Raw genomic sequence first — 106,247 nt, forward strand, 5'->3', positions numbered from 1 at the left:
AGGCTGACCTGCAGCAGCTTTCACGGAATGTAGGAGTGTGTTCATGTTTAAGAAGCTATACGCTTTCACTGTACTGGCAAACTTAACAGGCTTAGAACTATCCCTTAGTGATCTAGAGAAGAGGCATGGGGGCCCTGGTTTGGTGCCTTCATGCATAAACCTAGGTGTGGGAAGCACTGTAACTATCGAAAGAAGCTAATACACCCACAGTACCCCCTCCCTGAATGAACTCCATAAGTATCAGCAAGGGTGACATTCAAAAACCCATGGCAACTTATCAGTACTTATGCCATTTAATTCAACAAAACTTTTATTCCATTTTAAGGTCTTTCATGTTTCCCTCAGCACCCAGCTGTTTAATCCAGACTGCCCAGTCTCTCTCTGACATCACAGAGGAAAACCCAATGACAACAGGTGGAGACAGCTCTAAATATGAAATATCATTGTTACATCACAGCAAATTGGCAAGTTGCTGCTGAATGAGGTTTACATCCCAGCAGCTATGTGTGTATTGGTGTTACATAAAAAGGAACCATAACACTTTTTTTAGATTTACAAAAGAGATGTTTAATAATACTGCAATAAAACACTGTGGCTTAGAAGTGAGAAAACAATCAGTGCCTCATTTACTTAGACACAGCTTTTAAGAAAGTCTGTGAAGTATTAGGGCAAGCTGTGTCCTATTATCAGCAACTTCATGCAAAACAAAAATATGGCATTTCACTTTATTAAATGTCATAGCAAGTTTTGACAAATATCAAAATAAACCAAATCCATTTCCTAAAGCATAAATTCACTCCGATTGCACTAAAAAGGAACATTTGGCCATTGCAATGAACATTACTAGGTTACTAAAGTATCAGATTGCACAAAAGCCAACTCAACAAATGACAAGCAGTCACACCTCTGTTCCCAAGGAAGAAAAACATTCAAATGAGTCACATGCACAAAGAGTTCTTATCATTTCAGTGTCGTGAGCCATAGTTGGAGCCGTGTTGTTTTTTCACAGACACAACAGCCATTTGCTGTACCCAAGCATTTACTGAGCAGTCCTCTTTCCTCTGCACCATCTGTTCTGTGATGACTCATGCTATGACCCTCTGATAAAGCATCTGGTCAGCTTTCAGACAGTTAAGTGAATTAGAAAAGCACTTCTAAAAAATCATTCAATTCATGATAGTTCAAAGGTAGCCAATGTTTTATCTGGGTATCTTGAGCTCCACCCCACCCCAAAATAACTTACAACCACATATCTACCTGTTTCAGTAGGTTAACTACAAGAAAACATTTGGAAACAAGTGTTTTCTTTAACCATGAAATAAGCACAATTCTCTTCAATATTGTTTAACTCTGATGCACTTGAAATGAAGCACTCTTGTTTCTGCAGCCTTTCTGCTTGCCTTTTACAGTCTCACTCCCCCATTTAAGGGGTTAAAGAAAAGAACCAGACTACTGGCTGTAAATGACTCTGGAAAAGGTTCAGAGGCTTAAATGGCCGCCACCATTTGCTGAGAGGAGCAAAAACAAAGTTCCATGTATCAGAGCTGGTTATCAACTGCTCTGAGGCAGTGGTGGTTCTTTGAAGGCTGCTTTCCATGTAATGTTTCAGGGTTAGTGATAAGGCTTTTTAAGGAGATCACAGAAACACAAGTAGAAATCTTAGATGAGAACTGTACATCACTTCCAACATATCATTTTGTGCTGGCTTTTAAAGGAATCACATAAACATGAAACATGGGAATCTTGTGCTAGGACTTTTAACATTTCCCTAATGGAACAGTGAACAGAGTCTTACTCTTGTCAAAAATTCTTCTTGGATTCATCTCAGAGGGCTAATCCTACAATATTTGTAGTATGTGAGGGCATGTGACCCCTTTAAAAAGCCAGTCTGCAACTTTAAAACAGTATGCTGGAAATAATGACAGTAATGCCAATTTAGTCCCAGCAGTCTGATTAAATTAGACTGTGAGCACACTAGTTGTCTATATTTATCATGCTTTATCAGAGGGTCATAGCATGAGTCATCACAGAATAGATGGGGCAGAGGAGAGAGAATTGCTCAGTAAAGTATTTCAATTGTCCACACCTGGAGGGAGAACAGGTTGATCTGTTGATCAATTGCAAAATCTCTTTGAAGCAAATTAAAAACACACACACTCAAGCTGATCCCACCAGGTCTTACAGTAAAAAGGAGCAGGGTTTGACTAGCATTGTGTGCCCGTTTCAGAAAAGAGAGGTGGAGACACACTGGAACTGATGGAACAGTGAGTGTGTGATAACAGAACACTCTATGCAGAGACATTTCCTGCAGAATCTTCTGAATGCACAACCTGGAGTTTTAAAATGATCACAGGACTCTTCCAGTGTAGCAACTCAAATGTAAAGAAGTGGAACACAATTTCATCCTGACAGCATCCAAAGATTTTGAATCCAAAAGCCAGCAGTTTCCTCCCAAAAAGAGTAAAATCAAATGAAAGAAGGATCTCTGCCAGGATAGCTGCAGTAGTTAAATACTAAAGAAGGACTCCTTCAGCTTCGTTTAGTAACAGTAAAATAGTTATTTCCTTTAAATAAACAATTGGAAAACTGCACAGAGTCATATTTGAATATAGGAAGGTTGGGAGGGGGGCTAGGTGGTAAAGAACCATTGTGTTTTTTTCACTGTGAGCATATAAACCACATGTGTACAGCATTTGTTATGGTGGTGAGTATTTGTGAATAACACAGCAGAAAATGGAAACTGTTCATCAAAGAGTTGGTTACATGTCTATTTTCTTTCTTCACATTTTAAATTCAAAAGCCTTACATGCATATAAGGTGCATGAATATAGTAGATGCCAGGTTTCAGATGGCGTATAAAACAGTGCATGTTATTCATGGAACTTTGGGAGATTCGGCATGGCAGTTTCCAATATTTTTTGGACATGATAAATCAGTTAAATGAAGTATCAGTTTAAAGCGACAATATTATGTATACTTACACAGGAGTAAATCCTACTGAACTCAGAGGAATTTACTTCCAAGTAACCATGCAGAGGATTGTGCTAGACAAACTAGTAGGGGTTGGAACATCCACACCTGCAGTTTCTGTATATGAACTGAATTGCTTTGACTCTGTGCCTGGTGTGGTGTTTTCTTTGGTATAAAACACTCCTAGCATCTTGGGTCCTGTAAGTCCCCTCTCAGCAGCTGAGTCTCCCAGTCAGCTGGGGTGATCAAGAGCCCTGTTATATTTCTAGTTCAACATAATGAATTGGCTCTTCCTAAGCTGGATTTGGAAAACACTGGGAACTGGCGGTTCCTGTTGATTCTGAGCCTTTTGAAAGTACTAGAAAATATTTTCAAACTTACCATGGATACCATATGAGCATTTCCTTGTTGAATTAAAGCTGAGGATTCTCAAATGCTACATAAAGAGCCTTTGCATTGCAACAAAGTCCAACCAAGGAAGCATGTAACCCTTTCCTGCTTTGCAAATGCAGAACACAAGACTCTTTTCCGTCATGCTGGCATTTTGTAATAACCGAATTTTGATATAAAGGGAGCTTTTCTCTTTGGTTATTTATGTGTAGAAGATACTGAAACCATAGCACAGAAGTAAACGCACTGGTGTCTTAGTAGAACATTGAAACAAAATATGATCAGCACTGAATTTTGTTCCCCACCCCCCACCCTCCCTCAAACCCCTCGAATAATATAAGGCACAAAAAACAAACAAAGTTTAGCAAGTCTTCTTTCTCCCTTGCCCTCTCAATTTTGGCCCTGGGTTAGCGATCCTTCCTTGGTTCAGGTGATAACAGTAGGACCCTTACGACTTGTTCTCTCATGAATCTGAGATATTTTCAGTGCAATCGCTATGAGAGGACTCAGTACAGCCTAGGGGAAAAAAGAAAAATGGCTTACAGGAAAAGACATAATAATGAATTCACTTTTTTTGAAACAAAAATAGCCCTTCTGTTAATGTCACTTTAAACCAGTGGTGGCTCATACGCTAAAACTGCAATCCAATCCCCACTGCACCAGGCTGGGGTTTGTACATTGAACTGGGTGGAGGTACTGCTGTAGGCCTGATTTGGGCCAAACTGCTGCTCTGGCCGGCGTGAGAAGCATAGCTGTGGATATAACAGTGGCCCTGTTAGAGTTTGGATTGAAGCATAAAAGAGCAGGAAATTCATGGACACTTAAATGTATGTTTACATGAAATTACAGTAACCACAGCTCCATGAGGGCAGATACAAATACTGCAGAGTGTTACAGATTTCCCCTGCCAGGAAACAGCTGGTTCACTCCATCACACTCATACACACTTAACTGAACACCCTGGGTCTCCCTTCCAAGAAAACAAGTACAGTGCACACTGTTAAGAGTGTTTTAGCACTTCTAATCCATGTAATCCAGCAATTTAATCCACCTTCTTCTGGATTGTGCTCAAATTGTAGATGCAGATATGAGCTATCAGGGGGCAGGAAAGGATTTTCTGTACCAAAAAGCCAAGGATGGCATGTGTATGGCATCACATGTGTAGCCTGCGCTGAAAACAAGACAGCTACATTATTTGTTCAGGTTCTACTGATTGTGACCCAGAATGCTCTGTATGTTTTGTTCTGTCAGGAACACAGTTCTTATGTATAATATATAAGAAGCCCTGATATAATCTCAGAAAGGAAGGTTGGCACCAAATGTACAGCAAGCTGGGGTGTAACTTGAGGAAAAAATGTGGGAGGTGCTAAAAAGACAGCCAGTCCTCATGCGGTGCTAGTTATGCCAGCAAGGGATTGTGTGCAATCAGGCTGGGGATGTCATGCAAGCAACACCTAATTGGCTTGCTTCTCAAACGCAGAGCTTGGAAAAGTTACTTTTTTGAACTACAACTCCCATCAGCCCAATCCAGTGGCCATGCTGGCTGGGGCTGATGGGAGTTGTAGTTTAAAAAAGTAACTTTTCCAAGCTCTGCTCAAACGTTTTGTGCAAATGAGCAACCTCTGTCTACTACTAATGTACATACCACTTTATCTGCCAAGTACTTTAGGGTCAGCTAAGGAAAGGTACAAAACACAGGCTTGTAATAAAATTTTGAATAAATTAACCTTATTCTTCCCTTCAGGAAAAATAAAGTTTCAAAAACTTTTGGATAGTAAGCACAAACTGTGGGAATTCTCTGTGTTGCCTCCCATGTAAAACACATAAGCTATATGGCCTCCAGGGATGGTTTAATGAAATCTCCAAGCACTGTCATTGCCAACCTTTGGATTCCTATATTTGCAAGCTCTACTGGGGATAGGAAGACTTTACAGCAGGAGCCACTTCTGATTACTTGAAGTACCATCTGCAAGATGTTAAACGTTTGTCTCATCTCCTTTGATCTTTCTCACAAAATCAACAGTGATACATCCAGCAGAGCAACCCTGTTCATTCAGTGCCACAATTATGACAGGTTTTCAGTCCTACACAATGGAGCATGGATTTACTGCCAACCAGCTGAACTTTGTAGGTACACTATTGGGCTTACAGAGTCCTCTTTTAGTTAAAAGGAATGATACACAGCTGCAGCTGTGTAATATTGTCCAGAGACACTCTAACTTGTGGGCAGCTTGTACACAGGCCCAAGTGCAACTGTGAAAAATATCATAAAATGTGGAAGTGCAGCAGTTAATGTTTATTTTAATTTATGATGTTTTTATTTTTGCCTCAGGATGGTTCATGGGAAGCGATTCATAAATGAAATGAAACTCATAAGAAATACATGACCAAAGCGTTTCAACAATCAGGTTCGCAAACATGGCTGTAATGTGAGCAATCAAAACATTTGGTCTAACAAATTCCAATGAACCTCTCTAAAATTATCAGGAGCCCATAAACACAAGAAGGTAGGGCCCCCAGACAGCCTTGCTATGCAAATATTGCAGCATATGGAATGTAAATAGGACAACACTTTCCAGGGAGGGTGGAACTTTAAAAAATTGGGATGATTACCTGCAAGTAGATCACTTGCAAGTATATGTCTCAGCCTGCCCATTCAAGTGGTGAAGTTTCAGGGATCTGTGTGCTTTATGACAGCTGTTAGGCATCATAAGGAACATTGCAAGGAAGTCAGAACATTTTTAATAGCACTGTCATTTTATTAAGGAAAATCTTATTCTATTAATCATATGTATTTTGGTTGATTAAATCTGTAGAAATTTGCTTATATTAAAAAAGCAGCTCTGAAGAGAAGGTCATACTTTGCTTTTAATATTTATTATACACACACGTGTACGCAGAAGGCACCATCTTGGGAGATTCATGAGGAGGATCAGTGTGCGTTTTGTCCTGGAGAGGGATTTTAATTTTGTGTCTGTTGTTCCTTTCTGTATGTTGTTTGATGAAATATGTTTAATGAAACATGTTAAACTGAGTTGTATTTGTGTACTTATTTGTATTTTCATATGTGCAGAATTGTGGTAGCCTATGGCTCTGAGCAATAAAGATTCTCTTTCTCTTAAGGGAGAGACATTGTCTCACGTGTATCAGAGAAGGGGAACACATAAGTGGTTGCCATTCTTTCTTTCCCTCTTTTTCTTCTAAGAGGGCACAAACTGCCAGAGTTCTTTCAACCTTTGTTAAACAATTTTTTTAAAAACCCACTACCTGTTTAATCAGGGGTAATGAATAATTGACTGCACAAAGCTACCAACATAGCCAAACAAGCTAGCTGTTCTGGGGGAAACAATGTTTGTCAGCACATGCTATATTAATTTTAAAATTCCATTCTTTCAATCTTATTGGGAGGTGCATCTATATAGACATGTGAAAGAACAGACATGTATTTTACAGTTTGTAAATAGATAAAAATGATAAAGTACAATAAAATACAGCTAAAAATAGTTCAGATATTGATTAAAAATACATACTAATTATTTTATTATTCTGTTCTTTTCATCAAGATCAAATTGGGCACAGTCTGTTACAATTAAATTTAGCACAGTCATGGTTTGGCTTGATAAAGAAATATAATGAAATTATGACAGTACATAAAAGTCCAAGGTTCTCTTTATCCATAGATTGTGGTAGCAAATGACCCTAGGACAAGGAGGGGCTCATTCTTAGCTATTTAGCAGGAACCAGAGAGAGAGCTTCCAGATTCACAGACTTCAATCCACATCCTATTTCTCAACCATAAACTGACCTTTTAAACTTGCATTCAGAATCATAATGACCACAATCTAGCACAGAATTAGATGCATTTACTAACAGTGAGTTCAGCGAGCTTAAGTATGCTTGTGCTGGTTGGATTATGGCCTAGGAGTTGAGACTCACTAAAAAAGGGACAAGAATCTTAATTATTTTTAAAGTAACAAAAAGTGGATTTAAGGTATAAAATACCTTAAATCACAGGTGGGCAACATTTGGTCAAGGGGATTCACAGAGCCTCTCATATGCAGCCTCTGACTCACCCTGAAGCTACCCTACTCCTCCTTCCCAATAGAGTTCCTTTTCTTCTGTTTACTTCCTCCTTTTCCTCCTCCTGTGTTAGTAGAGCAACTGGAAAGGACAATACTTTATTTGATTTTAATTATTTTTATTAAAGAAAATTTAAACTTTGTTATCAAATAATATATATATAATAATGAAAGAGGAAAATCATCCTCATGAAATAAGTTGAACTCACCTATATTTCAAACACCAATAATATTTTCCCCTTGTATTTTCCACGAATAGCTATCCTTTTCTTGAACTAAAAAGTTCTTCCTGGTTGTGTGACTAGGGGAAAAAAATTTTTTTCCATCTCTGAACACAAATTTGGTACACTTCTGCCAAATATGTGTGGATATTTACACCCTTGGAACAGTCATTAACCAAAATGGAGACAATAGTCAAGAAATCAGAAGAATGTACCACTGAACACTAAAGTTGGGATCATTCAGATCATGGTATTCCCGATCTCTATGTATGGATGTGAAAGTTGGACAGTGAAAACAGTGGATAAGAGAAAAATCAATTCATTTGAAATGTGATGTTGGAGGAGAGCTTTGCGCATACCCTGGACCGTGAAAACGACAAATAATTGGGTGTTAGAACAAATTAAACCAGAACTATCATTAGAAGCTAAAATGATGAAACTGAGGTTATCATACTTTGGACACATAATGAGAAGACATGATTCACTAGAAAAGACAATCATGCTGGGAAAAACAGAAGGGAGTAGAAACAGAGGAAGGCCAAAGAAGGGATGGATTGATTCCATAAAGGAAGCCACAGACCTGAACTTACAAGATCTGAACAGGGTGGTTCACGACAGATGCTCCTGGAAGTCACTGATTCATAGGGTCGCCATAAGTCGTAATCGACTTGAAGGCACATAACAACAACAACAACAACAGAATACTAAGTAAAAAAAGGGAATAACTTTTATTTGCTTTCCAGAACAATACTGTTACGTTTTACTTAAAAATAAATTTTAAAAATCCTCTCTATACTTATGTGAGAGTAACCCCATCAAACTCAGAAGGACTTATTTCCAAGTCTACCTGCATACGATTTGAATTCTAATCTGAAATAGCCCTGGTGAAAATTGAAGCAAGGCTGTTTTTATCATTATTTTGTCTCTGGCTCTGCCCATCATTTGCTCTGGCTTCACCTACTGCTGGCACATGGTCCTGGACAGATTACTCATAGGGAATATAGCTCTTGACAGAAAAAAGATTGTCCAGCTCTGCCTTAAATGATTATCTGAAGTAGCAACTTATTCCTATTTATTACTGATAATTAACTACCTACTTAATTCCATCTAGAAACTTGAGTTGAGTTTTGGGTATATTTATTTTATATTTATAAATATATTTGTATACTGCTATTTCATTTAAAAACATCAAAGCAGTTTAAAGCAAAACAACAGCTATACAGTAAAAACCATTTAAAAAACAGTAAAAGCCAGGGTCAACTATTGCAAAAAGACATCTTCTTAATTGCCTGCATAAGCCTGGCAGAAAAGAAAGGAAGCAGGCCTTTATAGGTTCAGCAGGTGTTTAAAGGTTAATCAGAAGGCGTGGGCTGATGACAATGAAGGCTCGATTTTGTGTCAATGTTAAATGAGCCTTGCCAACTCAGGGGATGACCAAAACCACTCCTGCAGATGATCTCAGTGATCGAGCTAGGATATAAGGGTTCAGGCATCCCCTAAGATACTCTGGACCTAAGTTGTTCAGGGCTTTGTAAATTAATACAAGGACCTCAAACCTGGCTTGGTAATGGATGGGCAGTCATTGCAGATGTTTAAGAGTGATGTCACATGTTGTCAGCCGTGTGCCCCATCAGCAGTCTGGCCACTGTATTTTGCACCAGCTGAAGTTTCTGAACCAGGGCCAAAGGCAGCCCCACATAGAGCGCATTGCAGTAATCCAGCCTCGAGGTTACTAACACAGGGACTACAAGTGGTCAGACTATCTCTGTCCAGGAATAGCTGTAGCTGATGAACCAGACAAAGCTGGTAAAAGGCGCTCCTAGCCACAGATACTTGGGCCTCTAGTGATAAAGATGAATCTTGGAGTACCCCTAAGCTACAGACCTGCTCCTTCAGAGGGAACACAACCCCATCCAGAACACGTAACTTGCTTATCTCTCAGACATGAGAACCACCTCCCCAAACAGCCTCTATCTTCCCAGGATTCAAGCAGTTTACTGGCCCTCATCCGGTCCACTACAGCATTCAGACACTGATCCAGAGCATTCACAGCCTCTCCTGATTCAGATGTTATGGAAAAATAGAGATGTGTGTCATCAGCATACCACTGATACCTTGCTCCAAAATTCCCAATGAGCATTCCCAATGGCTTCATGAGGGGATTGGTAAAAGGAAAGCTGAAAAACAAAGTCCAGAGGGTCACATCACTCGAAAATGCTTGGAAGTTGTTTAAAAACACTATATTAGAAGCACAACTGGAGTGCATACCGCAGATCAGAAAAGGTACCTCCAGGGCCAAGAAGATGCCAGCATGGTTAATAAGCAAAGTCAAGGAAGCTCTTAGAGGCAAAAAGTCTTCCTTCAGAAAATGGAAGTCTTGTCCGAATGAAGAAAATAAAAAGGAACACAAACTCTGGCAAAAGAAATGCAAGAAGACAATAAGGGATGCTAAAAAAGAATTTGAGGAGCACATTGCTAAGAACATAAAAACCAACAACAAAAAATTCTATAAATACATTCAAAGCAGGAGACCATCTAGGGAGGCGATTGGACCCTTGGATGATAAGGGAATCAAAGGTATACTAAAGAACGATAAGGAGATTGCAGAGAAGCTAAATGAATTTTTTGCATCTGTCTTCACAGTGGAAGATATAGGGCAGATCCCTGAACCTGAACTAACATTTGCAGGAAGGGATTCTGAGGAACTGAGACAAATAGTGGTAACGAGAGAGGAAGTTCTAGGCTTAATAGACAATATAAAAACTGACAAATCACCGGGCCCGGATGGCATCCACCCGAGAGTTCCCAAAGAACTCAAATGTGAAATTGCTGATCTGCTAACTAAAAAATGTAACTTGTCCCTCAGGTCCTCCTCCGTGCCTGAGGACTGGAAAGTGGCAAATGTAACGCCAATCTTCAAAAAGGGACCCAGGGGGGATCCTGGAAATTACATGCCAGTTAGCTTAACTTCTGTCCCTGGAAAACTGGTAGAAAGTATTATTAAAGCTAGATTAACTAAGCACATAGAAGAACAAGCCTTGCTGACTAAGCACATAGAAGAACAAGCCTTGCTGAAGCAGAGCCAGCATGGCTTTTGCAAGGGAAAGTCCTGTCTCAGTAACCTATTAGAATTCTTTGAGAGTGTCAACAAGCATATAGATAGAGGTGATCCAGCGGACATAGTGTACTTAGGCTTTCAAAAAGCATTTGACAAGGTACCTCACCAAAGACTTCTGAGGAAGCTTAGCAGTCATGGAATAAGAGGAGAGGTCCTCTTGTGGATAAGGAATTGGTTAAGAAGCAGAAAGCAGAGAGTAGGAATAAATGGACAGTTCTCCCAATGGAGGGCTGTAGAAAGTGGAGTCCCTCAAGGATCGGTATTAGGACCTGTACTTTTCAACTTGTTCATTAATGACCTAGAGTTAGGAGTGAGCAGTGAAGTGGCCAAGTTTGCTGACGATACTAAATTTTTCAGGGTTGTTAAAACAAAAAGGGATTGCGAAGAACTTCAAAAAGACCTCTCCAAACTGAGTGAATGGGCAGAAAAATGGCAAATGCAATTCAATATAAACAAGTGTAAAATTATGCATATTGGAGCAAAAAATCTTAATTTCACATATATGCTCATGGGGGCTGAACTGGTGGTGACAGACCAGGAGAGAGACCTCGGGGTTGTAGTGGACAGCACAATGAAAATGTCAACCCAGTGTGCAGCAGCTGTGAAAAAGGGAAATTCCATGCTAGCAATAATTAGGAAAGGTATTGAAAATAAAACAGCCGATATCATAATGCCGTTGTATAAATCTATGGTGCGGCCGCATTTGGAATACTGTGTACAGTTCTGGTCACCTCATCTCAAAAAGGATATTATAGAGTTGGAAAAGGTTCAGAAGAGGGCAACCAGAATGATCAAGGGGGTGGAGCGACTCCCTTATGAGGAAAGGTTGCAGCATTTGGGGCTTTTTAGTTTAGAGAAAAGGCAGGTCAGAGGAGACATGATAGTAATGTATACAATTATGCATGGCATTGAGAAAGTGGATAGAGAAAAGTTTTTCTCCCTCTCTCATAATACTAGAACTCATGGACATTCAAAGAAGCTGAATGTTGGAAGATTCAGGACAGACAAAAGGAAGGACTTCTTTACTCAGCGCATAGTTAAACTATGGAATTTGCTCCCACAAGATGCAGTAATGGCCACCAGCTTGGATGGCTTTAAAAGAAGATTAGACAAATTCATGGAGGACAGGGCTATCAATGGCTACTAGCCATGATGGCTGTGCTCTGCCACCCTAGTCAGAGGCAGCATGTTTCTGAAAACCAGTTGCCGGAAGCCTCAGGAGGGGAGAGTGTTCTTGCACTCGGGTCCTGCTTGCGGGCTTCCCCCAGGCACCTGGTTGGCCACTGTGAGAACAGGATGCTGGACTAGATGGGCCACTGGCCTGATCCAGCAGGCTCTTCTTATGTTCTTATGTTCATATAGATGTTAAATAGATCTGGGGAGAGAATAGCACCCTGCAGAAGCCCATAGCAAAAGTGCCAGGAGGGCGAGGAACACTCATCCAGTGCTATTCTCTGGACATGGCCTTGAAGATAAGAGTGCAACCACAGTAATACAGTGTCTCTGATACCCATCCCACTGAGTTGATCCAGGAGGATACCATGGTCAATGGTATCAAATGACGCTGAGAGATCAAGCAGAAGTAGTAGGGTCATACTTCCTCTGTCTCTCTCACGATAAAGATCATTCATCAGGATGGCCAAGGCTCATTCTGTTCTGAAACTGGGTCTGAATCCAGTTTAACGGAAATACCACAATCCAAAACTAAGCCTTGAGGGCCAAGGCAAGGTGGATCTCTATAACTTTCTTACTGATTTCCTTCCCTATATAATCCCAGTTTTTGCCACATTCAAAAACAACCATTTTAGGATGCAATCTAATACATGTCTACTTAGAAGTAAGCTCCATTGGCTTCAATGGGACTTATTCCCAGGTAAGTGTGTATTGAATTGCAACCTTAATGACTGAATCATATGCATCTCACATGCTTTCCATCTTGCCAGTTATTAAAGAAAGATTTCCTGCTACCAGTTTTGTCACATCTGCTATGGCACCCATTTAGCTCATAATCTCAGTTCCTTTTCTGATAGCAGTCCTACCTTAGCTTGGGTTACACATTTCCCCATTCTGATCTGACAATCATCTGCTTTGGTTTAATTTATGCAAAAAGGGATGCACACGGGGGGGAAAATCTACCTTCGCATATACACTGATGAGATCTGGTGGAGAATAACAAGGAAATAAACCTTTGGGTACTCATTAGCAGTGAAAATGGATAGAAAGAACTTTTTCTCCCTGCTAATAATGGAACTTTGAGTCACCCAACAGAATTGATAAGCAGTAGATTTAGGGCAGACAAAAGGGAATAATTCTTCACACACTGGTGATTTCCAGCGCACACATTTAGCACTATAGGCTTTAATTTCATCATTCTTTTAATTCCGTCTATTTTCTTTATATTAAGTGGGTTCAATATATTTTATATATTTTGCCAACTATATCTTCTTTAAAGTTGTTGTTGTTACTACTACTACTATTTCAATTTATATCCTGCCCTTCCTTCCTAAGGAGCCTAGGGCAGGAGTCACATCAATAAAACATTTTAGTTAAAAAACCTAAAAGCAATCAAAGGGCTGCGTTCCTGCCTGTAACCACTAGGGTGAGCTAAATGCACCTAAGTCCAACAAAACATTACAGTTTTGGGTCTAAAACTCCCATCATGCCCAACCATTGGCCATGGTGGCTGAAGTTGATGGGAGCTGTAATCCAACAATATCTGGAGGGCCACAGGTTCCCCATCCCTGATTTAAAGTATTTTGATCTTATCTCTTGATCACAGCGATGGCTAACAATATAAAGTCACAATAAAAGAGTAAAGGAAGAGCAGTTAATTAATGATTAAAACAACCAACATGAAACAGCAGCAGCATTAAATTTCATTAAAAGCTTTGGAGAACAATGTTTACAGTCTCTTTCTAAGGGTTATAAGGGATGAGGCCCAGAAAATGTATAGGAAAAGGATGTCCCAGAGGCTTGGCATTAAAACTTAAAAGGCCCTGCTCCTTGTTTCCATGTGGGAACAGTCTGTCTTATGATCTTATACATACCATTAAGTAGGAAACCAGATGTCACACACATGCTATGTCTCATAGTTCAAGGCACATGTACATAAGTATTTAAGGGCAACTAACACTGGTGTACACAGCGTTGGGGAAGGGCCATAGCTCAGTGGTACAGCATCTGCCTTGCATGCAGAAAGTCCCTGGTTCAATCCCTGGCAATTCCAGCTTGGGCTGGGACAGACTCCTGCCTGAAAACCTGGCAAGTCGCTGCCAGTCAGCATAGACAATATTGAGTTAGATGGACCAATGGTCTCACTCAGTATAAGGCAGCTTCCTTTGTTTCTAGGACTTTTTTGTGCTGGATAGGAGGACAATGATCTGGCTACGAGGAAACTTGGCATAGTTCTGTTGTCAAGGACAGATTTCTAACTAGCTGGGTTTAGACTAATTGAATGTTCCACCCAGGAGCTGAAGAATCCAAAAGCATTCCTGAGGGCTCTTGGAGGATTTTCCTGCCACTTTATCTGGCAATCTTGTTGAAACTCTGGTGGACCACTGGAAATGACCTGAGTGACTGACATTGTTGCTCCTGAATGTCCTCTCCCTGGTAGTCAAGCCAAACTTGCCCCATGATGGTCTAGAAAGCTGATGACAATGAAATCACAGGAATGATCTCTACAGCAACAGTGAAAGAAAGTTCATGACAAATCCAATCAAACACAGATTAGACCTCAGGGCTGCTGATCCAGGAATAAATATTCATCCTGTGTTAGATAGGGTTCAATTCCCCTTAAAAACACAGGTTTGTAATTTGGGAGAACTCTTGGACCTAACTTTGACCATAGATGCTCAAGTGATATTTGTGGACAGCTGTATCTTTGTCTAGCTTGGGCTTGCTAGGGCTTGCCTAGTTTGCCGTCCTGGGCTGCTGCTGGGAGGAAGGGCAGGATATAAATCAAATGACAAATAAATAAATAAATAGCTTAAGTTAGTTCATAAACTACATTCATTTCTAGAGACCACATTTCAGGCCATAGTAATTCCCTTAAGCTCTCTTCCTTAAGAAATTCTAGCAGATGGCAAAGAATTGTTTTTCTGTTTTGTTGTTTTGTACAACTTAGGTTTTGCTTTGTTAATTTTTAAATGTTTGATTGTTTTAATTGTGATACTGTTAGCCATCTTGGACAAGTTAGCCATCTAGGAAAGGCAGGGTATATGTGGAATTGGATTGCACATGTGGTGATAGCCATTAGCTCTAGAAGTTCTCTTATCTTTTGATCGCCCACTGATGACCATCCTCTTTCAACAAGCCTTTTAAGTAGCCCAGTCTGTGTCTGTGTTGGAATTGCTTTTTAATATGTTTTTAAAGCTTTTTTTTTTAAAAAAGATGTTTTGTTTTAATATGTTTTAAAGGATGTTTTGGTTTAATATATTTTAAAGTCTGTATTATGTTTTAGTGTTTTTAGTGCTTTTGTTTGCCCCCCTGGGCTCCCCCTGGGAAGAAGGGCGGGATAGAAATCTAAAATAAATAATGGCTATAAAAGGGGATCATAAAAATTCATGGAGAATAAGGTTATACCAATGGCTAATAGCCATGATAGCTACATGGAATCTACATGTTGCTCTTGCAATGGCCAGAGAATTAAAAAACAACACACAAGGCTATTAAAATAATTAAACACACATTAATGGTTTAAATTTAAGTAACACTAATTCAGTCCGTTTCTTTCCTAGACTAAATTTTATCTTATGTGGGTTTCATGACTATTTTAGAGAGATTTATTTCCTACACAGATTACCTTTGCATTTTGACCAGGTTTTGTTTATCTCAAAGAATGATCATTTCCCCACTTTTGATAGAAGCGAACTTGTGCACACTATATTGATAAAGTCATGTAACTAATAGCTTCGTAATGTGCTAGAAAGGATCAGTGTTCCTGCTGCCATTGATAAAATAGTATAATTTGTCTCTCTTTTTAAATTGCTGCTTAAGCAAGTAACAGGTAATGGAAAAAAGAGGTGAAGTAAAGAGCTACATGTTAGAATTAAAGAAAATTAATCCAGAAAACCAACACAACATCTGGCTGTTCCCACTAAATGTCATTGAGGCTGTATATTTCTGCTTTATTAACTGAATACAGTTAAGTCTGCAACTCTAAATGTATACACCTATGTAATATATGAAGTTTTCCAATAGTTTCTGTACATATTTTAAATTGACAGGTAAGCGTTCCGCGGTCTCTGACATTCTTGACAGAGTTAATATTTGGGGAATTTGAGGTGTCTCGAAATTCAATAGAAAGCAAAGATCAGACCTTTAAAATAGAAGACTTGAAGGCATTCTAGCCATGATTCACAAATCATAGGCTGCATGTTGTAGACAAGGTTACCTTTTTATTAAAAAAAAAAGCTGGATCTGCTATTGTGTGTTTAAACAGAAGCTTTACAGAAATTTGTAAAGTGAAACTTTTCCTGTCATAGAAACATGACTTTTCACCCCATTTTAGGGGAGAAAATGCACTGCTTTAATTGCTGCAAACAAGATGCTACTAAGTCACAGTAGAAGAGTTTAATGGAGTTGGCAGCTCTTGTTGTAGAGGGTAGACTAGTGTCTGTAGGAGCTTCCATCAAATATAGGTCTTGAAAAAGAGAAGACATTGTTAACCTAAGCAACACAGAGATAAAACAGGGCACAATAAAACTGAAACCATCTCACTATCCTTCCCCCCCCCCACTTTCTATCCTCTGTTTATCCTGCTTTGATAAATTAGCATGGAAAAGTCCTTTGTTTGGGCCCAGAGTCTTAACTCAGAGTGCTTCCCCTAATCTTAATTGGATGGGTCAAAATGCCTTAAATAATTCAGTGTTTTACATTGGCAGAACATTTCCTATTGTTTTCTAGTTCATCTTACCGTGCTTTGCAAAATAAATCTTCTGAAAAATAATTATCTTTATTGCCAGACAATAGACAGGAAATATGTCCAGATTCTTGTGTGTGTTTTACAGGCTGAAAATCTATTACAAATGCACTATAGGTCTCTTTAGATGTGTTCAGAGTGGAAATCAGTGGTTAGTCCTGTCTCTTCCCATGACACAATTGCATTTGAGTTAGACTGTGTCCACACTGAAAACAATTCTGTTTGTGTTAAGCAACATGTTTAAACCCAAGGTATGGCAATTTACTGTTATAGCAAAATCTGCAGCAAACTGTCAATGTCCGAAGGGTGCAGCAGCAATGTGGCCTATGATGATACTTATATACATAGTCCATCTAAATTTATTTATTTATTTATTTTATTAGATTTATATCCCACCCGTTCTCCCAGTAGGAGCCCAGGGCGGCAAAATCAGGATGACTAACTTCTGGCATTCTAGGTGTCACTGAACTACAACTCCCATCATCCCTAATTATCAGCCATGCTGGCTGGGGCTGATGGTAGTTGGGAGTCCAACAATATCTGGAGGGCCACAGATTCTAAATGGACAGAATGGTCACTCACATTATGTTCGTTGCTGATTTCCATTCTGCTGTCCTCTTTGTTGCTAGTGCACGGGGCACAAATGTGGCAGAACGAACCTCAGCAGCACTGGACAGCAGTGACTGTTCATGAATATTGCCTGTTCCAGCTGCTTCAGACAACAGGCACTGTCTCCAAATGAGGAACTGGAAACTAGGATGGCCAAGTGAAAAATGAGGACAGGGCTCTTTTTTGAAGAGGTAATTTCAGCAGGTGTAGCTCAAGCTACACTTGCTGAATTTCATCTTCTACACAGCTATTACAGATGCAACAGTCCTGTCCTTTTAAAAATCTGGCCACCCTACTGGCAACCCTGATCATAACCACACACTACAAACAGACACAAGACCATCTATGCTGTGCTGGTGTTAACAACTATGTGCTCTTTTTCAAGACAACCTCATTCAGTGCAAACTCACTGAGACAGAAATACAACTGCAGGATTGAGCCACATGTATAGTCCTGCAAAAACTTAATTCTGCATTCACTCCAAGGGTAATGGTGTAGGCTGGGTCCAATGTAGACATGTTAAGCCTTTACAGGGCTGAACTTCCAACTTGCCAGAATTGTGAAAAGAAATGCCCTAGAAAAAAAAGTATAACTAAGCAGCGCGCTTTTGAAATAAACATTGGAATACTGTAACAACTGAAATGATTTGTGTGCTGGAAAACTGTGTCAAAATATTTATTTTTTTCACATAAATCAAAGGGAATTCCATTAAAGTGTTCCCACAACACCTTGACTCAAACTATCTCCATTTTGCCTGAGAATGGGAGCTAGTCACAAAAGTCAAAGCAGGCATGGACAAAAAGAGTGGTTTCTGCTCTCTGTTCAGCAGGCATGGGACCTCTGGAATGTACAAACACCCTACTCAATTCTAATCTAATCAAACTTTTCTGAACTTCTGTTGATTGGCTGTTGGGAGCCATCAGATATAAATGGCATCATACAGGAAGCACTGGGAAACCCACTGCTAAAATGATACCATAAATATATTACCATCATCAAGGTTGGGATCCCCACATGCAAAAGAACTCCTGTATGTCCCACACACATTTTTGCACCCAACACTTATGGTAGGAAAGGGAAAATTTAATGAGGAATGTAGATACTTTAAACATTTCTCTTGTTTTAGTCAAGTCCGTCTCTCAAAAAATGAAACTTTAAGAAGGATTCCCAACTAATTTTCTCTTGGCTTTTTCCTCCCCAGCTTCTTTAACTTTTTTGTACTTATTTTGCAAGGGCTCTCAGGGAACCCGTGGCTTGTCAGTGCCTGTGTTATCCCATCATAATCTTCACCCAGAATGTTGTGTGTACCATATGGAGCTCAGGAAGATAAGTGGAACATAGCCTGGCCTATGCTTCTATGTCACAGCCTTTTCCCTAGATGTCTGTAGAAACAAGCTGCAATTTGTAATCTAAAGGCTAAAGTGTTCCAGGCATTGTAAATTTTAGAGAATAACACATGTGACTCCAGTGCCCTGGTACAAAGGACAATCTCCCAGTTCACAGATGACCCTTGAAGAAGTGCCCCCTTCCTCTAGAGATGCTTTAGATTTCTATGAATCCAATGTGAAACTGACCTAATCTCCAGACTGGAATATAATAATGGTTTGGATTTTGTAGTCTCTGCATTTTGTGATATAATTCTCAATGGAAAAAATGTACCAAAATGCAATTAAATGCATATTTTAGTAAAAATGTTTAGAAATGTGTATATTGAGATAAAATATGTATTTAAAGGTGTAATTTGTGATAAAACATACAGTTAAATTTAAAAAATTCATGTGGATTTCTTTTTTAAAAATTCATAGATTTAATAGAGAAACAGGGCAGAACTTACTTAGTGAACAGATGCAAAAAGACTGATCTGTCCATTGCTACCTTCTAACTCTTCACCTTGAAAGTAGTAATATTCACACCCCAGGCTCCTTTTTCTCCTTAATCCTGTTTCCTTCCTGGTCTCTCCAACTGACACTTTGGTTCATTTTCCATAACCTTATTTGGTTCAATTTGTGCCTATCTATGATCCTCCTATCTTCTTATTTGGCATTAGTTCCCCTTCCCTCCTCTGCTTTCCTATATCATTTGCCCACTGCTCCATTTCACTGTCTTTGCTATCTCTTATCTCTGCTATAAATTTAGCCAAATAATTTCTGCTTCAATATGAATGCTGCCCAAGTACTTATTTGTAGTAAACAGCATATTTGAATACCCTGAACTCTGGATTATATTTTGTTCTTATTACATATACCCACTTCTGGCAATTCCAGTTTTCGCATGGGGCACCATAACTCTACATTAAAGGTCCTAGCACATGTTCCTTGGGTGTACATGTGTAATCAGATATGCATGTAGATGCAGACACATGGTAACAATAGAAAATTGTTATTTAATTTCCCACCTTCTTTCAGTAATCAGCTGTCTTATGTTATTTATATAGCTTCTTTGGGTGCCTGATCATTTTCTCAACATCCCACACAACCATTCTACATTTAAGACCAAAGACATTTAAATCATGATAGCCATTCTGCAGTTAAGGCTCAACCCAACTTCTCATTTCAAATGCAGTTTTCATCATCCTAAAAATTTCAGGTGCTGAACTGCACTCTCATTCCCTGAGAAGGATTTTCTTGTAAAGTTTCCCACCAGTTAAAGCAAAACTGTAAAGCAAGTATGAAATTGCAGATGTTGACTACACTCTGCTGAAATGCTCCCTTGGCCTTTAACTCCTCTTTAAAACAGAACAGATTTTGTTTATAAATACAAGAGGACTCTCAAAGCTGCTTCACATTTCTTCCTTACAAGGAATCCAGAACTTGCTTGGACTTTGGTATTCATGTTTCCCAACTGTAATATTATTGTGACGAGTCACTGGGATGCATTAGCTAAGTAATTCTCCAAACAAATTGGCTTGACAGCAAGTTATTTTAAAAATGTTGAATTTCAATTTAGATTTGTGTGCTAGCGAAGAAGAAGAGAAAGGGAAAACATCTAGGCTTCTCTTCAGTACATAAATCTTCATAGACTTGCATTTCCTTCTTTTCCTCCATGTGAAAATGTCACAAATGAAGAAGCCAATTAGCATCAACATGTGTATTATACAGCCACAAGAGTGGCTGTATACTATAGCCAGTGGGATTTTTCACATTCCGCAATGTTAAATTGAAAATACCCCCATGCCATTCTGATGCTTCCCATAAGCTCATTTCAAAACAAAACCTTACAAAACATATAGTCCTGAACTCAGAAACGCTTAACAACCCTCTTAATTTTCATGGTGATACACAAAACAGTCAGAGACAATAGACAGTTCAAAGTGTAAAAAGAGAGAAAAAACCTCCAGAGCCCTTTTGGACTTTTTTCTCTGAGAGTTCTCATAATCTGTTGAAATTCATTAAAAATCAGCCATGTTCACAGAGTACCTGTAATCCTAATACTGACCTTGCCCCATACTCTGACCTTCATCTTCTGCAGTTTAAAAGTTTAAAAAATGCCTGGCTGATTTTTAATTAATTTAAGAAATTTTGGCTGGAAGCCAATGATAAGTCCGGGCATGCTCAGTAAGAACCAACTGTCAGAGTTCTAAAAGCCTCACAGCTGCTGGGCTTGGCTAATCAAGGGGCCACACCCACACCAGACTTTGATTTCATTTAAGACAGTCATGGCTTCCCTCAGAGAATCCTGGGAAGTGTAGTTTGTGAAGGGTGTTGAGAGGAGACTCATGTTCTACTGAGAAAGTTCAGTGGCCAGACTGGTTTAACAGTCAGCCACTCTGGTTGAAGTCTGTGAAGGGAACTCTCAGCACCCTTCACTAACTACACTTCCTAGGATTCTTTGAGAGAAGCCATGACTGTCCAAAGTGAAATAAAGGCCTGGTGTGAATGTGGCCAGGGACAGCTTTGGTTTAAATGTTACATGTTACCAAATTCTTCCAAGCTACACAGGAAGTGGATTGGACTGTGAAAGACCAACTCAAATTGTGTTTGCATTTTGACAAATTTGTAGGGCAGTCCAATATCTCAGAGTGGAGGTCAGGTCTCCTGCTACCCTGGTGAATTCACTATAGCTGCACAATTTCCCTGCTTTTTAAAGTTTGATAGAAATATCTCTTGGCTATAGGTATGTCCTTAAACCGCAAGGTTTTTTGCCTATTAGTGAATTATATATAGTTTGAAAAGACAGAAATTGTATAGGCAAAAAGCAAAGATTTGTATTTGTAAAGATTTTTGCCTTTAAGCCTAATATCATTTAAAATATACAAGTACAAATTTTCTTAGCTTCCATTCCAGGAAACAGGGAAAGAAGCAGAAGGAATCAGCTCTCATTAACCAGTGAGGTACAGCCTGATCCCAACCATTTTTTTTGGAAATAAGGGTAATAGATTGAAATGGTATATACTTCCAGGTAAACAGGTCTTCAGCCTTATTCAGGCTATATAAAGAGGGCATGGATCATCAGAGCTCAACTCTGGAAACGTTTTCTTTTGTAAAGGCTTATCTTTAACCGTAAGACATAAAAGGATAATGCCTCTGAGCATGTGAAGACTCAATGGAAGCCTTCCCAAAGATCTGTTTAAATTATGCTCTCTGTGGCTTTATCATCAAATACTTCCCAATTTCTTCAGCAGTGACAAAGCCAAGGGTAGCATTACAGGATTTAACTTCCTTTTGATAAGAGAGCACCAAGACAGCGTTGTGTAAAACAAGAGATTGTTGGGTTATGATAAAAATCAATAAATGAGAAATATACGTATGCATGTGAGACCTCCCAACAAAACATCGTGGAGTAGAGCGCTCTTGTTCAGGGTTCCAACCAACCATTCATGCCCTCATCCAGGATACTCCATTCCACCCCCACCCCCATCTCTACTGCTGGTTAACATTAAGCCAGCGTTCTGTGTCCTTTGAAAATGCAGATTCCTCACTAAGCATTGCCCCTTTAATTTTTTTTCTGAAGATTTTTGGTGCTTCTGCAAATCTTGGGATTCCCCCAAGCTTGCCAATACCTCCCTGCTATGTGCTGATGGTGCTGTTTTGGCTACAGAAAGATTTACACTACGTGTGTGTGTGTGTGTGTGTGTGTGTGTGTGTGTGTATACACACATACATACATACACAGAGAGAGAGAAAGAGAGAAAGAAATGTAAAGTTCATATATAAAGCAGTGTATGATAAAATATATTTAAAGTTTTATGTTGATTGGAAACAAGTGAGGCAAACATACTGTTTTGATTCTAGGGAGATTACAACTGTTCAATGTGATTATGTTTCTTTGCTGAAATGTGATTGGACAATGGAGTTCTGAGACCAGTTAGCCAGTTGGAGGAAGGTTAAAAGTTTGTTGAGAGCTCGGGGTAAAAATGCATTCCAAGAGGAGTATGCCTGCTACTTAAAATGCAACCATGTGAAGGCTTCTTCATACAACAAGAGCAGCAAAAGTATCTCAGTGGCACGACATACTTGGCAAGCTAAAAGCCCCAGGTTCCCTACCATCTCTACTTAAAAAGGATCATGTTGCAGGTGATGTGAAAGATGTCTGCTAGAGACTCTGGAGAGCTGCTGCCAGTGTAGATTATTCTGGTCTAGATGAACAAATGGTCTGATCTGGGATTAAGCAGCTTCCTATATTCCTTAGTTGTCTGTGTGAAGCAGCTTCCCCATGTGACCATGGAGATTATCATAATGCCAACATTAATAAAAAACTGGGATTTCATCTTGACAAGGTTATGAGTGATTTCACAGAAATAGCTTGCCACATGGAACTGCCATTATAAGGGTATATTTTAGCAGCAACAATGCTATTATTTGCATGTACAAGTGAAAATATTTAGGACTTTTCAAGTTTCATGTGTGCTCATTCAATACATTTAAGACCTGCAAGCCACTTGATCTCCAGGAATTGCTCATCCTGATCCGGCCACCTTTACAGCAGACATAAACTGTAAACATTGGGACCTCTCCCCCCACACTGGACGTTAATTCATTAAGAGGCGAAAAATAATTTCTAGATATGCGAAAAACAATATCCAGCTATGCTTACCTGTGGTTCCCTGTCATGTTTGCTGGGGTCCTTTTCATAGCTTTCTGCATAGATCCTGAGGGTGGCTCGCACATGACTAGATGCACTTAATCTGAAGATGAGTCTGGATGCATCAGAGAAAATTATTCTTAGCCCCTGTTAAAAGAAAATACAATGTATAGATAGCGGATGGTGGAAGCAGTATTCTTGAGAATGGTTGTTTGCTAATATGATCTTGTAATATTCTATCAACTAACAGGTGCTTTACAAGAATATTTATTAATCTTAAAGCTACCAAAATTTGTATAATAGTTAATTAGAAAAAGAGTACAGCTCAACTGTTATCAGTTTGATTTAACAAATATGGAATGTAACTATTTTATCTAAATTAATATACCACAGAATGAATAAGGAACAACAGCTAAATAAATTTATAGAAAAATTGATTTTATTTGTGATGTTCCAGAATGATAAAATCCAGTATATTCCCAGCTATACATTGCTTTTGCTTCTGCTTCATCTATTTTCTTATGTGCAATATCTGACACTGGCAGATAAAATATGGAGGCGAGGAGAGAAGAATATTTAAACTTCCTTACATTTACTCATTTAAAATGATTCTGTCTTGATATAGGTCTGCCCCGGTTTATAACTTAAGCAATTGCTTCGTCTGTCTTGATTAAAGTAAAAAGTATCCCACATGTTAGCTACAGCTTCTGGTACTATTAAAATGATCTTTTTTTTTACAAGCAAAAATTATTTGATTGGATCCAGAGTTAAGAGGACAAAATGGGGCTGGTGGAAGCTGACTTTCATCTCCTCTCCCTTATGGCAGCCTCTCAACTCCAGAAAAGGTTCCACTGAAGGTCAGAGGACCCCACTGAATGGGATTGGCTATGGTGCATGGAGCTGAGGACGTGACCTATGAAAACTGGGTGGAGACAACTTCGTAAGTGAGAAACTTCTGCCCAATTTTTGGGGACACCCTTTCCCTTCATGCCATAGACCACTTTATTTGCCTTTCATACCTGTCTTTTGGTCACAGTTCCATCAACGGGATCCACATATTCAAAGCTGGTTGCTTTTTGTACACTGTAGACATTGTTTCCAACAGCAAATTGTTGATTACAGAAAGACTTATCCATGACCAAAGCCTCCAGGTCTCTCATTATGAAAAATGCTGTCCTAGGATCCAGTGCTTCATAATCAAATCTTCCATTGTAGTAAATAAAAGAATAGAAGAAACATGTGAAATGCCAATCTCTGGTCTAAATATGAAAAAAGCAGCGTACTCTTTAATGTATTAAAAAGCCTGTGTCTCAAAGGCAGGGCAGGCATCAAGGGTCAATATAAATATAAACCAAAACCCTGCCAAGGCCCCAACCTTAACAAGATGAAGATATCAGCAGGTATCTTGGAGACCTCAAGGTTTGCAGAAGTGCTGAAAATCTTTAGGCAAAAAAACCCTTCAACGGGGTGTGTGGTGAGGGGCAGGGGCCAAAATAGCTCTGTGAAGACTGAGTATGCTCAGTGGACATGGAATGCTGACTGACTGTTGTGAAAGGAAAATGGGGAGGGGAACTGAATAGGGCATGGTTGGCTAGCATCCTGAACAGGAGAACTATACACTGCAACCTTTAGTTGTAGGCCCCGCTTGTAAACTTTAATTGAGAAGATGATAGAAAAAACAAAATCAATACACTAAAAATCAATGAAAATGTATCTAGGCTGTTGTTGAGGTACAAGAGGTCACTTTTTGTCATAGTAAAGTGCTGAACCGGTGCCTGGCTGCGACAATGGACTGGATGAGGGCTAATAAACTGAGGCTCAATCCAGACAAGACTGAGATGCTGTTAGTGGGTGGTTCTTCTGACCAGATGGTGGACGTCCAACCTGTTTTGGATGGGGTTGCACTCCCCTTGAAGGAGCAGGTTCGTAGCTTGGGGGTTCTTCTAGAAATATCTCTGTCACTTGAGGCTCAGGTAGCCTCGGTGGCACGGAGTGCCTTCTACCAACTTTGGTTGGTGGCCCAGCTATGCCCCTATCTGGACAGGGATAATCTGGCTTCAGTGGTCCATGCTCTGGTAACCTCCAAGTTAGATTACTGCAATGCACTCTACGTGGAGCTGCTTTGAAGACGGTTTGGAAACTGCAGCTTGTGCAAAATGCAGCGGCCAGACTGGTAACAGGAACCAGACCCTTCGAACATATAACACCAATTCTGGCCCGTTTGCATTGGCTGTCTGTATGTTTCCGAGCTTGATTCAAGGTTCTGGTTTTGACCCATAAAGCCTTACACGGCTTGGGACCACAATACCTGATGGAACGCCTCTCCCGATATGAACCCACCCGTACACTACGTTCAAGATCAAAGGCCCTCCTCCGGGTGCCTACTCCAAGGGAAGCTCGGAGGGTGGCAACAAGGGAGAGGGCCTTCTCAGTGGTGGCCCCCAAATTATGGAATGATCTTTTTGACAAGGTGCACGTGGCGCCAACACTGTTAGCTTTTCAGTGCCAGGTCAAGACTTTACTCTTCCCTCAGGCATTTTAGCATGTGTTTTAAATTGTTTTTATATTGTTTTAAATTTTAAAATTGTGTTTTAAATTGTTTTTAAAATATGTGTTTTAAATTGTATATTTGTTTTAATGTTTTTGATTGCTGTAAACAGCCCAGAGAGCTTTGGCAATGGGGCGGTATACAAGTGCAATCAATCAATCAATCAATCAATCAATACTAAACCCTGAGGAGGCTAGGTTTTTTTTTTGCTACCTCTCAAAGCCCAGCACTGAAGCTTCTGTACAAAAGGCTAAAGACAGACCTCTGACTCTTGAGCCCTGGATTTATCAATTATAGTATCATAGCTGTGCCCATCCACTCAGCAGATTGTCTCCAAAATCTCACTTTCCATAAATTTCCACAGAAAGGTTGAATGCACCATTCTTTCATCCACATCCTCCTGACAGGGGAATGATATTTAGGTCTTTTAATCAACTACAGTTGAGACAAATGGCTGCATTCTTTACTTTATACATGTTAACTTCTTGCACAATCTAGTTGGAAAAATATATCTGAAAAGACAAGTGTAACATCCCTGTATGGCTGGGGTAGTGAGTTACCAGCTTACTAGATGGTTGGGGGCGGGGCGGGTTGAGGAGACCAAGGGAAGACCTAGTCATCTCAGAGGACAATACACTATCAGCAGCCAGCCACAATCCCTTTACAAAATAAGTGTCTGAAGGGTTCTACCACTTTAGCTAAGGACAGCATATAACTGTGACGGAACAGATAATCTTTTGTTCTGCCATAGCGTTTATCTTTATAATTTGGTTTTCGGATTATGTTTTTTTATGTATGACTTTTTATGCACATAGTTAGAAATGCAAATGATTAAGTGGTATATGAAAATGAAATGGACTGCCCTCAAGTTGATCCCGACTTATGGCCACCCTATGAATAGGGTTTTCATGGTAAGCGGTATTCAGAGGGGGTTTACCATTGCCTCCCTCTGAGGCTAGTCCTCCCCAACTGGCTAGGGCCTGCTCAGCTTGCCACAGCTGCACAAGCCAGCCCCTTCCTTGTCCACAACTGCCAGTTGGGGGGGCAACTGGGCTCCTTAGGACTATGTAGCTTGCCCATGGCTGCCCAAGTGGCAGGGCACGTAACCCCTGAGCCACTCACTGTGGGGTGATCTTTAGCTGGCCCTTGATACGCAGGAGACACGAGCGGGGATTTGAACTCACAGACTCTGGACTCCCAGCCAGACTCTCCTCCCCATTGTGCTATACCAGCCGTTTAAGTGGTATATACATGTCCTAAATAATAAAATTAATTATGGGTGCATGGTTTTTAAAACATTCTCTCCCATAGGCCTTATTAATAACTTTTCTAATTTTATGAGCATACCACTGAAGTTAAAGTAGTTTGTTTGGTCTTGGTTTCTTTCAAAGGTACTGTTACTTAGTACATTCCCAAAAACCAAACCAAACTCCATGCTTTGGCTGTAATCTGAAAGAGCATTCATGCCAAATTCATGTCTGTATGTGTGAGTTTTACAATGACCACCTCTTCTCCTTACCAAACCACAAATCAGCCCTGCATATGTCTGTAGCACACTGAAATAGTGGCTTGTGGTTTAACAATAAACACAGCTACATGTGCATTCACAATTATTATTTTTATAATATATAATTTGTAAAGTGCATAAAATCTACTTGGCACTGTACAAAAATAAAATACAATTCCTTGTATTACACAAGTGGCTCTTGTACACACCAGCCATTCTCACCTGCAGTAGTAGTGGCGGCCATATTTTGCCCAGTGCTCTCTGACGATCTCTTCCACACTCTGTTTTCGAGCTGCCATGACTGAGAGCCAAATTAGGACAGCCCAAAGTCCATCCTTCTCTCGGATGTGGTCAGATCCTAAGGTAAAAATATGGAAACATACATTACATGCTAAAAAATAATCCTGAAGAGCGAAAACAAAGGTTTTGATGAACAGTAATTCTTAATTTACACTATGAGAGCGGATTACAGCCCTGACTCTGTTTCGGGGAAAATATCCATATTGGTAGATAGAATCCCCTAGGCTTAGGAATGGGCAAGAATTTTAATTCAGTTTGTATTTAAAGCTGAATCTATCAAATTCACACTTTTCAAAACAATATGAAAACCGAAACATAGCAAAAACTGCACTTAATTGAATTTTGCAATACAGTTCGCCAACCAATGTTTACAAAAATGGATATGGGAAAGTGTTCATAAAAATGAATATATGAGTGGAAAAAAATACTCAGCGTTAAATTTGGAGCCCCAGGTTCCTGAAGTGGCCAGGAGTGCTTTTGCACAATTAAGATTAGTGCGCCAACTGCACCCGTTCCTTGAGCTGTCTGATCTGGCCACGGTGACACATGCCTTAGTTACATCCCGTTTAGATTACTGTAACGCGCTCTACGTGGGGCTGCCTCTGAAGACAGTTCGGAAACTTCAGTTGGTACAATGTGCTGCAGCCAGAATGTTAACTGGGGCTGGTTACAGGGACCGTACTACCCCCTGTTAAAAAAGCTCCACTGGTTGCCAGTTTGTTTCCGGACACAATTCAAAGTGCTGGTGTTGACCTATAAAGCCCTATACGGCTTAGGTCCAGGCTATTTATCAGACCGTATCTCCCTGTATGAGCCTGCCTGGGCCCTGAGATCCTCAGGAGAGGCCCTTCTCTCAATACCCACATCTTCTCAAGTATGACTAGTGGGGATGCGTGAGAGGGCCTTCTCGGTGGCTGCCCCTAGGCTTTGGAATTCCCTTCCTAGGGAGGTAAGAATGACCCCCTCTTTGCAGTCCTTCCGCCGACAAGCAAAGACCTTCCTATTCCAACAAGCCTTTGGAATTGAAGGCTAAGGATAGGGCGTGAAGGGTGCTGCATTGCTAATATCTATTATATCATTTTTAAACTAGTTTGAACTTTTTTAGCTATATGTGTGTATGGTTTTAATATTGGAAATAGTTTAATCTTATTTTAATGTAGACTTTGTATGTTTTTAATTATATGTATTTTTTATCTGGAAGCCGCCATGAGTTCCAGTTTTGGAAAAATGGCGGGGTATAAATAAAGATAATAATAAATAATAATAATAATAATCCACAATAGCTTTGAAAAAATCAGAATGCAAACACACTAAGTTCTAGAGCTTCTTTTCAATGATCTCATTTATTCCCATGGTTTCTGCTGCTACTCATATGCTTGTAATTTCCTTATCTCCTGTTTTGTCTGTGATCTCACACTTTTTGCCCCATACTATATCATCTCTATTTCTATTGTATGTCCTACCATTGTCTTCTGTACTCGCTTTTCTGTCACAGTTGAGATAACTTCTTCTGTGCCATTTATAGGTGTTTACAACCTTGTCATCTTTCACTCCATCCACAAACCAGAGCTGCCAAATCCTGTCAGTTCAGCATCAATATGGCAACAACTTTAATTTTTGGGGTGTGTGTGTGTGACAATTTGTGTGGCAAAAGGCATGTCCGATGCCTTGTCTCCTATTTAGAGGATAAAGTAGTTAAAACTACTTTAACTACACAGAAGCGAGAACACAGAAGACTATCCATGATCTAGAGTACTATTTTGACCTGCCACATCCAGAGACTCTTCCATTCAAGCCGAGTTCCTTTTTATGCATTCCTCTTTGCAGTTGGGGTAATCTCCCCCATGCTCTGCATCCCTCCATTCACATTCCTGGACACATAATCAATTAAGAGTTGTTGAGTTATCCAAAACATACTACTAGCTTATAAAAAGCACTGGTCCGTTTCTCTTTCCTTTTTTAGGACTTATTTCTATTCAGTTTACTGTACAAGGGGGCTGTATGTTGTTCCTATATAAGCTTGGAGATGAAGTAAAAAATTATTCTTATTACTGCCAAGCAGGATAAGATCAAACATATAAATCACGTGCACAGCTTTCTAATGCTGATTAAGACTTTGCTGGTGAAACATGCAGAGTGATGGCTGTTGCTGCCACCTTCTTTTTCAAAGCCCAAGTCATTGCTCATAATACCCACAACTTACTAACTTCATCTGAAACTCCCTTCTGCTGCTACAAAAAAGGAAGAAGTTACAATAGCATTGGTTGAACTCCAGGATCAGCTGCCAGAAAGCAAGCCTGAGAACACGGCCCAAGGGGACGTTTGCAAAATCCCTTTGTCCTTTTATAGCAGAAAAGATACTTTTATTTACCAAGCAGAAGTCTCCCTTTTATTATAAATCCAGGCTTTTACATTACTAAATGTTTATGGCTTACATCTTTTTACTAAAGAAAATAGTCCCTTAAAAAGTGTGAAGCTGCCATGGTTGTTTATATACAACTTTGTAGGGCTTTTAATCACAGAGTAAATGTTTTGCACAACATGCCATAAAACTGCTGTGGTTTGCCACTTTATTGTCCAATGTAGGTAATGAATTTACAATTGATATTAGGTCAGTTGCCAAATATGTGGGGAATGTTGGGAAAACCAAATGCTAATATAAAAGAGAACAAGCTTTTACGGTCAAAACAAGTAATCACTGAAGGGGGTACCCCCATCATACATTGACACATTACTGTTCACATAACTATTCTTCTCAATCTCCAAAACGTTCTTTATATAACCCCAGCATGTGTTTACACTTTAGTGCACATGCTTATATGTAAACCACTTACATTTCCTACTGACTTCACTATGAACGTGTCCACTGATTATGGAAAGCCTCCCAGGTGCAGAATTGGAAATACAGAATCACTAGGGATCAAGCCTGAGACATAAGGGGTGATATCCAATGTAACTGAAATGAATTGATTTTAATGGGTCTACTCTATGAATATAAATATACTAGGAGCTGTGTCCCTGCTTGCTCTGCTCACCAACCCCCACCACTCCCACCATGGTAACCCCCTAGAGCAGCCTTTCCAAACCAGTGTGCCTCCAGATGTTGTTGGACCACAACTCCCATCTTCCTGACCATCGGCAATGCTGGCTGAGGCTGATGGGAGTTGTGGTCCAACAACATGTGGAGGCACACTGGTTGGGAAAGGCTGCCCTAGAGCTTCCCCGTCCCACCCCATGCAACTACTAAGCTCTTTTCACCTTCCCAGCTCTACTTCTGAAAACACTTCTCTCTTCCATTCTGCAGCCTTACTTTGCACCCAGTTTCACCTTCCTCATGTCTATGCCTCCTTCTCCCTCCTTTTCTGTAACCCACCCTGCACACAGACCACATACATGGTACCCTTGGCCCACACATTACAACTATTAAGCATCCTTGTGCCCAATTATGAAGCCACCGCTATTCTTCAGCCCCTTTTGTACCTTTTTTCAACTTCACCCTCTATTCCCATGCCTCCTTCTTCCTTTTTTGCAACCCCCTTTGCGCCATATTTTCACCTTCACCCCTTTTCTTTTCCTCCTTCCCCTCATTTTCTCAACTCCCCCTTACACACAGACCACCCTCATTTCCATGTCTCCTCTCCCTCCTATTCTGGAGCCCCCTTTCCACACATACCCCATTTTAATCAATGGGAGAGGTTTGAGTAGAGCAGGGATGAAGGAACACTGAGGGGTAAAGTGCTGGTTTTAAACAGGAGAGGTTTGAATACAGCAAGAAGGGAGCTGGGAAAGGCTCTGTTGTACCATGTTAACTTTTTGGTGTTAGCTTCTGTGTTGTACCCATCTCTGCAATTTCTCCTTGTTAGAACTTAAAAAAAAACACCTCAGTGCTCCTTCCCAATCTATTCAGACCTCCCCTGCTGTTTTAAATCACTGCTTTTCTCCTCTTACTGTCCCTGTCTGTCCTCACTGCTTTGCCAGGGCAGGAGAGGATCTCAGAATTGTTAGAATATGCACAGACATAATTTGGAGGCCATATCCCCGCTTTGTCCCCTCCATATTTCCATGGAGATGAGGACTGACATTCTTCGGCACATATATATCACACACACAAACTTAATCGCTTGCATTTGTTTTTGAGGAGGGTGGCGGCTGTGGGTGGATTCTATGTGTTGAAACTTTCAACACTTGTGTGTTATTGGAACTGTAGGGTTATTTTTCTTTAGATATCATAAAGGTGTCTGTGACTTCAGATTTGAAAGGAACATGGAAGTTTTGCATCCCTGTTCTTCTTCAAGTTGAAAAAATGTTTTGTTTGTACCTGTGTGTTGTATTTAAGATTGAAATTGCAGATATAAATGTGTGCATGTTTAGGTTTGAGAGAAGTATGGAGGTTTTGCATTCCTGTTTTTATTTAGGTTTAAAAAATACTATCTGTGTGTATGAGGTCAGGATGCTGGACTAGATGGGCCTTAGGGCAGCAGGCTCTTTTACTGTGGTGAAGATAAGATGTACTCTTTATGCACAGAATGCCTGTTGTGGAATCACCTTATTAAATACAAACAGATGTTCCTCATTGGCGAGGCAGGTGTACTCTATGCATGCTCATGTCATTTATTTCTGAGGCTCATAGTTCCAAATTATATCTTCCCTGCTCAGGTCTGTGATGGGAAGCTGTGGTTTACAAGGAGTGCTAATAGTTAAACCTCGTTGTCTTTATGCCTTTTAAAAAGAAGCACACTAGAGGATCTGGAGATCTAATTTAAAAATCCTCCTCTGAATCACTGGATCATTGTGTGGTGTTGGGTACATTACTCTGGTATTATTTCAATCAAAGGGGCAGCCAACTAGCCATGGCTTACAGCAGAAATAAAATCATAATCAAGTGGCACTTTATAGGCTAGCAAATATAATATTCCATATGTTTTCATGGATTACCAAGAATGATGCATCTGATGAAGTGGACTTGTTTTTGCCATAATAAATTCATTAGTCTTTAAGGTGCTAGTATAGTTGTTTTTGTTGTTTTGCTAAAATTGCACTATGATCTACTTTACAGAGTTGCTGTGAGGATAAAAAGTCTATAAAACACTTTGGCAAACTTAAAATGCTTCTACAAAAAGTAGTATGGTGCAGAGGATGGATTAGATGAGAACTCAGTATGCAGAGCTTATATATAGAATGGGAGCATGGATTATACCCAGCCTGCACACTGCACTCAGACATGTTTATCCCAACAGAGAGCCACACATTGGATATGCTGAGGACCTACATGTAAAATCCAATGTTTGTAGGCCTGAATATCCTGGTTGTGTCCAAGATTTTATTCTTTGATTTTTAGGTTTGGCTTTTTCATAATTCCATTCCCTCCCCCAAATTCAAAATGGGGAGCAGGTGGGGTGGAGACTATTTATTTTGATTCCTTATTTATCAGTATTATGTTTATATCCATAAACCTTTCCTCCAAGGAGCTCAAGATGGCATGCATGGGTGTCCTTTTCCCCATGATATCCTCACAGTAATCATGTGAGGTAGGTTAGGCTGAGAGACCAAGGTCACACAATGAATTTCATCACTGATTTTAACTCTAGTCTCCTAGGACCTAGACCACTTAATATCTCTACATCTTATTCCACCTTCTGGGGGGGGGAGATGTAGAAGTGAATAATCTGGGGACAGGAATAATCTTTTCCAATAGGTATGGAGATTTATGGGGTCCCTTGTTAACAGTCCTGTGTGGCACTTTTATGACTAACCAATTCAGGCTGCAATCTTGTACATACTTATCAGGGAGCAATCCCATGACGTCTGAGTAATGTTCAATTATTGTGGCATGAACCCACATTATAAATTGTGACAGCAGGGACCCCTTCTGAACCAAGGTAAGACACTTAGGTGCTAAGTATTAATAAACTGAAAGTGTCCACTTTTTCTTTGCAAAGGAGGAGGATAGGGAGAGAAGCAGAACAGGTGAAAGCCCCAAACCTTTCTCCCAACTGAGAAGCTGCTGTAACAACAGGGACACCTTCTGAACCAAAGTAAGACACTTTTCAGTGTAGATAGATGCTATTTGTAAAACTGCAATGCTTAAGTATCTTTGCAAGGGAGAACGGGGATAAAATCAGAACAACTTGGGACACAGCCCATGACCTCCTAGCAGTCCTACCAGGTCCAGTGGGCACTAGCCCTACACACATACACACACACAAAGCAGGAAGTGGCCGGCATTGCTTGAGAATTTAAGAAGCCAATAGCAACCCTACTTATAATCAATGCAGTTTTGAAAGGTTCTGTCTGCCATCTTGATTCAAAATGGCATCCAACAGTATCCAAACATAGACAAAATCCTGCTTCTTGATCTTAGGAACCATCATGCTAAATTCCATTACAGTATCTGAAGAGATGTCCAAATTACTGCAGTTTTGAAAGATTGAGTCTGCCATTTTGATTCAAAATGACTTCCAAACATAGGCCAAAACTTCTTCCTTGATCTTGGGAACCATTATACCAATTTTGCTTACAATATCTAAAGAGCTGTCCAAATCAGTGCATTTCTGAAAGGCTGAATCCACCATTTTGTTTCAACATGGTGTCCAGTGGCATTCAAACATAGACAGACCTCAGGGACCACCATGTCAAATTTGGTTACAATATCTTAACAGTTGTCCAAATTAGTGTATTTTTTAAAAAACGAGCACTCCACCATTTTGTTTCAAAATTGTTTCAAAATTTTGTTTCAAAATGGAGAACTCCACCATTTTGTTTCAAAAATGTGCTTCATGACCTCAGGTCAAATTTGGTTATGATATCTTTAGTGGTGTTCAAATGTATAAGTGTACAGACAAATGTATACGTATATAAACATTTTTTCTATATATTTAATAAACAGTCAGCAAAGGTAATTAAACAGTCTCTTTGGTGTAAAAAAGAACTTCACCAAAGACTCCTGAGAAAGCTTACCAGTCATGGAATAAGAGGAAAGGTTCTCTTACCTATCAGTAACTGGTTAAGAAACAGGAAGCAGAGATTAGGAATAAATGGACAGTTCTCCCAATGGAGGGATGTAGAAAGTGGAATCCCCTAAGAATTGGGATTAAGACCTGTGCTATTAAGATGTTCATAAATGCAAGTTAGGGGTGTGCACTGAGGTTTGCCGATGACACTAAATTCTTCAGGGTGATTAAAACAAAAAGGAATGATGAGGTGCTCCAAAAGGCTCTCTCCAAACTAGATAAATGGCAGTAATACAGTAAATACAATTCAACGTAAGCAAGTGTAAAGTGATGCATATTGGAGCAAAACAATCCTAATTTCACATATACGCAAATGCAGTCTGAACGGGCAGTGGCTAATCAAGAACCATACTTTGGTGTCCTAGATGATAGCTCAATGAAGATGTTGACACAGTGTGTAGCAGTTGTGAAAAAGGTGAATTCCATGCTAGGGATCAATAGGAAAGGGACAGAAAATAAAACTACCAATACCTTACCACTTTTAGACAAATCGATGTTGAAACTGCACTTGGAATACTGGGTACAGTTCTGGGCACCTCATCTCAAAAAGGATATTGTAGAGCTGGAAAAGGTTCAGAAAAGGGAAACCAAAATGATCAGCGATTTCTCTATGAGGAAATGTTCGTACTAGTAGCTGTATTGTTGCATTTAGGGTTCTACCATGTTTCTATCTCCTTTTGCTTTCGCTTTCCTTCTCTCTTTAACCATTTTAAGAGTTTCTTCAGTCATCCATTGAGGTCTTTCTCTCTTTTTAACTAGAGGTATTGTCTTTTTTCATTCTTCCCTCATAATGTCTCTGACTTCACTCCATAGTTCTTCTGGTTCTCTGTCAATGAAGTTTAAAGCCTCAAATCTGTTCCTTATTTGATCTTTATATTCTTCTGGGATGTTATTTAAATTGTATTTTGGCATTATGATTGCTTTGTTGCTCTTCTTTAGCTTTACTCTGATTTTTGATATTACCAGTTCATGATCTGTAAGGCAATGTGCTCCTGGTCTTGTTTTTGCAGAAAGTATGGAACTTCTTTATCTTCTGCTACCAATGATATAATCAATTTGATTCCTGTATTGACCATCTGGTGATGTCCACATGTACAGTCATCTTTTCGGTTGCTCAAAAAATTTGTTTGGAAGAAACAAATTACTGGTGTCACAGAAGTCATTAAGTCTTTCTCCTGCTTCATTTCTGTCTCCTAAGCCCCATTTCCCCACAATTCCTAGTTCCTCTCTGTTCCTTACTTTTGCATTCTAGTCCCCCATGATTATCAGCACATCTTGTTTTGGTGTGTGATCAATCTCTTTTTGTACTTCTGTGTAAAATATCTCCAATTCCTCTTCTTCTGCTTTTGCCGTTGGAGTGTAGACTTGGATGATGGTTATGTTAATAGGTTTCCCGTTTAATCTCATGGATGTCACTTGCTCAGACCTTGCGTCATAGCACCTAACTGCTTTTGGTACATCACTTCTCACTATTAAAGCAACCCCATTTCTTCTTAATTTCTCATTTCCTGCATAAAATATTTTGTAGCTGCCTGATTGAAAATGTCCCATTCCCATCCATTTTTATTCACTCACGCCAAGTATTGTAATGTTGATATGTTCCGTTTCTTGCTTGACAATTTCTAACGTTCCCTGGTTCATGCTTCTCACATTCCATGTTCCTATTGTGTACATCATACAACTCCAGACTCTCCTTTCGCATCTGTGCGCATCAACCTCTGGGCTTCCTTTCGGCTTTGACCCAGCTGCATCATTAGACACAGCGCTACTCATACTTGTCCTTTGTTCTTCCCCAGTAGCTCGGTGAGTGCCTTCTGATCTTGGGGTCTCATCTTCCAGCACTATCTCATGTTGCATTTTGGATACTCTCCTCATAGGGTTTTCGTGGTAAGAGGTATTCAGAGGTGGTTTACCATTGCCTTCCTCTGAGTTTGGATGCATCTTAGTCTGGTGTCTCAGCTTTGACCATTTCGACTTGGGTGCCCCTGCTAGGAGTCTAGCCTCTTGGTCTAGACTCCTGACGGCATTTCTCTCAGCTTCTTTGACACTCTCAAACCCCCTCACCACGTTAAGGTGTGCATCCTAGAGGGGATGAAAGTGGATAGAGAGGTTTTTCTCCCTCTCTCACAATACAAGAACTCAGGGACATCCAATGAAGCTGAATGTAGGAACATTTAGGACAGGCAAAAGAAAGGACTTATTCACACACTGCATACCTTTCTTCACACACCGCATAGTTAAATTATGGAATTCGCTCCCACAAAAGGTAGAGATGGCCACCAACTTGGATGGCTTTAAAAGAAGATTAGACAAATTCATGGAGGATAAGGCTACCAATGGCTACTAGCAACAATGGCTATTTCTCACCTCCACTGAATGAGGCAGAATGCCTCGGAATAACAGTTGCTGGGAATTGCAAGCAGGGAGAGTGCTGTTGCACTTGGGTCCATACGCATCTGATTGGCCACTGTAAGAACAGGATGCTGGACTACACAGGCCTTTGGCCTGATCCAGCACTGCTCTTCTTATATTATTGTTTTGCTGTGCTATAAATTGGTATACAAATGCCAATGAACATCCCAGTTTAAGACGTGCAGTAAAGAACACTCCTAAACAAAGGTGCAGAGAAGGCAACATAAGCATAATTGGGATATCCCTTATTCAACCCCCTCTCCCCATGTCTTGTGACTCACTTACTTCAAGGGCAAGAATTCATGATCTTGTTCCTTTGTCTTATACTAGCTACCTGCTTTACACCTATGCTCTATAACACTTTATAAAGTGTTCTGAGGCTGAAATCTTACACGCACTTAATTTGGGAGCAAGCACCACTGAAATCAATGGGACTTTCTTCCAAATAAACCTGCATATGATTGCACAGTAAGTGAACTGCTGCTATGGGTAATGTGTAAGACCTTTTTGGTCTTGGAGAAAGCAATTACTTTGAAATGCATTAGGCATATTTAGAGACCACAGTACCATCCATTTGAGGCTTTCATCTTGCTGCTACAATTAATGCAAAGCCAAATACTGTCACAGGAACATTTGTAGTAGCTTCAACCCAGTAGCCTTATGAACACAACTCATACAATAATACCTCAGTTAACACAGTAGATGCATTCCTGGACATTACTTCTCTAACAGAAGCTTTGGCACCAGAGGCAGGAATAACATGGAAAGAATAGCGATGGGTTCCTACACCTGCTCATAGATGGTGGGGGCAGTTTCAACAGGGGCTTTAAAGGGTACCTACCCAGGATCCACCCCTTCCCTCTTCCTTTCCTTCTCCTCCTCTGAATCATATTGGATCCTTCCCCCTCCCCCCAGCCCTGGGAGAATGCAAGATATCTCTTTAATGCAAAGCAAACACACAGGGTTGTCAGTTTCACCCTATCAAAGCAAAGACACAGGCTTAATAGTTTGTTTATAGCAAAGGAAAGGCACAGGTCGGTCAATTTCAACTTAAAGCAAAGGCACAGGCTTGAAAGTTTATCCACAGCAAAGACACAGGCTAGAGTCAGTTTCACCTTAAAGCAAAGGCATAGACTTGTCAGTTTATTGACAGTAAAGGAAGGACACAGGATAGTCAGTTTCTCTTCAAAATAAAGGTATATGCTTGAAAGTTTATCCATATCAAAGCAAAGCTCATCAGTTTCATCTTTTTAAAAGCCTTTGTGAAAAGCTTTGTTCCAACTAAAAGAAACCTTTTCTAGAAACATACTACCGTATATATGCACTAATATTACCAACATGTCACTGGCAGGTCAGGTGTGAAAAAATCTAAATACGGTAAAATATATATTTTACATGTGAATTTAATGGCTGTAAACAAAGCAGTTTAAAATAAACAACTGAAAGACCAGGTGGAGATATCTGAGACATTTCTGGTGTTACAAGATGGGAATGGCAAGGTGGTTACCCAAACTGATTAGGACAGCATATCAGAAGATTCATATATGGACCGTATCTTACAATTTGTGCTTTTGAAAATATCAGGCAGATAGAGTTTTTCATAGGCATTTGACAGATTCCTTGCCAGTTATGCAAAAGAATGGATTTGTGGATTTTTTTAGTTAATGGACAAACGCAAGCCTGAACATTTTGTGGCTACTGAGATGAAAAAAATATTTTATTTATTTATTATTAAATTTATGTCCCACCCTTTCTCCCAGAAGGAGCCCAAGGCTGCAAACAAGTGATAAAACACTAATTAGGCTTCTTAAAAATAAAGCATCTTTAAAAACATCTTGAAAACAGTTCCAACATAGATGCAGACTGGGATAAGATTTCTGCTTCAAAGGCTTGTTGAAGGAGGAAGGTCTTCAATAGGCACCAAAAAAAATGATACCTAGTATTTAAGGGGAGGGAGTTCCAAAGGATAGGTGCTACATCATTAAAGGTCTGCTTGTGTGGAATGGACCTCTTGATGAGATGGTATCTGCAGGAGGCCCTCACCTGCACAGCACAGTGATCAACTGGGTATATAAGGGGTAAGACAATCTTTTAGGTATCCTGGTCTCAAGCTGTATAGAGCTTTATATACCAAAACCAGCACCTTGAACCCAGTAGCAAATGGGCAGCCAGTGCAATTCTTTCAGCAGCAGGTAACATGTTGCTGATGTCCTGTCCCAGTGAGCAGTTGTGCCGCCACATTTTTCACCAGCTACAGCTTCCAGACCAACCTCAAGGGCAGTCCCACATGGAGTGTGTTACACTAATTCAGCCTGGAGGTTATCAGTACATGGACAGCAATGGTTGGGCTATCACAGTCCAGAAAAGGCCACAGTGTTTTACCAGCTAAAGGTGGTAAAAGGCTCTCCTAGCCACAGAGGTCACCTGGGCCTAATGTCTAATGACAAAAGATGGATCCAGGAGAACCCTCAGACTACAGACTTGCTGTCTCAGAGGGAGTACAACCCCATCCAAATCAGGCAACTGACCAATTTATCCTGACTCGGGAACCACCTACCCACAGTGCCTTCATTGATCATGCATCTTTTTTGCAAGGCAGGCAGCAAAACTATAATGCTTAACTGAGGCCCTAGTAGGCTGCGAGGCAGCATTTGGTTTGGTGGTCATAATGCAGGCCTGGATTAAAATGTACAGTCCTTCATAAACCACAATGGGATTGCATTTGAATATTTTTGCTTTATAGAAGATATGATGTCTCACCAGTGCCAAAGCTTTCTTCTCCACAAAGCGAGCATCGGCCAGAATCCATCAGATTTGAGAAGAACCTCCAGCCTGCTGGCGTTTCATACACAGGGACTTTCATTGATTTTGCCACCCTAAAAAGACATCACATAACACCAGACCATTATGATGGTTCAGTTGTTTGCATGTATGGATGCCAACTTATTATATCAAGGTGAGGTGTTCGATTCATCCCTGCATTCCATCCTTTATTATGGATTATAGTTTTGTAAGTAAATCCCAGACTAAGGATACAGTCTGGTCTATATGCACTTACATGGAAGTAAGGCCCACTAAACTCAATTTGAGTAATTTGTATAGGATTGCATTGTAAGTTGTTCATAACACTCAAACCATCAACTACTTAATTCTGGCCACACAGAACCACAAAATTCAGCCTTCAGAACTACTTATTTTCTTTTCAGCTGTTGGTATCAGGGGTACTTAATCTACAAATCCAATGTATTATAAATTCTTTCATTAACTTTGGCCATTTCATAATACTAGTGGAGACTAAGGGCGCAATCCAATTCATATTTCTGCTAGGCTGGGAGGAGTTGGATTGAGCAGCCCCCTGGCTGAACTGGCAGGCTCCCGGTTCTGCCAGGCTCCGCTAGCAGAAGCCTCCCGCTGCAGTTGAGCTGCAGTGCCACTGGTGCTGCTGGGGGGGGGTCTGCCAAGGACAGCTAGCCTGGCAGAGGGAGAGCCAGCAGAAACCCTGGACATTCCAGGGGCAAGCCAGGGAGGAGCCCCAGGGGGGCCTTAAGCAAGATCCTCCTCATGTTCAGAGCCCTCCCCTTGGTCCCAATCTGGCCACTATCGCTAGGCAAAAGGCCGGTGGAGTACGAAAATTGTAATGGATGTATATGTGGAGCGCTTATTCCCTGGGAGGCTGATTCGTGGGAGCTGGCTTCTTCCTTCCCGTTTGTACTCAACTGGGCCGGTGGCTCCCGTGCGGGAAGTGGATGCTGTGGAACATTCATCAGCCCCCCCCCCTCTGCTGGCTTCCCACCATTTGGATTGCTCTATAAAATTCTAAGTTAAGAATGGTGTTACTGAGAATTGACCAGCCTTTACCCAAAGAATCTACTGAATGGGACAGAGTTGTGTTTGCATTCTAGACAGTAGGAAAATCCCACAGACATAAAAGCCAACTGTTAATATTTGGCACTTCTAAAGGAAGCTACTGAATGAAGGAATAGCGTGACATGAGAAATTTAGTGCAAGTTAACAAGGAAATACATATGGAAATAAAACACTGAAACTCAGAGGTATTTTGCGCCCATCTTCTAGAATTAAAAACACTAAGTATTTGAAGGCTAAGAAGACAAGTCATTCTTAAAAGCTTATTATCATCAGAATGGGTAGCTTTATAAACGATTGGTTCATGAAATGGTAACCAAGTTGGGTACAGGAAAATCAGTCAAACTGTGGCTTATGAAATCATGGACGAACACTGTGGCAACACTTTCCTATCTTCTTCCATCACACACTGGCTTCAGTGTGAAGATCCTATCTTGCATTAAGCCAGAGTTCTCTGCTGTGTTCAAACCAGGGAACTCTGGCTTAATGTAAGCTAGGATCTTCACACTGAAACCAGAATACAATGGGAGGAGAGGAAGAGAGAGGTGAGAGAGGAGTGCATAGCCAAGGTGCTTGTCTACAGCTTCATGAGTCATTGTTTATAAAAAGTCCAAATGTGGCCACTAAGTTCTTTTTGACATTGGTGTGTTGAACTGATTGTCACTGGTCCAAGTTTTTAGAGGAAATATGACTTATTTTGGCTCTGTTTAAATGTATATATTTCCAAAGTATGTGAAACTGAATGTAAATATATCCTTAGAAATTTTTGTGCAAAGGCAGAGTGTAAAGGCTAAATTAGGTTTCCGAACTGCATTCACTGGAGGTTAGCAAGGTTATTTAAAAGAGCTTGAAACATAGTCTAAGAAGAGAAGTTGCACACTTTCATTACAACAGCCAAAGATATCCTAGGAATGATCCAGCCAAATTTGAACATGTTTAAAACTTCCCCACTGATTTCACTGGGGGAAAGTGATTCATCTATTACTCTTCAAGTGTCACACTGAAATAAACTTTAATTTATTTTTCTCTAATTTTCTTCCCAGTACCCACAATGATCTGAGTTTAGCATAAAGAGTTTCACATCCTGTGAAGGAGGAAGTTCTCAAGAGTTAGCCAGGAATTGTAAAAATCTCAATAACCATTTCCCTCTAAACAAAAGATAAATGTAGAGACATTCTTCCTGAATTTTTTTCCAAATCTGATAAATCAGAAGCTTTGTTTTTGCTACATAGCTGCAGCACAGAATGGATCAAAATAAATTTTATGTTGATCTTTTCTGGACAAAAAACAATGTGAGATGGAGAAAGCATTTACAGCAAATCTCTGTCTCTCTTGGCTTTTCCATCTTCCAGGTGTCAGCTGCATGTTTAAAAAATGCTGATGTTGACATGGGAGAGAACAGCCAAAAACTTCTGCAAAATACATGCCAGCACATCATTGAGACATATTTCACTCTTGGCGCCCTTGGGAATAGAAGGCACCATATGGCTGGGTAAGTGATTTATAGACAGCTATGGAGTTGATGTAACAGGATTCAGAATACCTTGGGCTTGGAGTAAAGTAAATAAGCATCAACAGTACTCTCCGGGAACATATCCCTACTTCACTCAATATCTAATTCTACAACTTCTATAAATTCAGGACACTGACAACAAATAGGCAAAACAAAATGAGAAATGTAAGACATGACCACCTGCACTGAAAGAATATTGCTATGGTAAGAAGAGAAAATATTTAGAATGTGTCAACTCAATATCTGGAGAATCTCAGCCTTTACTAGTGAAAAAAGGTACTAACCTTCATAGCTGGACAAAACAATCCAGGAAGTCTGTCCCAAACGCAACTGTCCTAGTAGCACTCATTTCAAGGCAACTATGCAGGGGTAAGGAAGGGGCTTAATTTTCCAAGGAGCAGACTGGAAGTGCATGTCTGGAGCTATTTTAAAATGTTGAAACAAGCAGAGGGTGGCTGATCCAAGTGGCAAAGACAGTGAATACAGTTAAATTCTTTCTAATTGGATCATTGGGAGGCTGAGCATAAGGGAGGTAAAAACAAAGACCTGTGAATTTCAAAAGGGGTGCTTTATTGCAAGATTGAGATGGTACTCCAGCATGGACTAGTCACTTACTGGGAAAGCCCATGAGTATTTATAGAGTTATTTAATGACATGAGCACATTTGAAAAAGTCCAAGTGCTAAAATTTCTCAATCACATCAACAGAAATTTCACCTTAAGCCTGCGTTTGGACTTGCACATATCTGGCTCTCCACATTTAGTATTCTCATGCACAATTACATTCAATTTGTCTCTCACAGCAATTTATTTCTACACGGTATCCACATATACCTGCAGACTGAAGCCAAGTCTGCAGAATTAGTAGCCACAATTAAACAGGACAATGTTGCAGTTATACCACATTGTATTTGCTATTTCCATTTGTTCCACTGCACCAAGTGAGGGGAAGTTAAGCACAATTTAAGTGATACTATATATATATATATTTTTTGCAAGACTGGGCTAGCTGATATGCTAGGAGCCATATGGCAAAACGCTTAGTGTGCTGGACCAGGACCTGGGAGGACAGGGCTTGAATTCCCACTTGGCCAGGAAGCTCACTGAGTGAGATTGAGCCAGTCACTGCCTCTCAGACTAACCTACCTTGCAGGGTTGTTGTGAGGATAAAATGGAGAGGTAGAGAAACATGTACGCTACCTTGAGCTCCTTGGATGAAAGGTGGGATATAAATGCAATAATAAAATAATAAATATGACTTTTCCTGTTGCACATTAGAGACAAATCTAAATAAATACTCTCTAGGTACCAGCATGTCTACAAAGATTTCCAACACTAAACACTGTCATTTATTTCAAGCACAAAACCACTAATTGGCTTTAGTATTGACAACAGGCAGATGCCTTCATTGTACTCTTTTAGGCATCTGCTTAAAACCTTTTTTAGCAAGCCTATCCAGATGCATAGATGTTGAAAAATGAACTGCCTTCAAGTCAATTCTCACTTATGGCGACCCTATGAATAGGCTTTTCATGGTAAGCGGTATTCAGAGGTGGTTTACCATTGCCTTCCTCTGAGGCTGAGAAGCAGTGACTGGCCCAAGGTCACCCAGTGAGCTTCATAATATGGATGTTAATATGTTTTAAATTTGTTTTGTCTATTGCTGCTTTTGTTTTAAAAATGTTTTAAGTTGTTTTAAACTGTTTTATTGATAATTTTAATGTCTTTTGGAAACCGCTCAAGAGTTTCTTTTGCAATCAAGAGGTATATAAATTTTAATAAACAACTTGTATGAGAGAGAAAATTAGACTTTCTGCTTTCCCCCCGCCTCAATGTTACTTCAAAAGTTTAAAAGGCTTATATATACACAAAGATATTCACACAACTGTTTGCAGCAGGGTATGTTCCAACATTTCCTCTCCATGTTGAATGGAACAAATTGTTTAATTTACTCTTTAAAAAAATGCTTGGAATGAACTATATACTCAGTAATCTTCCACAATTACTAATCCAAGAACAGTTTTCTTTAATGTCAGTGTTATAGAAAAAATTGAATGAGTCAGTCTCTGTAGCTTTGCTTGCCTGATAATTACATAGATTTCCAGGCAGTAAAAGCCCATAGTGTAGCCCTCAAAAGCCAAAAGGCATTAGGACTACAATCTTGGAAATAGTTTTGGTTTAATGTAAATCAGGGATGGGCAGCCTTATTTCTGTTGAGGGCCACTGTTTGTCTTGGATAATCTTTTGGGGCTGCATAGCACTGGTGAGTGGAGCCAGAGACAAGAGCGTTCTAGATTAAGTCGTCTAAAAGACAGACCACTCTGCTTCAGTTTCCCAGTGGGGGTTTGATGAGGTTACACTAAAATAAGGATTCAAACAATATTTTTTTTCTTCTTTTTTTGGTACAACAGACCAATACAGCTCCTCTTCTGGAAAGCAAGTGAAAGTAATTAGTTTTTGATGTAGTGTGCTATACATTCACACATAGCACTGGTACATGCATATATACACATGCACACATGGCAGAAATTTGCCAATTTGTTCTCAGACAGCTGGGGGGGGGGAACTAGGAAAAAGTTTTAAAAATCAAAAACATCAATTTATTTTTATTAAATAAAAATACTGCTCATTTCAGTTGTTCTAAAACTACATAGAAGGAAGACGAAACCACTTTTAAAAGCTGGGGGTGGGAGGAAATGAACAGGGAGGAAGGAAACCTGATGGAATGGAAGAATAGGAGACCTTCAGGAGGTGCCAGGGACCATGCAAAATGAGGTTGGAGGCCACCTGTGATGTAAGCATTATAAATCAGCAGCAAAGCTCATTATAAGAGCCCAAAGGAACTTGATATGTGTCTTCAACAGCAGCCCCCACATCTCTGCATGGCAAACTGATTTTGAAACTGAGTAGCATTTCAAAAACAATTTGTGATAGTGGAGCTCAGCTCAGCAGTGCAGCGGGGGGTGATTGGTTGCATTGCCCTCCAGGAGTTAGTGACTCTGTTACTAGCTGGGACATGGCAACTACGAGGTTAGGGGAACACATCTGAGGGACACCAATGCTGCCAAGCCAGAACTCTTCCAACCTTGCCACTGAATAAGCCTGCACCATTCACATTCCAGCGAGTGACAGTACTGACACCAGGAAGTTGAAGCAGCCACTCCACTACCCGTCACATGCCACTGCTGCACCTCAGCTGTTTCAAGTAGCAAAAAATTACAGTGGGATAGTAGAAGCCTTCTGCGTGAGTGTTACAGCACAATCATATGCATATTTATTCGGAGGCAAGTCCCATTGTATTCAGTGCAGCCTGTGCCTATTAAGTGTGTTTAGCTCTGCAGCACAGGATTCTTTAGATCTCCTTTGAATGGGAGTTGAAATACGTGTTCTTATTTGCATAGCCGTTACATGTGAAATTCCAATGCAGCCTAATAAATAGGCTGTAGGATTTTTTTAAAATAGTCAATATCAACAGCTAAACAAAAATCTCCTCTAACAGCAGAAAAAGCAGTTATTGTATAAAAATTTGCTGCCTCTCAAGTTCAGTGAAATCAAAATAAAAAGATACTTAAAAACATTTTTAAATTTAATAGTTCAATTTTCTACTCAATATTTTTCACATTTGAATTCTTTTGACAATGACATCTAGAGGAATAAAGCTTCTTTCTAAGTGCACCTTTACTTAGGCCACACAGATATGAGAGTTTCAACCTGGGTCAGAAGGGGCCTACAGAATGGAAGATTCAAGAGACTGTGAGCTTCTTCATACTCTCTTTATATTCATAAGATAACCAAAAACGTCTATGGTAGCAGAATGAAAAAACTGTGTGTGGATGACCATAAGATATCAGTCTATTTATGTAGTTTTAGACATGCTTTCATGGAAATAAGTCTGGAATTCAATGGGGGTTAATGCCCAGTGTATGTTCACAAGACTGCAGTTTTAATCTACTAGTAGAATCCTTCAAGGAAGGAGATTATCATTAATATTTTCCTCTTTCCACCTCAAGCTTCCTGTACTGTACCTTGTCTTAAAGCACCAGGAATTTGTGAGATATGCAAAGATGAACAATATGAGAACACACTATGTGCAAGTATTCAGGCAGCATTCCCTTCTGTAGTTCCTTCGATCTTAGCTATATTTCTGAATTAAGAAAACTTGCAGATTTATTTTTCTGCTGGATTCTAAATGCTGGATTCTGGTGCCTGTACTCATCTGACCCTATTAACGCTAACAGTGGCAGGTCTATAAAACAGATTTGGGCTTCTGGATATTTTCACTCTGCGTGTAATGTGTTCCCTTAAAAGGTATCAAGTGTATATACTAAGAGGAGAACCAAACAACTGCCAATCCCCCATATATGGTCAAGTGTTGCAGCTGCTACTCCCATCGTCTTTAATTTATGAACTGAAAAAGCACTGGAATAGTAGGTCTTAACAAATAGAACAGATAACTAGAATGTTTCAGGGAGATAAGAAACAAAAGTGCAACATGGCCTTCTTGAAGCACTAAAGTTAAGAATATATAGAATTGGAAAGAACCAAAAAAGGTAATGTAATCCAGCTCCCTTGCCAAATAACAGGCAATTATAGAGTAAATAACTCTAGACAGCTCAAGCAGACAAGCTATGCCATTTTCTAGCTTGTGGGATCTCTCATTACATTGTTAACGTGTCCACTGCCTACAAAAGAATTTACATTGGAGAAAACATGCAGCTAATCTTATGGTATACTGGATTGTAATTGAAAAATTCAGCATGGAATACAGGGCTGATTGAAAAAATCAGCATGATCTCTAAGGCCAAGAGGTACAGCTAAGCTTAGTTAACGGATATCAGAAAATAATTGACAGCATGGATTAAACTGACTAAGGGCTTCTAGAAGATCATTTTGTATAAGACTCTGCAAACCATCAGTAACAAATTGTAAGAAGAAGTGACCGTGTTGGGTGTGGGTACCCAGGGCTACAGTTGGTGCATCTGTCTACCTGCTGAAGTAGGCCATTGATCTGGTGCTTTTCCATGATGCAGACGTCTATCTTTGGACTCCAAATGCATTGGTTTATTGTCTGTAAAATACCAGATGCATTGATGGCACTATATAAAGTTTATATTATAATCTGTTCATTAAGTTAATCCTGAATTGCAGCACAATTTTATTCCGGTTTACTCAGAAGTAACTTCCATTGTGTTGTATGGGGCTTATTCGCCACTGTGTTTAGAACTGCAACCTTATGAGTCAAAAGCATCTCTAGATAACCAAGTTTGTTGGTCTCCTCTTTCTCCATGTTATTTCATTCTTGATCAGAGCTTGGAAAAGTTACTTTTTTGAACTACAACTCCCATCAGCCCCAGCCAGCATGGCCACTGGATTGGGCTGATGCGAGTTGTAGTTCAAAAAAGTAACTTTTCCAAGCTCTTTTCTTGATATAGATCTTTCTTATATGAAGCTAACCACTTACCTCACACATCTTGACTCTGACTGACTTCTGCTAGGTGAGAGATGGAATCAGCTGTGGTTAAAGAGTCTGGATCAGAGGGAAGATAAAGAGCCAGACTTGATATGACAGCAACCGTTCTTCTATTTAAACATGGAACTGCCTCAGTCATGCTGAAAGAGGGGGATGGGGTTTGATTTCAGAAGGAAAAGGGGCTCACAGGTAAGAAATGTAGAATGGCCCCACCACCCCTCTCTCCAGGGACTTTGCTCCAGGCTGAGGATTTTTGATACTGGAAGTGGCTGTGGCTGAAAGAAAAACAATTAGGGAGAAGGACTGCAAGGAGGCAAGCCATGAGGGGATTTATCTCCCTCATTTGCCCACCCAATTTGCTTTCAAAACTGGATTCATCATCCCCTTTTTTTCTAGACAGTTGGGACAATTCTATGCTTAAACACAAAGAACTGCCACCATCACATCTAGTTTAGCCCTGGGATGTCTTGAAATATTACTTGTTTGATAATAGTATACTTTAAAACCATGTCATTCTGTTAAATTAGTTCCTGTAATATTTTAATCTCACTTCAGTATTAAACTTCAATGGAGCCCCTGAAGTCACAGAAAATTACTCGTGTGCCAAAGAGCATTCAGACAGTCTCCTTTCCCTCCCAGTTTTAAGTCAGGCTGTTCCTGTGTATTAAACATTTGCAGTGGAGAAGGGAAGGGGGGAAAGGCGAAACAAAACCATATAAAAATGGCAAAACCACACAAAAAATGTTCCACCTTTCCTACAAGTAGGACAGAAAAACAATATACATTATATATAATATATGAAAACCATGGCAAGGATCTGAAAGTGTGCATCTATGTGTATTTTTCTTAAAATCTATCTTTACAAAAGGCATTTTCTGAACTGTCAGGATGCTCTTTCAAAACTGCTGAGCCATTAATATATGACTGCAATTTCCCCTGACTTTCAATTTGAAAAGCTCACACCAATACCTAGCTGCCTTGAGCCAAATAGGATATGAAAGAATATAATTATTTTAAATAGATACCAAACTGCTTTTTGATTTTGGAATGTGCATGGGGAATTTGGCATGTGACCTTCTCAATTTTAGCTCAATTGTTTAAGGAAATACAAGGGATTCTCAGGATCCATTCTTCGTATAGGCATCAGTTGGGAACATTTCTTTCAAACATCTCTATTTAAGAAAATGAGCACCACAAAATTGCAATTTGCTGGCTTAAAATAACATGTAGGAGGACCACAGAATTCACAGGGAATACAGGGTTGTTGGAGAAGACCCCCAATCAGGCCTCAGATGGAGGGAAGAGAGTTAAGCAATAATTTCCTTTCCTTTCTGTTTCTCTACTGGTCAGTGTCCAGGCACCCACCCAAACTATGAAGGGAATCCTTTCTGGCCTGGCTGCCAGCCCTTAAGTTTTATTTCCATGTCAACACCACTTCCTGTTTCCTCCCTAACTGGCAGAAGTTGTGAAAAGCTTGAGAGAAAATTTTAATCGCCTAAAAGAAGGGAGGTTATGCACTAAATGAGCATCTCTAGTGAGGATATTCTATAGATGAAGTGCACCTCTGTGAAAACCTTATCTTTAGCCTCTGAAGGAAGAGGCACTTAGATAGGGGTCTCAGATGATGATCTCAATGAATGGAATAGTTCACAGGAGTAGCCAACATGGTACCCTTCAGATGGTGCTGGGCTACAACCCCCACCATTCCTGAGGATCAGCCAGGGGTTGATGGGAGTTTTAGTTCAGCAACATCTGGAGGGCCACAGGTTAGCCATCTCTGCCAAAAGTGCTTGGGACCCAAGTAACTGAAGGAGTGTCTTGCCAGCATAAAACAGCCTAAAAACATTACTAGTGGTTTTCCTCTGTGATTCTGTAATGATGCAGTCATCTCCATCAGGCAGGCAGAATCAGAACTGTCCTGAATTGGTTGGTAGGCACCTGTGTTCTCCACCATGTGGCAAGGGGATTGCAGCAGGCCTTTCTCCTTTTCAGTGGCTCATCAACCAGCCAAGTTCCAACAAAGGAATCTTCTCTGGCCTGCCCCTCCCCTTACATGCTGCTTCTCAATTAACATCCATTTCCTGTTTCCTCCCTTTCTGTTGGGACTAGCATTTCCCACAGGACAAGGCAACATGTTCCTGTAGCCGGACAACATGCCTAGCGTTCTTCTCCCAGCCTCAGCTGTGGGACCACCCCCTCAAACATACATAATTACATTTTTGTCCCTTTGGACCTTTTTTGTGTATTTTCCTCTTTTCTTCCCTTAATTATAAAGCTGAAAAGCCTTACCCAAGACAGATCACTTTAACACTTCATGACAATATTGCTACATACAAATTTGGCTCAGAGATGTATACATCATTTATTTCTGTCTACAGCTAGTGCTGTGAAGGGATCACTGATAGTCTATAAATTACTATAATAAGTATAAATGTCCCCAGACTCAAAGATCAACTAAGAGCCCAGACATTGCTGTACATAAGTTGCTGTACATAAGTTCCTCCAGTCTCTTTTAGAAGAAATAAATCACGAAGAATAATTCATTTCACTACAATGCTTCATCATATCTAGACAGAAACAGTATCATACCAGGGGAAGAAAATATTCAGTGCCAAGTGAGACAGGTCTGTGTAAATAATGATAACTTGGAAACATTCAATTTGGTAGTGGAGGAAAAAGAAAAGACTTTACTGCTGTGAAGAACTGGGTCCCAGAAAAAAATAACTCATAGCTATTGTATTCTTTATCTAAACCTACTGAGAGTTTTCCAAGTCTGATTCAACAGAATTCTGTTACATGACTTTTAAATGCTTTCTAGGAGCTTCATTACAAGCACCATATACCACAATACCATGTGAACAGGAACAGATACATTATGTCTTATTTGATGGACACAATACCTATTCAGATTTGCAAAAGATTAACAAAAATAATTACATAAAGAGTTTGGCACTGCATGAAAGCAAGAGTAGGAACAGCAAGCAAAGTTCATCTCTGACAAAAAATCATCACAACAGAGCAGAACCATGAGTGTTTGCGTGTGGGTTGCACATATGCATCACAAAAGCTAGAACTAGGCTTTAAGAGAGCTGGGCCAATGAAAGTTGTTTTCCCAGGAAGTGTCTTCTTAGGATTGACTGTTTTTGCACTCAGTCAGGCTGGATGTGACAACTCCACCCTTAGATTTTAATAGTTTTGAAGCTTAAATGTGCCAAGACGTATTACCAGAGTCTCTCTTAAACAGTAGTATCTAGGTAGCAAGCAAAGTGACACCCACTTTTCTGCACACTTAGCCACTTGATTTAAGAACAAAGTTCTTCTGGCCATTTGTCTACGCTACATGACAGAAACCATGTAGATGTAGATCCCATCTGATGTAATAATGCACTGATTCCATGTGCAGTCTTATTTATTATGTATCATATTTATATCTGGTGGGCTGGATGAGGGACAACAAACAGACTATGAATCCTAGCAAGATGGAGGCACTGTGGGTTGGTGGTTCCCAAGTTCGGATAATTGGTCAATTGCCTGCTTTCGATGGGGTTGTACTCCCTCTGAAAAAACAGGTTTGTGCTCCTGGATCCATCTTTTTGCTAGAGGCCCAGGTGACCTCTGTGGCTAGGAGTGCCTTTTAACAGCTTCGGCTGGTAAGACAGCTGTGGCCGTTTCTGGACTGGGACAGCCTGACCGCTGTTGTCCATGCACTGGTAACTCTACGCTCGTTTACTGTAATGTGCTCTATGTGGGGCTGCCCTTGAGGTTGGTTCGGAAGCTGCAGCTGGTGCAAAATGCAGTGGCAAGACTGCTCACTGGGGCAGGGTATCACCAACATGTCACCCCGCTGCTGATGGAACTGCACTGGCTGCCCATTTGCTACTGGGCCAAGTTCAAGGTTCTAGTTTTGGTGTACAAAGCCCTATACAGCTTGGGATCAGGATACCTGAAATATTGTCTTATCCCTTATATACCCAGTCAATCACTGTGCTCTGCAGGTGAGGGCCTCCTGCAGATAACATCTTAGGAGGCCCATTCTGCACAACATAGGAAGCAGACCTTTAGTGTTGTGCTACCAACCCTTTGGAATTTCCTCCCCTTAAATATTAGACAAGTAGCATCTCTATTAACTTTTGTGCCTATTGAAGCCCTTCCTCTTTCAACAAACCTTCTAAGTAGAGACATCCCAGTTTGCATCTGTTCTGGAACTGCTTTTTAAGGTGTTTTTATAGATATTTTAAAAATATGTTTTTAATATGTTTTCTTTTTAAAATGTTTTGGTTTTGAGATGCTTTAAGATGTTTTGAATGTTCTGTCTTTTGTTTGTCACCCTGGGCTCCTTCTGGGAGGAAGGGCAGGACAGAACCCTTCCTTGTAAGGAGCTAAGTGTATATGGGGATTATCCCACTTATTTACCAGCGTAAATTTCAGTACAATAACAGGTGACATAAAGTGCTGTAACTACTAATCCTTCAAAAGAAATCTTTCCACGGAAAGAGCTTATGCCACTATGTCCTGGCTTCAATACAATCAGCTTAAGCAGTTGTCAGCTTTTGACACATCAGTCACATGGCTTTTACCATTCAAGAGCATAGGCAGAAACAGTGTGTGCTGGTGAGGAAAAACTAGAAAATTTAAACATTTTTAACAAAGATTTGTGATTTGGCAGCAGCTTTTGAAAAACAGCAACACTTGGCTCATAGCTCCTACATCCTATTGTGTGGAACTGCACATACATACACTGCATATCAACAATGGTTCTGGTGCCTGACTTTGCAAGATTTCTGGAAACTGAGAGAGCTGTATACTACATGTTATTCAGCATTTTTTTAGAAAGGTTATCCAGTTTCATCTGGATCAACTGATTTGGAACATATCAATTTTTCTCACCTCTTAGCTGAAAACAGGATATTTTTAACCCATCAATGTCAGGAACAACAATGAGGTGGTGGCTATGACTCATAAATGCCATCATTTCTAATATATTTTACATTCAATCATCATAAAGAAATCCCATGAAGTATACTGAGCTAATTCCAAGACTATATAGTGTTGACAGGCTCTTTCTATTCTGCAGAAGAGAAGTGACACCCTGTGCCAAGAAGCATTCCACGATTGCATTTTCCCAAACACACTTATCCAGTTACACCTCATCTGTCAGCTGTACACACACTTACCAAAAAAAAACCAGGCTGACTAAAGGTGCCTGCAGTGGCTGTTTTTTTCCTGACACATATCACATAAATATTTAAACATTAACAAATATATTGTGCATAAGCTTTCACGGGGCAGTGTTCAAATTGGTCAGATGCATGATATCCTTACTTTCTATACTTTGGGTTCAGAAAAAGAGAAAAAAGAAAATAGCACTAACAGTGTGAGGTCAAAACAGCAGGCAATGCAAGAGATAGCAGTACCAGTGTCATATTACTATGCAAAACACAAGGTGAAAGTGACACAGGCCAGCATCTCTCCCAACCAAGATGATAATTATTTTCTGTACTGACCTAGCCACTTCCAGTCTTTAGGCTGCCTCTGAATGCTAGTTCCTGGAGAGTAACAGGAGAAAGCTATTGTGTTAATCTCCTACATGTGGGCTTCACGTAGGCATTTGGTTGGCTACTGTGGGATGCTGGACTAGATAGGCCTTTCATTCTTCTTATGTTATATTCAAGCTCTTGCAGATCCACTGGCAGAGAGGCCTTAATATCTTACTGCCTGAACCAGCAGGTGCGGCACCTCCTTTGGTAGGCTCACTTTGTAACATCTGGACAGGTATCACACAAGGAACACTGGTAGCAATGTTCCTTGTGTGACACCAGTCCAGATGTTACAAAGAAAGTTGCACAGGAAATAAATCCCTTTTTAATAACTAGTAGCAAGTAGCTTTGGGTCTAGCCATTTTCATTCCAAAGTATTTTTTGGTCTAAATTGACTGGACCAGAAAGCTGTGGCTTGTAAGAGAGGGTTCTTGTTTTATTTATTTATTTAATTGATTTGTATCCCGCCCTTCCTCCCAGCAGGAGCCCAGGGTGGCAAACAAAGCACTAAAACACTTTAGAACATCATAAAAACAGATCTTAAAATACATTAAAACAAAACAGGATTAAAAACATTTTAAAAAACAACCTTAAAAAAGGGTTAAAAACATTATTAAAAACATATTAAACAATTCTGACACAGATGCAGGCAACAAGTAAAGTAAACAAGTAAACAACAGGTAGCGTTGTATATTCTCAAATAGCTCCTGTGCTGCTCTTTGAATGTGCATATTGAAAACAGGTGAAGATCAGCGCAAGAAGGTACAAGAACAAGACTTTTGGGAGGGAGAGTTTGTGCATTAGCTAGAAGCATGACCTAGAAAAGGAAATCACTATATAGTACCAAAGGAGAAGAGGGAGATGTGATGCTTGCCCCAGTCAGAAGTATGTGTGTGCATGGGGGGGGGGTAGGGATGGAAAAATCTGTCAGTTTCGGTTCTCTCAGTTTCTCATTTTTCTAATCTCATATTCAGTTCTCCACATTTCTGCAGCAATCTGCATTTTTTTAAAAAAAATCCTCATGAACATCTTCCAGCATTTTAGTGTGAATTTATCCTAATAAACACATATTTGTAGGCAGTTTGGACCAATGTACACAATTTGCAAGCCATTTCTCATTATATAATGTATTTTTGCATGTTATTTTCACTCATATTCATTTTTAAGTACACTTGCCCTAATATATGCATTTTTGGAAACACTGTTTGGCTGGTGAATTGCATTGCAAAACTCAAATAAGCATGAATTTCAAAGCATGGCTGTGTTTCCGTTCTTGTCTCAGAAATATACAGTGATGGGCTGCGTTAGGGCCAACAAACTGAGACTGAATGCTAGTAAGATGGAGGAACTGTGGGTTGGTGGTGCCTGAGTTTGGATAATTGGTCAGTTGCCTGCTTTGGAAGGGGTCGTACTCGCTCCAAAAGAGCAGGTCTGTAGTTTGGGGATGCTCCTGCATCCATCTGTGTTGCTAGAGGCCAAGGTGACCTCAGTGGTTAGGAATGCCTTTTGCCAGCTTCAGCTGGTAAGACAGCTGTGGCCATTTCTGAACCAGGATAGCCTGACCACAGTTGTCCATGTACTGGTAACCTCCAGGCTGGATTATTGTAATACGCTCTATATGGGACTGCCCTTAAAGTTGGTCCGAAGCTGCAGCTGGTGCAAAATGCAGTGGCCAGAATGGATTTGTTGTGCAAGATAGTCAAATCAAATTTAATTGTTGAACCTGAACCCACATACCAAATTTGTTGGTATGTGGTTAAATTCCACCTGAAAATAGTGATAGTCTGGAAGCATCTGAATCTGAAGGGAGGCGAGAGATAACTCTCCAAGATCAGCGTAAGGATGTGACAAGGACCTATTCCACTTATTCCATTGTATTCTCTGCATACAATAAAATTATTATTTATCTTACATATGAAAATCAAACTCATGTGGCTGAGTGCCTATCACTGGCTGCCAATTAACTACCAGCCAAGTTCAAAGTTCTGGTTTTGGTGTACAAAGCCCCATGCAGCTTTGGACCAGGATACCTGAAAGATTGTCTTACCTCTTATATACCCAGTCCAGGGGCCTCCTGCAGATACCATCTTATCAGGAGGTCCATTCCACACAACATAGGAAGCAGACCTTTAGTATAGTGGCACCTACTCTTTGGAATTCCCTCCCCTTAAATATTAGACAGGCACCACCTCTGTTATCTTTTCGGTGCCTACTGAAGACCTTCCTCTTTCAACAAGCCTTTTAAGTAGAAACCTTATCCCAGACTGCATCTGTGTTGGAATTGCTTTTAATGTGTTCTTAAAGCTTTTTAAAAAAAGTTTTTTAAAAAGATTTTTAAATATGTTTTAAGGATGTTTTGTTGTTATATTTTAAAGTCCGTTTTTATGATGTTTTATAGTGTTTTTAGTGCTTTTGTTTGCCGCCCTGGGCTCCTACTGGAAGGGCAGGATATAAATCTAATAAATAAATAAATAAAGTACAAATTGAAGTGCAAACTGAATCAAAATTCTTACCCATCCCTAGAATGTGTGTGTGTGTGTGTGTGTGTGTGTGTGACATATCCTTATTTTGCATACGGATAGCTTCTTATCCATAATCATTAAAACACTAATGGCATTTTATTTCTGTCAGGAGTATTTCCATGAATAGGCACTGCAGTGAATATTAGCTGTATTTTTGCTTACTGTAGCATTATCAGTGAATGTTCTCAAGATCAAAGATAATATAGGCGTTCAGAGGCTCCACCTTCACTCATATAATCCTGCTTGTATGCCCAAGATCTACTACCACTGAGGTCCTTCTTGAGTGCACAGTTAGGTTGGCATTTGCAAGAGACATGGTCTTCTCAGTGGTAACCCCAAAACTATGCAACTCCCTCCTAATAGACTTATGCATTGCCCCTTCAATTCTGCCATTCGGGCATGTCTTGAAGACCTTCACAGCTGTCTTTGAAGCTTCTGTCTCTAAAGCAGCTTCTTATATTAATCTGTACACTTCTATTCTGCTGTGATCATTTTCCAATTGTACCTTGTATCACACTCTTTAGGGCATAGCTCTAAAAAGCAACTTAAAATACTTTAAAGAAAAATACCCATCCATGAAGAAAATAGCATCATGCACACAACCAGTTTTTAAATTACCACTGATGTTATTTTATTATTTTATTATTTATTATTTATTACTTGGATTTATATGCCACTTTTCCATACAAATATGCTCAAAGTGGCTTACAAAAATTACTACTTTTAACATCTATGAAAAATTGTATTTCATAACCAGTGTCTCTGATTATCATTAGTAAGGACAGCAGCCTCAATGCTACTAATTCTAATAATTAAATTACTAAATTACTTCTCAGGATGCATGGCCCCTGAAGAAATAATATTAAGTGCTAATAGCTATACCATGTGTATATATTAACCAAAAAAGGGATTATCCTCACCGTCATCATTTTCTGCTCTTTCATTTATCTGGGGCAAGGCTCATTGAAACCGAGCCCCTTAGAGATATTCAATTCAAACATCATGATAAAAATAAGAAAAAGAAGACCTCAAAAAAAAAATCAGCCTGATTGACTTTAAGCACCTCTGAGAAAATGCAGGGACATCAAGTATTCTTTTGGCTGCTATGAATTAACACAAGAACCAACATTAAGAAGGAATCTACAAAGCAGCACGTATCCCCTCTATCTAGACCACAGCTCCAACCTCCAAATATTATCCCTCAGTTCTGACAGGTTATTCATTTGCAGCTGCTATCTATGGAGAGCTCTTAGCTCAAATAGTACAGCCATTAATATGCTCGGCAGAAAACTAATCTCCTAAAGAAGAAAAGAAAATCCTGTACACATAAGAAATATGGGCTGTTGTGACCATGGCATGAAGGAATGTACTCGTCATTGCAAGCTGCAATAATGAGACTGTGGACAGGCTGCCAAAAGTACAGTTGGCTTATCCAGTCAAACATCTAAGTAAATGTTACATGAGGCACCAAGTCACCCAATATCCAGCATCAAAGGCTGCAGAAAAGAGCTGGGTGTGTATCCTTGAGAGATAAACTTATACATCATTTGCATGCTAGCTAAACAACCAGAATACACAGAGCAATGAGAGCTTAGTAAGTTGTAAGCATTCCAGTGCATAATAGCCAAAGATAATCTAGCCCTTCCAACATATCTGGAAGGCAATGCTTAAAGAAGCAACACTCCTCATGTCATATGAACGGTAGGTCCTTCTGCTTTTTCAAATCACGTTGAACAAGCAAGGTAACACCATAAATTAATGGATAAGGTGAAATTTGTTTATACACAAGATTTTCCTTATGCAACCATTTTCATTCCACTTCACTGAACACCTGAACAGAAAATTCTTACTTCAAACCAGAATTCCAATGCTATTGCTAAATTTGGCATGCTAAAAACACTAGGCTTATATGACTAGATAATATTTGCTGAAAATGTTCTGAAGTGCTTACAGGTTGCCCTTCTGCTGAACCAAAGTACTGGCAACAACATTTCCATGAGAGGAATTGCTCACATAATGAATTAACTAGAAAATGGTATCTTCAGAATTCATAGCAAAGCTTCTTCAGATAAAATAGACTAAGAGGGAGAAAGTCTTTTCTTTTAAAAATGAACAGAACAAGATTGTTCTTAACATACTTCTTCAGTCACATGCACACTATGACTGGTGAGAAGCTAGATTGTTAAACTAATTGCAGCAGTTCTGAAAGATTAAATCAAATTAATGGAACATTTTATAATCCACTATCCTATATATTCTGTTCGGGATTGTCATGCTTATCTACATCCAGAGATGCCAATCTGTGTCAGTTGCATGCATAGATAGATCTCTCTTTTTATAACCTAACCACAACATATACAAAATCAGCATGCAGGTTTTATTAAGACAGAATATTTATAGACAAGTTGAAAAAAACTGATCTGAATACAGCTATAACTGCTGAATTAGAATAACGGCATTGAAAATCCTTACAAGGTTTTGTTTCTAAAAGGCCTGAAATCTTTATACAGCCAAAAGAGCAAATGTTTATTGATTGTGAAACTGGGTAAATACTTATGTCTTCTTCCACCTTAGTCTGCCATTCATCCTCAGATGATATTCCCATTTCTACGTAACAAAAATCACAATTAACACTGGGAAATTCTGTGGGTCAGATCATTCTACCAAATGAATTTGGGGTGGACAAACTGTTTCATAGAATCCATTTTCAACTTCACATAAAAGCAAGTAAAACCTAGGGTTTTGATCATAACGTAATTTTGTTTACCAAGGGCTGTATCCAATTGTGCCCTTCCATGAATGGAAGGAACCCTGCTGCTCACAGGATAGTCTTAATCTAGCAGAGCCTCTGCTCACAGAAGAGGTGATCTTCAGTTTCCCCTTCCCCCTGAAGCTCCTTTGCACCACCTTTCACACTGTTCTGGAGAGGCCCCTAGTCTTCTCAAATATATTTTAGGGGGTACAGGAAAACATTTGCAAAAATTGTGTTCCCTCCTCCTCTGTTAGTGGAAGCATGTGCTAAATCAAAAGCTTTCTGTGAGCAGAAGGACACAACTGGATTCAATCCCTAGGCTTTTGATTTGGGTTTTCCCGTTAAAAAATATATGAGGCCATCAGGATACTATGGGGGAAAATGTTGATTAGAATATGGTTCAGAAGCAGAGACCCTGTCCTTGCATCAATCCCAGTACCGTTTAGCAGAAGCAAGAAAGCAATGTGAACAGAAATCTTGTTGAAGTTAAAGTCTGCTTCTGTCATACTACTGAATCTTCTTTATAAATTCATATGAATCAAAAATAGCTGCCAGCAAATAGAAGATTGTTCTGGGTAACAGGAGCTGCAAAACGGAAGGTTTAGACTATTTTTAGTCTGCATTTCACTCCTGTCAGATTCCCATAGTTTTAGTACAGTTCACCTGAAAGATGCTGGCCAAATATCTTGACCAATAGTAACTAGTCCTCCCCATAAAACTGCAGTTAGAAAACAGTCATAGCAAGTCACAATGCTTCTCACAATGAATCAACAATTTCAGGTTTTAATTAAGTGGGAATATCAACCATTGTTTGGGAGCCCATATGAATATTTCGCTACCTTTTCTGAAAGTTGCTTCACTAATTAACTCCTTATGGTGTTATTGCCATTCTGGTGATCAATTTTCAAGTCTCTGAGGAATCAGTCCTACTAAGGAATCTTGTTCTCTTACCTGTCCAATGCAGTGCTGGTAGGCATACTCCTACCAAACCCTCGCACAGCCATCTGACAGAAATATGGAATGCAGGACAGATTGGCAGCAATAATGGCCAATGAATCAGAAGGATTCACGAAAAATCCATTTTGACCTAGGATCATATAGCGGTCCTAGACAAGAAAAGAAAGTGTATTAGAGGTAGGGCAAAGAAAATAAGTAGAGAAGCTCATCCACAACACCACTGCACAATAGGTTCTCCCTTTTCTTCGTCATGCAATCCAGTAAAAGGGAGGGCCATAATTGTTCCTCGGCTCCAGTCTGTCTTATGGCACTGAGATACATGTATGTATTTCTCATACAAAATAATCTTTCCACTGATTAGAGTAGAACTGAAGCTCTTGGGGAATTTTAACTGGCTTGAATAGATTTGGAAAAAGTCTTAAATCATAGGAAACACTATTGATAATAGTTTTTGCATTCCATAGCTTTATACTTTCTCTTTCTTCCTCTAAAACATACCCTTTCTTTAGGGATTGTGACCTATCTCTTGGCTTGCATGGAGCTTGATTAATATAAAATGACACTACCATTCTAGAATAGAAAAAAGGAGACACCAAGTTAAGAAGGAGATACCTTTTATCAATATATTTTTATCTCTGAGGTAAACTTTGAAACTTAGACCCTTATTTAGACTTGCTACTCAAGAGCCAGGCTATCAACTGCTCCCTTTATCACTGCTTTGGACCATGTAGTGAAAGGGGAGAACTTCCAGCAACTCCTGTCTATCAGATCATGCCCTGGGAATCTTCCATCAATTAAGCAAGAAGTGTTTCCAGGCATATCTATTCAGAAAAGAGTGAAAGCTAGATGGGGTATGGTGTGGGCAATAACTGCACTTAACTAGCAATTCCAGTTTCAGTACTGGGTTCCCTAAAATGAAGACACAACCTAGAAAGCAAAGAGCTGCAGCCTTCACAACAAAGGAGATAAATGTGTTCCCCAAAACTAACATTTCTACACAACTTTAGCCTCCAAAGTCTTTTTCTCTCTTTTTGTAAAGCAACATTTGTACAAACCTCCCGTGTAGGCAATGCCTATAAATGACGCAAGATGAAATGAAAATGGGTCTTTGGCTGAGGCTTCCACAACTAGCTTACTGGCTCAACATTTGTCTCCTATTCCCTAACTAATTACTCCATCCCACAAACTCATATTTGGATATTAGCAAAACAAATGTATGTATGTTTGTTGAAAAAAAATGAAATGGATTGCCTTTAAGTCGATTCCGACCAAGGCCAGCTCCAGACATCCCGGGGCCCTTGGGCACCAGCTTGCCCCGGCGCACATGTGCTCACACACACACATGCATGCTCGCACACACATACACCTGTCTCTCACAGGGAGGGAGCTTCTTCTGCCCGCTCGCTGGCTCCGTCTCTCCTGTCTTTTGCGGCTACACATGCTGCTATGTGCACACATTGCTGTCATCAATCAAGATGGCGCCGGAGTCTTCAGCCCCTTAGAGAAACCTCAGCTGCCATCTTGGTTAATGGCAGTCCTGCGTGTGCAGCCTGCACAGCCTCAAAAGATAGGAGACACAGGTGGGTGGAAGAAGCTTCCTCTCTCCGATCCATGGCAGAATAGCTGCTGCGGATCACAGAAAAGGAGTGTTACTCCTCCCTCAGGGGCCTCTGTGGCTCCAGGGGACCTCGGCCAGGGCCCAACCTGGCTGCCCTTTGGGACCGGCCCTGACTCCAACTTATGGCGACCCCATGAATAGTGTTTTCATAGTAAGCAGTATTCAGAGGTGGCTTACCATTGCCTTCCTCTGAGGCTGAGAGGCAGTGACTGGCCCAAAGTCACCCAGTGCACATAATGGCTGTGTGGGGATTCGAACCCTGGTCTCCCAGGTCATAGTCCAACACTCTAACCACTACGCCACACTGACTCTATGTATGTATGTAACTGTTTGTTACATATGATGAAATTCTATGTGTAAGCCACACTGAATTTAACGTGTGTAGAAAATATAATTTTGTGAAATACCATTTTTCACTTCTATGACATCTGGTTGACAGTTTTCACATGACCTTAATAGAAGCAACCAAATGGCTCTGACTAATGTTTGAAAATACGACCCATTCATGAATAGTAGGATTTTCAAGGACACAACTGGTACCTAAACCTTCAATTTCTCCCAAGTTTAAATGAAAGCTGAACATGTTTGAAAGCCGCTCCCTGAATGCTGTAGTTGAATAAAGACAACTCTTTAACCACCAAATCTAGTCTTCCCCAAATACCTACTCCATCAGCATCAAAAGCAGCTCCAAATCCATACTCTCCTCCTTTCATTGCTTCCAGCAATGAAGTTGCGTATGTCAGGTTTGGGTCAGGATACTGGCCCCCAAAATCCTCCAGAGGAATACAGTCAACTGCAGAATTAGCAGGAGCTCCTAATTCATCACACAGGATTCTCCGGACATAGGGACCCATCACTGCAAAAGGAATTTGCCTTCCAATTTAGGGACTGTCTTTGAATGCATGTCCAGAAAGAACATCCAACATTTTTATATAACAGAAATTGAATCAATTTATATTAAACAGAATATCATTGCCACCACTACAAGTTATCAAAGAGAGTTTAAAACAAAGAGAACAGATTTCTATTGAATGTGATGAGATATGTTATCAGTCTGAAAGGGACAGAACAAGAATCCACAACTGTGATGAACATGTCTTATAATTTTACTGAATAAGCCTTTCAATAACATTTAATATGAGTCCCTTTATAAGAAACCATTTGTCTCCATTCAGATAAATAAAAGCCAAAGCAAAACACACAGAGAGGCACATGGCACAGTCTTCATAGAACATTTGTGGGAGATTGTGGTGTTTAAAAGTGCTGGCACTTTAAAGTCAGATGGAAAACCTCTGACACAGGACAACTGTTATACATGCTATCTACCATATACATTCTAGAGATGGTAAGTCATGTAAGAGAATTCCACCTGCATGTTTGAATCTGCACTCAAAGAAGGGGGTTACAGGCATGCATCTACAGTTCCAATAAATCCCCTATTCCAGAACATTAAGAGTCCTGTAGATAAGTGATGCCCTTTACTTTATACACAGACCAAAGCTATAGATACTCTTAAGGAGTTTATTCATACAATGTGTCCCCTCCATTTCTATGACTGCTCTTTATCAGGGCCAATTTTCAGCTAAAGAAATATCCAATCTTTAAGTAAAGCTCACTTCACTGAGATATTGCCACTGACACTAGGAGATCTCTCAGTCTCAGCCCTCAGCCCAACCATGGGGACCATAATACTGAGCTACCTTTGAGGGTTGCTTTACTTGGATAACATGTTTGAAACATTTTGAACACTGTACTTATGAACACTTACAATGCAATCCTATGCTGTTTTCTCAGAAATACGTCCCAAGCAGGTTTATTCTCAAGTAAGCATTGTTAGGATTGCAGCCTAAATTATTACTGTTTGTGAACCAACTAGCTAGCATGCTCATGTTTTAAATTAACATTTTGTTTTCATTATATTAGTATTTTACAGGTTGCATAAAAAATGGGCCTCCTTACCTCCATTCATGGCATCAATTCTGATCTTAAGTTGATTTGGCCCCGTTAGCAGTCCTCTGATGGCACTGAAGTCAAAGATAGTCCGTAGAAGATTCAGGTAGACTTCCACAGAATCTATTATTTCAACTGTGCGTATAAAGGTCAAAGAAATGTCTAGTCAGTTAATATATATTCTCTTTCAGTAACTGTGAATCTATTTCATAGACCGTTTGGGACCTAATGCCTCTACAATGCCTCAGGCAGGGCTCGCTCATCCATCAAATACAACAAACAAATGCCCACAAATACACTCCTATTATTGTGGGGCACCATCAGATGCTTACTATTGTTGATATTCTAGGAGTAAACAAATGTCATGTTTGAGAAATTAAGGCTAAGCAAGATGTCATAATCAAGGAAGGTAATATGTAAGACAGAAAGGACTGCAGTCAACGGTAGGCTGGGCAGCCATATTGTGTATAATGGAATTAAAGAATAAGAGATGGAATGACATCCAGGTTCCAGCCAAAATTCATTTATTTATAATTAGCACAATCCAGTCAACACTAATCACTGCTGTCCTGTTGGTTTCTGTAGCAGAGTTAAGGGCATGCTAATATCTCATCCATGATACAGTAGGGCCCCACTCATATGGTAGGTTATGTTCTGGACCCCCGCTGAAAAGCAGAACTCATTGAATAGAATGGCGTGCGATGCCCGAAAACCACCATAAAAGCGGAACAAGCACCGTACGAGTGGGGCTTTAGTCTAATTGCGTCTAATTGAGACCGCCGCATTAGCGAAGTGCCGTAAAGCGAAGTGCTGTAAAGCGGGGCCCTACTGTACTAAACTGGACTTAGTGCTTAATTTGGCTGGATCATATTTATATCTTTTATTTATTTAGAATATTTATATCCTGCCATTCTCCCCTACAGTAGGGCACTCAGGACAGCTCAAAATGAAATCATACACAGTAAAAAAAAACAACAACATTAAAATAGATAAAGATACATACAGTTAAGTAATCTAGGGAAGTGACATTAAAAGGGCACTGAAAGGGTAAAACTAAAAAAGAGGGGGGAAATAAAATCAGTTTCAGGCTATACCTTCAGTCCCTCCCAAAGGCTTTCTAGAACAAGATGATTTTCAGAAGCCTCCAAAACAGCATCAGGGAGAGAGCAGAGCGGGCTTCTTGGGCTAGGGTATTCCGAAGCTTGGGGGCCATGGCTGAAAAGGGTCTCTCCTGCGTGCCTGCCAGCCTGACATCTTTAATTCCAGGCATGCAGAGGAGACCAGAGCAAGTAATCTTAAATCATGGGCAGGTACATATGGTTGTAAGTGGTCCCTCAGGTACATTGGTCCAAGGCTGTTAAGGGCTTTAAAGGTCAAAACCAGCACTTTGGATTGGGCACAGAAACAAATTGAGAGCCAGTGGAGTTGATCAAGCACAGGGGTGATATGAACCCCACACTGCAATCAAGTTAACATTCTGGCTGCTGCATTTTAAACCAACTGCAATTTCCAAACTGTTTTCAAAGGCAGCCCTTAGAGCACATTACAGTAATTAAGCCTCAGTGTCACCAATGCATGGCCAAGTTACCTGCTTCCAGGAACAGGTGCAGTTGGTAGACCAGTTTGAGTTGGCCAAAAGCACTCCTGACTACTGCAGCCACCTGATATTCAGGCAGCAGCATAGGATCCAGGAGTATTCCTAAACTACAGACCTGTTCCTCCAAGTGCAACCCCATCCAGAAAGGGTTGCAGCCCTATCCCTGGCACAGTTTTCCCTTTGACCAGCAACACTTCCATCTTGTCTGGTTTCAGTTTCAGTTTGTTAGCTCACCTCCAGCCCTTCACAGCCTCCAAGCATCAGTTTAGGATGAGCACTCCCTCCCTGCAGTCAGATGATAGGGAGAGACAGAGTTGTGTGCCATCAGCATATTGATGACATTTTACTCCAAATCTCCAGATGAGCTCTCCCAGTGGTTTCATGTACAGTAGGGCCCCACTCATACGGCAGGTTACATTCCAGGCTCTCACCAAAAAGCGAAAACTGCAGGAAAGTGGGGCCTACTGTATTCCAGCTGCTGTGCTCCAGCTGACAGTGATCAGCTGGAGCATGCGAGCTCCCTGCGCTCCAGCTGACAGTGTTCAGTTGGAGTGTGCAAGCTCCCCACGCTCCAGCTGTTCGCACACTCCAGCTGATGGAATACGCAATCAGCTGTAGTGCAGGGAGCTTGCACACTCCAGTTGATCACTGTCAGCTTGAGTGCAGCGCCTGGAGCTCCCTGCGCTCTAGCTGATCGCCCCGCTGGTGCAGCCGTATTAGCAGAACACCAAAAAGCGGGGCGCCGAAAAGCAGAACCCTACTGTAGATGTTAAAGAGCATTGGAGACAGAATGGAACCCTTCCAGAATGGAAGCCAGCAGCTAGGGGGTCAAGCAGTAGTCTCTCAGCAGCAGTTTCCGGGACCTGTAAAACAGTGCCTCCAAATCCCATCCCAGCTAGATGGTCCAGGAGGATTCCAGGGTCGATGGTATCAAAAGCTGCCAAGAGGTCCAGCAGCACCAACAGGGATGCACGCCCCCTGACTGATGGCTGGTATAGGTAATTAATCAGAGTGACCATACCAGTCTCTGTCCCATGACTATGAAGTTATCATGCTATCTTTCCAAATATGTCGCCCAAGCTGGTACCAGAAAATGCATAAAATAGAACAAAACAGATAAAAAGCATGGAATATAGAAAAGCCTAAAATAATAGCAGCAATAGCAAATCAATATAGCAGCTGCAAAAAACAAAAACAAATAATGCATTCACGTGTCTAAGGTAATAAAAACAAAAACCCACCATCAACAAAACTCAGTGGAATAAAACAAAGGCTGCAGAATATAAAGCTAAAGCTTAAAGCTCAACAAGAACAAGCTAAAAACTAATATGCCTGGTGAAATAAAGTTTTAAAACTTGAACGCAAGGCTAACATGAATGCAATTTAGGAAAACACAACCAGTTACAGGACTGAGTTGGATGTCAATCATAGCCTGAGTAAAATCAACTCCAAAATGGCACAGGAAGTACTAAAGATTTCCTGAATCCCTTAAATGATCATGGAGAAAAAATCCTCTCAAAGCTATGAAGGGACAATCTAATTCTATTGATGCAAGAGCCCAACAGCTGGGAGACAACAAATTCACATGACAACTTGGAGACCCATATTATGATAAAGAATACAATACCCCGGAAAGGTTTGAATTTGTTCTCCAGATCAAATTCTTGTCTTCCTAACCGAGATAAGTCAATTCTCAGGTCACAGCAAATGGCATATTCTTCAAGGGTTTTGCTGATCTGGTAGATTTTATCAGAAACAGCATCTGGAGCTGGTCCTGGAAGACATACATACACACCCACACACACACACATAAAATCTATGTATTGTTCTTAAACAATCCCAGAAGAACTGCTCGAGTAAATATGCTCCTGATCAGAGCAAAGATTTGGTATATAACTATAGTGAAATACAACTCAGGCTTAAGATAGCATAACACACATCAGTAGTACATGGAAGTTCTATTATAGATGTATATAACCTACAAAATGCTTCCTTTTAGAATAGTCCTGAATTCTTCTGGGACAACATCCTAAGTCTCTGGCTTTCAGTCTCCTAAGAAACACTTTGGATTTAATATCTCAGTGAATAATAGCGAATTTTCCTAGTTTAATACACAGATCTAAGTGAGAAGAAAACAAAAATCTATTCAAAGAAACTTTGATCCCCAAACTAATGTCCCAATCCAATGAGATAAAGGCACAGACACATGCAGCCTTCCATATACTTTTATGGCATGGATGTGTATCTCCACTGGCATTGCAATGTTTTTCTGAGCCCTACTGAACTAGACAGATGTGCCTATTGATGGAAATGAAAATATGCATCCATATTCAGTGGTACATGAAATTGAATTGCCAGGAAAAGCAGGATATACGTTTGTTAAATAAATGTCTCATGATTTTATGTGAGACTTCCATAATACCCTACATTGTGCTTCTGTAATACCCTGCAAAGCAAACCTCTTAGTTGCTATCCCAAGGGCCTCCATGTGTGTAAAAATGGGCCTTCATAATAGTAAGTTCCATAATATGTTCAAAAGTCACTAACAAACATACTGACACACATAAAATATCTAAAAAGAAGCTGGCAAAACCTCCAGGCCTTTTGATCACTGAACACCAGTTGGTGTCTCTGGGAAACAACCCAATAAAATGAAGCTGCACAGAAAATAACTGTATTTATTAAAATCTTAGAATGTTTAGGAAAATGTAGAAACATATTTTGAAGCTTTAAACAAACGTAGAAAGTCCATTCTTGCAGTCAAGTTGCTTTTCTTTTCAATCTTTTTTTTAAAACCAATTAAGATGCATCTTAAAAATACTTACCTCCATTGGCAACATTAAATTTAACTCCAAATTCCCCTCCAGGTCCTCCAGGACAGTGACTAGCTGTCAAAATAATCCCACCAGCTGCTTTGATCTTTCTGATAATGCATGACACAGCAGGGGTGGATAAGATGCCATTCTGGCCAATAACCAATCTTCCAATCTAGATGAGCCAGACAAAATAAGATCATATTTGGTTGATATGGAGTTGATTAACTGAGTGATGTAGATTTGCTCAACCATACTGAAAAAACATCTTGATTCTAAATATAACTACTGTATGTTGCTAGATGTCCAGTATTTAAATTACTCTATTTATTTGCTTTTTAAAAGATTTCTATACTACCCTCCACCAAACTGGCCTGTGACCATTTTTAGAAAAATGTTGATATAAAAACATACATATAAGAAACAGAAACACTAAGATAATTATCATTACACAATTAACATCTTCATAAAAATAATTTCCAATCCATCGGCTTTTAAAAGCCCAACAAAAAAGGTGTTTGGTTTTTTTACCTGGCATCCAAAAGAATATAAGACTGGGGTGAGACATGCTTCAGTGGGGAGGGCATCCCACTGACTATAATTTTTGTAGATATATTATATTACAGATATTATAATTTTATGAACAAACTAATATGTACACAATAAAATATTGAAATTGGAAAACATGCACATTGAGAACCATATCCGAAATTATAGGATTAAAAAGATCCCTTAACTAGAAAAGAGCAATTGCAACCTAGCGTTGTTTAGACTGTTCACACTGATCTGATGCAAGAGCCAGCGTGATGCAATAGCTAGCATATTGGACTATGACTTGGGTAACCAGGGTTCAAAGCCAACTGAGCCATGAAGCAGAATGGTACAAATTAGCCCCTTAGGCATAAAGTATTTAAGAGAAGAATAGTTTAAAGCCTATCACTCTGATCCAGTAAGGGAGCAGCAGAAGTGGACTGTATGCACACAGAGCTGATGTGTATGTGATTTGCATCCATGTTGTAGTGCTTACCTAGGCCCACCAAGCCACTATTTTTTGGGTGAGATCAGAGTTAGATCAGGGCCTATGGCCAGAAATTTTATGTATCATCAAATGGTGTTCCAATCTCAAATTTTACAAAGAAACTCTACTAAAATCAAACAAAAATAATAGAAAATTAAATTTCAACATCAACTTACATCATTTACTTAAAACCTCAATACATTGTTTACCTTATAGACATTCAGAGTAACTATTTGTTTATGTAGGGTTCTAACCTGCAGATACATGACTAAGAGCCTAATATTATTAAGAAAAAAATCTGCTGTCAGCTATCCTGGTCAGTGCAGTAGCTGCACTAAAGATAATGAGAAAGAACTGATCCCATGTAGTATGCACAGAAAACTATGGCCAATCAAACTTGATATGGCCAGGCTGGCAACCCAAGCAGAATGGTTAGGTCCCATTAGTTTTTCAGATGCACAAAAGTATAGGTAGTAATAAATGGAAATCTGGGAATCTCCATGAAGATGCAAGAATCTGAAACATGTGGATTCAAATGTAAGCTTAGATTGTTAACTGGCATGAGAAAGAACAGACAGCAACTGCCTTTCAGGGTGGCCTTTCAGCTGGATCAAAGACATGACTGATTGCTAGGACCTGTAACTTTCCCCGAGTCAGATTTCTGTGTTAAAAATAAAGGCCAGGAGTACAGTGCATTTCAGAACACTTTGGCCTGCTAGGTTGCACTTGCCAAAAGTAGTGTGAATCAAAGCTGTTCAACCCATTCTTACAACATAACAAAAATTTGGGATGCTGTTACTAACCTATTGACTCACTGTGTTTAGCACTAAGTACAAAGTCACTAACACAGCTATAATTTCAAAGCTTTATTTTATTTATTTATTTATTTAATTGATTGATTGATTTGTATTCCACCCCTCCTACCAGCAGGAGCCCAGGGCAGCAAACAAAGCACTAAAAACACTTTGAAACATCATAAAAGCAGATTTTAAAATACATTAAAACAAAACAGCATTAAAACATTTTTTTAAAAAAAACTTTAAAAAAGGGTTAAAAACATTATTAAAAACATATTAAGCAATTCTAACACCGACGCAGACTGGGATAGGTCTCAACTTAAAAGAGGAAAGTCTTCAAAAGATAACAGAGATGGTGCCTGCCTAATATTCAAAGGGAGGGAATTCCACAGGGTAGGCGCTGCCACACTAATGGTCCGTTTCCTATATTGTGCAGAACGAACCTCCTGATAAGATGGTATCTGCAGGAGGCCCTCACCTGCAGAGCGCAGTGATCGACTGGGTATATAAGGGGTAAGACGGTCTTTCAGGTATCCTGGTCCCGAGCTGTATAGGGCTTGGTACACCAAAACTAGAACCTTGAACTTGGCCCGGTAGCAAATGGGCAGCCAAATGATCAGCTTTGCTTAACTATTGTTTTTACTTAATACACAAATAACTTCAGAGTCAAATATACTATTCATTTATCTATTAGATATACAAACAGCGGGAGAAAGGAGAAATGCAAAAAAAAAAGTTTTAATTTTAAATAATTTAGCCCCTGAAAAAGGCATTTAAAAATTGCTGGAGAATATTATTAAAGAAAGACATTTGTGCACAGTTTATTAAAGAGACTCTGCAAAATTATTATATTTTTCTCCCCATTATATAAAATCTCAGTGTTGCTCAAAAGTAAACAAGCGTTGAATGCCTAATGATCATAAGAAAAATTTGATTTCCACCTCTGTTCTTTTAGAGTACACACAGTTACCCAAAGGTTTCCTCTTATCGCTAGCTGGTATGCAATGAGGTTTTCAGAGACATAACTGGGTGGAATGGCAGGCTATAAACCTAATAAACAACAACAAGAATTCTGTAGTGGAAACAAGAGAAATGATCCCAGTCTTTGCATCTTTGACGTATCTTTGGTAGATACGCCAACAGCATAAACATACACAGTGTTTTCTTATGAGACAAGCTAGAAGCTTCCTCCCAGCACTGGAGCTGCACAAAGGGAGGGACGATCCCTGCCCCCTCCCCAGCTGCAAACATGAGTCAGAACTCTGCAATTTGTTTTAGGTTTGAGCTTACTGGGTGCAAGAAAAGAGCAAAGACAGAGGGTATGAGTTGGTGACAGAGGCATGCCCCTGTACCTACCAGGCAACTGAAGCATCAACCACCCAGCAAGTGCAGCGAGCAAGGAAAGTTGGGAAGTTTATGCTGTTTCTCACCAGTTCTAAGCTCGCTGCCCAGGTCCTTCTGTTTATCCCCAAACTTATGCTGCATTTCAAATATTCAGCATAAGGTCGAGACTCTTCTCCTTGAGGCAGGAGCCCGACCTGCAATCACAAGTATTTGGTTGGCCACAAAGGCAACTCAAAATGTGTCAATTCCTGATCATCTAAATGCAGAATGTAAAAAGTGAACCAAAAATTGTAGGAGTGGAAATTACAGAAAAGAGTTAAGCAGGAGAAAGACCATGTTTTGTTGTTGTTATATGCCTTCAAGTCGATTAGGACTTATGGCGACCGTATGAATCAGAGACCTCCAGTAGCATCTGTCATGAGCCACCCTGTTCAGATCTTGTAAGTTCAGGTCTGTGGCTTCCTTTATGGAATCAATCCATCTCTTGTTTGGCCTTCCTCTTTTTCTACTCCCTTCTGTTTTTCCCAGCATTATTGTCTTTTCAAGTGAATCTAAAAATAACACAAACAATGTAAAAGGAAGTCAACATAGAGGAATGTCCATGAGTAAAAGACTGCAATAACCAAGGCAGGAAATAAATAGAGCACAGATCAAGGACAACAGCAGGGATGGTTTGAAAGGATCTTTTTAGCATTGTCACAGAATAAGAAACTATAATGTCTGGCAGTCAACTAAATGTTTACACAGTTTAATGTTGTAATCCTCATTAGCATTAACTATAGTTAAGGTTAACACTGACATATTCATGAACTGTGGCTAAGCTAGGAGGTTAATTTTTTTCCCCAAGAGGGGAGGGGAGGGGAGGGAGGAAGCATGTAACTCAGCAAGTGGCCTATTCATGATCATTTAACCACAGTTAAGATGGAGTCAGTGTGGTGTACAATCAGGGGACTACAATCAGGGGAACCTCATTTAAATCCCCACTCAGCCACAACCATCACTGGGACACTCACCATCTTTCAGCCCTACTTACTTGACATAGTTGCTGTGAGGATAAAGGGGATGAGGAAAGAACAGTGTATGGCGGTCCTGAGTTCCTTGGAGGAAGTTCAAGATTAGTTGTTGTTTGTTTGTTTTTAAAGTAGGAAAACAAGCAGGGAATATAAGAGGAAGGAGAAAGTGATCCAACAGGCTGAAGAACATCAAAGATGAGCTAAACAGAGAGAGGCAATCTCTCCCTCCCTTCCTTCTTCTTTTTCGTTTTGTTGCCTAAGCACAAATCAAAAGATGCTCCCTTTGCTTCAAAGCTCACTCAGGAAAAAGAGAGACCTATTTCTTCCTTAGGCAACAGCAAAAACTAGGCTGCTTACCAGACAGAGAAAGAGCAAGTGTGAGGGAAGATTTGGGTCTAACTTTGACTATCAACTTATCCTTGATTGTGGGAGCCGATTCAAAACTAACAAAATGCTGTAAAAGATGAGAGACCATATAACCAAGCTTTGAAATGGAAGGTCTAGATTCCAGTTACTGAAACCTGACAGAAGATAAATTAATTCCCCCTCCCCTCCAGTTACATGGAGATGAGTAAAATAAAAACCAGCCATCCTTCAATCAGGAATTGGGTAAACTCAGAGCAGTTTTAAACAATCATTTTTCATTTCAAATGAGTTTTTAATGTGTTAATAACTACTTCTTTATTCTTTTTAGAGATGGACAAACTCCTCCTAGACCTAGCCCAAATGAAATTGGTTCCCCAAAAATCCAGAAACAGCCTTATTTCCCAAACCAATCTAAGTTCAGAAGTTGCCTGTCCCTTCTTTCTCACTCAGGCACTCTGATCTCCCAACCTCCTCCTTTAAATTAAATTTACCAGGTGGTATAGTGGGAAGAGCTGCACTGGTGGCACTCCCACTCTCAGTAAGGGAAGGAAGGAAGATGTACTCTCCTCCTCCGTTCTCAGCATGCTTCTAGCACACGGGGGAGTGGGGTAATCCAAGTGGCCCTTGGGAGTTATAGTTTTTCCAAGTGAATGGCAGTAATCCTTGGATAATCTTCAAATGCCAAGGGCCACTGGCAATACATCAGAGAGGGAAGGGAGAGATCCAGTTCCCCACCTTCCTTCTTCTTGCACCTGAAGTGCCATCACCACTGCCTCTGCTTCTGTTGCACTACTTGATAAGTGCAATTTAAAGGGGAGGAGGAAGGTCTTGGGAAGATTGAGGTGGATATGTGGGTGAACTGGGAATTCTTCTTTAGCTTGGATTTTAATATGAGCTGAAGAAGAAATGTAAGCTTCACCTCTCTTTTGACGTGGGCTTTCACAAGCCCCTGAAGCTAGTACCAAGCCCAAACTCAAAACTTTCCGGGATTTCTAATTCTTTCCAAGAACCTGCATCTGAATTGTTTTGGAGTACTTTCTATCCTTTTATGGCCTCTTTTCTGTCTTTGAAGCTGCTTTTGAAATCATGCCACTTGCCTCTTGATTATTATAGTGTTGTCTTCACTCAACCCTTTCTGCCAAATTGTACTAAAAGGGTGGAGAAAATATACAGATTTTTTTTACAGATTGCCAAAAGCTTTCTTTTAGCCTTTCCAATTGTTTGCTCATTCACAGCACATTTCTTGTGGTAGAAACACATACTTTACAACACTTGTTTCTTTCCTATGAAACAACAACAGAACAGCATGTAGAAAGTCTACCATCCACAGCAACAACTCAACTTTTCTCATATGTGCCGCAAGCTAAGCAACATTTCATGCAATACCTAACAGTGCAAAGGGCAAGTGAATTATCCTTTAACAAGCAAATGCAACCAAAACTGTGCACATATATGCTCGTGGTTCACCAATATGCCTACATGTGCTTCTGAGCAATAGCAGAAAAGAGAACTGTTTGGAGATGGGTGGGTAAAGAGGATCTGCTGAAAGTGCCTAAAAACCATCTAGCTGTGCAACCTGAATGATCTGGTTCCTGCTTCTCTGTCTGGCTAATCTCTCCCTGGCCTAAAAAGTAGGGCTCTTGACTGACTCCAGCTACAAAGGCAGCTCCTGCAGCTGCAAGTACCTTGAGAGCAGATCAGGTGGTGTGACTGAGATTAATACGCCTCTATTTTTTGCTGTTTTGATAGACCTTAATTTTAATTTATTTACATTGTAATTTTTTAATACAGTAAGGCCCCACTCATACGGCAGGTTACGTTCCGGACCCCCGCTGAAAACCAAAAACCTCTGAAAAGTGGAACTCATTGAATAGAATGGCGTGCGACGCCCGAAAACACCTGTAAAAGTAGAACAAGCGCCGTATGAGTGGGGCTTTAGTCTAATTGCATCTAATTGAGACCGCTGCATTAGCGAAGCGCCGTAAAGCAGGGCCCTACTGTATATATTTTGATTAATTTTCTGCTACTGATGCATTCTGAAGTGGTATTCTTCCAGAAGAGCTATCCCCTGTTATATTTTTATGGATATATAAACTGGCTTGTAGAGATTGCAAAAGACAGAAGTGGAGCCACTCTACCAGGCATGTTGGGCAATATGCTTAAGTGCTTTATAGGTCACAACCAACTTACGTGCAGGTACAAACATTCAGGTTATTTGTCATTCTAAATACTTCATTTTTTTGTCTTAAAGATAAGCTAACCTATGGTTTAAATAAATAATTGACATTTTAAAAATCTTCATTGGAAAATAAAATGAGCTCCTGTTTAAAATTAAACTTTAATTACATCACACCTGTCATGTTGCATTTCACATATTTCTTACACAAATGATTGTAACTTTTAGCAGCCTATTTGGCAGGGGTCAAAGAACTGCTTTCTCCAACAAATATTTCACCGGCACACTTTCCAGGAAGCTGTACATTTTCAAAAGATTCTCTAAATTAACAGAGTCACTTTAAAATAAAGTTTAAAAAAACTTTAAAAAATCTTCTTGGTAACATCCCACATTAAACTTGATAACACATGCTGATTATGGTCTGGTTCACACATAATGCTAAACCAAACCATGGCTTAGGAAGAGCAAGCAGGCTTGTGGATAGGTACCCAGAGTGAAAATCATGGCCTAGCTTCTTCCCTGGTCCTGCTGTTGCTGCACTATCTAGAGGTAAGCCACAATTTGGCTTGGTGTTATGTATGTCCCCAATTTTCTGGTTTGTCTCATTCGCAACAAATCAAAAGCCGCAACCAAAGTTTGTCTGAAGGAGAAAAACCATGAACCCAGGTTTGCACATAACACTAAGCTAAATCAATGCTTAGCTCCACGTAGCATGGCAGGACCTGGGAGGAGCAAAGCAGGCGCAATTTTCACTCTGGATACCCACATGCTTGCCTGCTCTCACTAAGACATGGTTTTGCTTAACATTATGTGGGAGTGAGGCCTATATATTGGGCACTGCTGAGTCTTTGCTTTCTTATCCTTTACTTATACAGCCACAAGTGGCTGTAAGTATAGTCAGCATGGATTTTTCACATTCCGCAATGTTAAATTGAAAATACCCCCCATGACATTCCGATGCTTCCCATAAGGTCATTTCAAAACCAAACCTTAGAAAACTTATAGTCCTGAACTCAGAAACGCTTGCTTAACAACCCTCTAAATTTTCATGGTGATACACAAAACAGTCAGAGAGAATAGAGAGTTCAAAGTGTAAAAAGAGAGAGAGAGAAAGCAGACCCCTTTTGGACTTTTTTCTGTCAGAGTTCTCATAATCTGTTGACATTAATTTAAAATCAGCCATGTTCACAGAGTACCTGTAATCCTATTACTGACCATGCCCCATACTCTGGCCTTCATCTTCTGCAGTTTAAAAGTTAAAAAAATGCATGTCTGATTTTTAATTAATTTAATAAATTTTGCATTGAACTGAATGATAATATCAGGCATGCTCAGTAAGAACCAACAGTTCTAAATCTCAGTGTTCTAAAAGCCACTCACAGCTTCTTGGCTTGCCTATCAGGGGGCCACACCCACACAAGTCTTGGATTTTACTTGAGACAATCATGGCTTCCCCCAAAGAATCCTGGGAAGTATAGTTTGTGAAGGGTGCTGAGAGGAGACTCTTATTCCCCTGACAGAGCTCCAGTGACCAGTTGTTTAACAGTCAGCCGCTTTGACTGAAGCTCAGTGAGGGGAACAGGGCATCTCCTAGCAATTCTCAGCATCCTTCACTAACTACACTTCCCAGAATTCTTTGAGAGGTGCCATGACTGTCTAAAGTGAAATAAGGGTCTGGTGTGGATGTAGCCAGGGACAGCTTTGGTTTAAATTGGGGTGGGAGGCTACATGTGCCTGCTGTAGAATAAAAAGGTGGAGGAAACCCTGAAAAAGAATGACTCTGTTCACAATGCTATACTTTTGGAAAGGAAAGGAAAGGGGCTTCCCCTCTACCCAGTGCCTGCCCACCCGCCCACCTACCCCCTCTCCTCCCCACCCCTCCTCCCCCAGGTCTGTTTCATCTATCCTAAGCATGATTGCTCAGGAGTGAATCCCACTGAACTCAAAAAGCATGCAAATGATCAAAACTGCCCTCCCCTCCTCCTTCCTCCTATCCCGTCCCTCTCCCCCTTCTCTCCCCCTTCCTTCCCCCCTCCCTTCCCCTCCCCCATCCCCTCCTTCTTTACAACTGGCTCAGTGCACTAAAACAGAAAGTAATAGTTAGGAAGCTGCCTTATACTAACTAAGTCAGATTATTGGTCCATCTAGCTCAGTACTGTCTACACTAGGGGTGAGGAACGTTCATTCCCAAAGTTTGCATGCCCTCAGGGGAAAGTGGTTAGGCCTGTATACCAACAGTAAATGGAACCAAAGCCCAAAGTGGGTTGCACCAACATATACTCTACTCACATCCTTCACCCACAATACATTGTCATTCTGTTACACACGCACACACGCACGCACACACACACACACACACACACACACACACACACACACACACACACACACACACACTTGTCTGCATAGTTTCTGTGATATATGGTGAGAAAGAGGCTCCCCTTTCTTAACATCCCTGAAACAGAGAGAGTTGACCAAGAAAGAAAAGATCACTCTCTTCCCCTATGGGCAGGTCACTCTACTTCGGTACTGCACATAGCAAAAGGGGCTCCTTTTCATGCTGCACAGCCCAGAAATGCAGCAAATTTCTCCCTTCTTTATCAGCCCAGCAGTAAGACTCAGCCATAGTTCATCTTCCCTGCTGTTGAGCAGCACTCTCTGATCACCTGAGCAACATGGAGAGAGCAGTGGCGTCACTAGCGGGAGTGCGGGGGGGTGCGGACCTCCGGTGCGCGCCCTCCCAGGGGCATGGACGAGGTGGCTGGGCTTGTGCTTGCGCGTGCGCACTCAAGGCCAGCCACCCTGTCTATGCCCCTGGGAGGACGCGCACCGGAGGGGAGCCCAGCCGCAGAAAGCCTGGGAACGCCGGCGCGCCTCCCTCACCCCGCCAACGCTGCTCCCACTCACGCTCTCGTCCACCTGCCCGCCTCCGAGGAGGAGTCAGCGCAGCCTTGCCAGGCAACGACGCGGGGCGGGGTGGCTCTGGGTGTCACCCCCCTCATGGTGACACCCGGGTGCAGGCCGCACCTTCCGCACCCCGGTAGGGACGCCCCTGGGAGAGAGACTGGGGAGGGGAGGTTTAAACCCCTGCACTGCTCAGCCAGTTGAAGATTAGAGCCCAGCAGAAGGGAAAGGCAGCTGTGGAGAGTGACTGGGGCTTTGGGAGAGTCCAGCGGGATCAGAGATTCCCCACCCATGATCTACACTGACAGGCAGAAAATCTCCAGGATTTCAGACAGAAGCCTTTCCCAGCCTTATCTGGGATTGAACCTGAAACCTTTTGCATTCAAAAACATGCGCTCCACTACTGAGGTTTCATTCCCTCCCTCCCCATATTCTAGCTAGAATACTGTGCTAATTATGGGTAGGATAGTTTTGGAAACTTGCTGAAATCAATCAACTCTAAAATTACAACAAGGAATGCTTGTCAAGTTAAGGCACTATAATGTTAATAAGATGATGGCGGCACTGTAATAGTGAAGTACTGGTTTTCCGTATTATTATAGCCCTGAGAACCACAAAATCTAATCCATATGCAGCACAGTTTTACTATTATGCAAGCCTATGCAGGTCCTTCTTGGCTCTACAATGGAGTCCAGCAGTTTTGTTACAGCAGCAGACAAGAGGGAGGTTCTATGCCTAACAACACCTTGGCATACTTGCACCCGGTGCTCAGAAGTTGAATGGCAAAGAAAAGACCTAAGGTCTGATATTGTAAGGAACAAGGAAAGATTATATAACAGAAAGGGGCAGAGAAAAAATATGTTGGGTCCAGGATAAATGGTATCAAAAGACTTGGAGAAAATGAGCAAAAGAAGCAAGGTTGCACCTCATTGTCCCTCTTCAGATAAAGGACATTCATCAGAGCAACCAAGGCTGATTTGGTCCTGAAACCAGGTCCAAACCCAGACTGAAATTGATCCAGATGCTAAATTACATCCAAGAATGCCTGCTGCTGCTCCGCCACAACACTCTCAATCCCCTTCTCAAGAAAACATGCATTAGCAACTGGTCAGTAAATATGCAGACTACTGGCTTTTTTTATTGGTCACACCACTGCCTCTTTCAAAGAAGCAGGCACCACTCCATCGTGTTGTGATGTATTCACCATACCCTGGATCATGTCCTGCCAGCAAGGTTTTTATTAACCACAAGGGACAGGGATCAAGACAGCATGTAGTCAGATGCAAAGCTGCAACTAACTAGTCAACATTGTCAAGCCACATCAATTGAATTTGTTCCCACAAAACCTGGCTAGATATGGCATTGGACACCTCACATGGTTCTGCACCAATTACGGTGTCAAGATCACCATGGAGCTAAGCAATCTTACCCTTGAAGTACCTAAAAAACTCACCAGACATAGCCAGAGCTTGGAAGTAACTCGTTATTTTTAACGAGTTACTTGTAATTAGTTACAATTTTAAATAACGAGTGGGTAATTCCATTACATTTGGCAAGTAACGGAACGACTAGTAATTTCCCTACTTTTCAGCTGCAACTTTAACATTTCCACGTTAGGTTGGACGTTACTTGGGGGCGGGAACAAGGGGAAGTCAGCTCCTGGCTGTGATTGGTTAACACAAGACATGTGCCTCACACTGATTGGACCTCTGCGCAGACTCTCTCTTCCCTCGTGATCTGTGTTAGGAGGCACGAGGGAAGAGGTGAATAGGCAGGGCCTGCTAGCGTCTGAGAGGAAAAAATGGACGCCGGAGGAAAAAGCCAGGGCAAGGACAACGGAGGAGAAGGCAGCAGCAGAATGGCGAAGAGCTGTGGAGGTGAGTGATGATGATTTATTTCTGTGTGTGTGTGTGTGTGTGTGTGTGTGTGTGTGCCCCCGCGGCCCCTTCCGCCCCCGTGGCATTTTTGCCCCCCCGCCCCCCGTGGCCCCTTCTGCCCCTCCCACTGCCTCTCCTTGCCTTGCTGCCGCCCCCCCATCAATCACAAGGCACTTCTGAAACTTCGGCCTACTTCTCTTCCTTCCCCCCCTTTTTGAACTCTCCCCTTTGTTCCTATGCATACCTGTGTGCTGTATTTATCCAGACAGAGCACTCCTGCCTTTTAAAATGCCGGCTAGCTTTTTATTGTATATTTATTTGAACTCCATCTTTCTTTTTATTTGTATTTTTGTCCTGTTTAATCACAAGACTGAATTGTATGTGGGACAAAAACTGTCTCAGTAATAATAATAATAATAATAATAATAAATCATTAGGCGTATAATAAATGGCTTAAGGCTGATTTTTTTGTTCTTGGCAGAGATGAGGTGAGAAGTAGGGTCCTTGCAGCTCCTCCTCTCAGTCCCCCAGCTCTCAAACTCATGTTCTGTGAGAAAGAGATTCCCAGTCCCAGAGAGAGATAGACTGTTGACAATCTCTGCTAATATCTATACAAATGTACATAACATGCATCACCTGAACTCACATGATCTAGAGTAACTTTAGATCTTGCAAGATTTGCAAATGAGAAGCAATAGGGTTTTATATTAGTTCTGATTGTCTATTGGGCTATCATAGGTTATATGTTTTTTTTCATTTTCTATGGCAAAAACTCCAACTTCAGTGGAATTTATGTGATGTGTTCTAATCATTTGAATTTGGCTAATGAATGCTTTATTCTTTCATCAGAACTTTAGCAGTAGTACTAAAATATTAATAAAAAAGAAAAGGGAAAGAAAAAATACTTTACATACATCATTCAGCTGTATTGCTAATTATAGATATAGATATAAAAGATAAACGGCATTTTGTCAAAAGTATTTTTGTCTACATTTTATACCTCATCCTTGGTTTTCCAAGCTTGGCATGGAATGCTTCTCATACAGAATTAATTTGAAATGCTGCATATTTATTATCATAATCATCATATTCAAAATAAAAAATATATGTACCGCCTTCAAGTTGATTCCAACTTATGGTGACCCTATGAATAGGGTTTTCATGAGGGTGAGAGGCAGTGACTGGCCCAAGGTCACCCAGTGAGCTTCATGGCTAGGTGGGGATTTGAACCCTAGTCTCATTTTGTTCTCACAACAACCCTGTGAGATAGTAGGTTAGACTGGCCCAGGCAGGGTTATTCAGTGAGCAAAAATGATGCAAATAGGATCTCTTTTAATTGTGCTGTCGACCTGCTTACTTCCACTCTGACTGGGGCATCTTGCAGCATGGGGAAGAGATGGGGGCACATCACAGCTGAAGTTCACCCATATAGGAGCATTATCTCTTGTTTATTACAGAGACGCCTGTTGCAGGTTTTGCTGCTGAGAGCAGCAGTCAGTTAGTGCGGCCACTTGAGTCACAGCTTGTTGATCCTGAGGAGGCAAAACTAGAAAGTGAGGTTCAGAAAGGAGGCCCTGTGCATGAGGAGGAGGAGGGCATGAAGCAGTGCCAGATGCCCACAGCCACATCTGCAGAACAGCAAGTACCATGGTTTGGCTTTGAGAAAGCTTGTACATTTGTGAGCCAGAGTGGGAAAAATGTTGTTGTACGATGCAATTACTGCCTTCCAAGGATCAAAAATCTGAGATCAGCTGTTTCCTCCTCATCCAATGTGAAGAAACCTTTTGAGGTAAGCCTTTGTCATGCTGGTCCTCAAAGAGTGTCCATTGTCTATTTATGTTTAAATTGTGAAGTTCCTCTTCCATTTTTTCTTGGATTCATGCTTTGTTCTTCTTCCTCAGAGGGCACACCCTGAGAAGCTGAGAGCAATTGAAGAAGCAATAAAGGCAAGGAGACGTGGCCTTCCTGAACCAATGCATGACACCCCTCCTCCCAAAATGCTGAAGCAGCAGCAGACAACCCTTGAGAGGTGGGGATCTAGCAAGGAGCCTGTCACCCAGAGCAATCTCGACAGGAGAATCATTGATTTCATTGTAGAGGAGACATTACCACTTCAGACTGTGGACAAACCATCATTCATTAATCTGGTTCGCATTGGACTCCCCAAAGATCTCACCATCATATGTGCCAAGACTCTGAGAGACAGAATTGAGAAGAGAGCATGCCACATGAGAGAAACTCTTGCAAACCGAATGGGTGCTGTGGCATATATAGCAACCACTGCAGATTGTTGGACCAATGGCAAGAAGAGTTACTTTGGGGTAACAGCCCACTGGATCAACCCAACTACCCTGAAACGTGAGGTCGGGGCCTTGGCTTGTAAGCGTCTGAAGGGGCGCCATACATACGATGTCCTTTCAAAAGCACTGCATGATGTACATGTGCAGTACAGGATCCACAACAAAGTTATGTGCACTATACAGACAATGGCTCCTCCAACTTTGTGAAAGTGTTCAGAGTTTTCATGGCCAAAGAACCAGTGGAAGCTGCAGGCACCAGTGACGATGATGGTGATAACCAGGAGGAGGAGGAGGCTGAGGTGGAGTTTGTGCCTATCTGTGAGATCCTGGATACAGGACCTGAGGCAGAGGAAGAAGCTGCAGACTCAGGAGAGGATTTTGTTTTACCACCACACCAGAGATGTGCTAGCCACACCCTCAACCTTGTGGCAACACAAGACATAGAGGCCATGCTTTCTGACTCCTCCAAAAGTAGTCTTCTTGGTCCTTTCAAGAAACAGTTTCGTTCCTTGATGGGAAAGTGCAGCAAGTTGTGGTCCAAGCAGAACCAGTCAGCACAGATTGCTGAGTATATCCGTGTGCAATGTGGTGTGTATCTGAAGGTACCGAATAAGACCAGGTGGAATTCCACCTTTGATGCGTTGAAGCAACTACATGAGCTCCTGTCAACTGTGCCACTAAAATGCATGCCATAATGGACCGCTGCTCCTTGTCCAGGATCACAGCTGCTGAGATTGAAGTGGTACAGGAATACACAGAGATTATGGAGCCACTAGCCCAGTCCCTAGATATCCTGCAACGGGAGAATAGCATGTTCATGGAGTATTTGCTACCAACGCTCTGCAATCTGGACCGCAAGTTAGAAGGACTGGAAAACAAACCTGAGAGGTACACATACTGTTTTCAGCTGCTGAGAGGTGTGCGCGAAGCCCTAAGAAAGCGGTTTGCAGCTATCTGGGAGGACAAGAGGCTTCTTCTGGCAGCCTGCCTACACCCTCGCTTCAAACTAGATTGGCTGGAATCGTGTCAGGCCACCACCCATACCAACAAATAAGAACATTAGGGAAGCCCTTTGGGTGGATTACTCCAAGGGAAATGTTGTCTCAAGGGAGGCATCAGAGGGCTTAAGGTGGTAGGCAGGGGCTGGGCCTTTTCTTCCTGGGGCTCCTCATCACAACCTTGGGTTGCTGCAGGTAATCCTTAAGGGTCTGCTGTGCTGCCCCATGAGTGTGGTGACTTGGTCACCTTCCTACCTTCCATGTCATCATCCACAGGCTCAGGCTGGACCCTGAACCAGGGGACATGACAAGCATCAGGAAATGAAGAGCAGATGATGGTTTCCTAACATATATGTGTTAACATATCCTCTCTCTTTCTTAGATACACAATGGAAGCCTTGTTGAAAGCTGAAATAAAGATGGGTGTACTTAATGAGGACAGTGATCAGTCTTCAGATAAAGACCAGGAAGGAGATGACTTAGAAGATGACTTCTTTAACTTTCTGCCCCAGGGCAAGAAGTCAGCAGTGGACACTGCTGAGGAGGAACTGGTGAGGTACCTGAGGTCTCCCAGCAGGGAAGTGTCATCACTCCATGGCTTTCCACGTGTGCTGCGGTGTTTTTTGCAGCACAACACAGGCATGCCTTCAAGCGCCGCAGTAGAACGCCTGTTCAGTACTGGTGGCAACTGTAATGACTGTAAAAAGACATTCCTTGTCTGACATGCTCTTTGAGCATCTTGTTCTTTTGAGACATAACAGAAACATATTATAAAAGCATTTCAAGTGTAAAATTTGATTTCAAGAGTTGGGGTATCTTCATTGCTTGGGGGGATGTGAGATTCTGTTATGCCATTATGTTAATCTTATGGATAATTTTTTTATTCTACTACCCCCTGTGTGTGTGTGTTTATTTTTAATATTGTTTTAGGCTTCTTAGATGTGCAGCAGCCAAGGTCAGCACCTTGTAGGAGTTTTTTTAAAAAAGTAACTGAAATGTAATTGTAGTGATTACCTTTGAGAAAAAGTAAAGTAATCAGTTACTTTCAGGGCAATTGTAATTGTAACGGTAATTACTACTTTTTTGGGCCAAGTATTGTAACTGTAATTTATTACTTTTTAAAAGTAATCTTCCAAGCTCTGGACATAGCAGGCCTCATAGTGGGAAACTCGCCCAGAGCTAGTGACCATGCTTACTCTGCTTACTATGCCTTTTAATTCCCATCATACCCTCCCTGCATTTTGACCTCTCCAATGGAACACCTCCCCATACTAACCTTAGCTTATACCTTCTTGACAGAGAAGTCCAATGAGATCTTATTAACCAAACATAGAGGCTAATGTCTGGTCCAGAGGGGCTACTTTCTGATAGAAGAACAGAGAAGAAGGGAGTATTTGACAGTGAACAACCCCCTCGCTCAGCTAAGGTTACTGGGAAAGTGAAGACTTTGGCAAAGAGTCAACATATGATAACCAATCATCAAGAACACCAGCCAAGAAAAAAGGTAAGTTTAAAATATTTTGGTGTGGATACCAGAGAGCCTAGAGCCAGCCCCATTTGCAGTAATCTCACATTCTCTCACAGGAACACATCAACATCAATCTCTGTTTTTGTTAAATGGCTAGCCGCTGTAAAATTCCCAAGCTAGCTTGTGCCAAACAATAACCATGCAACACACAGTCATTAAAAAAGAAGGCCTACAGCTGTTTATATGATATTCTCTTAGACTCCTACTCCCAAAATGTGTGCCACCAAATCAATTTTTTATCCCCAGCAGCAGGTATATATTCTGGGCACTCTCCTTGAAATAATCACATCTCTCTCTCTTTCTCTCTCCAGAGCATAAGGAACCAACCAAACTACTAGTCTGCATTAAAGATATCAGACACCATCTGAGTGGAACAAACTTCGGCCCAATGCTATATTCCCCTTGCAAGGCAGATCTGCCTTCATTCCCTTCGTACAGTAACTCCGCTGTCTTCAGTTTTATTGTTCTTTGGAAGTTAAGCACAGGGTCACACAGGCGTGACAATCTGAAACACAAATACGTTCTCCCAGAAGATGAGATGAAATCCAGTCTTTGACAATTAAAATTATGGTAAATTCCCTCCTGGAATAGGAAAGCTTCCCATGCCTCTTAAAAGTATAACCTTGTCTAAAATGCTGAGAATATTTTGTAACATTCCACACATTCGCAAATAATATGTGTGTCAGCCCACATTTTCCTTCCTAAATAGATTCAAGGGCATAGTACCATTAGCTGAAGAGGTTTTGGGAACCTGCAGCTCTTCAACTGGGAGACAACCTCTGAATATCCCTTAAGAAATCTTGGTGATATACTCAGAAATTTAGCAGGTATGTTATATGGGTGCTCAAGGGGATATAGGTAAGAAACATCAGGAATCAAAGCAAGCAATTGCGCAATCTATGAGTTGTATTCAACTAAGTCCTACTCAGAGTAGATCCAATGAAATTAATGAACCTAAGTTAGTCATGGCTGTTAATTTCAGTAGGCCTGCTCTGAGTAGAACTAACACTAAATACCACTCTACGTTTTAGACTAATGGGATTCAGTGATTGGGAATAATGAACAATATGGTGCAGTGGTATAAAGTGGGCAAGGTGGGTAAAGAGCTTGGATAGATGGATACATGTGGAAGAGGATGTGAATGGAAGGGTGAAACTATGAACCAAGAAACTCAGCTACCCTGCATAGAAAGATGGTGTAAATTATCCAGGAGACCCAAGTATGCTATTGTGACATTATAGAGAAAATAAGTGAGCTGAAATATAATGGTCAAATGGGTGGAACAGCATTGGTAAATGAGTGGATCAGTGACCAGGCATAAATGTTATCTGTGTGCACTGGATGGGATACAAGTGAGCATGGGAGGGGTAAACGAATGATTATATAGTAGATGGGCAAGTAAGATGGAGTGATAAATAGTACAAGAATGTAGTACAGTGATGGTGGGTACCAGGAAAACAATAGCACAAAACAGAGGATAAATACTTGGGAATAAGTGGGGTTAACAAACATAACCGTCCTCTCATAAGAGCATAAGAAGAGCCTGCTAGTTCAAGCCAAATGGCCTATCTAGTCCAGCATCCTGTTCTCACAGTTGCCAGCTACATGCCTGTGGGAAACTCGCAAGCAGGTCCTGAGCACAACAGCTCTCTCCCCTCCTGAGGTTTCCAGCAACTGCTATTCAGAAGCATACTGTCTCCAACTGTGGAGGCAGAGAGTAGCCATCATGGCAAGTACCCATTTGTAGTCCTATCCTCCATTATTTTGTCGAATTCTTTTTTACAGCCATCTAAGTTGGTGGCCATCATGGCCTCATCTGGGAGCAAGTTCCATAGTTTAACTATGTGCTGCATTAAGTACTTTCTTTTATCTGTCCTGAATCTTCCAGCATACAGCTTCATTGGATCCACGAGCTCAGAGGGGGAGAAAAACTTTTCTCTATCCAGTTTCTCCTTGTCATGCATGATTTTACACACTTCTATCATTTCACTTCTTACTTGCCTTTTCTCTAAACTAAAAAGCCCCAAATGCTGCAACCTTTCCTCCATCCCCTTGATAATTCTTGTTGCCCTTTTCTGAATGTTTTCCTACTCTACAGTCTCCCTTGTGAGGTAAGGCAACCAGAAATGTATGCTATATTTCAAATGCAGTCGCACCATAGATTTGTAAAATGGCATTATGATATTGTCACTTTTATTTTCAATATCTTCCCTAGTGATCCCCAGCATAGAATTTGCCTTTTTCACAGCTGCCGTGCACTGGATCAACATCTTCATTGAGATATCCACCACAACCCTAAGGTCTCATTCCTGGTCAGTCACTGAGTGTATAGGTGAAATTATGATTTTTTGCCCCAACATGCATCACTTTACACTTGCTCACATTAAACTGCATTTGCTATTTTACTACCCATTCACTGAGTTTGGAGAAGTTCTTTTGGAGCTCTTCACAATCACTTTTTGTTTTGTTTTAACAACCCTTGAACAATTTAGTATCATCAGCAAACCTGGCCACTGCTCACTGCTCACCCTTAAACTCAAGAACATTTACGAACAAGTTAAAAAGCACAAGTCCCAATACCAATCCTTGGGGGAATCCACTTACTACATCTCTCCATTGGGAGATTGTCACTTTATTCCTACTCTCTGCTTCCTGCTACTTAACCAATTCCTGATACGCAAGAGGCCCTCTCCTCTTATCCCATGACTGCTAAGCTTACTCAGAGTCTCTCCTCCCATGGAAATGGTGCACTTTGCTGTTGGGTGCCTTGGATTTATGCCTAATCTTGGATATAACATTCAACTGAATTTATATTCAGCTAGCAGAACACCAGCTTTCATGCTTTAAATCTGGATCTAGCAACTTTCCTTGCTCACACAGGGATTGCGAGTTGGATTGTACAACACGATGAATGCCTACAGATTTATGATATCTAAAAGTTATTTTAACATAGGTTTAGATGGTAGGGAAAACCTTTGTTTTGAAATTAGAGGACTCAAAAATATTCAGTGGAACATGCCAACCAGTGAACAAACACCAGAGAGACAGTTGTCCATACTGTTTGCTCTCTACCGCACTACCATGAACTGCTCTCTACAACTACTTCCATGAGACAAAAGTTCTCAAGTTCAGGCAGGTGTTGTACTGAATGGTGAGTAGGCAGACTACCAAAGGGTTAGTTCCACATAGATACGTTACTGTAGATAACAGATGGAGAGGTTACAAGGAATGGGGGGAGCAATAGATAGCAGTGGTGCAGTGTAGGAATACATGGTGTTCAATGAGTGCAAGTACGGGGCTCATCGAAGGTGCAGGAGGTTAGCCTGTCCTACAGAGAAGAACAGCCACCTGCACAAACAAGTTCACAGCACTCCTGTGTTACTTAATCCGGAAAAGCTACCTTCGTTTGGTTTCTGTATTCAAAATCCCTAAAGTGGATTAGAATCCCATACAACACCCACGACGCACATGGGGAAAGTAGTCAAAAAGCCTATTCCCGTTCTCTGACTGTGAGGATGTAATAAAGCCGTCTTTAAGGGTGCTCCAGCGAGGTGCACGCAGGGTGCCGCCCTTACCCCGTTGGCTGCCGCCATCTGCACCACCACCTCAATGGCCGTCCTGCTGAAGTACCTGCCGTCGCTGCCCACCACCATGGTGCAACCTTGGCGGTCGCGCAGATCAACAGACGAGAGAACGCTTTGCACGAAGTTCTGCAGGTAGTTGCGCTGGCTCTCGAAGACCGCGGTGGGTCTCCTCAGCCCACCGCCACCCGTCGGCTTCTGGTCCTCGAACGGGACCGTCTGCACGGTGAGCACCGGGATGGGGCTCCCCTCCATGGCGCAGCGACCACGGCCTCTCCTTCGGCAGGGCCGTCCGCCTGGAGCCCCTGGCTTAACCTTCTTTTCCTCTCGCTGTGAATTTTGTGTTCTGGGCGCCTCAAACGGGAAGGGGATGAAATCTGAGTCCCGCCCCGCACACTCCTCACAGAAACCACAGCCCGAATGCCCTGGACGCCTAGCAGCCTTACAACACCTCTTTCCAGCCTAATCCTTGTTCCTCAGTGTCCTTTAACGGTTTATCATTCCCAGATGAAATTTCGTCGCAGGAAGCGAACAGGAGAAAGAGGCGCTTTTCTTCGGCTTGGGCGCCTCCCGGCTCTGCAATGTTGTGCGAAACAAACCAACTGCCCTTTTTGAACAAGGACACAAGGGGGGAGGGCGGCGAAGCCTTCCTTTGCAAGCAGCAGCAGCAGCAGCAGCCTTGGCCAATAATAACCCTGGAAAGAAAAGCCGAGGATTGTTGTCTGCTGCCAGAGATGTAACTAGAGGCTGGGGTGTTTCATGAAACACATTTGTTCCAGGGGATCACACACTGTCACATCTCCCGCTTTCTATTTTGTACAACGCTGCTCAGCCCTTTATAGAAAGATCGGCTTTTCCTCTTGCCTGCTGGAATTGACAGTAAGCTAAAAAAAGGGTTTCATGGTACAACTACAATCGGACATATATAAGAAGTATTCACCACCGCTTCTCCCCAGCTGTTCTGGGGTTGAAAACCTTAACTTACACGACATCCACTTCAATGTACGCCAGTCGAGTAAAACAAGGGAACAGAAAAGATCATGGATTTTCAAATTCAGTACACCCTCCGCACCAGTGCATCATACTAATACAGTGTAGTATTGCATATTTGAACCTGTTCTGGTATTCAGGCAAGCCTTGAGCCCTATTAAAGATGTGACTGGAGTTTTCAAATTATCTACATTCAGGGAATCTTTTCCACATTGACTTGCTGGCCTCCTACATGTTTGCCATGGAATTTCAGTATGATGCAGGAAATTATGATGTAAATTTTAGGGTGTTGTCAATTCACTTGGAGCACTAGGCTGGTCACAGACGGAGCATAAGGAATGTATAGATGAGGCCTTCAGGAGCCCCAGGTTGTTCAATTTTAGCTGCCGGCACATTCATACAACCGCCTTGAAAGCTTATTTTAATTTAATTTTTATTACATTTGTGCAAGTGGGGACTTGCAACAAAACACTGCTGTGCATATTTAGCCCTTAGAAACATCTTCCCCCCCCTCCCTCTAACTTTCCTTCATAGTAGAAGGAGGGGATGTTTTTAACCTCATGATGCACATCCACCCACTTCTAATTACCCCCTCTAGTACACTAAAGGGTGTTAGGGTATCAAGCACAGAAACTCCATCCGTTCTCCCCAAATACATTATTAATCTCTAAGGTAGTAGTACTGTTCTGTTGTTTTGCTAAAATTGTACTGTGACCTTTACAGGGTTGTTGTGAGGAAAACCCTATAAAATGATTTGGCAAATTTAAAACGATGTTACAAAAAGTAGAAAATTGCAGGGGATAATTCAGATCAGAATGCAGTGTGCAGAGCATATATGTAGTATGGGAGCATCAGTACACTCTGCAGGTAGACACGCACGGACACACACACACATTCCACAAGCCTGTCCCAGCGCAGAGCCATACATTGGATTTGCTGAGGACCTACATGTAAAGTCCAGTATTTGTAGGTCTAAATATCCTGGTTGTGTTCCAGATTGATTTTCTTTGCTTTTTTAGGCTGGGCTTTTTTATTATTTGAAAACTGCACCCCCACCCCTCTCTCAGTTCAAAACCAGTGACAGGCAGGCTGGAGATGATTTCTTTATTTTAAATATTCCTTATTTATCATTATTACATTTACATCCTCCAAGAAACTCAAGGCGGCATTCATGGGTGTGTTTTTCTCCATGTCATCCTCACAACAACTCTGTGAGGTAGATTAGGCTGAAAGACAGTGCCTGGCCTAAGGTCACACAGTGAGTTTCCTGGCTGAGTGCTGATTTTAACTGTAATCTCCCAGGTCCACTTAATTTCCCTGAATTTTATTCCACATTCTGGGGAAAAAGATGTGGAAAAGAATAAACTTCAGGAGGGGGAAATAATGTTTTCCCACAGGTCTGGGAATAGGGTTGCCAGATTCAATCCCTGAGATTGATCCTGTATCTTTAGGAGAAGAGAAATTCAGCCAAGTGCAGGTGTTCTTGCAACTCTGTAATGAGAAAAACCACAAGCTGGACAACAATGCATTTTTGTATCCCAACAGGAATACTTAACAGGGTTTCTAAAGCTACATCTGCTTTTGATGGTGTTTAAAATGATTTTACAGCTTTGCTTGCTGTGTATTTAAAATACAAACATTAACTGATTGTTAAACACATTTTTAAAGGAGCTGTAGAAAACCAACACTTCCAATAACTTTAATTGAATCTCTGAATTATAGAGTTGGAAGGGACCTTCAAGCAACTCAATGCAGGAATCTTGTGACTATTGTGTCCCTGACAGATGGCCTTTATTTACATAATCTCCAGCAAAGGAGAGACCAGCACCTCCCAAGGCAGTGTATTCCATTGTCAAAGAGTTGGTCCCATTAGAAAGTTTCTCCCGTGTTTATTAATCAGAGTATGATTCCTTCCAGTTTTCATTCATCGACTTACTTCAGAGTAAATATGCATAAAACTGCACTGTAAAAAGCTATCTATAATCACCTAATTCAGATATTCAGACACAGAAAAGCTTTTCAGATCCAATAAGTCAGCATGGCTGCACTTGGGACAGTGTCATTTCCACCCAGTAAAGAAATAAGACTCCATCAATGTTGAAAGCCAAACACTACTTGTTTTTTTAAAAGATAAGAGAGACTGGTATTAAAACTGGTATTCAGGGGTATTAAAAGCAGAAGTTGGCAATTCATTTCATACAGAAACTCACACTTGTAATATATGTAACCGGAGTTGACAAAGGATGAACAACAAACACAACATTGTAAACTGCACAACTCTCCTAGCAGGAGATTTGGGTAACAGTAATTAAGTCATACCAAAGCATGGGCTCTGACCCAGGTTGGTAATAGATTTCATCAGAGGGATTATTGTTTTAGCAAAGGAAGACATTTATTTTAACCAAAAGTCATAGAACCATCTTGATTCACTAATAGGCAAAAAACTTTGTGGTTTAAGAACGTACCTATAGCTCACAGATATTTCTATCCAACTTTTAAAAGCAGGGAAATTGGGCAGCTATGGTGAATGCACCAGGGGAGCAGGAGACCTGAACTCCTCTCTGAGATATTGGACTGCCCTACAAAGTTGTCAAAATGCAAACACAATTTGAGTTGGTGTTTCACAGTCCAATCCACTTCCTGTGTAGCTTGGAAGAATTTGGTAACATGATCCTCTGAGCATATGGTGAGTGGTAGCAATACCTGCCATCTCCAAAGATAATTACATTTTGGTATGTTTGTTGGTGTTCTTCTTACTTTGCTTCTTTTCTGTTACTACTTTTTCTACAGATCATCTAACCTAGAAAATTATATTTCTCTCATTATTCATCCTAGAAATCTGTGTCAAATTTATTTTTATTAATTTCAAAGCCTTTTTATTGGTCAGTGTCATATGATGGTGAAAACAGACTTTTGTGATTCTAGTTGGAGTTTATGTTCCATTTCTATTTTGGGTGCATTAACAGCTGAATCTGAAAGTGCAGTTTGATGTAAAATCAGACTGATTACAATATGTTGTTACTTAAACAATAACTCTAGCTGTTGGAAAAAACAAACTTGGCCTGCCCAAAATGCATGTGTTCAGCCTGCTATGCTTAAACTACTCCACTTAAGGAATGGTGGGCATGGTCAATTAAAAACATAGAGCACACCTAGAATTTTGCTAGAATATATTTCACCTCCCACTGTTGTATCTTGTGCAAACTGAGACATTCCTCATGCCAATTGGAAACTATTCTGCGGAACAGTCAGTGTCATTATTCCACAATTGTTTTTGGAGGTTTTTTTAATGTAGCAAAGTGTTGCTGTACTTCACATATTCACAGAAATAGAAGCAAAAGAAAATGATTTACTACAGGAAACTTCACTAAAATTGCAAAGTAAATCAAACATATTTAAAGTGACTATCTGAACTCTATCAACTGTCTTAAAATAGTTGCTTCCTCCCTATTAAAACAAGATCAGCAAAGCACATGTCTTGTTTCTGTTATTTGGTCCGATTGCATGTGTTGCCACCACTCACCATATGTTCAGAGGCACATGTTACCAAATTCTTCCAAGCTACACAGCAAGTGGATTGGACTGTGAAAGACCAACCCAAATTGTGTTTGCTTTTTTACACATTTGTAGGGCAGTACAATATCTCAGAGAAGAGTTCAGGTCTCCTGCTCCCCTGGTGCATTCACTATAGCTGCCAAATTTCCCTGCTTTTAATAGTTTGATAGACATATCTGTTGGCTATAAGTACATTCTTAAACCGCAAGGTTTTTTGCCTTAGTGAATTTCTCTGCTTTTTAATCCAGGAGGTAAGAAATGGGATCCTGTGCAAGTTTGCTGAGAATGGATTGATCATTTGTATGCTTATTGAGTTCAGTAGGATTTACTCCCCTGCAATCATGCTTAGGATAGGTGAGACTGACCACAGGGGATGGGGAGGGGAGGAGGGGGAGGGAAGCAGGCAGGAGGAGGAGGAGGAGGAGGGGAGGTTTGATCATTTGCATATTTATTGAGTTCAGTGGGATTTACTCCCATGCAATCATGCTTAGGATAGGAAAAACTGACCATGGGGAGGGAGGCATGGAGTGGGCAGGGGAGGAGGAAGGGAGAGGAGAGGGAAAGGAGAGGAAAGGCAGGTCTGATAATTTGCATGCTTATTGAGTTCCATGGGATTTATTCCCATGTAGTCATGGCTAGGATAGGTAAAACTGACCATGGGGGAGGAGGAGGGGGAGGGGAGAGTAGAGGGAAACAGAAAGGGGGAGAAGGGAGCAGAAGGAGTGGGAGAGGGAAGGAGGGGATTGGAAGAGGAGGGGAAGGGATGAAGGAACGGGGAGGGAAGGGGCAAAAGAGAGGAAGAGGGGAGGGCAGGTTTGATAATAATTTGCATGCTTATTTTCAATGGGATTTACTCCCATGCAATTATGATTCAAAATGAAGTGGACTGCCTTCAAGTCGATTCCAACTTATGGCGACCCTATGAATAGGGTTTTCATAGTAAGTGGTATTCAGAGGTGGTTTACCATGGCCTTCCTCTGAGGCTGAGAGGCAGTGACTGGTCCGAGGTCACACAGTGAGCATCATGGCTGTGTGGGGATTCGAACCCTGGTCTCCCAGGTCGTAGTCCTAGGATAGGTAAAACTGACTATGGGGGAGGGGGAGAGCGGAGGGGAGGGGGAGGGGAAGGGGAAGGGAGGGGTGAAGGAAGGGGGAGGGAGGGGACAAGAGGGAGGGAATAGGAGGGAGGAGGAGGGGAGGGCAGATTTGATCATTTGCATGCTTATTGAGTTCAATGGGATTTACTCCCGTGCAATTCTACTTAGGATAGTTGAAAATGACCTGGGGGAGGGGCAGGAAGGGGACAGAGGGCAGGAAGGGGAGGGGAAGGCAGGAAGGGGAGGGGAAGGCAGGAAGGGGGAGAAGAGGGGGAGGGGAGAAGATTGGATGGGTGGGCACTGGACAGAGGGGAAGCCCCTTTTCTTTCCAAAAGGAAAACATTGTGAACAGTATCATACTTTTTCAGCGTTTCCCCCACCTTTTTATTCTACAGCAGGCACATATAGCCTCCGACGCAAATTTAAACCAAAGCTGTCCATGGCCACATCCACACTAGACCTTTATTTCACTTTAGACAGACATGGCTTCTCTTAAAGAACCCTGGGAAGTGTAGTTAGTTGCTATGAGATGCCCTGTTCCTCTCACAGAGCGTCAATCAGAGTGGCTGACTATTAAACCACTCTGGCCACTGGAGCTCTGTCAGGGGAATAGGAGTCTCCTCTCAGCACCCTTCACAAACTACACTTCCCAGGATTCTTTGGGGAAAGCCATGACTGTTTAAAGTGAAATCAATGTGGGTGTGGCCCCCAATTAGGCAAGCGGAGCAGTTGTGACTCTGGCTTTCAAAACACTGACAGTTGGTTCTTACTGAGCATGCCCAACATTATCATTCAGTTCAATGCAAAATTTATTAACTTAATTAAAAATCAGACAGGCATTTTTTAAACTTTTAAACTGCAGAAGATGAAGATCAGAATATGGGGCAAGGTCAGTAATAGGATTCCAGGTACTCTGTGAACATGGTTGATTTTTAGTTAATTTCAACAAATTATGAAACCACTGTCAGAAAAAAGTCCAATTGGGCTCTGGTTTCTCTCTCTCTCTTTTTACACTTTGAACTCTCAATTCTCTCTAATTGTGTTGTGTATAACCATGAAAATGTAGAGGGTTGTTAAACAAGCATTTCTGAGTTCAGGACTATAGTTTTGTAATGTTTTGTTTTGGAATGAGCTTATGGAAAGCATCAGAATGTCATGGGGGGTATTTTTGATTTAACATTGCGGAATGCAAAATATCCATGCTGACTATAGTATACAGCCACTTTTGTGGCTGTATAATACTCAGTTTACATTCTCTCTCCAGGGGGAAAAAAAAAGATTTACTGGAATCTTATTTGAACTGAGTAATTCGCAACATGTTTGCTAAATTGCTTTTAGCATATCAGCTAATTTTAATTCTGTACAACCACACAGTGTATACTCAGTGGGAAACCATGCTCTCATCTTTTGTTATACTGTCTGAGTGAGACAGTGGTCTCCCTGCTTCACGTTAGCCTTGCCTTCTGGCCACAATGGCACTGGTCCATAAAAGAGACTCCACACAATTTCTCAGTTCCAAGTATAGCCACATGTTATTGACAATTCATGTCTATATGATAAAGGTAAACTGGAGCATCTCCTTCAGGACCTGTGGATGGTACCACCAGCTTTGCATGCTCTCTTTCTCACTTAAGAGCTTTACAACATATTGAGAGTCTTTCTTCACAACAAACTCCTCAGCTACCACGAGAGGAAAATCAGCTGTGTCAGGTGAAATTTACTGGAGAAATCTCATCTGTGCTGTACCAAATCAATTATTTGTATGGATTATTGTTCAACAAAACTTGTGAGAATTGAAGGAAATTATTCAGGTGAAACTTGAACTCACAGCCTTGGCATTGAATCCTCTTATATGAAGTACCACACACTGTCTGATTGCACTACTACAGTACCTTCAAAAGCAATACATTGCAGTCACCTAGGGAAAGGTCTGCTTCTCTGAAGGTGGTATAGTCTGCTTCTCTTTTTTTACATCCACATCCATGCAACAACCTGTGCAGCATCTTTTCTTACTATATAACAAAAACATAAGCATCATGCTGCAATTTGCTTGGCCGCAGTTAGGCAACACTCTGAACTACAGCATGACAAAAGTCATCTAAACGCTGCCAGGCCAGGGCAATCACAGAAGTGGAGGAGGCAGTTGGTGCAGGCAAGCCACAAAGGAACAGTCATGACAGCCTGGGGCAGCTCCTCAGCAACTGTCCTGCTCTGCTGCACCACTGTTGCTGGCCTCACAAATGCCACTGTTTCAGGCTCAGTGGTGGTGGAGGAGGGATGCAGTGGGCAGCAACAGCTGTTGAGGAGCTGCCCTGGGCTGTCCTGAGATTTCCCCTGTGACTTGCCTGGGTGTCTGTCTCTGTCTCCCTCCCCTGCTACCCTCCTCCTCTCAGGAAAAGGTCTAAAACTGCTTAGCACTGGGTTTGTGTGCACAGCAGAGGTCTCTGGGAGGGATCTCTCTCATGCACCTGAACCCAGCACTAAATAGGATCCCCCCCCCAGCATCAACTGATATGAAGGGAGAATGATCCTGCTTGCTTTCGTGTGCAAGACAGGTCCCTGAAGGAATCTCTCTCATGCACCTGAACCCAAGGCTAAGCAGAATTGCCCTTCCACCCCACATTAGCTGATGTGAAGGCAGAGTGATCCTGCTTAGTCAGGGTGCGTGAGGGAGGTCCCCTGCAGGAATCTCTCTCATGCATCCAAACCCAGTGCTAAGCTGATAAGGGGTGGGAGAGCAATCCTGCTTAGCACAGGGCGGGGGGGAGGCTTGGCCAGGTCATGTGACATCACAATTTATTATTTTATTTATCAGATTTATGTATGGCCCTTCCTCCCAGTAGGAATCCGTCATGTGACATAGCCCCACCCACCTATCAAAGTTGGCTCACAGGATGGGAGCCAAAAAGCTTCTCCACCCCCGGTTTAATGAGTTGGGGGGGTTGTTGAGGAGGTCTAAGGGTTGGAGGGTTTGGTGAGGGATGGGTGGTGGGTTTGACGAGCAAAGTGAGCAGGGACAGAGCCCCTAGTTTTAACCAAAAAAAATTAAGATAAACATTCTAAGTGAGTTCAAACTCACATTCTCGGCCTCTCTTAAGCATTGTATGCTGGCCACTGGCACCAGTGGATCACTTTTGCATTGCTCACAATTATGATATTAAAAGTGTCTCTCATCATGCAGGGCCAGCCAAAGATATTTTGCTGCCTGACTCAAAGGACAGAATGGAGCTGCACCCCCAATTCCATCTACAGATGCTAGCTGAAATGGCATTTGAATCTTACTTCAACAGTGGCAACAAGACAGCATCTTCCACCACATCTGAGAGTGCCAGGCTAGCTTAGAGGTCACAGGGCAGGCTATGCTGGGCACACTCACAGCTCTGTCCTCCATAATTTTTTTACCACTCCTCAGTCCTCACCACCACCCAGCATCTGCCGCCTGAGGAACAGGCTCACTCTGCTAATTTAGGGCCACTCTGCCCTCATGCCAGCAGACAATCAGAGCATATTAATCCTTGAGGTCTCTTATTAAAGGTAGTTTTAAAAAGTACATTCTGTCCACATTTTTGAAAGTGGTTGAATAGTGCCACCTGGAGTCCTGTAGAACTAGCGTGCACAAAGTCAACAATCGTTTGTTGGACCTTCTCTAAATATTCCATTCACTGGTACGCAATTTACCAACTGACTCACTAAGCAAACATTTTTTGCTATCTTCTCTATTGCAGTGACTTTTAAAACATATTACATACTTTCCCCTGATACTGATCAAAATATGTGTAAGGGAATCTCCTAAATAACTGTTCACCATGGCACTATGCTAGCGGGGTGCATTCTTATCCGTTTTGCAAGGTAGATTGCTCCAAATCCTGATTATTGTAAATCCTTCTAAATCTGGATATAGGAGCGTATCTCTCCCTTCACCCAATGCTGTTCTTCCCATTCAAACTGCAATCTCTGCATGGTATAAGAGAACTGAATCCTCAAAAGGAATAACAAATATACATTACAGGTATTTTAATTATTGTATATATTATGTTAGTTTATACCCCAATTAACCATACTGAGGCGCCCAAGATAGCTCTCAGTGATAAAACGTACAAATCCAATAAAATACAGCAAAAAGAACCATCAAAATGTATAAACAAGCAAATAAAAAGAGGATAATGAAAACAGCCACCTTAACTAAAAATAGCAGTCAACACCAGATCAATCTAGTAGGCCAAAAGCCTAAATGGGTAGGTTTTTGCCTGACACTAGGAAGCCATCAAAGAAAGCCTAAGAAGGGCCTCCTATACTAGCAAAATACAGAGAAAGTCTTGTCCCACAGGTCTGAGTACTTAGAGTTTTATATTGGAGATTGTGTGTATACCAATATACACACAAATAATGGGGAATTCTATATATCCACACATATATAATCATAGACATTAGGATGGGACATTTCTTTTATAATCATAAGGAGTTAAATATTGAACTTCAGGTCTATTGGGGCCCTGAGATTCATGCTTATAGAGAATCCTGAATCTTAGCATTTAATTCAGATCTGAAAGAAAGAAAAACCTGTTGTAAAACAGCAGCGGTCACAGAGACCTCTGTTTTTTTGCCAAGATCCGATGCAGAAAATTAATTACTTTATTGTTCGGAATCAAGGAGTGTATAAATTGTGAGAAAAAGCTGTGATTGCCGAAGTTTGATTCTTGAATGCCATCTAAAGGAGAAAAGTTTTATAGCATAATCAAATGTTTTAATAAAGAGTAATAGAAAGATTTTAATAATGATTTTAAAACAATCCAGTGTATTAAATTTACAACTTTATAAGTGTGTTTTCAAAAAGAAAAGGGGACATCTGGGGTGGCCTACTTGCCTGCCTCTATATCTCAGAGGCTGAAAAATGCTAGTTAGCCAGAGTTAACCAGTCTTTTCCTTTCATCTGTGTGGTTTCAAAATGAGCTCAAGTGTTTTATATATAATCCCCTCTCTTGAGCTAGGTATTTTATAAGTAAGGAAATGGGATTTCTGAGAAAGTATAAGAACATAAGAACCCCTATGGCAAAGGAATAGAACTGGGGGTGCTCATACATTCACAAAACACCCTGAGTTAAGTTCCCAAACTTAACTCAAAGAACTTGTCCAAAATATTTCCAGATGTACCTGGGTCAGCCTGACTGATCAGAAACAATGCAACAATGGCATATGGAATGTACTGGTATGCTTGAAAACATATTCATAGTAGTAACTGTTCCAACTAGAACCAAAATTCATTAGTCTTGAAAAGACAGTAAGACAATGGAGATATTAACAAGGTGGACAGGAGTTTGGAATCACCACTGAGTTAGCTAATACTTTCTGATTGGTTTGGAACGATTGTAGAAAAGAGGAACTGTGATGTTGGGTGGGCAGGAACTCATAAGATTGGTGAAATCATTGTCACATGCTGTAACTGTACTGTATAAAAGAGCTTGCACACACTGCCTCAGTGCAGTCTCTCCTGGATGTTTCTGAGGGGCTGACCCGGCATATGGCCTACCTTTTTGCTTCAAACCTGTGTCTTCAAATTTATTCAAGGACCCCCAGCAAAAGAAAATTCTCCAACACAAAGACCTCTTCCACACAAGCGGGGTATCCTGGGACAATCAGAAACCTCCATTGCATGGAGGAGCTCTATACACGTATAGCGATATACATACTGTTAAGGGTTAATTCCTCTGACACACTAAAGCCCCTCCTTGAGGGTCATCCTTGAGAGTTATCTACTGTTTTGATTAAGCACCACCATCTTACAACGGATGTCTATATCCGCCATCTTAGTAATATAAGCTGTTCATGTACTATGGCCGGAAGCATGACTCAGGGAATACACTGGTGGAACTAGTTCAATGTAACACACTGTAATATTACCATATATGGAGTTCCTACTGTAAGCTTCCTGTAAGTTGTTTACTGAGGGGTATAAATATCGGGGGAACAAGACAGTCTGGGTCGACTGCACTCACTCTGATTTGCTGGTGTGAGTGCTGCTTATTTTTTAATAAATTATTTTTTAAGTTTTATCCTGAACTGCTGTTAGCGTCTTGTTTTGGGCCAGAGCGAGAAATGAACATTATTTTCTCACAATACAAAGGGCCCTTTCTAATGCCAAACATATAGATGGCAGTGGTTCAGGGGAAGAGGTAACTGACACAATCACAGACATTGTGAGGGTGTTGTCTGACCCATCCTTCTCAAATTTGCAGGTTTTAAAATTAACCAGGGCTTGAAATATTAATTTATTGCAATTGCATGAGAGATTTTTTTTTTTTAAATGCCATTTTCAAACTGGGAATTGTTCACTGTTGCAATTCATTTATTCATTCATGCAACAGAGCTTTTGAAGAGGTACATGTCCATTGCAGCTGGTTCATATGTGTTTTACAGCAAGCAAACAGCTCAGTTTCATTGAAAGTAAGAGGTTGTCACCATCTCCTCTGAGTACTCTGATTTAGTCCAGGTGTGGGAAGCACTTGAGGAAGAGAACTGAAGGGTAGGTGAGACAGTGGAGCAGAGCCCTTTTGACTTGTTAATATCTGGGCATTCTCCACATCTGATTAAATGTTTGGCAGGTAGGCAGGGAACAACTTCACAGCTCTCGAGCAGTCTTGAAATCCTTGCTACTGATCTTGGACACCAGAGTCTTGATCCTGAACTGAAGTTATTGTTACTACCCCTTTGCCTTTTAAGAGCACCTAGACTAGAGTCTGCTCTTTCCAAGATGCTGAGTTTCTACTGTCAGTCTGCAGCAATAAACATTCACTTCTCTACTTACAAGAAAGCACACCTTTTTTTGAAGTAAAGTAACGAAAAAGCGGATTTCTCCCAAATTCAAAAGAAAGCATTTTTGTTCATTCAGGATCCTTGACTCTAAATCTTTGGAGATATTATTCATGTTTCCACTTGGGGGCAGTGTTCTCTGATACAGTACTTGTTTTCTTCACTGCTTAGGCAGCAGGGTTGTATTTTTAAATGCTGTAAATAACACACTTCTTAGTGGCTGATATAAATCAGTTCTCTTCTGCCGTCCAAACACATTCTCACTGTGGGATTTCTTTCCACTTAAGAAATCATGCCAGCACTCAAACTAGCTCAAAGGAAGCTGTTCCAAAATCTTGTAAAGGGTGTAGCGCATACAATGGAACTTTTTTTTTTTGCTTCTGTGCAAATTAGAATTTGCTATATTTGCTAAATTGGCACATAACTTATTTTTCTATTTCTAGCTGAAAGTAGTTAACTATTCCATCTTCTATGCACTTGAGCAGCTAGCATATTCATACTGGAGATAGCCTCAGGTATAACAGGAATAATTTTTTTTAAAAAAAAATACTGGATACATGGATTTGTAGGGTCTGGAGAACATGTGTGATAAACACAGGTCCACCTAATATCTCAAAATGATGTGTATCACTGATTGTAATCTGAAAAAAATGGAAATGGACTACCTTCAAGTTAATCCCAATTTATGGCGACCCTATCAATAGGGATTTCACGGTAAGTGGTATTCAGAGGGGGTTTACCATTGCCTCCCTCTGAGGCTAGTCCTCCCCAGATGGCTAGGGCCTGTTCAGCTTGCCACAGCTGCACAAGCCAGCCCCTTCCTTGTCTGCAACTGCCAACTGGGGGGCAACTGGGCTCCTTGGGACTACGCAGCTTGTCCACGGCTGCACAGGTGGCCGGGCATGTAACCCCTGAGCCACTTACTGTGGGGGTGATCTTTAGCTGGCACTTGACACCCAGGAGACACAGACTCTGGACTCCCAGCCAGGCTCTCCTCCCCACTGTGTAATCTGCATATCCATAATTTATGATTCAGGGACAGTTCACATAGTTGTCTCTTAACAAGGTGCTACATGGAAATAAGTTTCCTAGTGCCTGAGGCAGAACTCAGTCGTTCTATCAGTGTAAAACACTAGAGCTCAGCACATATCCAGCACATGCAATAGGTACTCCAGATCTGATGACAGGTTCTGGCAGAACACTGGAAGGACAATGCGGTGTTCAGCTGGAATGCTGAAACCATCTTCAGCAGAAACAATGTCTAGCTTGAACACTGCATTATTAAGAGCTAAATAGGACAGATCAGAAACAAGAGCACAGAGTTTGCTTGCCCATCTCATAGAGGTAATTACTAACACAAAGGCAACATTGAAAAAGAGGTGGTCACAGGTGTCCAACAGTTCGAAGGAATTAGCAAAACAACAGAGATGCTAGGAAAGTGGAGGATAAAAGTTTAACAAACTCACAATCTTTGCAACCAAGGGGTGCAAAAAACAGTGAGTCCAGCTCTACCCAGATCTGGGGTCTCATCAGAGGAAAAGTGGGGAATCAGGCTTCCCAGCAGCAGCAGCACCCCCCACTGCCACTAACCCTGAGGAGCCTTCAGACCCAGACATTCCAGCCACAGGGCTAGAGGTCTCCACACCAGTTGCCTGTTTTCTGGTAAGTTCTTGCACCCTCCCCCATCATCATCCCCAAGGCTACAGGAGCAGAGGAAACAGTACACCAAGTAGGAGCTTCAGGGTTACCATCGAAGTGCCTGACTAGCTGCATACCCAGGAGGACAAGGAAGGTCATGTAAGCATCTGGCCAGATCAAGGTCTGGCTGAGAACCAGGAAGGGGTGGAGCCTCCAGTTTTATATACGCTCTCAGTCTGAACTTAGCCACTGCTGAAGCGACTGCTCTGTTGGAGCTACAAGTTCAGTGCCAGAACTGGGTAACAGACAAAAGTGGAGATAGCCACAAAATAAACTTCCAGTAAAGGGATAGATAAATTGTCCAACTGGAGTGAGAGCAGGAAGCATAGAATATCAGACAGTGAAAACAATGTCAAACATGTTTTCTGTTGCATACTTTAAAAAATGAAACCACCTTGCCAATGAGGGGGCCCTCAGTGATGATCTGTGTACTGCTTCCAGGACTTACATTACCTCATCCAGAAAACAGGGTGGAATTTACTTTTTCAGATCCTTAGCTTCAAGCTAAGGGCATCAGGATGGAGAATCTGATCTTGATGGAGAAGGTCCACTATTTTCAAGTAGACAGAAAAATCCCATCAGGAAATCAGGAGGGGGGCCATGAGCCACAGTTGTCTTGGCCACCACAGGGTGATGAGAATGCAGTTCATCCTATCTTTTTTATCATCTGCATTATAAGTGGGAATGGAGAGAACATGGAGATATGTTTGTCCCATCTGAAGAGGAAAGTGCCCCCCAGCACCCCTCTATCCACCCTCACCTGACTGCAAATCGATAAGCACTGTCTGTCTGTAAAGATGGCAAAAATGTCTGGGTGTTTTCCAGAGATGAAATTGATGTTGGACCCTGGCCCAGTCAGCTAAGGTCCATTCATGGAAGCAGTGTCCCATCTGAGTTCTCTACTAAGTTGTTGTCATCTCCTGCAAGGTGAACTGCCAGAGAAATGCTGCCAATAGATATGCACTAATTCCAGAGGGCAGATGTGAGGGCCAGAAAGTTGTCAGTGGCCGCCTGGTAGCCTGGTCCTGCAGGAAGATCTTTAATGTGCGGAAGATTTTATAACTGCAGGTAACTCAAGGGTATTTAGGTGGATTCAGTATTTCACCTGAGATCATATAGCATTGCTGATGAGCCCTCCATAGTGAACTCCCCAACCTTGATGAGAAGTGGCATTGGCAACTACAGTTGTGGAGGGCTGCATGGGAATACATCCCTGGTCAGAATATATACGGGAACCATTGTCATAGTGCACACATTAGGGGTGTTCTTAGGAGGGGGCCTGAGTCCCAGTTCTTTTCGTTGGAGCACAGATCTTCCGCCCTTTCCCCCCTTTTAACCTTTTAAGCCATTTGCTTTCAGGACTGCTGGATGTGCTTCAAAGCACAATGCTGGTGAGATCCTAGCCAACCACCCAGCATCTGAATGTGCTCTGAGATCAAAATTTGGCTCTGTACCTATAAATTGGCGTATTCAAGTTTGTGTCATGTTGTGCCTCTCAACAATCCAAGTGTCCTCTTCACCCAGCTAAGTTTCCCAGAAACCCAAACTCTTTTCACTACAAGCACTCTTTATTAAGTTCCTCTTTATCCTACAGAGAAAGTATTCCAGTCTAGTCTTGGATAGTGCTGTTTAACATTGTAAGGAGGTATCCCCCCCTTCACATATCCCATCACTGTGAGCAAGCCAAATAGCTGTTGCAAGCTAGGTGCCATGAAGAGACCGGAGTCAACATGTCCAGCAGGATCTGTTTGGGCAGGTTGCTTCTATTCACCATCTTCCTTCAGATAAGTCTAAGCCAGGTTCATTTGAGAAAAAAGCTGACAAATCCTTGGATTCAGATATCTCTCTGTCCTGTTTGGCATCCAACAACAGAGAGAGACAAGTTAAAATGATTCAATGCAAGATAATGTTGAGATCCAGGGGTCACTCTGCCCACCACTGCCTCACCTTTAGCCAGCCAGGCACTCTTTCTGTTGTTAGTCTGGTGGAGGAATTGTATCCCAGCCCATTTGCATTCAGTGACATGTCTTCAATGCCATGCATGTTCCAAGCAGCAATGTTCCCAGACTTACCTGGAGATGCCAGGGATTGAATCTGGAATCTTCTGCATTCAAGATACACTACCACTGAGCTACAACCCTTCCCCTATTGTAGTTCATGGGTGGGGGTACAGGAAAAATCAAAGCTGATGCTCAAAGACTCTGGATGCCTTGGAGCAACTGAATATCAGAGGCTTCATGGCAAGAAAACAGTTCCATGTCCAAAGTGAAGTGGACTGATGAGATGGCTGTACTTTTATGAAGCTAAAACTGCAAAGATCCTCTCTGCCAGTGATGGTAGAACTGTTGTGCATTATTGTTTAGAGCTTACATACCCTGTCAAGAGTGTCATCGGTTTTAACACTAAAAATGCCATCACCATCACTTCACTGTCAAAAGGGAGCTCTCTGATGGGGGAATGGGCCTCTGGGGTGTATCCTGACTAGTGAAGCCAGGAGTGATGCTGGAGGGCACCAAAACCTGCCATGGCTTTAAAACTACAGTCTGCTATATAATGGGATGTATGTATATGTTCCTTTATAAGGTGATAGGCCTTGTGCTGGACAACTCATAAGAACTATTTCTTGTCATCCGGTAGGTGATGGAAGAAGGCCTTTACTTGTGAAAATGCTAATTCCAGGACATACAAGCCTGGTAATTTGCAATTCAAATGAGAGGGTGGCAGTAGAATAAAACTTTCAACCCATTACATCAACCTTGTAGCCTGTCCTGACCTGCTGTCATGAGTGAGTGAGCTTTCTGTTGTGCCTTACCATGAGAGGCTTTCACGATTATTGAGTGTGGAGTCAGGTGTTTAAACAAGGAGCAATTGTCCTGTTGGATGTTAGAGCCTCCTCAAGGTGGTCACCAGAGCTTGGAAAAGTTACTTCTTTGAACTACAACTCCCATCAGCCCAATCCAGTGGCCATGCTGGCTGGGGGTGATGGGAGTTGTAGTTCAAAAAAGTAACTTTTCCAAGATCTCGTGGTCACCTTAAACAATAGTTAATCCCACAACTTCTTCACAATTTATAACAAAGCTGGTACAATGGGGATGATGATAGGGATAGCAACATCCTTGTAAATCAGTTGAAATAATGGATCCCTAGGGCTTTGATCTTTAGCCTCAGATATATGTTCTGCATATACCTTGAAGTCTTCTGTAGCTGGGACAGCATTCTGGCCTCCCATGTTGATGTCTGTGGAGGTACTTGTGCTATATTTGAGATGATGACTCAGTGTTCGAAGCATAGTATTAGGGACCAGAAGAAGCTGGATCCGAGGCTAAAGGGATGCTGAATGTCCCCCCCCCCCATCCTTCAGACTTTACCAAGGCTAAAGTAGAGGCTGAGACTGTTCATGAAGCCTAGGTCAGAACTAATGGAGAGATAATGACATATTAGAGAGGTGACTTAGTAGAAGAGACAGGAAGTACCAGTAACATGGTAAAGGTTAAAATGGGTGAGATATTGGCACACTGGTGATAACACAGAGATAACAGCATATGGGAGGTGATTCAGTAGAAGAGACAGGTACCAGTAACATGATATGGGTTAAGACCCATTTATATTTCTTGTAAATGGCAGTCTTGTGTGGCCCTATCTGGATGGCTTATATCAACTTATATGTTTAAATTAAGATGGATATATAGCTGGTTAGATAGCTGGTATAGCACAGTGGGGAAGACAGCCTGGCTGGGAGTCCAGAGTCTGTGAGTTCAAATCCCCGCTTGTGTCTCCTGGGTGTCAAGGGCCAGCTAAAGATCACCCCCACAGTGAGAGGCTCAGGGGTACGTGCCCTGCCACCTGTGCAGCCGTGGGCAAGCTGCATAGTCCCAAGGAGCCCAGTTGCCCCCAGTTGGCAATTGCAGACAAGGAAGGAGGAGGATTGTTATGGTAATGCCAAGTCTTATAAAGACCCTGGTTTGTGGTGGGTGGAATAGGTGGAATAATTCTTGGAGCTCCTATGATTCTGAAAAGAAGGTAGGAATCAAGGGTAATGGCAACAGAAGAGAGATGGTTCACTCCCAGTAGATCCCAAGCATAATCTGGGTCTGGTAAGTAATTGTGACACTTGGAGATAAGAAGTCAGGAAAAGGCACAGCCAGCAATGGGGGCCCTTGCAAGAGCTTGCTAATTATTATTACATTAGTCTCTTGATGGTTTTTCACAAATGTCCAGTTCATTTCTCCTTCAGTAACAACAACAACAATGGGAAAGATTTTGTGAACTTGGCTTCCACACAACTGCACCGTGATACAGAGGATCTAATTTACACTTAGGGCCATCTGTATGGTGAAAAAGAGGCTCATGCCACAACTCTATATTATTGCAGTACTGCCCAGAATGTGAACCATGGCTGAGAAACAGAGATGGGCTGAGGATGTGCCCAGAGAATGAAAGCCAATTCTGGACAATGAGGTAGCAAAATTCTGGACTACAGTACTTATATTTATTTGTAATA

General features: G+C 41.1%; 1 protein-coding gene across 3 annotated transcripts; it reads right to left on the reverse strand.

Annotated features, from left to right (window-relative positions):
- Nucleotides 1-342: 342 nt before the first annotated feature.
- Nucleotides 343-88,255, reverse strand: PGM5 (phosphoglucomutase 5). Of its 3 annotated transcripts, none has more exons than XM_061628734.1 (11): nucleotides 87,594-88,253; nucleotides 67,710-67,872; nucleotides 66,512-66,658; nucleotides 63,297-63,422; nucleotides 62,003-62,193; nucleotides 59,714-59,868; nucleotides 39,866-39,981; nucleotides 27,606-27,741; nucleotides 24,348-24,531; nucleotides 23,341-23,475; nucleotides 344-3,876 (listed from the first exon to the last, which is right to left on the reverse strand). In XM_061628734.1, exons 1-11 carry the CDS (start codon nucleotides 87,852-87,854, stop codon nucleotides 3,787-3,789), a joined length of 1,704 nt encoding a protein of 567 aa, XP_061484718.1. In that variant the 5' UTR covers nucleotides 87,855-88,253; the 3' UTR covers nucleotides 344-3,786. The 3 variants fall into 3 exon arrangements, with proteins under 3 accessions (XP_061484737.1, XP_061484718.1, XP_061484727.1); XM_061628743.1 differs by lacking the exon at nucleotides 344-3,876 and adding an exon at nucleotides 16,292-16,419 and having other exon boundaries at nucleotides 87,594-88,254; XM_061628753.1 differs by lacking the exon at nucleotides 66,512-66,658 and having other exon boundaries at nucleotides 343-3,876; nucleotides 87,594-88,255.
- Nucleotides 88,256-106,247: the final 17,992 nt, after the last annotated feature.

Source organism: Rhineura floridana, chromosome 1 (assembly GCF_030035675.1).
Source record: "Rhineura floridana isolate rRhiFlo1 chromosome 1, rRhiFlo1.hap2, whole genome shotgun sequence".
In the NCBI taxonomy this organism is placed as follows: domain Eukaryota; kingdom Metazoa; phylum Chordata; class Lepidosauria; order Squamata; family Rhineuridae; genus Rhineura; species Rhineura floridana.

Coding starts and splice junctions, on each gene's coding strand:
- PGM5 (XM_061628734.1), bottom strand. CDS start 87,854: ATGGAGGGGAGCCCCATCCCGGTGCTCACCGTGCAGACGGTCCCGTTC. Junction 66,659..67,709: donor ATTTAATGTTGCCAATGGAG/GTAAGTATTTTT, acceptor TATGTCTTCCAG/GACCAGCTCCAGATGCTGTT. Junction 63,423..66,511: donor CAAATTCAAACCTTTCCGGG/GTATTGTATTCT, acceptor TTATACGCACAG/TTGAAATAATAGATTCTGTG.